Source organism: Toxotes jaculatrix, chromosome 12 (genome assembly GCF_017976425.1).
Source record: "Toxotes jaculatrix isolate fToxJac2 chromosome 12, fToxJac2.pri, whole genome shotgun sequence".
NCBI lineage: Eukaryota > Metazoa > Chordata > Actinopteri > Toxotidae > Toxotes > Toxotes jaculatrix.
Genome location: NC_054405.1, coordinates 17,263,765 through 17,407,943, shown reverse-complemented (window position 1 = coordinate 17,407,943; position 144,179 = coordinate 17,263,765). Strand labels below are relative to the sequence as shown.

The 144,179-nt window shown below is 39.5% G+C and overlaps 2 protein-coding genes across 12 annotated transcripts; both read right to left on the bottom strand.

Moving 5' to 3' along the window:
- Window positions 1-48,216: 48,216 nt before the first annotated feature.
- On the bottom strand, window positions 48,217-91,779 carry gabrg2 (gamma-aminobutyric acid type A receptor subunit gamma2). 10 transcript variants are annotated; one of them, XM_041051222.1, is made up of 10 exons: window positions 91,664-91,779; window positions 82,965-83,104; window positions 78,918-78,985; window positions 75,585-75,805; window positions 73,957-74,039; window positions 71,710-71,847; window positions 55,576-55,728; window positions 53,231-53,436; window positions 51,176-51,199; window positions 48,217-48,498 (listed from the first exon to the last, which is right to left on the bottom strand). In XM_041051222.1, the coding sequence occupies exons 1-10, from the start codon at window positions 91,777-91,779 to the stop codon at window positions 48,217-48,219; spliced, it is 1,431 nt and encodes a 476-aa protein (XP_040907156.1). The 10 variants fall into 10 exon arrangements, with proteins under 10 accessions (XP_040907156.1, XP_040907158.1, XP_040907164.1 ...); XM_041051224.1 differs by having other exon boundaries at window positions 48,217-48,495; XM_041051230.1 differs by lacking the exons at window positions 82,965-83,104; window positions 91,664-91,779 and adding an exon at window positions 62,256-62,282 and having other exon boundaries at window positions 48,217-48,495; window positions 55,576-55,740; window positions 78,918-78,974.
- A 29,778-nt stretch (window positions 91,780-121,557) lies between these two features.
- gabra1 (gamma-aminobutyric acid type A receptor subunit alpha1) lies at window positions 121,558-143,955 on the bottom strand. 2 transcript variants are annotated; one of them, XM_041051403.1, is made up of 9 exons: window positions 143,876-143,955; window positions 139,749-139,858; window positions 138,704-138,771; window positions 136,961-137,181; window positions 135,276-135,358; window positions 133,916-134,059; window positions 132,860-133,012; window positions 122,644-122,846; window positions 121,558-121,878 (listed from the first exon to the last, which is right to left on the bottom strand). In XM_041051403.1, exons 1-9 carry the CDS (start codon window positions 143,953-143,955, stop codon window positions 121,558-121,560), a joined length of 1,383 nt encoding a protein of 460 aa, XP_040907337.1. The 2 variants fall into 2 exon arrangements, with proteins under 2 accessions (XP_040907337.1, XP_040907338.1); XM_041051404.1 differs by lacking the exon at window positions 143,876-143,955 and adding an exon at window positions 141,483-141,497 and having other exon boundaries at window positions 139,749-139,827.
- Window positions 143,956-144,179: the final 224 nt, after the last annotated feature.

Sequence of the window (144,179 nt, the reverse complement as noted above, 5' to 3'; positions counted from 1 at the left end):
ACATCTTGCAGGGCAAGCTAAGAGTGATTTTTTTTTTTTTAAGTTCTTATATATTTTTGCTTCCCTCATGGTGCACATTTTGAAACAGTTGGTTATCAGTTTCATGCCTGTCTTTATGCTTTGATATTCTAAAAAATGGATTATGTCTACCAGCACACTGACTTTCTAGCCTTATATCTCTCACTTATTCTCACAGCCTCCGTCATGTTGCTCATATCACGCTTTACTTCCTCCGTGTTGTTTTCCTGCACTGACATCACATTATCATTAGAAGCCAAGTTCATACAAACCCTAAAACACATTTAAATAAGAACTATTCCTAAAGGTACGTCATTTCAGATTTCACTTTAATCACACCCTTACTCATACTCAAACATTATGGGAATTACATATTTGATCTGTAAAGCAGCAATTAAGGATGTATGGTGTAGTTAAATCATTTAATAATTCATATTTCAATATTTCAGTTCGGGATGGTAATTCAAGCATACTGGCTAGTTAATTTTAAACATGCTATGAGTCATTATATCGGCATGGTGGCAAATGGGAGTGGTAGGTGAAATGGAAAGAGTTCATTCAATACAGTGAGAATCACCGACAGGTTTTAATGGTGGAAACTTTTTCTATCACAGTGATTCTTGACCTTTTAAAAGCAGTGACAAACTTGTTCGTGTGGTATGGAAATTCTAAGGTTCACCTGCATATCCAAGGATTGAATTTAAGGATTTAAAACCAGGTCCCCTGGGCGCAGTTGGCTAACATTCAGCTTCCGGCTATTGAGGATGCATTTGTATGACATGAAAGTGCAAGTTATGGTTTAATGAGATAGTGGAACTTCCATTTCTGCAAGCTGCTCGACAAAGCTCAAGTTTGGTCTCATCGACCTGTCCTTAAGCAAGAGAGTGAATTACTACCTGCTAAGTCAATCTGCAGTTTCTCTGAATAAGTGCTTCATGTAAATGCATTAGATATCAACTTGAATTCTGGCCCTTGTAAACCCTTTGCTTTGGCACGCTGAAAACCACTGAACTAATAGAGAAATCAAAATCAAACCATGCCCACATGAACTTATATATGCTGAATTTCCTCACTACCCTCATGTTTTATCTAGCTTTCCCCAAGAAAGTCTTGGCAGATCTTAGCTCATGGTCCTCCATGGTTTGGCTCTGCACCAAACAGCCTGCCTAGCAAAAAAGAGATCAGAACTTTGTGACACCCAGAATCGATTTCTTTTGTGAACAATGTTGTGCTAATGCAGGGGACACTTTGACATTTCAAATAAGAAAGTGTCAGTTTGAAAGTTCTTGGAGAGGCATTTAAAGCGATCAATGTGTTGTGCAGGATATTGCCAATGCTCCGATGAGGAACGGTTTCCGCAGTGATTAGTTTGATGTGCCACTGCCAGACAACAATGCTTGATAGATTGCCAGGTCTGTATCATTACCACCACCGCTTACCTTTAATCTTGATTCATGCTGGTCATATCAAACTTTCAAACATCTCCTCCCACAACCCCTTTGCTCCTCCACGTTAAGAGGCTAGGCACTGCATAAGAAGGACAGCAATCGGTCATTCTGTGGATGTATCGAGTCGACCTGTTATCTTTTCTCCACCTCCCATCCTGATCAAACACAACAGGCACTCCAAAACAAACACCTGTCTATCCTGTGGGACAGTCAGCCTTTCTGGGTCACAGCTCATATGAAAACGACCTTGACACTCACTCAGTCTGCAGAATCAAACGCTCAACATGAATTATACAGGGGCTAAAGAGACCTAATGAAGCCTTCATAGAGTGTTTGAGTAATGTAATGAACCGTGCATGCAGTGAGCAAGTAAGGTATGACTGAATCAATAGTAAATTTTATTGGATGGTGTGACAGTATACTTCCCCATCAACAAGGCTCATTTGGCACATGGCTACAGGATTCCTTTTTTGTCCTGTTTGTTGTTTACCTGTGCTGTGGTTGTGTGTGCTTTCGGGAGTAAAAATCTGTACCCCTCCCTCTTCTGAAAGTGACGGGAGACAGGCACGGTGTCCTCAATCCTGGCCACATAATAGAGAGACAAGGACTTAGCACCCTTGCAATCATCCTTCGCTCCGTGCCAAGTGCAGCAGGGAGCGCATAGACGGTGTGTGTATGTACTGTATGTGGCTGCCTGTCATCATCATATGTCTCGAGGGTGTCTGATAAATCGAACATGCTCGCATGATAAATTGGCAAAGGGAAGCCTCACAAAGCACTTAATAATCACTGCTAATTGCTCCATTCATTATCATCTGATTGGGAAGCCGCATAAGGGTCTTTGCTACATGGGAGCAACAGCAGTCGTGTGTGCTGTCGTATGAGCCAGATCTCTTTCTCTCTACTTCTACAGAAACTTCTTCTACATAACATTATGAAGAAGAAGAGCATAGAGTATAAGGAAGACAAAAAAAGAAAAAAAACAACAACTCAAACTGAAGAGGAATGTCATACTAGGACCATGATTATCATCATGCTGATAATGATGTAATAATTGCAAGGCTGTTTGGATACAGGCAGCCACCAAATAGCATTTTTCATGACTATACCTGGAGATGATAAGCAGGCCACATGAAAAAAAGAATGAAAAGACTACTTTAAAAGACAGATGCCCTGGAAAGATAGAAAGAATTGAATGAATTTTAGATCACTAGTGTCAGCTTGGAGTGGATTCATCAATAGAATAAACCAAATGCATATGCAAGTCCTTGATCTAAAAAATATCTTTCATTTAATATCTGAAATCTAAGCCAGTATTAATCCCTAGTTCTTTTGTCTTTGTTATCTTTTAGTTTATTTCATCTTGGACTGTCAAAGTAAAAAAAGATGTCAGCCACTTTGTGTATGTTTAAAGAATCCTTCAATTAAAATACAATATTAAAGAAGGTTCCAAGGAGGTAAGATGAATTGTCATCTTCATCACTGTCAGCCTTTGGTCTGCTTTCTCACAGGAGTTGTGTGTAGTACAACTGAGGGGTTCCACATAAAGATTTTTTTATCACAGCCGGCAACTTGTGAACCCAGAAAACGAAAGAAAACAAAACAAAAAAAAAAAACAACAAAAAAAGGCTTATGCAAGTTCAAAAAGGGAATTTAGGGTCCCTACTCTCAACTGTAAAATAATGGTAAGTGACAGGATAGGATAGGCAGATATTTTGGCTCTGGGCCTTTTTCAGTCCCAAGCGTCCATCTTAGTGAACTGTGTTTACAAAGCAGTGTTCTTATAAAGATTTTATAGTGTAATATTCTTTCCCTTGTGCATTTGGTACACTGATTTACAAAGTGATTCACAGAACAATTCACAAACAAACAGTGATTGTTTGATGTAGTAATTGTCGGGTGTCTGAGCGAGTGCAGGTGTCAGGGTCAGGGCTGTGACTCCAGTTTATTCCTTATATCTCTGGTGTTTTCCCTTCCTCCTATGGCACCAATTCTCCCATGTCTGTCTGTCTGTCTGTCTGTCTGTCTGTTGTGGGCGTGGCGCTCCTCACTCTCTCTCTCCTGGCTTCTTGATTACAAATCTGCTTCAGCGTCCCTTATCCCCAAGCCTCATCTGCCTGCTTTCCCCTGTTCATCTACCTGCCTGTCGGTCAGTCATCCAGCCCCACTCACCACTCTGCCTTCACCCTCACTAAGTCCTGAGGTTTAGAGAAATATGCACAGGGAAAGTTTGCTGCAGGGTGACACATTTATTTACTGCTGTGTAATGTTAAGGTTAGCCCATGTGTGACCTCAGCATGGAAAAAGGCTGGAGCTATGATGGCAGTTGCCTGTGTGCCGCTGGTTAGATTTGCATATGCATATGCATAAGTTTGACATGAAAACTACAGCAAACAGCATCCGTTGTAAGTCACGTCCGTTAACTTGAGATGTTCATGCTGAGACGTATCCATTTTCTTGCTCATTAAGTGCTTGCATTCTCAGTCTTTTCTCAACTATAAACAAACTCTTCCCCAGAGCGGTTTGTATCACTTCTTCTTCTTCTTTTTTTAGCTGACTCCATTAAACTTTATTTCAGGATTAACTTATGAAACCTACACTGGAATAACAAACATATCCAAATCCATAAGAGGGATTCTTAAGTGTGTATTTCAGGTGACGCACATCATTCTGGAGCTTTGGTCTTTGTTGTGGCCACATTCATTTGTGCTTAATCTTTTGTTTAGTAGACTCATTCCTGCAAGAGACATCTGAGTCTCTTTGATTAGCAGTATATGCAGTGTTAATCACCAGGATCTGAGGACCATAAATGTAGATACAGAATTTCATGGCAATTGATCCAACGGCTGTCAACCTCACAGTGGAACTAAAGAAAAATTCTGGGGATCAGAAAAGTGAGCAGGATTCATTATCTTGGATGATGAATATCATTGGGCATTGCCATTATTAGAGTCTTACCTCGTGCATGGCTTAAAATACCAAGTGTGTATTCTCCCATATTGTCCATACGCATGCTATCAGTACTTTGAGCTGGGTGATGTGATTTAGAAGCTGGAATAGGGCCCTAGATGTCTACAGTAGTCGTTCTTCTGTGAAGAAAACACTCTTACATGTAAATATTTTCTGTGCTGTTCCGCTTAATTTATTCAGTAATGTGCAGAATCATCATCACACGTTTCATCACCGTATTTATTTTGCCTTTACCTGACAACCTGACAGATCATTCAATAGGCTTATAGGGTTCATAATGCATCTAAAAGTTCAGTGCTGGATTATGCAGAGTTGACAGGGAAATTCATGAGAAGATAAGTGTCCTTTGTATCAAACCACTCAGACAAATGATTCTGCTCATCTTAGCCACACAGCTACTCAGGAGGACATGCCACTTTCTGACAAAGGCAGAAAACACTTGGGTGGAAAAGGTACATTTGCCTTCTCTTTTCTTTAACAGCTTTGGTGTTTGGTAAATTATGAAGTTGCATATCTTCACTATCCGCAAAACGCGGAGTAGTTTAATAACTGTTGTAAAATTTATCATCAAACCCATTACCGAAACCATGTATCGTGTACACACTGTGTCGTTTGTTTAATGAGACTCCACACCAAAGGGGTGGTGCTTGTGAAATATGGGGTTACCTATGAGATAATATTGGAAAAGCTCCTTCTTTGCAGTCCCTGTTTTCATAGTCATGTTAAGGCACAAATCCTTTCATAAAGCCTCTAATATCAAACTGATTCATTTTAGAAAAAATGTGAAATACAGGTGTTCCAGTGGAAGCTGTGCAAAAAAAAATCTACACAGCTGGCCGGTCCAAGCACACTGGGGCATTAACAGCAGACTGACTGAAGATTTCTGTAATGTATTTGTCTATAGTACAGCTCCTTGTTAAAGGTTCTCTTAGAGCATATAGTCACTGCAAACATAAGATGACTGTCAGCTGAGTTGCTTAAAGGTACCCTGAGGAGAGACCATTATGAGCTTTATGGAGCAATGTTTTTACAAGTTTGTATCGTGCACACACAGGAAGACGCACATGAGCATGTCTGCAATGCAACACACATTCCCATTGGTGTCATGCTTTTCCAGTGACTGGAGGCAGTAATGCGCAAAAAACCTTAGCAATGTTCTTGCAAAGGCAGTGAAGGAGAAGACTGCAAACTTGCAAACATGAATAATACACAATTTAAAATATTGTAAAAATGGCATATGTGAATGTTTAATGAGTAGCTTAATTCATTCAACACATTTTTAGGCCTCAAGCATAAACATGCCCCTTGTTGGGGGGAAAAGTGAATGTTACCATAGATTTTTATTTGTTTACAAGAAAGGTCCAAACCTAACCAAAGTTGCCTTAGCAAAACTATACTAAATATTATTTAATTTGTGTTCAGAAAAAAAAACAGTAATTATTTCAGAACTCATGTTCATTGTGCGTTTGCATTTTATGTCTGACTGTAACACACATTCCCACTGTCAGTGCCATACTATTCCAGTGACTGGAGGCAGTAATGCAATGTTCCCGGCAGTGAAGGAGAAGACTGCAAACTAGCAAACATGAATAATACACAATTTAAAATACACTTCTGCGTAGGATTGAATCAGAGCCTACGCCATAGCCTGTGTCGCTGTTTATACACTGGTGCGTCCTTGTCGTTCTGCAGTTACACCACCTAAATGCTAGTTAGCAGTGGGCTTAGAGTTTCTTCGTGTACTTCAAACAACGGTGACTAAATTAAACGGATCATGTTGGAGTTGGAGCTAATAAATGTTGATCAACATTTACTTTTACTGAAATTACCGTAACGCAAAAACAAGACAAGATGTCGGAGCAGATAATGTGTACGGCCACTGAAGTGATTGAGGCAGATGGAGGAGGAATTTTTTGCTAGCAAGTGGACCACCAGTCACAGTTGTTGCAGTCAGCAGCATGTGTAGTTAGGCTTTGGCGTAGGGTACATGGCTATGTCTGACCCACACAATCGATCTTACTGAGAAGTATAAACTGGCCTTTGGGCTGTTGACTGTATAGGTCATACAATCATTAGTTCATCAAGTTGTAAAAGTGCTTCCTCTTCCATCCAGGCAAACCTCTCAAATTCAGACCTGCATGAGTCTTTTGAACTTTGAGAACTGCTAACGGTGGAGAACGTAATCCCTTCCATATTTATTGTATAAGTAAACACTAATGGAGATAAGCGCTATAGATCTGAAAAAGAATGATTCCTGACAGGAAATCTATTTTGTCTACACAGCAAGCATGCAGCTTAAGGCTCTATTTCTGAGACAATACACATCTCCTCTCTCTTCAGTGAATCCCCATGTCATCAGAAATCCCTTCCCTTCCTCTTTCATCTTCATCTTTTCAAAACACCCAATTAGCTAAAACTATATTCCCAAAGCTTGTCATTGGTGTAGAAGATATTCTGTAAGACACCTAAAAAATTTTACACACCTGACAGGTTCAGACTGTGGGATGATTAACACACAAACACACACATGTGCGAGCACACGCACACACACAGTCTAATTTCACCTCCTGTGTTTTGATGATCTGCATGAAAATGATTGCCTTGATGAACATGAGTGATTGTAATTATTTTCAAATCAAAAATGTTATAAAATCAGATTATATCTTATGCTCCAGATATGCTTGTTTAAATGGATGTTTTTAAGCAGATTATCATCAGGAATGCTTTGTGTCACATACAGATATCAGAATTATGAGGACGAGTGGGTTTGGAGGGAGAGAAATCCTATGACCTAATAAAAACAGATGCTTTCTGTTAAATTTTGGATCTTTGATGACTCGAGTGCACTTTACTCAGTGATTTGGATTGGTGTGTGTCCTTGCCAGCAATCTTCAATCAATGTTTATTTCAAACACGGGATTTAATCTTCACAATCTGCATACACCATCAAAATTGTTTTGCATGATAACACATAATTGCCCTTGTATGTGTTTGCATCTGCCTACTTTTATCATTTGGCTTGAACTGTGTAATTTGACTTTCCCGCCGGAGTAACCTTGAACAGAACAACCACTAAATCCCTTCTCGCTGGATTCTCTTTTGATAGGTTAGACCTACACAGGGTTTTGTGAGGCTTTATTCGGTTCCCACAGTAGTAGCTTTTTCTCAGTCAGCTGCTACATGGCCTTTCACTTTAAAGTATGTTTCATTGACTTGTTGCATGCATCGTCTTTCAAATTTTCTTCTCCTCTCTCCCCCTCCCCCCACTTTCCCTATATGCAGGTCACCTGATTCTAATGAGGACAGAATCAAAGGTGAGGAGGGATGGACGTCACTCTTCGTCTCCGGATGACAAATGAAGTTGTCACTCTCCTCAAGTGTGACTGTGACTTTCGAGCTGCACGGCATCCATATTTGTTTTGCCACCTGTGTTCCAAGCTGTCTCCGAAGCTCTGAAATGGCTCCCTGAACACCTGGCCAGAACAGTCACCAGCAGGGGGTGGTGTTTATCCTCTCAAAGTCAAAGGAAATGTCCCGGTAAGTCAAGATGGGCTGATGTGGGAAGTGTGGTCTTGATTAATCCTTTCTGTCTGTTTGTCCGTCCGCGATATATTGGCTATCAATCTGTCTGTCCAGTTTCTTTCATCATTCTCGCATCTCTTTATTCTGCTCTTTGGTCTTATCACTTATCAGATTTTATCTGACTTAGTTTAGAATACCTCTCTGTCTAGTGCACTAATTTTCTCATTAACATCAACGTGACAGCTGCTGTTTGTGCATTATATATGTTGGACCTCAAATAAGTCAGGCGGTTTTCAGCAACTGATTCTTCCTTCCCCAGTCAGCACTTCATTATAAACTCTGTCTGGCTTTATGGATTTGCGAGGCCAGTAGGCTTGTTACCCAAAATTGTAACTTGCGGATGATGCGTGGCTGTCCCTCTCCTTTGACAAAAGGCTTATTTTCTCTCTCAGTGATGGTGGGAGGAATCAGATGAGGCTTTGAAGTGGAGAGTGCCACAAACACACAACCAGGCTGTTAATGAACAGCCTCTGTAAGGAACACAATGCTTTTGTTCCGTCGGTTGGTTGTTTGGTTGGGTGGGTGGGTTACTGAAGAGTCTGCAGGGATATGGAAGATGTGAGGGGTTTTGAAGTCGAGTCATTTATTCTTGGCTGTCAGCTTCCTTTGCCTCCTCTTCTGTCGCTATATGTCCCTCCTTTCTTTTCTTTTTGTTTTTCTTCCAGTCCACTTCTGTCTTAGGCGCTGCGCCTGTCTCACTGCTCCCAAGACACTCGGGCAGCAGCATTTATTTAGCTGTTGTTTAGCTGTTTTTGTGTGGCAATCTTCTCTGTCCTGGGAGCTTTTGTGGCGTGTATTGTGTGTTTGAGTGTATGCTATTCCCATATGCCAACACTTTTAAAGGCAGTGTGTGTGTGTTACTCTGCACTTCAACTTCAAAGGAAGGCTTTAAGAAAGCTTCTCTGTGCTGTCTCATGCAACTCTTGCCCCTTTAATGAGGTTTCATCCTTCCCAAGACTTTGTGGATAACAAGACACAGTTTGTGCAGAGAGGAGATATGTATATGCTGTGTTCTTGTTTGTAGTGTTGGTACTACAGATCTTACAATTTCATAGTGAACTACAGAATAAATATCTCAATCACCTCATATATTGTAAACTTTTATGCTGCAATAATTTCAGAAAATTGAGTGCTTCTCAACGTTTATAGGCAATGTAGTCAGCGGAGTATTTCTGAATAAATTTAAAGTGTGACAGTCATGCTTCATTTAGACTTGAATGCTTAAATCAAAAATACCTAGATTAAAAAGTTGTTCATGAGTTTTGAGAGACGCTGTCTCATGTCAACATGCAACTTGCTTCCAACAGATTACTGATTGGTACAAGTTCCACCTGCTTAGTGCGACTGGCTCCGTGGTTGTTTTCCAGACTGAAATCTGACAGCTTATTGCTCACTGAAGCAGCCTTATATTTTCCAAACATAATTATGATTTACTCTACGTTAGGCCTGAGTAAAGCAGAAGCAGTGTGCAGTAATGTGATTTAAACCTTGTTTAGACCTTGAATGTTTGTCTGTAGAAACGTTATCCAATTCACCTGCCCTTTGACCGACTTAAGGAGAGGTCTGTTGAGCTGTGCGGCGGGGGGGGGGGGGTAGAGTAAGTAACATAGTAAGTGCTGTCTACTACTAAAGTGCCGCTTTTACAGGAACAGCATGTAATAGCATGTTTAAGTATAAATTGCTTAAGTGAGCCTCCATTAGATTCTTATCAAGAGCCTATTTCCATTAGTTTATAGGGCGCATTGATCAGATTCTGGCAAGTGTGTCTGATGAGCATTTCCACTGAGTCAGCAAGGAGTGTGTGTGTGTGTTGGGGGGAGGGGGTGTCACGTATGCCTGTGTGTGTGTAGGGCTGTGTGACTTTTGTCCGGTCACTGCAGTTTAGCTAAACACTTTGGGGTAATTGATTGCATTTTATTAATCACATGCTCTTGCGGTTTTGCTACACCTCAAACCAACTGTAACTACCCACCTCAAAAAGCTATGGCTTTTTCAGTTTTCTGGCTTTGTCTTCAATTAGACCTGAAGACCAAGGTAGTTTAATACATATACTGCAGTAATTTACTCAAACTCATCTTGTCTTCTTTATTTCTTAAACCATTTTCAGTCATATTTTGAAACATGTTGCTTGATGTTCAATGTTCAAAGACTAATTCAAACAAACTTATCAAGTCTGGCTTAAAGAATAGGCTCACATGTTTTCAACTGTCTTAAAATAATACTCACTTGCACATAGAAACTTAGAGAGAGTTATTGTTTATGGTACTTGTTATTCTATTCCACAGTGGCTGCAAAGAGATCCCCTTCAATGTAAGTGATGAGGGACAAAATCCACAGTTCCTGTTCTTTGCAAAAATGCATGGTAAAGTTAAGCCAAAGCTAATTTGAGGCTTCAGAGTATGTGTTAGATAAACCGAGTGGGTATCTTTCAAAGTTACAGTCTTTCTAGAACAGAATTCCCTCTTTGTGTCTCTGTGTCTCTGCCACGGCTCAGCAAACAAACACTGTCTGAGGAAGCACAAACAGGGAATTTCACCCTACAAAAAGGACCAGAAGTTTGGAAGGTACCCACTCGAATCATCTAACTGACTGCTCAAGCCTCATAGGAGCTTCAGCTAAACTTTACAGTGTATATTACACAGAAGGAGGGCTGTGAATTTTCTTCCCCATTACTTATGTTGAAACTGTTCTGCAGCCAGTATTGGCAGGAGAAACGATTACAGTGGCTGATAACACTTTCCTTGAGCATATGGAAATGTGAATATTTTATTAAGATTTTTGAAAGAATTTGAAAAACTGTTAACCTGTCCTTTGATGCTTTTCTTCTTCATCATAGTTTTTTTAAACTAGTGACCTATTTTCAATATACATAGTTTTACTCATTCACAAATGAGAGCCTCTCCTTTGACCAGCCACACACATTCACTGAAGCTGTACATAAGTGCTTGCTCAAGGACATCTCAACAGAGGGAGAGGAGAGCATAAAAACAAACAAGAAACTTTGTGTGCCACCAGTTCACTTCTGCAAGCCTGAGGACATCATAGCTCTTACCCTCAGAAATCTGTGTACCTGAAATGAAACACAACATCCTGTATGAAAATGAGCATTTTTTCTTACATGGATTATGTTTTAAAAATAAATAAATACAGGATTTAGTTTGTGTAGTTGTCATGCCTTTAGACTTACCATAGTTCAAAACAACAAAGTCAGATTTGTTGTTCAGCTTGAGGATGAAACATTCTGATGAGATTTAATGTGAGGGGTGCAAGTCTATTGTTTTGAGCTGCCCATTTGCTGCCATGACAGCGAGACACCTGAGGGAAAGTTTGTTCTTCCCAACCACCTCTTGCTCCTCTTCAGCCCTGACTCATTTCAGGTGTGCATGTGTTTGTGCGTGCACATGGGGGGGGCGGGGGGGGAGGTGGGACAGAGAGAGGACAGAGAGAGTGTATGTGCATTCAGACGCAGGAGTGGAGGAGAGTTTGTATGCGCGTTCATGCATGGGTCCTTACTCGGCTGCTTACGTGTCAGCAGACAGACACCCTCTGGCCAGAGCCAAATAAAGTCTCTTCACCTGTTTGTGGCCTTTGAGGAAGACTGTGTGTGTCACCTCCCAGGGGCCAGTGCCATGCTGACTTAGAGCCGCTGGAACAATCAGCAGACTCTACAAGGCCGGGTCAGATAGAATACCCTCAGCCCCTCTGAGTCCAGGATCAGGAGCTGTTTTGTCTCTCTATATATGCTGGATGACTTTAGCCCAAAGTGGATGACTTTAGAGGATAAGTGTAGTGCATGAACTGAAAGAGCTTAGTCCAAGACTGGGACTTTGTGTACGTAAATTGTTTTAAGGGTGTTCAGTGATGGAATTTTGGGATTAGGGGCAATGCCTCAATGAGACTGTTTGACTTGTATTTCCATACTATCTCCACTTGTTTCCACTCAGAGCATCACTGCCCAGAGGTTAGCAGGCTGGCAAAATATCTCGCCTTGGTGATTTCACAGCAGCACATTGGGGGAAGGGGGAGCTTTGGATTCCAGTCCAAATCCCACATTTTTGGATTGCTAGTGAACCAAATAGTGTATACTGCATTCTTCAATATGTAGCATCTCACTGGAGTGACTCCTAAAAATATGGGTCTGGGAGGACTAACCAGATGGTCCGGTTGAAAGCTGCATGGATCTTAAGACTGTTGATTCTCAGTGGGATGGACAGTGTGGGATGCTCATCTCAGCATTAGCAATTCATATTAGTCCTTTAACAGCCACTCCCCTTTTTGGTGTGATTTGCTAGAATTAAAGCAAATTAAGTATTTTTCAGGATTCAGACTTTTATATAGAATTTGGACGAATTCTCTTTAATTTGTTACATCCTTGGACTGTCAGACTGCTTTGAATATTGTCTTTGGGGATCTAGATGTTTCTGAAGCAAAACAATTCTTCTCTTCTTGAAACTGAGCCAAGCTTGTAATCATGACTGCAGGCAGCACTGGTCGTATACTACCTTACCATAAAAGTTCAGCAAATCACAGACAGACCGAGAAGTGTGTGCAAGCTACACCCACCTGCATCTCCCACGTGCACACGAGTATATATGGTAACTCCCACTGGGATCTTGCTGTCCTTATAGCTAGGTTACGGTGAGGTCAGTATCATTTCCATTCAAGCAGGTGGAAATAGGTTTCATAAATATTCGATTATGTTTAGGAAAGCTCAGGCGATAAATATTCCCACAACATTCAGCTCAGAGGGAATGGCTGAAATACGACAGTCTTGTGAAAAGCTTCCCTGACCTTCATAGCAACCTTTCAAAAGCCCAGTTTCCACCATGATGAAATCATGCCCTTTTGAATAAGGGTCAGACTAAACCAGGAGCTATGGCAAAGATAATCAGATGTCACTCTCGGCTTACAGTGCTTTAGTGTCTTTTTTGGCTACACTTATTTGGTGACTGTGTTCACCTCTTCTGATATTAACATCTCAATCATGTCAGAGGTCGAGACAGGTATAATCTGTCCTGTAAACCCTCCCAAAATCCGACTTACTAGCTGTCAATTCACACACTCTAGATTGAAAACAATTTCACACATGGTTTCAGAGGAGATTTCTGGGAAGGAAGCATTTAGATCGGTTTGTTTCTGTGAAAAGAGCAGAGCATGTGGCGATTGGCTCTTGCCACAGAGCTATTTTTTAAAATTAATCAACTCAGGGGATTACACAAGGTAGAATGGATAAAGCAGCAGTGGTGAAATTACTTTGCTGTAACGAGAAAGTCATTTCTTTAACCACCACCATGAATTTAAACAGTTTAACTTAGCTGATTGCAATTCACCTGTGATACAACACAGCCAGCTAAAATTATTTTCATATCATATCACATCAAACATGTCTTGGTGTTACTCTTGAAGATAATGAGCTTAATCAGGAGATTATTTACATTCAGGCTGTAAAAATTAAATATACTAAGTTTCATTTAACATCAAATGGGACCCTTCTTTTATCACCCTTTCACCAGTGATTCCCTGTCCTCACAGCTGACCTGTTAGTGATTTTAAATACTGAACAGAACTCTTTTACAAGACGAAGGAGAATCTAAAAAATTACAATAACATCTTAGTTAAAAATAACTGGAGAGCCAACTTCAATTAGTTATTTAACATTTAGTTAAGAACTGATACGCTGTTACAGCCTCACATACTGTAGAAAGGAGAGGATAATTAGTTCCTTGCAAAGAGTTTTTAAATTTGGAATAAAAAGATCAGTGGTTCTGAGTACTTAGTATCATCTTTATATCCTAAATTTAGATATTGTTATATAATGGTTTATATTAATTTATAATTAGCTTAATCTTTTCTATTATGTGTTGGCTGAAACAAAAGTGTGACCAACAAGGCGTCGTTTCTCTGTGCGTGCCAGTTAACTCTTCCTCATCTGCACTCTTGTCCTTTCTGCTGTGTCAAGACTTTTATTTCTTTTTTAAATGATTGATGCCATGATATTTCCTTCAAGGACAGGCAAATGCCATACCACTTTCATTATGTCTAATTTGCATCTGATCTGACCAAAAGACCAGCTGCAGTAGCAGGAAATCAATGCTGTTTGTACGCCTGATGTACTGTTGCTTTACCGGTGTCAAAACTCCCAGTAGCGCATGTGTGTTTGTGAGTGCATGTGCCTGTATGACCATTATGTTGTAAGCATTAGTTCCTCTCACAACCATCCTGGTCATGCTCTGTCGATGGAATATGTTGCTGTGTTGCAGCATGAGTAAGAGGATCAAGAAGGTACACTGCTGCCCTGGATGTGCGCTGGTGTGTTATCTCATTTTTTTGATCTTTTTGAGAGAGCAAGCTTGCGATCTTTGCCTCTAGGGGCCTTCTCAATATTTCATGGCTGTGCAATGTATCTTTTGACACTGAAATGCTGTGAATTAAACATGACCGACTGCATAATCAAAAGCTTTAAAAGCAAGTAGAAGGGCAGGCCTCTTTGGGTTTGCCTTTTAATTAGAGAATAAATGGCCACAGATTTTGGTGAATTTAACGAGGCATAGATTTGCTTGACATAGTACAGGCACAGTCCGTGCACCTCTTAGAAAGGAGACCTCTTCACTCTCACAACCCTCTTAACATTTATAGCCATTTCAATCACTTGTGGAGCAGGTCCTCTACTTCATAGAGACATAAAGGCGCAATAAAAAAAGTTGTTTGTAGAGTATTAAATGCAGAGGCAGCCTCAAGGCTTTTATTTTCCTAGAGAAGCTCCATCATAGGAGATGGTCATGGTGTTATTCTGCACTTTGGAGCACGGATAGTCGATTAGCTTAATATCAGTTAAGTCTGGCACTTGCGACTTTCTAATTAAATGAACACACTTTGGCTTGTAAACACAGTGGAGGTATTTAAAGATCAGCACACAGTATTGTGCATCAACATTTTAAAATCTCGTGGCTCATTTTACTGTGATGCCCAGCAAGACCAACCATCTGAGTGGGATCTACGCTTATCTTATTCGTTATTCTTATACTATTCCTAGCTGAAAAGATAGACAAATTCTGAAGATACTTAGATACTGATATATAATTACTCTTCTGTTGGCGAAGTGCTTGTGTTCTATGTATCACACTCTTAAATGTACAACATTGCACTAATTAGGGTATGAAGATAGCTTGTGATGCAGCCTTCTTGCTAAAATACGCATTATTTGATTCTAAAATTTTTTGTTAAACTATTCACGTGTCTAGGGTCAAGTGTTGACAGTCCAACTTCATCGTTGACTCAAAACACATCTGTGCTTCCACGTCATGAATAATTGATCATATGCAGAACATCAAGGTGCAAAGGTATAAAGTATAACTCCTGAGTTTGTCGTAGGCATTGTCACAGATGTAATATATATATTATATAATAATGATAATTGATAATAATGATAATTAAACAAATCTTTTTCTTTTGTATTGTAAATTTTGGTTGAGTGAGGTTAACATGACTATAGACCCCTTTTACTTAATGTTTTCAGGAAACACACTTTTGTTCATGTTCATGTTCATGCTACATACATTCCAGTTATAAGCTAGATTTTTAGGAAATTCTCAACTTAACCGTGGCTACTGACAACATTAAAGAGGAGAAGAGAGATTAGATTGTTAGAACTGGACCCGTACCCAGCATTTAAGCCATGATTATTAATGAACTTATCAAAAATAAAGTGCAGCTGCAAAATGTGCTATATTTCAGGAAAAAGTCTGATGGTAGAAGTCATCCACTTCCTTTGTTTTATAAAAGTCATAGTACAGTAGGGACCACTCTATGACCATGCTCAAGGCATAGAGCTGTATCTTTGTACAGCCCACATCCTACAGTACAAGTAGCAGTGGCATGACAAAAACAGCCTGAGGCATCAAAGTTAGAGGTGACAGCAGTTCAACCAGTTTCATGGCCTTGCTTAAGCTAATTATTGTTTTATTCATACAAATTATAATGTAATACGTTATACTCTAAGGCTATTTGTAGCACAATGATGTAGTGAGTGGTGAACAAAGTTTTCGATTTATCATCGTGTTGAAAGGAACAACGAGCTTCTCTCAGATCTATATATTCAGAACATTTGTCATGACGCAAAGGGCTGAAAAGACCAGTTGGTCAGGGTTTTTCACATTTTAATGATCCTCTCTGGGACTTATTCCCCATTCCTCTTTCTCTTTCTCTCTCTTTCCTTCTCTGTCTCCCACTTCCTCTGAGGTGAAATCCCAGAAATATGGGTAAGGATTGCCCCACAGAGAATATATGACCTCATTTCCATGTGTCACAGTGATCTAATAGGCTTGGACATTGCGAGTAAGGATCTGAAGGCTTTAAAAATGTTCTTATTTCACTCCACTGTCTGTTTGGCTATTACAATATAGGTGGGGGTAATGAGGTCCTGGCTGCAGAAGGGGTAGAAGAACTTCAAAGTAAAACCACGTCAATATCTCCTAGTTCTAGAACCCCGAGAGGTCAGATCAAGTCACAGAGTTTAGCCAAGAGACATGAAAAATTAGACATGGCAGATGTGTCTGGTCTTTAGTTATAGGTTACGTGCACATAGGAAAATATTAAGGATCATTTATTTAGTTTACTTAATGCTTTTGGGTTAGAGTACTTTATTCTAAAAGAAAAAAAAACACACTACAATTTAATTATGCTGAAGACCTTAATTAAACAAATTTGACAAAATATGAAAAAAAAAGAAGACTATACCTCAGAGAGCTTTGTGCAGTAACTTAGAGAAAATAAATCCTGACATCGCACTGCTGGGATTTTTTACAGAACCTGCTCTAACAACCACTGACAGCTGAACATTAGCAAAGAACTGTATGTAACCAGCAACCGTCAGCACTATAAACCAATTAGAAGGTGACAGAAACCAAGCAGACGTTAATACAAAGCAACTGAGCAATCTCCTTCACAGCTTTTCTCAAGCCCACAAAGGAAATGTCACTTCTTTTTTGGGTAATTACTAGTCTTTCTATTATCCTTGATGAGGGGAAATTATTTTGTTTAATAAATTACAGTAAATTAAGCCATAAATGTATGCGAGCTTGTATATTTGACACGCCTAATAAGTGGATTTATTTATCCTGCTGTTAATCCAGTTCGGTAAAAATCTGTGTTGTCTTACATTTACCTTTCATACAAGCCATGTTGCACTTACCAGTCATGTATGTATGTATTAGTGAAATGAAACAGCATAACAAAATAATTTCACTATGCTTGGTAATTTAAGTCAATTTGAGCCTGATTTATAGCTTTAGCACTCGCCTTACACAAAACACTGCTTTGACTGATGTTAAAGGAAGCTGAATATGCACTTTAGTTTCTAATATTATTATTATTTTTGTTTCATGTCTGAATAGAAGCTGGCATCCCTCTGCACTTTGTTTTCTTGATGCTGCTCCTGAAATTCCACAGCTGTCTGCCCATCACAGTGCCATCGCCGTTTACGAGTCAACCTACTTTCCTTGAACAAAGCTGACATCTAACAGCAAACCACTTAGACACTTCTCCCACAGCTGTTTATACTCACACAGAGGGGATGTCATCGGTTGAAAATTTTCAGTTAGCACCAGTCCCATGAGATTTTTTTAACTTAACTGACAGTGTAACACATTGCAGTCTTCCTAAACTTTCTGACATCGAGGGCCCACAAATAGATGTGTGCCCTTGTTTTTTAATCACATTTTATGGCATTGACCCCCTTCTGAGGAGCCTTTTCTTGTTAGATGTGATTTAATATAGAATTTCATGTCTGTCTTAGTCCTTAAGAGTAGAGATTACAGTGGGACAGCTGTAATGTTGAATCTGAATAGCACTTGCAATACAGTCTGCCTTTGCACTAGTGAAAGGGACCCACATGAAATTAAACATTGAAAAGACCAAAATTGTAATTTTTGTTGGAAAAGCCTCTGGAACCACATAAGGACCTTCAAGAACCCTGCAAAAAAAGTGGCTCTTTTAGTCACCAGCTTAGCATCTTGTCAGTCCATTCCCTTTAACAGTATGTAAAAAGGATGTACTATAAAGAAAAGAATACCACAAAAGCTGCTATTCAAAGGAGGAGGACCAACATTCAGCAAGACCAGGTGTAATCCCAACAGTTTTTTGCCTACTAGTTTGAGTAAATGTCATTATCACTTCATTTGCATTGAGTCACAGTTCGCGATGAGGATGATTGCCTATACCCAAAGCTGAGAAGGATAAATACTTATTCCACCAGTTTTCATATTAGTTTTCTCAGTGTAAAGTGAATATAGATAGATCATTATACTGTATGTGTTCCAGGGTGAAAATTGAATACCTGCAATACACAATAGCCAGCTGCTTTACATGTAATTGGACTAGTCAGAGAATGAAAAACCAATTTTCAATGTGTATCAGCCAATAAAAGCCCACTGGAAACTGGCAGTTTGTTGTGAAACATGAACCAAATAAAGAGCAACACAATGAAAATGCAGATATGTTAAAACCCCTGAATGTATACTACTTCTTTCTCATGCACATAAGCAATATTCATGTTAAACCAAATATATGTTGCTATTAAATAACAACTGCGAGAGACACACAGTGGCAATGGTGGATGCGGACATCCTGGGCAGATGCTGCATCAATTATGTAGTGCATATTTCAATTGACAAGAGGATGCTGGCTGCAGTATAATTAGTCATTAATGGGTATGTCAAAAGTTCACAGACAAACAACAGTACATCATGGCTTCCTCTGTGTGGACAAAGTCTGTTCCCCAATCAGTTTAATATACTTTGCCCTGAAAATCAAGATCTCAGAGTACAACAGAATAGATTCGAAAAATGAGTATAAATAAAAGATTATCTGGTATGTTGTAAACAAAATGAGACAACCCGCAGTTGAAGACATGCCTACCGTAAGCCAAGGTATCTGTCCACCTACTAGTCTTTAACCCAGCACACTCTGACAGAGATAAACATGTTTTGTTGCAGCAGACAGCACTGCGTGAGGCCTTCATTAGGCCCTGTGTAGCCATGTCCACCGAAGCACTGGGATCTCTCTAAGATTGATTGTGGCAGACCACAGATCAGTTAGGCGACCTCCCCCACTTTCTGCCGCTGGTCCAAACCCAATAGTCCTTGCTAGGGAGGAGCTTAGGGACCCCCACTCTACACAGAGGCAATATCGTCTGATAAATTGCCTTTCCTGGCACGATTATACACCGGGGTGCTCCCCATGGTCTTTGGGAGCAATGTTTTAGAGCTTCAGCATTGGGGGAAGGTAGTAAAAGTGGGGCAATTTGTTATAAGAATGGCCAAGCAATGATAGACTTAAATCATGTACTATACAGGCATTAAATCAAATATGGGCATTAAAGCCAAATACAACACTATCAACATCATGCCTTTATTCATGAGCTGCTGGTTTGTATTTTTATTTATTAACTTTTTATATGGAAACGGCTGAAAACCCAAAAGAATACTCATTACTTTCTCAGACAGACCCAGCAAAAGTGAGCAGGAAGTAAATTCTTAGTGAGTCGAGGTAGGAAATTTTTCTTTTTGTTACCTATGGGCTTTTTTTTTTTTTTTTTTTAAACCACCCTCTTCTGTGGCCTCTGAGATGGTATTGCTTCAAAACACTGGACACCATGTGAAACTATCCATCAGTCTTTCATTGTTTTTCACAGTCACTATTGCACTGTGTCTTTGGCTGGCATACAGTGAAAGACTATACCCAGATTGTTTAATTCTCAGCTTCCTGCTACAATGTTCTTTGCCCTCAGGGCACTTCAGAGGGGGGACATGTTGTGTTTCCAAACCTCAAATAACTCAGAGCCCTGAGTGTCTGAAAGCTAGCTGACATTCAGACCCTGGAGTATCTCGGGTTTTCCAAAGGGTTGGCCTGTACACTGGTTGACTGAAACAATGCAAAGTGATGTGGCTATGAGGGGAATGTCTGCCAAAACTGTTGGGTGCACTTTAATTATGGAGAGGGATTGTGCAACCCGCCTGACTGGCCTGACATTATTCAAAAGTAATTAGTTGCTTGTTATTTTAATTATGGATGAAAGGACACAAGAACAGAATTAACTCTGAAATGGGATTGCTGCATTGCCAGAGAGAGAGAGAAGAGAGAAAGGGAGAGGGATTTTGTACACGCTGTAGTCATATTTTGGTCACAACCTGCATGGAACAAAATTTCTGTGACATTAAAGTCCTCTCCCATGCTGTTTTGTTCAAATCTATTATGGATTGACTCAACTAAGACATTTCTCAATCATGCCAGTCTTTTACATAATACCCAATGTTTGATATGCCAGGGAGCCTGGTAAGCACAGGAAAGCCCGGAAAACAATTTTTGAGGATCAACTGACAGTCAAATAACAACTCTCCCTCCAGTTAATCAAAGTAGTATGGATATGGATACATATGTGTGTGTGTGTGTGTATATATATATATATATATATATATATATATATATATATATATATATATATATATATATATATATATAAGGACCTTCTTACAAACCTAGCACATTTGTTGTCATTTTTGCATCTCTTTGGTACCAAATTCTTATTCTTCTTTACGATCTTGTATTGTACATACATTACAAAATATATATAATGTATTAAATGAAAACTCAAAAAAATGAATGTTAGGGAATTGCATATAATGTAGTATTCTCTCCTGGCAGAACAGTATTTACCCTTAGGGCCTTCAGTGCCATAGGCTACCTACGGTTTCTTCAGCCACTAATCTTTCCAACAGTATCTTGATTCCCCTCTGGAGCACCAGATAGATTGCTTTAATTAATCACCAACATACTCAATGCACATATAACAAGTGCTAAGTACCGGCCAGGTCAACTGTTAAGTGCTCCAGAGGGAAATATCTGGAGAAGTCTTGGAACCACTGAGGTAGGCTTTACACAAGGGAAAGTGAGCAATCACTGATAGCTAATGCGGTAAATAAGCTCCAGTGATGTGTACTGTGCTAACAACAGCACTGCATGTGTGTATACGTGTGTGTGTGTATTTTTATGAACACACAGTGTAGCTGTTTTTGTGCTTCATGAGCAACCCATTAATGATATGTGACATTTCAATAATTCTTGAAGGAGAAATTTTTTTTGTTGTCCTGTGCTCTTGAAGTAAACACTGTGTATTCAGCAACAAAATGGCACTAAAATCTGGGCTTTAGTGTCTTGCTCAAGGACATTGGTTCAAGCTGGGTCAACCTCTCCAGCCAACACAGTAGACCATTTTTATGTAGACTTCTAGATGCTGGCCCCATTTGTTTACTTGTTTAAGCCGCAGACAACAAAGACAAAGAAAGCTCTGAATGACATTTGCAAAAAATAATCACATTACTAACCGATTACTCTGCAGAGGCAATTATTTAGCGTGAGTTTGACAGCTACTTTCCATTTCTCAGTCCAGCTCGATCAAAGGTGCCTTCCAACAACTCCAAAGCAGGATCACCCATTTAACCTGGTGGAAATAAAAGTCAAGACACTGTGGTTTAATGTGAGGCCAAATGCACTGGAGCTGATCACTCACCATTAACAACTCATTTAACTCCAGTGATCACATGCAGTAGCCCAACTCCTGTCCTCAAAGTGAAGCCACCACTGCCACACACCCTCTCAATTCTAAATAAGATACAGGTGGTTTGGGGGTGTGCTGTGGCTAGCCAGCAGGACACATGCAAATAAGACACTTACCAGCATGTAGCTTTTTCTGCAGCCCATCTGACTTTGGCCGCTGTGTCCTCCTCTCCATTGAATGCACAGAGATGGTATTAATGCTGGTCCTCCTATACATTCCTCAGTGAAAGACCACAAACACGCCCACCTCCCAAAATGTGTGAATAACAACATTTCTGGGATTAATAAATATTAGGAGTTGGCGTATTAGTGTTGGTGGTCTGAGCTCTTACTCCTGTTCTAAACCCCAAATTTGTCTCAGTCTGTGAAACTATGAAAGTTGCTTTGGACAAAATCATCTACTGAATGAATGTCATGTAATGCATGTAACTGTAATTTCATTACTGCATTTGAAATTGGTATCGCTCATACTTATGATCACTTGTGAAGAAAGTGCACAGCTTGTAGTGATGACAGAAACACTGTTCTTATGATACTAAACAATAGCTAGTAATCAGCTGCCAGTAATTAGTAGCTTGACAGTGTGGCAAAGGCAGTAGCTTGACATGTTGTTGCTAATGGTATGAATGCAGAGTTACTGTTTGCTCATCTGTGTAGCATTGGATTTGCGTGTGTGTGTGTATGTTGTTCCTTTGAGGCTCATCAAAGGATTGTCGTTTGACCCACTCTCAGTTCTCTGCTACAGAACCAATCATGGAAGTGATTTAGGAAGTCATTTTAAAAGGGTTTGATTATTTACTGTACCTGTTCAAGCATGTCAAACAGAGAGATCAGACACAGACAAACTTGTACACCCAACTCTCTCACTTTCCCCCTATACACACACACACACACACACACACACACACACACACACACACACACACACACACACACACACACACACACACACACACAGAGGTTTAATTCCTCCTCAGCATTAAGCTTTTAGAAGGCAACAGCAGTGGTTAAGGCATGACAGCTCCCTGGGGACCCTCAGTGCAACTCAGCAGAGAGCTCTTTGTGACTACAGATTACCTCCTATTGCATTTCTTTTCTAGTGACAGACGGCCTTTCCTGGCCTTCCTCAAGCCCACACCTTGTCTCATTTCCTTTCCCCCCACCTCCCCACCCGTCCTTTTCATTCTCTCTCCATCTGTCTAGCTGTCCATAACCACCCAATCTTTAGCCACCCTGTGGGAACCTATCAGTCCAACGATTTCTCCTCAAGCTACTGCTGACGTTTGGCATGAAGGCACGGGTAGTCAGTCCCCTCAGAAACCTGTGATGTCAATCCCTGATGCTTTGTCTGAAATAATTAGGACTTCCATTAGCACTGGGGAGCATAGCTCCATTCGTTACCTGCTTAGGCAAGAGTTCCCATAACTGGCGTCTGGAGCTTGAGAGGCTCACCTTCCCCTGACACCAATCTCGCAAAACTAGATGTCTTAGATGCCATGTTTTCCCAAGCCCTATCAAGCTTACACAGGAGAGCTGCTTCCTCTCCTTGTCTCTTTTCTAGCTAGTATTTGAAAGTTTGATACAACTCTCTCTTCTCCCCCCTCCTCTCAGTCTCTTAGTGCCATTTCCAGCAGCCACTCAGAATGAAGGCCTCCTGATCTGTCTTTCAGTATTTCATTCTGTCATTCTCCAGACATCCATGTGAAAAAAGAAGGTACACCAAGTCTCTTTTTGACACGCTGCCAGTGAAGAACTTTTGAAAACTTTGTAGGTGTTGAAAATAGCAGCAGCGCCTTCCCCACACATCCTGTTCCCTGTATATTGTGCAGAGCTCACTCATATTCTAACTCACTTATAGGTATTTATGTGTTGGGTTGTTGATAGAAGAAACTGTTGTCACAAATAGCTTCATCACCTAGCTGAAAATAGAGATGTTTTGGTGTTTTGCACTCATGCGTTGACAATATTCTAAAATGAGAATGATTCATATAAATGTTCACAGTTTCATTGGTTTGGGAAATTTATTTGCTGCATGCAGCCTTAATGTAATTTTGGAATTATCAGCTTAAACAGATAAGGCCTCATTGAAGATACTATTGAACAACAAATGTAATGAGATGAGGTGTTAGAAATTTGATAGCGCTCTCTGTACCATAGAACAAGTTAATTTGTTTGCAATGATTTTGGCTGACCTCTTGTCCTTTAAAGTTTCTTCTCTGCTGGTAAGTGCACTCACACACAGAACAATTGTCAGGTGTTCTTTATCTGTCAGCGGGTTTTCATAAAAGAGGCAACAGAGTGAGGTAATAGCAAAAACATGTTGGTAGCTTCTACTTTGCCACCGTGCCCCTAGCGGTATGTTCTCCTGTATCATTTTATGCTATAAAAAATGGTCCTTATTGGTACCTGAATAGGATGGAGTTGAAAGTACAAATTACAAATGCACATTGCAAAATAACAAGTCATACCATCCTTAAACATTTATAATAGTAACTGTAATTTATAAATAAATGTGTGTTTCTGTTGACTAATGTATATGAAAGACAGGGATTCCACCATAAACTTCAAAATAACTTCAATTCGTTTGTCAGAATCTGATTTTGACTGAGTGGGTTGCTTCTCTCTTCCTTTCCCAACTTGTAAAATTAAAAAAAAAAAATTCTTTTATTACACATTGCTCATCCCTCACCGTAACCAAGTTCAGTTTATCAGATTAAATAAATCGATCAATGTCTCCAGAAATCTCAATCTATCTGTCATCTATAGGTTAATTGAGTTAGTCACAAGAGGTTACTGTTTCCTTATTGGCCATCAATCAGCTTCCCCTGGAAAAAATAATTTCCATGAAACGGAAAAACTGTGGATTCTCTGGCAGTCCACCGGTGCAGTGGCCCACTGGGATTTGTTCAGTCTAACTGTGGCAAAGGGGAAGGGAGAGGGGCAGGAGGGATGAAAGATTGCATTTCTTTTTTTCTTATAATAGGGCTGGACACCCCAACTTTCTGGTAATATGCTGCTCCTATTTGTTTGGAGTAGAATTCGATAATTGGCCAATTCTTACACATTGCCCCTTTAAACTGATGGCAGTTTCCCAGTGGTTTTAAATGCCGATCAGCCCAGACCACTGATCAAAGAGGTATCATTGATTGGAAAGGAAGAAGTGGGTGGTGAAAAAAACAGAGAAAAACAGCAGCCAGTGAAAGTGCAACATTGTGGTGCCTATGAAATAAACATTACATCCTCATAAAATGTTTTACCACATGGGAAATTTGAGATTGGGATGGTTCTGTTTCCACACAGATTAACTGGGTTCCCTGCTTAGCCTCATCAGTTCTCCTTAATCAGCTACTGTCAATGTTATTACAGCTGAGGATCAAACATTAATAGAATCTGACTTTCCAGTTAGTCCCTCTTAAATACCATAATGTGTTTGATGTCAGTTTACATCAACGTATGAACTGATGAGATGTATGACTATAATTTCACATTTAGTCAGATTGAGCATTAAAACATGCAGTGATGTGTTCATTTCCACATTTATCTGTCATGTGACCACATGTTCTACTGTGACTGTCTCTGTGTGTTCATGTGAGTACTGTATTTCTTATTAGCTACTACTTGATACTTACTACTTGATTACACTTGGCGTGTAATGAGCAATTCATTCTCACACTGTCCATGTGACAACACACTTTTTGTCATCTTTCACTGTAAAAAAGCAAATCATTGTTGAAAAGGTCTAAATATAAAAATGCCTTGCGGAATAACACCGTCTTGCACCTCTTCATAACACCTACAGTGTCATATGATAGCTGAAGGAAATGCCGTTATAGTAAATAATTCGTGATCGGTTGTCTGGTGTCATGTTTCCAAAAGCCAGTAGTTTCCATTTCACATTTAATATTTGCAGTATATGGGGCATTTGGTATTTACTTGAAAGACACACACATACTTGCCAGGCCATCAGTGATTCTGTTTTCTAATCATACAGATAAAACTACTACTGCTACTACAAAATTACTTGACATCCTTGTCAAACCACTACTTGTCATGAGAAAATTGACATAGTATGTTCCAAACGTATTATTAACCTGACTGATTTGGACTTTGAATTTCTAAGGATTTCTCTGTTTTATGTTGAATCTCCCATAGAAGTGGGTAGAGGCAGCAGAGGCAAACCTTTACTTTGGCACAGTCGTTTTTGGCTGGCTTGAACTTGCTCAAAAGCTGTCTGATTGCTCTTCTTTGCAGTGACCTGTAAATTCCATTGTAAACTTAATGCTTAGCACACTACTACATACATAGATTTCCTGACTCAGATTTTAGATAAATCAAATTTTCCTGTAACAGGCCACTATGCTGTATTTAGACATCTGTATGTCATTATGAGGTCCTAAGACCTGTCAGATTGCATCATGTAACACTTCTTATTTTAGAGCTGAAAACTTGTTGGCCTCCCTGGCAAACAGCACACTGCCATATGGGCCCAATCCATTTTAGGGCCCTCTCAATTCTCACCTCAAAAACATGTCATCCTCAGGACCCTAAGGCAATGAAGGGCTGAATACTGTGCACTTGCAACAAGAACACCCAATATATCTCAGTGGAATACTAATTGGGAGTCATGTTTTCACATTGTACATGTAACCCACCTCTAGTTCTAACTTCATGAAGTCTATGGGTCTCTAATAACGATGATAGCCACATTTTGGAGTTTAATCTTGGAAATCATGCCTCATACGGTCTCAGGAAGACACAGTAAGTGTCCTTTGTCAGTAAATGTAAAGTGTAAATGTTCTTCAAAAAACTGCACAATCCAGTACTGTACAGCTTCGTAGCCTATTTTTACCCTACATGTAGTCTCATGTGTGCTAGTATGTTCTCTATAAGAAGATTTCTTCCATCTTTGAGATGGGATGAGTCAGGAGGCCAATGCAATTTTCACTTACACATGTCTTTGTTATAACCACATACAGTGCCTGTGGTGCTCCAGTACCAGTTTCCACATGTTTCTTATTAATAATTCAGCATTGAGGTTCAGGTTTTGGGAGAAAGAAAATCAATGAACATTTATGTTACATGAAAGAGCATTCTATTATGTCTGCTTGTTCAGTGACATGGCTTTGGGGAAAAGACTGCACCACCGGAATTTTAACAACTACATGTACATGAAGAAAGACTGTCTCTAGTGTAACTGGAAATGCATTGCAATAAACACTGGTTACCATGGTTTGCTATCGTATTGACCAAAGAGCTGACCAAAGGAGGTCAGGTGAGATCAATAATGTGTGGCTAACCCTCATTGGTTGTCATGATTACGCACAATGAGATTACCATGAGTACATGTCCTGTGAGAGCCATGGTTTCTGTTCCAGTTTACTATCATCCATCCAATGATCACAGAGCTAGGGTTGCTTCTCATAGTTGTTGATTTTCTCTTATAGAGTTGGTTGGTCTTAAAACCTTTGGAAGGTAGTGCAGTCGAGGTGCATGTCCACCATTTGCTGTTAGGTGGAGTTTGGTTTCTTGCTAGCCACTTGATTATTTCCATCACTGAGCAACTGATGGGGTGCCAGGTGTATTGTCTCAATAAGGGGCTCATGAGTCTTTAGTTTACACGAGAGCAAGCAAAGCTGTTTCTCCCTTCTGTGTCTTCACAGTATCCAATTCAGTCCTAGTTTAGAGACAGTAATTTGTGAGGGCTGTTCAGCTGACTCAATAGTCTTTCGGGCAGCTAGAGAATAGAAGTGATCTCTTAAGAGATTTGTGCAAATGTGGGAGAAGTTTGTTGAATATTGTGCAATCCTGGTATGTGATTTCCACTTTATACACTTTGATAGTGTATAAACTGAACATTGTCTGAATTTTTCCAATCTACACACACTGAACTACTTTGAGCTCCGACTTTCTTCAACTTTAGTCTGTTTACATAGCCATAGTACAGTAGCCCCGTGGGACACGCTTATCCATTAGCACAATATTAGCCATTGCCAGCTCCACTGGTCCAGTCCAAATGCTTACTGCTCCAAGCTGGACAACAGCCCTGCTTGTGTGTATGCAGAAGCCCCTCAGTGCCTGTAGCCCCACCCAGGTACAAAATCACCAGCCGCCACTGCGGGTTACCCTCGATGGAAGTGGCAGTCCCTCTGCAAGGCCAGCTGGTATGTTTGTGATATCGACTGCAGCGTATTCTCAGAAATCGAAAGCCTCTGTAAATCCAGACAAGCCCCATTAGGACAGATCAGGCTCCCTGGTAGGCATAGGTCTCTTTGTCATACTCACAAAAGCTTGTCTCACAATAAGAGAGCAGATATCCAGCGGATATCCCACTGCCACAGAAAATACGAAATTGTGCGATACCAAGCACTTCTGTTGTGACCGGGACAGGATAGCTCTCTTTGTTTGTTTGTAAGAACAAAGGAGGGGAGAAAAACTGGTCTTTGAGTGGACTCTGAAAGCAATACTAAGTATAAATAAAAAAGACCCATTTATCTTGCTGGTTGTTGTAGGTGTCACTTTGTGCTTATACAGTGGCTATCTCTGGAAAAAAAACAATGATGCTACTATCAAGAAAGTGTTTTGTATTTGCAAAATGAAGCTGTTACTGGTGCTACCCGGTGCTTAGCTTGATCAAGGATTAAGTGAAATAAACCATACACTAAAATTCCTCAGCACAATCTTAAAAGCCTTTTTACCCCATTATGAATGAATCTTACTGATGATGCCCTCAGAGGAATTGGTTTAATGAAATGTTGGGAAGATCATTCTCCACTGTAAGAAGGCCTAATAAGAAGGAGTCAATTCATGTGCCTCATTGAACAAAATTGGCAAAATAAATGCAATTGTTGTTCTTAATTATGTGCTATTATTTGCCTGTAATAAGAGTTATTAATTTAACATAGTGTTTAAGTTGTCCATGTAACTAGAAAGCTGAAAGTACAGAGTAATTAGGGGGACATGTTTAGGGTGCCTTGATTTTATTTTTGCACGACTGGAAATGGCATTTATTTACCTAGACAAATTTAAATTTTTATATACTGCATAATGTCTGTGATGTCTGTTGTACATTCCTTACACTGACAGGAACTCAGTTCCTTGTGGTACTGAGAGGCCACAGCTTACTGCACTGTTAGCCACTCCATTGATGTCCTGTTTGCTAACATGCCTGCCTCCTAACAGAGAATGGCCAAATAAGGCCATCTATCTCAGTCCAAATGAAAACTTTTAGCCAGGTCAGTGGCAGCAGTGGCAACCAGCCAGCTGCTCACATCAGATCGTTAGCGCCAGGAGCCTGGCTTTGATCTCCGTGAAAGGATTGAACTTACAGCACCCCTGTTCATGCACAGCGGCCCACTGCAGCTCCCTTGCCCAAACACGCACACACACACACACACACACACACTGGCATGCACATGCACACCTTCACATCTGTGGGGCGGAACAAAGCTTCTGACAGCTTCACTGAACAAGCAGCTTCCCTGTGCTAGTTGGCTCTAGCTTTAGGCCAAGACAGGTGGTGTTTGAATGAGTATGTGTGTCTGTATGGTAACAAGGTTCAGGGACTCTCTCTTCTCTGATGCCTCATTTTCCCACTTTCATATCTTTCATACTGTATAACTTTAGGTCTTATGGCATAACACCCAAAGTTATGGTCAAAGTTGAGGTCCCTAAATGAAGTATTTTAGACAACGGAGAAGAAGGAGTAATTTTTGGAATGTGTTGTTTATAACTTATTAAACATTAAGCAAAATTGCTGACATTTTTGAGCTCATCTTTCAGCACATTTGTACTGTTTGTCGACTGTTCTTTTATTGTGCCTGAAGTAAAATAGTTTCCTCTTTCTGAGGAATTTTCACTAGCACATGATTTTTTTCCCTGTGTTTGTGAGAACTATTTAAGTACAGTGTGTGACATTCGGGGTCAGTACTGTGCAGAAGAATTATTTTCAGTGTAACAGCAGATTGTCTTAGTGAAGAGAAAAGAGGCATTAAAGTTCCTTAGATATACTGATTTATAGATATACTGTACATATATTTATCTGTTGGTTCCAGAGCATTTCTGAGGCAGTATCATGCATATATTGAGTACATATTTCCCTATATCTCTCAGCCTGAACAACCCTTGACCTTGTAATGATCCACACATACTGCGGTGAGGTAGGGTTAACAAGGTTTTAAGGCAAATGATTACACTTGATCATGGGACCAGGACGATGTAAGGACAACTTCAAGACAAGTGTTGACTTGGGCTAATTATCATGTCTCCTCCATGCGACTTTGCCTCCAGCAATAACACAGGCAGTGATATGGTTCACTCAGCTACCTACAAGTAACTGCAGCAAAGGTGGCTTAAGAGCCAAGGTAGCAGTGGGGATCTAAGAGGTGTATTGGTATTCAGATATGAGCCATTGCCTGCCTTCTGGATGTGCTGAATGTTGCTCCCAGAGGCGCAGCTGTGAATGCTGGAGGCTAATGCACCTTCACATCTCCAGCCTTAGCTGCTACCAAAGGCATAAAACCATGATAACGTAGGGTTCACGGCTATGTAAGATATATATTGAGGGGGTAGAGCCTACAATATTGGTGTCTGTGATTACTTGCATTTTGTAGAAACCTGCAGAGAGTTGGATGAAATTGAACCCAACTAGAAAAACAGCATGTGACAAGCAAGTAAATGAGGTTTAAGAGGTTAGTAGCCATATAAACAGACTAATGGAGCCACCAGTAATGATTATGTTTTCCAAAGAGAGAACATTTTTAGCAATTTCCTTTCATTACAGTGCTAGTAAATGCATATGTGGATACAGTCTGTAGAGTTACAGAAAAATAAAACCCACAGTGAGGGGTGCTGTGAGGATAAATAGATGCAACATTGTTTAAACACTCACTTGTTTAAAAGCATCAATCACGTGAGAAATCAAAGTCCACCGCCTTCGTCTCTCCACTTTACTTTCCTCCTCCTCAACATCAGAGATGAATCAGGCAAATAGAGAGGTTTAAAGTGGAGCTTGACAGCAATCTGGACAACAAAGAGTAATGCCATACATGCAAGAATGGAAAGGTATTTAAGGTAATTCAATGGCAGATGTTTTTTCTTTTTTCTTCTTTGCGGATAAAAAACATGATGCTGCTCTTGAGCAGCATGTCAGCTGCAGAGTTGCTTCTTCACTGTGGTAGTCACAGCTGTGATTACTTCAATATTCAGTAGGTACTTTGCAGTATTTTCTGGACAGAGGCTATTTTAGTAGGGTCCCAAAGGGTCACTTTTAAAAGGTCATTAGGCTAATTTTAGTGAAACACAAACATAAAGAAAAAAAAATACCTATAAAAATCTATCCATCTCAATAATCTCTAAGAGAGGTTAAGTAGATGTCACAAAAGAAGAATAAAATGCAGGGAAGATTAAAATGTGGTGTCTGTCAGCCTGCACCTGAGGGACCAGAGCCCACCATTACCACTGTCTCATGGGGGAAAAGGAAAAGATGAAGAGATAAAAGGGAGAGTGGTGTAATGTTTCAATGAGTTTTGCATCATTTCCCTTGCTCTGGGGAAGGCAGGAAGCTTACACTAGCTATAATAAAGAGCCAATGCAACACCACAAGTTCTTGAGAAATGCCTAACTTCTGAAATGGTGCTGTTTGACACCAGGTGTCATCTACATGTGGTACAAGGTGACTATAATGTTCACTTGGTGTCTTCAAATTATATCTTTAAAAAGTGGCTATCGCTATTATGCTTTAGGGCTGACGTGGTACTTTCCACGTGTTGTCACCCTTGGATAACTGCTTGTGCTTCTACTTGGCAGCTGCAGAAAATGGATGTGAAGCTACATTGCTGTAAAAAGTCAGTACATGCTCAAAACACAGCAGACCTTCATTCCTTTTTTCCTACATGTAAAATAATAATAATGATAATGATAATAATATGTTTCTTCCTAATAGATGGGAAATTACTTCCTTTGTAACCACTCTTAATTGCAACTGCTAGACATTCCAGAATTTTGTTGTGTAATCAACTAGGAGTGTCCTGCCATGTAGCTGATTACAGGTTAGGTACGAGTTAATCTTTTGCATGGAGTCAGGGAATTGTGAATACTGGATTTGCCAGTGCAAAATTATGGTTTGGCTGTACAAATATAGGTTGTTGAAACAAAGCACTTTCCCCTCCTCTGTTTGTCCTTGAGTCAGGCACTAACGTCCTACCTACTACAGCTGAGGGAGGCATTCACACACATCAACAGTAGAAACCTGTGGCTGTACTGGCAGCTTCCAGGTGTGAATGTGGACTTAGATGAATGTAAACAAAGTTGGCAGAGGAGCAAACTTGCTCAGTCAACTTTCTATGACTTTCAGCATAATTATATTATACTCTCTTATATAATGTGGGCTGTAATATTCATTTCAGTTGTTTTAAGCAATGCAAATATGAGCTGAAGTTTAATGCTTGCTGGTTGTGCATGACAAAACATGCTTTAGCAGCTGGCTCGTTCAATTTTCATCAAACTTTTTTTTGTGTGTACTTGCCTCCTCTTTTACTCTTTAATTTTCATTCTTGCTTCCAGGCTATATTTTGTTATCACTCAGAAAAAAGTTTTGGTATCCTGGTTGATTGCAGGTGGAGAACATGTTTGATTGAGATGTGTTAAATGTTGTTTTTTTTTTCTCTGTAATTGCTTATCTGACCTCATCTACAAAGTTAATGGCAGTCCAGGGTGAGGGGGAACTGCTGTTAGAAAAAGTTGAACGTTCAAAAACCCATACGTACCGTTTCTACTCTACAGACTTACTTCAAAAGGTTCATAAGGTGCAAAGCAGCTTAAGTCTACCTTTATCTGGCATCATAAATTCACAGCTTTTAATCAGTCATCATTTGTGTTCATTCGAGAGAAGGTCATGCTTTTTGTCACTGTGAGTGCCAAGCACATAGTGTAACGAGAGACAGAAAAAAAAATCAAGAAACCAATCAAAGCAAATCTGATTAAACTCACATTAGCATCTAGAGGAATCTCATCAATCAATGCCGCCTTCCTGAGCATACTCCTAAAGGCCATCCAACGCTCAAGGACTCTGTGGATTTATTTTTAGGTTGAGAGTAAATAATTAAATAAAAAGCTCCTTAAACCCCTGACCTTTTGTCAATGCCCATGATTTATCCTCCGACTTGACACAGACAGTCATTTGAATTCAATGACTGTGCTCATCCCAACATCCACTCTGACATTTATATTTATAAATGATTATATCAGACAGCTGACAACATTTTTCACTCATGACTGTGGCAGGGGCTTCAAGATAATGCTCTTTGAATGAGGGGGGAAATCGTGAGTGACTTGTTGACCTTGGTGGTGCTGTTGTTGTCCCGTCATTCAGATTTACTTTTTGCAAAATTTGTTGAAAAAGTTTAGGCGGACACAAAAGTCATGGATGGAATGACACACAAAGAGCTATAAAGACTTGCTCAAATGCACACAAATACACACAGTGTTAGGTCAGTTAAAGGGACATTGCTTTGATTTATATTTATTCCTTATAATCTTAACAATAACTGACACATACCTACAATGTTCATCCATTTATTCATTTTCTAAACTGCTTATTCTGCGCATTGTGGTGAGATTGTTGGAAACTATCAGTATGCATAGGGCAAGAGGCTTGGGACGCACTCATAGTCACACATAGAGTCAGCTTAGAGTTTCCAGTTCACCCAAGCCTCATGTGTATGACTAGGAGAAGAAACTGAAGCACCCAAAGAAAACTGATGCATACACTGGGAGAACATGCAGAGATTTTTGCTGTGAGGTGACAAGGTTAACACTGCGCCACTATTCCACTGCCTACAGAAAACATTTAATCTGTGCTGAATGTAATGACATTAAAACTTGGGGCACACTTAATTCTGTTCCGGGTTTGGAAAGTTGTCCCTAATCATCTGGCTTTAATGTAAAAAAAAAATTGTCCTCACATTTGGCGTAGTTCGGAATCAGACACATGCACATGCAGAGTTATATAAGCGGGCCATGTTCCAGATGCCTCCCCCCTCATCCCTCTTCCAGCCAGGCCATTTTGCAGGACAAGAAATTCTTGGAAGAGGCTCATCTTCATTTAATCATCACATAGATGATATGTATTGGCATGCTTCAGTGCGTTATCTACAGTATGTGTGGATAGAGGTGTTTGTGTACAGTGTGTGTGCATGTTTTATCCATGTTATGTGTGTGCGGGCACGTGTGTTTGATCTATATTATAACTATAAGATCTAAATGTCCCTAATGGAACAGAAACTCTGACAGGATGATGATTCACTATGTGCTGTTCATTAGGAAATCAGTGAACTGTTATATGTTAATGTGTGCATGTTTGTCTAAGCTTATGTACTGTACTGTACTGATTATATATATCCAGACATACATGATTTCCGTAGTCCTCTTCCCTCCAGAAGGGGATAGGAAATGCCATTCATTGTGCCGGTGTGAGATTAGTTACGATCTCCTGGTCAAACACTGTCAGAGTGGAGCTCCAACCGAAGAACGAGAGGGTTGTCTCTTCATGTCTGTGTGCCAGAGAGCAATTTGAAGCATTCTGTCCCTTTAGAGTGTATGGATGAGTTTTCAAAGAGAGTACCCCTGTGCTGGAGGACTGTGACAGGGACAGTGACAGGGGACACCTGGAGGAAATAATTAGGGAGGAAGAACCTGCTTGATTTGAACCCAGGAGGGGTTTCGTTATTAGATTTTTGTGCTAGCATAATGTAGTTTGTAAGTGTACCTGGTAGCAGGTGCCAAAGAATGATAAGAGACTTCTATCATATCATCTGCAATCATATGTTTAGCAGCTGCTTGGAGTTGTGGCCTAAAAGCCATTGCTACCTGTCATGGCGGCAACCCAAGAACATCCCAAGATTTGCTGACAGTGCTACTGGACTGGGAAATTAGGGTGATTTATTTATTTATTGGTTTAAAAAGGGGACTAGGTGGTGTTCCCCCTTTTTGGGATATCACATTGCTCAGTGTCCTTGGGAAAACTAATGCCAGCCTGCCAAAAAGGAGGATCGATCACTTGTCAAACCTTCAAGTCAGGAGGAGCATTGCAAATCCTTCAGTGGACTAGCTCTTTAAGTTTGTAGGAAGATTTGAGTATCCTTGTGTCATGAAAACAATGGTGTCACTGATACCTAGGAATGAAATTAGTTTCTCACAGGGTGAGAAGCTCAGACATTTGGCATGAGCTTAGAAGTACGGCTCTGTTGGACTGAAAGAAGTCGATTCAAGCATCTGATCAAGATGTCTTCTTAAAACCTCCCTATGGAGGTAGTCTGGGAATATCCATCTGGACGAAAACCCCAGGAGCAGACCCACAACATGCTAAAGGGATTTTCTCACCTGGCCTGAATGCTGTGGGAACTTCCAGGAGGCCCTGGGGGAAATGTCTAGGGAGAGTGTTTTGGTTTACCGTGTTTCTGCCGTGACCTGTACCCAGACAAGCAATGGAAAAAGGATAGATGAATGAATGTGAACACACAAATAACATACATTTAAAACACATTTGTGTCCAAATTCTTTTTTATATATTCAAAAGACATTTCTAAATATATCTCAAAATATATAATTCTCTTTTATAGTATGTTTGCTCCTGTGTTTTATCTGTGTTCCCCCTATGGGAGTGACTCAGCTGTGTGCTGGGGTGAGTCACTGGGACCCGGGGGGAGTGGCCAGCCAGTGGAGGAGATATCTAAGGCACGCAACCACTGGCCTTCAGCCCTGTAGGCAGAGAGAGATCCAGTTTTCTCAACCAGACAGGTCTGACGCTGGAGCGACATCGCCTCAAAGGAGCCCAGGCAGGGAGGGTCACATGGAGAAAGCTAGTGTCAAGGGCGGTGTAGTCCATCAGCGATCTAATGCAAGCACTTACATTTAGGAATATAGACATGGATGTGGACACCAATGCCACTCAGGTAGAAATATGCAGATACAACCATACACGCAATTTGTCTCATTGAAAGGGTGATCATGCTTTCATATTTTAGATTTTTAACAACTTGAATTTGTCAGGACCAATCTATAGTAAGCTTTTTTGAAAAACATTAGCATAAATATTCAGTGTATATGTCTATATGATATACAGAAAAAAGCACAACATTTAATTCAACCTCCACGCCACACTGGATGGCAGTCTGTGTAAGCAACAGATTTATCTGTCTCAGCTTCTGCAGCTCTGCATGGACAGAGTTTAGAGGCTATGCCTGGCCAGTGCTCTTTGAAGCTCTGTGAAGTCTAACTGCACTGATTGTCAATTAGTTGAAAGCAAGGCTAGCCTCCAGCTAAGGCAGTGCTCACTGGTTCATATTTAGGAGGTTAAAGAATGTTAACAAGCTAGACCTGACAGATCAACTCATCTACTCAAGTTTCTAAAATAACTTTAGCACCAAAACGTTGTTTTCCCCACCATTTGACAAATGCATGATGATGTGAAACTGTAAACACAACAAAACTTAAAGAGCTGTGGCAGTGCCTTGAAAACATACCTGACAGCCCTTTGTGTGGCCGTCCCCTAAACCAAGCCTAGACCTGCCAGATCAACTCATCTACTAAAGTGATAGATCAGAAAAGGCAGCTGCCGAAGGTACTGTAAGACAAGGAGTAGACAGTTTTTGTGTGTATGTGTGTGTGTGTGTGTGTGTGTGTCTGATGTGTGTGGTGGGTTATAAACCTGTAATGTCCCTCCTGTCAATGCACGTTTCATCCTCACAACATACCAGTGTTTATGTTCAAAGATGTTTATTTTGCAGTTGTGCCTGCATTTTATTTTGTCACTGAATTTGCAGATGTTACATGTGTGTGCAGTATTAATCTGACTCTAAACTGAAAACCATATGTTTGCCAATGGTGCTTAGTAAGGCAACGACTGGAAAAGAAAAAAGAGAACAAAACGTTGTGTCAAGATGGCTGAAAACTCATCTGATGAAATGTGAACCTTTAGGGCTTAGATGGTGTGTCATGTCAATACACGTCTTCACTGCTCTGATAACCCACAGTCTTAAAAAGTCATGGTAATACTGCAGTGTTTGAAAAGACAGATGCACTGTAATACTGTAAGGCAAAGCTTTAATACAACTCCGTGAGAATAGAATATGTGTTACCTTAATCTATTTAAAAGTCCAATTATATTTATCAATAAAGCCAGATGAAACCAATGAGTTAGCTAAACTTCAAGGATGCCTTAATGACGTTAAGACCTGGATGACCTGCAATTTTCTGCTATTAAACTCAAAACTGAAGTTATTGTAATTGGCCCTAAGCACCTCAGAAACACATTCTCTAATGATATAGTTACCCTAGAATGCATTGCCCTGATCTCCAGCACCGCTGTAAGGAATCTCAGAGTTATCTTTGATCCCGATATGTCCTTTAACTCCCACATAAGACAAACTTCAAGGACTGAGCTCCTCTCCCTCTCCGTATGTACACATTCACATTAATGCCTGTTACTCCTTCTTTATTCTCTCGCTTCTTTACTATTATTATTATTATACGTGAAACTTCCTTTGTGCTGTTATCTGTCCTTAACAATATAAATAAAATTGACTTCCACTTCAACCCAATTGGATTACTCGCAGCCAAGCTATCAAAGAATCACATTTTCTATAAACCTTTCTGTAAAGGACTTGTGAATAGGGTCAGTGCATCATATTTTTTTTATTGTATTTGTGAACAACACTTATAACTATCCTGGGTGTGTTTGTGTGTGTGTGTGTGTGTGTTTGTGTGTGTGTGTGTGTGTGTGTGTGTGTGTGTGTAGTAGGATATAAACAGCTCTCAAACGTCTCACTGTCAAAGCACGTTTGACTCTTTCCAACCATTTATATCCTAGTACAAGGTGATGCGGTTGTGTTGGAGGGGAAATGTGTATAACATTGTGTCACTTCTGTCCGCACGCTCCATCAATCCTGTCAAAGCTCATTGCCAGAGCTAATGTTGAAACCAAACTGTGAAACAGGCCTGGTAATGGTATTGGCTTGACTTATCAGGCTTTGATTATGTCTGATAGTCACTCGATGCTGAGTAAACAATGATGTGAGGAGCCTGGCGCTGGCGCTTCCTGTCAATGTGACATGAACAGTAAGCCCATGAAAACATAATGCAGCGGTACAGGAAAACAAAATTTGAGGACACCTGCAAGGCCAGAGAGTATAGATGAAATGAAACACCAGAACAGTTGGCTACCCCAAGGGGAGACTGAAAGCTACTGTGTCTCCTCTACAAGTAAAGTGTAGATAATCCCAAGGAAAATTCTTACATTTTTTATCATAGCTATAAAACACATTTTTTATGTGAACTGCAAAGTAGTTTCTAAATAAGGAATGTCTCTAAAGTTTTCGAGGCTGTTTTAATCAAGATCAGCCAGAATGTACTCTTATCTGCAGAGTAACCCAAAGCAACAGATTGTTCTAATTTCACAAATTTAGTCACAGTGAAGAAGTCATCCAGTGTGAGAGATTAGAGATTTAAACATCTCTACACCTGCAGCTTTCGCTTCCTTCAGGGCCAGCATGCTAATAAGGAACAGAGTAGATGCACAGGGCCCATGAGGTTCTGAGGGGTAGTAGGGAAGTGGGATTATTCACTACAAAAGAAGCAGAATAATTTTTAGTCTCAGAGTACATGGCTACTAATCTTTTGAAAGTGACAGCAGACTAAAGGCATAAATGACTTCTGACAGGAACGTTGTAGGTCATAATGCCACTTCAAAATGTCTTTCATGTCTAATGTCTTTTTTTAATGTCTTTTCAATAAGTAATAATCCTGCCTTCCGCCATTGCAGGCCGTCCGAAAGTTTTGATGTGCCTGTAGCTTGATTTTATTCCTCCGATGAAATACAAGTCAACTTGGTGATTTTTTACGGGTACATTTCATGGTAAACTGTGAATGTTAAATATGGCTGAGAGCTGGTGGGTAGTGAGCAGGGGCCTGGATCTTCCACGGGTCTGAATGTGGATTTGCTTCTGTGAAGCCACTTATCATGTCAGTCTGTTAAGCTAATGGCACTCGTAATATGTACAGAAGCTGTTATCAATGAACTTGACATCATTAGATTTTGAGTAATGTCAGACCTTTAATATAATATAACACTAAATGTGATCTAAATTGGGCATAGCTTTATCAGATTATGTTGCTTGACATAATGCAGGTCTTATCCGACAGACAGTTATCACAATCTGAATTGCAGTTGTCCAGCGTTGTTGACGTGACAGGCAAACGATGTATGCCCTCTGTGTTGTTGTGTTGTTGTTTGAACATGAATAGGCTAAGCCAACCTCCACCTGCCACTGAGCTGCCACTATTGCTGTGATATAAATAAACAGGGATGAATACCGTGAAATCCCATTTGAAGTTGGTCAAAGCCAGCCAACCGTTCATCAATAATATATGTATTATAATCTGAAATAAATTGAGCATGTTTGCCAGCCTCCCACTCCCCATTGTTTTCCTGTGTATAAAACAACACCTGAGGCTTCCTTGACAGAGGAGACCTCGAGTGACCTCATTTTATACTGTATGAGAAGCAGTGAAGACTTCAGCCCAAGTAACAGCTTAACAACTTCACCTCCACCTCATACTTCAGATACAATGAATCTTTAATGATCCCTAAGGGGAAACTAGCTCAACTGCATCAGCCAATAGCAACACGATATGGCAAAGAAAACTAGAATAAAAAATGAAAAAAATAAATATAGAGATGCATACATTCACGCATATGCAAAATTTACATTCGAGAGAACAGCAGTAGAGCTGTGTCTACAAAAATTTAACATACTACTAACTATAGAAAACATATATATTGCAGAGTAGCTTGTATATATTGTAGCTTGCTCAGATTCCAACTTGGATAAGGCTTTTTGGGTCTTATGACTGCTGGCAAAAGTGTAATGCTGCAAGTTACGCCTTGGAGAGATGATAGGAAGAACGATGAAGGTGATAACTTTAGAGGGTGTGGGTGTTGGGTAGATTTCTATTCAGGATGCAGTACAGTCCTTGTTCTCACCTCTGCTGCTGCCTGCAGGGTGCCAAACTCAGCCCAACGGCAGATCCAGAGTTTTCCCGGACTAGCCATTATAGATCGGTTGAAGTCATGGCCTCCTCATGATGGTGGAAGAGAATCTTGGTGAAATTCATTGCAGCCTAATAGAAACACAAATAACCACAGAAAAAAGAGAGAGAAAAAGAAAAAAGAATTCAAATGAAGTATTAATAAAAGCAGCCTGTGGATATGGCTCCCCCTCTAGGCTTGAAAAATGCCACTTATTTTGCCCAATAACTGATGATGCCTGATTGATTGTAGCATCATCACATGCATTTTCCTGATTTGTCTTTATCCTAGCATCTCTCTGTGCTCCTATTTAAGAAGCTTGTTGTAAGCAAGCAGATGTAAATTCTGCTGATCCTGTCAAATTTGCTAAGAGACAAGGTTGCATTTGACATCAGTAAGTACTTTACAGTTTATTGGCCCAGTTTCACCCCCATGGCTTTAGGTGGCCAACTGTACATGACCTTGTTTTTCAGCTGTGGGGTGTTTTTCATCAGCACTTTAACTGTATCTGTTTCAAAATTAGACACTTGCTAATGCCATATCTGTACTGAATTTTTGTGTCCAAATTTACATTTTGTGTTATAAATATAAATATCTGTGAATTTCAATTTAGTAAAATGAAATCACTTGTCATCCATGCCAAAAGAAATGGTATAGGATTACTGTTTAAATCAATGTTAACAAATCAATGTCTCCTAAGCTACAGTACACACATTGACACCTGATATTTTACAGTTTATGTCCAGACTTCACAGTCACGCTGTACACACATTTTTTTGTTTGTTCATTTAGCATTACTTTTTTTTCTCTCATCTAAATTACCATAGATCTGTAAATCAAAACTTAACATTTCCAAGGCTCCAGAAAGGTCAGACTAAAAGCAAGGAGTAGCTTCACTGAAGGACTACGAGAATCCTACAGCGCACAGCGTCAACCATCAAGGGTCATTGAACTTAAGTTGCCCATAAAACCTGTGCTTTATGGAGCTTTCACTTCCTGGTAAATGTACCTTGTCTACAAAAAGACGTTGTGCAAGGTTGTCATACTGTGTTGGATCTTGGATCTCACAGTGAAAAAAAGGAGGATATAAGACTTTTTATGTGGGACAGATCTGTGCTCAGCAAATAGTGAAAAAGAGTGTAGAAGCTATTGTAAAGTATCTATCCATTTGCGATGCACTTTGGACAAAACATCAGCAGCCTCACACATCATATAATTTCAGTGGCATTTTAAAGGCACAAATATGGCTTGTTTTTCTTTACCCTAAGTCACTAGAGGCTCAATTAGCAGCTGAAAATAAAGAGCTTTTCAAACCAGAAAACACAACAGGGATTTTCTTTGAACTTAGAACACCTAGATGGCATTTAAGGATATGTTTTGGGGCGTTATTGCTTGACTGACACCTTTCTCAGCCTATCACAGTCAGCCCTAGCCGAAGCCCCTTGCTTGTCCCTTGCTTTTGCTCCACATAGGCTCCTTCCTCCTCCTATAAATGAAAACAATAACTGCCGCTCTCATTTATGAAGAAGAATATAATAATCCTAGATATCTTTTGGTTCTGTAATCACTGTAGAAAAATCCCAGCTGAATATATGCTATCATGGAGGAGACTGCAGGCAGTTGCAGCTATAAGGAATAAAGCTGAGCGGTAATTTAAAAACTCATGAATGTCAGAGGTCTCTACAGACATTAAAGTCTCTGCTAATTACTGAGGTGAAGAAAATCAAATCTTATCTTATTTATCTTTTACTTACCCTCAATCTCCCAGTTTGTCATCTTTGGCCTTTTGAAGTTTTTGAGATGTTTAAGATCATTATGAGGTGTGGGATTTTACAGTGGGACGGTTTAATTCTGTGCAATAAAACTATTTCACATTAGGAACTTCAGAAGTAGAAAAAAATAAGATCAACATTTTGTTTCTGTCACTAGTGTCAGACATAAAAAACAAAAATGACAAAAATGGATGCCGTTGTGTGTGTGTGAATGTGTGTGTGCACGTGCATACTCAGTAGTAGTCCTAGTGCATTTCGGATCCTATTCGTCATCTGCTTGTGATGATTGTGGATTGGAGTGTCTTGACTGTAAGCCCTGGTAATTAATCCCTGTTTATACAGAGTGTCTTGGCTAAAAGAAGAAGTTATGCAACCATCCCTCTGTTTCCCCGCTCACACTGTTACTGAGCCCAAGCAGATTACATTTGAGCTGTTAATGAGGGGTGCAGGAAACCAGGCAGAAACATGCCCACGTCGTTTAAATACATGTTAAAAACACAGGAGGAAATGTAAAAAAAAAAAAAAATGGTAAAATACCTGGAATCACATGGACAGTCATGGTCACACTCCTCAGTGCTAATGCAGGGGGCCTAGTCTAAATTCATGTGAAAGGTCAAATTATTTTATGGCTGACATTTTCCAATGTGCACCATTGATTGAACAGTTCAAAAATCATTAAATGTCATCTCTAATTAAGCCCCTAGTATATTGATACAACAGGGTGGTATCTTCAGTATCTTGACATATTAAAACATTGCTTTTAAAAGAGGTCACTATCATAGGCACGACAGGAACCAAATTTCTTAGTGGCTACTCTTTGATAAAATTTTCTTGAATGCACAGTTCACTCTAAAGTAAATACTGTATATTTAAGGCCTCCACATTTCTTAAGGCAAGGTCATACAGCTTGACCATTAATTGACATTCTCTCTGCTTTGTCCATTTATTTGAACTCCCTTTTAAAATTTTCCATGACTCTTGAGTCATTGCTCTATTCATCCATTTTTCTGACAAATGACTGAAGTGCTTCTGTGACCTCCTTACAGAGCTTACCCGCTGCAGGTCCGTAACATGTGCTCACACAGTATTTTCCTTACTTAGCTCTGGTATAATCTGTGTGTAAGGCAATGATTCTTTAAATACATGCACTGTCAGAAATGGTAATTAGGTGCAAACAGTAATTAGCAAGATCACAGTGTTGCTGGGTTCAAACTCTGCAAGTTGGAAATTCAAGTTGTGAATACTGTTTGCAAGTTATTCATTTATGTGTCAACTCTAAGGTGGTTACACAGTTATCATCATCTACTTTAGGAGGCTCAAGAGGAATTTAATTGAATTCATATACGTTTGTTGTGCTACTGAGGATTTATGGCAGCAGGATGGTATATATAAACATTCTCATGGTTCAATATTTTTATTTGATTCTTGTAGTTTCGTGTAGTTTGCCGTTTTATAAGTAAAAATTTTGAGTTTACTGATAATTGTCAACAAGCTGTAAAGAAGCATATTCATGTTCTGGATATCTGGGTATCCCATTGCGCACAGTGATGAAAGGATGGGTGGGTGAAGTCCTAAAAAGTGAACCATGTGCAGGTTGCATTATTCATGCAGACTCCTGCACCCCTGGTTCTGCACTCTCTGAAGAGAGCTTGTACCTCAGCTGATGAAAGGGCTAGCTATGACGGCACGGTGCTGTGGTACATTGCAGACGGTTGTGTAATAATCAGAGGGATACACTGGCTGTCCTTTGCAGCTGCCACCCTGCCCAGTGGAGGGAGAGGTGCCAGCGCAGGGGTCCATCAGCCAACTGCTGCTCTGTTTCAAGTGCACTTTCCTGGAAAGAAGAGAATCACTGGATGGGACTAGAACAGGCTGTGCTATTCCTGTATAAAAACTGTCCTATTAAATGAAAATATGCCTCTGCTAGAGTTATGTCATGCCTAAACTAATGTCCTTAGCTGTTTACCCAGAAGCAGGTTAGTACTAAAATGTATCTGTTTATTTGTATATCAGATAATGCAGTGACACATGCAACAAAAGCACATGTGAGTCTAATTATTTCACTGTAGGTGCAACATACTTTTTTCCCCACACCAAATTTCCAACAGAGATAACATCCACCTTCTGCTTCTCCAAAACCTGTGGTGGCTGTAGGGTTGGTGGTTACCTCAGCCTCAGAAAAGGATGCTGTTTCAAACTTGAAAGCTCATCAAGATGACTGACAGGTGTAAATCTGGCCAGCCGAACAGGGCGGGACCGTTAAATGTGTTTTGCTTCTATAAGGGGAAAATGAATGCGATTTCCATCAATCACTGATGCACAATTTGCAGACGTAGCTATTAAAATGTCTTAACATGCCAGTTGTATTTTATAACATGTAATCAAAGTGACCTCATGACAGCTGATCAAATGACAGTAAAATCTGACAAATTTGTCTGTCAGTCTATTTTAATTACAACTCGTAAAACCACTCATTGCCTGAGAATAAGTTAAAATATTTTGAAGTGGCCAGGTGGGTCCACGTGGGTCAGTGTAGACTTTCTATGCCGCCATCTTTCTGAATCTTATCAGGATACTGTAGGATGGCTGTAATGGAGGGTAAAACGAGCTGTCATTTCCATGTGTATATTCTCTGCAGAATTCACTTGCCTGACATGGGTCCATAATTATAATTATTAAGTTAATTAAAAACAGAAGATTCTTTTTTAGTATATCGCCAGCCACTTACTTTTCTGTATGTACCTCATGGTGCTTATGGAATTATTGAAGCTCTAAAATAAGAGCTTCTACACTCTCAGTGTTGTGGATTTCAAATAGAGGCTTAAGCATCAGCAGGCTCTTCCTCACAAACTGTCTTTATGGTGTAATTGTGTAGGACACAGCTGCTTCTAGGCAATTTGAGCTCCCAAGAAGTTGTTGAAAATAGACAGTTTAACTCCATAACGGCACACTTCATAATTCTGTAACAATACAGAATGCCACTGAAATGTTGCTACACAACTACTAATAATACAGCTGTTAATAAATAGCAATAATGAACCTTTACACACTGATAAATGCAACCATTTTATTGTAAAATTCCACAGCTATGTGCAATTCCCTTATGAAAAGGATTTTTTTTCCAGTACATGTAGAGTATATTATGCAGACCCTAACAGAATTGATCAGTGCCCCTTTTATACAATACTCAAATATACATAGATGGCAAACAACTAACATACTGTATGTATGAGAATCATATGAAATTTATTTTGTTCTTGGATACCTTTTACTGAGCTCTGTAATTCCAGTGCGTATTATTTTGTTTTCTGCATTTTGACAAAATACATAACAATAGAAAATATCTACATGTGCTGTTCACGTATATGTCTCATTTGTGGGTCCCAAAAATAAATAAAATCACTTTGTCAAAAATAAGTACAGTGTAATAAAATTCCATGTCAATGCAGGCAAGATGAAATGATGCTTGAGTTAGTCCCATATTCTTCAAAACATCCCTGTTTGACTGAAAACATGTTCAGCATGCACACTACTGAATATAAACACACTCCAGTACCTCCCATACACCTTTATATCTCTGCATTTACAGTAGAGTGCACAAAAAAATGTAAATAGAATAAACAAATAGTAAACAAGCTTTAACCATCACGGGATAAAAAATAAAAATAAAAATCTGATTCCGTGAAGTATGCGCCAATGTTCAAACACAAGACATGCTCCGTTATCAGTATGATGGGTTTGTAAATGAAGTCAGATACAGTCCGAATTGGAAAGTCTTCCTCTTGACCCTGATATACTAATACGTTTTTTTATCAGTCTGGTCTACATTTGAGTAACTGTCCTCATGCTTTTGGTTCTCTAACATATCAAAAAAAAAAAGAAAGAAAGAAAAAAACATGTCCACAGCACGTTCAGATCCATGTTTGAGGGAACATCAATGCGGCAAACGTCCACTGTAGCATTTCCTTCAAGAAAACACCCATTTTTAGAGCAGTAAAAGTGGATTCACAAATGATATTGTAGTTTGATATTCTCTATTGAATGTGTCAGTTTGGCACTTTATAAGATGTAATCACTCTGTTACACTTCTTTAAACTACTGAACACTGATGACAGCCTGTCTACATTGCTATTGACACACTTATGACCCTAAAGATGTGAGAGATAGAGTATGTGCACACTGAAGACAGGTTTAGACTACTAAGTGGCAGCTTTGGAACACAACAGGACCACCATTAAATACAAAAGGGAAGGAACTCCAGGAGATATGAGATAATCTGGTAAGTGCATATGTTAGTATAATCACTGATGCTTTATTAATGATGGCAAATATTAAGACCAATGACAACCCATGTAGTGGTGGAAAAAGTGGAAATAATTAATAGTCACTTAGACAAGCAAATGCTCTTCTTCTGGTGGCTTGGGAACTGTTGTTTTTTGTGTTTTTTTTTCTTTTTCTTCCCTGAAAATATTTAATAATAAGTCTACTACTCAGAAGCTGCACAACAGGTAATGTTGCAACTCACTAATTCAACAGATATAACAGTTTGACAGGCCTTTGTGAGAGTAGTGTACATTGATCACAACATAGAAAACACAAGATAAATAAGCTCAAGCTCCACTGACACATCAAACAAAAATGCATCTTTGATATAAGTGACAGCATTCTGTGTTTCTTTTCAGGGGCTGTATGAACATAAAATACAACTTCTGTCAACAGAATAAATTAATAAATAAATAAATACCATCAATGAATAAATAAATAAATACCCCTTTACCCCCGAGTATTCTACATGGTCAGTCCAGCATAATACAATAAGTCTAATATACTGTATGATGATATACTGTAACAATGCTGAAATTACAAAATATATTCCCTTTTACAAAATTCCAAGGGGCTGACAAGTGTTTTCTTCTGTTTATAATTTATGTACATAAACAATGTGATTTACACCCTTTCCTCGTGAGTTTACAAATCATACTTAAGCACTGTCTCCATTTGTTGCATACTGGTGTCTATCAAAAGTGATCTGTAAGGGGTTGTAATTCATGTGCGTCATATCTTATCGTACACAACATTTACAATTCAGCAATGATTTCGCTGTGTTCTCTGCTCTCCTCACGCAGCATCACGGCATTCAAAAGAAATTTTAAGGGAGAAAGTGAAAGCAAATAAAAAAACAATGGACTTCGGCCCAACCGGAGAATCCAGTTTCCTCACTGTGTGATGATTTACATTCTCAGTGTGTTTCTATTCAAAGAGAGAGGAAGTGAGATGCTTGCTAATATGGCTCACACATCTGTTCTCGACACAATCTGATGCCTTTTTTTCACTTGAATGAAGCTCTCAAGTTTATTATCAATTCGTGTCTTTTCAGTTTTTTTATATGTTTGTTTCTCATCCCAGGAGAATGACACAGAGAATAAAGTCTGTTCTACTGCAGGGACTTCAAAATGCCCTACAGCTGTCTATATGGACATTTGCATTTAAGTAGAGATTGGTTTGAATTTCTCTTATTTGAAGGCAAAATCTCACCCTCTGGTTACGCAGCTGCAGTTAGCGCTCTGCTAATGTAAAGCGCCAAATTGGTACGTTTTTATAAGAAAACTTGTTGCAGTACAGTTTCTCTTGTAAAAGCTTTCATAACAAAAATACAACAGCGGTGTGTCATTATGTAAATGCACGCTTTTAACAGCAAATGGAGGAGAGGATCACAGGTCAGCGTTGTCTATACTGTGAGCTAATGGTTGCAAGGAAAATGATTAAACCAGTTGTCTGGCCTGAAATTCTGGGTTGATCCTCCCACATGTATGCAGAGATGATTCCTCAGCTTTAAAGCATAAACTGGGCACATTTTTATTGTTTAATTTTCCAATTTTTCTAGAAAAAAGTATAATTAAATCCTGAATGATAATCAACAGTGCTCATTGTTTTAGTTTCCATAGCCAACAATAGAAGACCATAAAACATGTTGATTTTTGGCCTGAAAGGCGCATGCAATAAATGTAAACCACTATGTAATAGTAAAATATATACAGTGTCATACTTTGCTGAGCTTTGTCCATAAACGGCATCATTGCTCTCTGACCACACATGAAAAATGCAATTTTTAAATGTGCTAACATGTTAGCTAAATAAATTAGAAATAAATCAGCATTATCTCTATCTCACTGTCTAACATAACTCTATTAAAGTGCTTCAGATTTTGTTTTAGTATGTTAAGTGAAAAAAAAAGTGAAAATGATGAGACATAGATAATGTAATTTAGATTTTTCTGATGGGTGTTTGATGTGGTCTGAATTACTATTTATTTCAATTAACTGTGGAAAGAATATATATATGTGTCTAAAAGTAAATACAATAATAATTACAGTGAAAAGTAAAAAATCCGTTGAGAAGAAATTAACAGGAAATTCCAATTGAAAAGTCCAAAATAAAATAATGAGTACAAAAACAAAACTTAGCTTCTTGTTAATTGCTCACACAATCAATGTTTTCACAACACATCTACAAACCTCTTCATGCCAGTAAAATGTAATGCTACAATGCTGTTAAAGTTATCAGATAAAGTAACTAAAATGTAAAGAGATTAAAATCTGAGAATTAAAGGAAATGCTTTAAATCAAATCAGTGGGTGTTTCAGTGGGTCCCCTCCTTAAAAATGTCCCTTGCTGGCGCAGAGCATATGTAGAATGTAATGAACTGTGTGATAAGGCTGGATATACACCAGGGCCTAGAGATAGAGATAGGAGACCCAGTAGACCAGGTTGAAGAGACCAAATGCAGTGGGGAAGAAGATGCGAGCGTACGAGTCTATCTTGGCAATGCGGATGTGCAACCTGCCGTGCCGCCAGGCTCCGGAGCGGCAGTCTTCGAAACAGCAGAAGAAACTGGTGCAGTCCTTCCCGTCCAGACACTCATAGCCGTACTCCTCGTCTCGCTCCTGCATGTGTGTGGCGTTGTTCATTTGAATGGCAGTGGCTGAGCGTGGACGGATGTCTACCGTGGGTGTCTGCTTTTAACAGGACAAAATGACACAGTTAGCCACCGGAGCCTCAGAGCGCCATAATCAAGACCTCACTGACATAACAGGGGACCTAATTTGAGCTGCCATTTTCTGTCTCCCACTTCGTTTTCTGTCGTTAGTCAGCAAAACGTAATTTGCACCTTCAACTTGCCAATGGGCCATTTTAATGTCAAGAAAATACAAATAGACCCATAACTACCACCTGTGGATGTAATTAGTGAGGCTTATAGTGACAAAGGGTCAGTCCCTGTGGAACCCATGTTGCAAATTATACCTTTGGGCTGGGGTGTAGCTGATGACTGAGGCAATCACAATATTTTTAGGACAGTAGTCCATATTGTTTTATTTAATAGTTATATAAAGCTAGGGCAATTCTCATCTAGTGTTTATTCTGATTGTGCTACTGGTGCTGCACAATGTTTAACATGCTGTGAAAACACTGTAGCAAACAGATGACTGTGCGTCATTTGTTCTAAGGACAATTTTTAAAATGTTCTTGATGTGCAGTGACTCAAAAGAATTATATAATTTGGACCTGTATGGATGTTGTAAGCGATTTTTCTAAAATACATTTATGGGATATGTTGTAACTGGCTTATGATGCATCGTAAAGCTAAGCTTAGGGAGGAGCATGTGTTGGCAGATGTGTAGCACACACAGCTCAGTATTTCTCCAGCCCACTCTTTCTGTCACTAAATGGGTTAAAATAAACCTCCTTTTCAAACTGTGCTCACCACTGGAGGCCACATGCCTTTCATTAGTGAAGAATCCTAAAATAGGACAGTGACATCAATGAGTCTGTGGCCCTGTCATTCTAAAGGGAGACAATTAGTATTCAAATAGAACGTTTTCATCAGCTTTTATCTCAAAATGCCATGCCACCTTTGCACAAATTGGAATTCTGGCTGTTTGGCAGATTAAATGCACCCCCCCCCCCCCCCTCGTGTGGTAGAAATGGAAGTTTCCTTGACCTTGCTGATAAACTGGGGTAGAGAGCTCATCATTTAAAAAAGACACAGCGAGTTGCACAAAGTTCAGCTTCTAAGAATTTCCCACCTCCACTTTCACTGAAGAAAGTGCAAGTAGTTGTCATTAGTTAGTTCTTTATATTTTGGCTTTATAAAATAGGAACAATAATCTATGAATATTTGTATTAGCACTCCAAATATGACTTACAGAATGTGTTTATGCACTGGGTTGAGAGAATATGACATACTTGTTAATATCAATCAGTTATTTTTTTAACTGCAACAAACATCACAGAGCAGTCAATACTTCTTTTTGATTTGCCATGTTTTGCCACATTTGTGTGTATCTATAATAGGCATGCTTGCTGCAAAAAAAAAAATTAGGTCATTGCTGTTTTAGTTTGGACATATCTGCTGTAAGCATGCATCCTCAAACAAGCTTAAAATACTTAAACTTGATTGAACTGTTCATTCCCTACAACTTCTCATCTTGCCAAACACTAGTGCACAAACCTGCTGTCCCTTTGAAAACGATACATAACCAAGAACAAAGCGACATACGGGTTAGTTTCAGCATTTTTGTCCTTATTAACGGACAGTGTGTTGAGTTAATAAGGGGATTAGCAGAACAGGTTATGACTCAGTTCTCAAAGGGGATTGGTTGCACTGGAGGAAGCGCAGTGGAAGCTCAAGCAGAAGGAGCATTAAACAGCATCCTGCCGCATTGGCCTGGTCAAGCGGGGCTGTGCTGAGTCGGTGTTAGCAAAAAAAAGAAAAAAAAAAAAGACACAAAAACAACACAGTGGCACTGGCAACTTTAACTGGCTGAAAGTAGACAACCTCTCAGAGAAGACAAAAGTTGGAAACACTTGGAACCCCTTGGTTATGTGGCTTAAGCCGAATATTTGATGTTAGTGTTTCCATACCACAGGTAGATTTTTTTAAGGAGTACATTTAGACTCATGTCTAGGCCGAAAATCTAACTTATCCAACCTAAAAATATTCCTACTAGTAAAATATTGATGTGGATGTCTATGTGGAAAAGCAGATTATCCTGTCTTTACTCGTATCATGTGTTAAGTTAAATTTAGATCTTTGCCACCCACCCTGGAAGCTTTTTGAGTGTTTAAAGATCAGCATGTGTTAATCTTCTGAATGGACCTCCAACTCTAATTAGACTTAACACGGAGAAGGGGTTGTCTGTTTCAGTCTGTTAAGGCTCTGCTGACTCTGTAGGTAGCGTCAGGTTGAGAAGCCCAACAAACACACAGGTATAGATTTACTGGCAGGAGAAGGGAAAAAAAGAGGAAGCTATTGCAGCGGCTGCTAGTTCACAGTGGTTACAACGACAACAAAGAGTGAAACAGGACAGAGGGAGCCAGAATGAGTCCACACTGAGCCTGGACTATTACATTCCTCTGGACACGGGATGTGTGGGATGCTTATTTGAATTTTAAAAACTGCATAAGTACGTCTGGCTGGCTGCCTCCGCACTGTGCACTGCAGAGCGCCCCTTTTTAATGTTATCTCTGATACCTATTTAGTAACTGAGGAGGAGTACAGTAAGAATGCAGGTAGATAAAGAGGGAATAGAGAGAGGCGTATCTGCTGTAGAACAGACAGAAAAGCAGTGAGGTGCTGGGGGCTCAAAGAGCCAAAATGCAGCAGACACATGCAGTCAGACACAGGCAATATACCTTTGAGGAAAAGAGCCGGAGGAGCTTTTGTCCAGACAGGAAACAAAGAATATGTGGAATTGAAAGAGAGTAACAAAAAAAGAAACAAAGAATACATGTAAACAGAGAAAAAACATCAATAAAAGGAAAAATAAACAGAAACACAACAATAATGTATGAAAATTACAAGTACTGTACTGTTTAACTGAAAATGGAAAGAGAGGAAATATACTGTAGAGAGACAAACATGTTACAAACAAACACAAGGGGGGGAGGGAGATGCATGGTGGGATATATGTATCTCACATGCTTCTTATGCCAGCATCACCTTAGGAAAAATATTACTGCAAAACTGGAAAGATTAACTGTACACGATCCGTACTTCAGAATATAAATACTAACATAATTATGTTTACACATTAGGCGGGAAGTATTTGTCTTACACAGCATTTCTTCAAGCATCTTTGTCAGTTCCAGTATGTGTAATAAATATTGTGGTAATGCATGATACTAAACTGCAGGAAATCTGATCATCACAAATCCCTCTGCATTTTAAGAAGAAGCCTTGCATTGCATCCAACCAAATTAGCTTACAAGTAGTAAAATAAACTTGTGAAGTTTTTATTTATATTTCCTCGATTTCCTATTATTTCCACATTTTTAACAATTCATGAACATCAAAAGAATTTCAGTCAAACACCTTGTTTCTTTGCATACTTCCTTCTTCCCGCATCTTGGCAAGTCAAGCAGAGAACCTAGAAAAGCCCCTCTGAGATGGCAAACTGGCATTACACCTTCCACTTCATTATTCATTCATTCGTCCACGAGACAGTTACACCATGTGCAAAACCTTGGTTTCAAGGGGCTGAAACTAGAGCGCCCCACTTTCCCCCTAAGATTCAGTTCAATAATCCTGTTCACCCAAGCGCAGTATGTGTATAGGTTTAAGATTTAATATCTTTCAAACCTCGTGAATCCAGTCCAAAAACATTCCATGACTTCAAAGATACATTTCAGTTACCTGCAACCCTTTAAAAAAAAGTACCGCAAAGTGGTTAAGCTCTCCAAAAATAAATGCCTAAAAACAAACTTTAAAAAAGCAGACATCAAGTGGAAGATCTGTAAGAATTTTCATACAAAATCTTCATGTCTAGAACCATGAGCCAACTCTAAATAATTAAGGAATGAAAAACGTAATAAAAAGTAAACTTTGGTGAAAATAGAAAGTACTCCCATGCAGGAAATGTGAAATGTATCCTTGTACCCTCTTTCTTGGATTTAAATGTGTGAAAATGGAAGATGGATAAAATTAGACATGTAGAAGAAATTTAATTCAATTGTGTACATTATGAGCATTTATGATAATTAAGAATTGTATGAAGAAATTGTAAGTTTGCCATAAAATCTTTTGTGTACAATTTGCATTTGAGCTTTAATGTCCAGCTACAAGATGACAATTTGGTTTCTCTTCTGTTTGAAGAGAAGGGTCAGTCCTTGTATTAACTGTTAATCCTATGTGATGAGCTGGTTTTGTTTGTTTTGTTTATGTGAGTGTAGTAGAAAGGGATAGAAAGGGAGAAGCGCTAGGCTTGCTGTCGAGGGTAAATGTGCTTGTATATTTCAAGCGGGATGCCATGATCTCTTTGGGGATTTAAGGCTCACATCAGGCCAACTCTCTGGTCATGTGACATGGGTCTAAATTACAACTGTAACAGATGTGTGATGGATTAGGAAAAGGTTTGAGCTGCACGCCTCGCTCATTGAGTAATTTGAGGTGGTGGCCCATGGGAAGATGCTCCCTTAGGGATAATAAGCAGTGTATAGCCATTTTCTGAGGCTTATCCCAGTACTGTAATGCAGTGGGGGAGGGACTGTAAGTGTGTTGAAAAAACTTGACCTTTCACCCACATAAAGGACACTGTGAACACCGTAAATACATCACACACTCTCATATAGTAGATAATTGTTTGTAGCTACATGGTTAAATTAAGCAACCTTTCTTTATCCAAAACTGAGACCTCAAGTAATAATGACAAAAAAAATATTCACTTTATTTAGTTTTAGAAAGACACTCACCGGGTTCTTCTTCTTCTTGTCCTTTTTGGCGCTCGGCTTCCTGTTGCTAACAAAGTAGTGCAGCGTGCCATACTCTATAAGTGCGGCGAAGACGAAGATGAAGCAGACAGACACAAACAGGTCCATGGCGGTCACGTAGGAAACTTTTGGTAGGGACTTCCTGGCAATAGTACTCAGTGTGGTCATGGTTAGCACAGTGGTGATGCCTGGTAAAGAGATCAGAGAAAACAGAGAAAATTAGATCTGTTCAAAATACGGGCCAACCAGAAAATTTCAGTTATATGATATTCTGTCTGTTATCTATTGTTAACAGTAGCTTGGCAAACTACATTATGATATTAAAAAAGAAAACATAAGGACCTCTTAGTAGTTAATGTGTTAAATCTGTCATGAAGTTGAACATGATTCCCTTACAAAACTGTCTCAACAGAACTTTGAGACTGCTAAAGAAAAAAGAAAAGAAAAAAGAAAGCCAATAATTTTAAGCAGCACATAAATTAGCAGCTTTGCGATTAACTATGTAGTGTAGAAATATTAAGTTGTCATGTCATGTCATCTGCCGCTTATCTGGGTCTGGGTCCAGGTCACAGGGGCGACTGCCGCCCAGTCCACAATGCACCGAAGTCCTACAGCACCTCCCACGGGTGATGGGCCCATGGGAGGCGGTGCTGCCCACGAGGCTTTGAGCCCCACTCCGGGCAGCACCTCTTGTGCTCTATATTAAGTTGTGTGACTGACATATATATATATATATATATATATATATAAAAGAGGATTAGTGTTGGCTGTTTAATTGCAAGCGCTTAACAGTTAGGCAGCGGTGAGGGAGGAGTGAGCAGCTGTTTTATTGTCCCCTTGATCCACATACTTTACTGGTTTACGGTTCAGCTGTCATTGACCACCACACTGACATACTACATGTCTATATCCACCATCTGGTAACCCTCTCCCCTGTTACGCGCTCTGTCTGGTTCTAATAATGAAGATGGAGGTGGAGTGATGGCACATGATGAGGAAATGCGTTTATAAGTACACTGATACAACAGATTACCACCAGCAGCCGCACAGCCCCCAACAAGCAACTAACAAAGCCGCCTCCTTCCTTTCAATAGAACATACATGTTAGAAGACTTGCCTTGTATATAGAAGATGATTTATGTCTAAATTTAATGCGGACAGAAAGACATCAGTCTGCGTCAAGATTAACAGTGCAGCATTGTAAGTGAATTGATATATTTCTGGATGGCACTGAAGGATTAAGAATTATGTCATCTGCATTAATCTGCTTCCTAACCACCTGGCTGCCTGTACCTCCCGCATCATCTTTCAAAGAGGAAATTAAGATATTTGAATCCTGGTACAATTTTAGGCGGGAATTAGTAGTGTTATTATTTTGACTACAAATCTGGAGCTGCAGAAGCACAAGAAAACACAACAACATATTTTTAGAGAGATTAATGACTGACGAAGTAGTGGTGATAGTGAGGTAGAATAAGCGAATCTCCCTGCAGGGATTGTTTTACATTCAGTTATGCTCGCTAATGATCACATCACATGGACTTGAGGTCAGGATTTAGAGCCTTAAGGGGCCAAAAGGAAAGCTGACTAAGGAATACATACGTAACGGCATCACAAGTGAACTTCTGAGAATGTCCACTGGACGCCAAGGGCAAGTTCAAAAGCTGACAAATTTCCTTGAAATCCTCACTTTTGCCCTTTATTTTCCTTCCATGTCCCTTTTTTGCATTCAGTTCAGGCCACCTGCATTATTATTGTGCTGAGGCTGCATCTCTGCATCCTCACTGCTGTACTGCATAATTAATGCCTCATTAAGGCATGCATGAAAACATATGTGCCAGGATAGGCTCTTCTAATCAAGATGGACTAGATTCCTAAGCAGCTGCCCTGTCTCGGAGGGGAAAAGAAGGAGGAGAACGGATGGTGAAGGAGAGGACAAAAGGAAAGGAAAGAATATAAGGATAGAGGAAGTTTAAGCAGACTGCTTTACAATAACATGGAGGTGTGTAACCACCACCAGGTTCTTGTTATGTTACACAGCAGGGAGTAATTAAGGCCAGGATGTGTAATGAACCTCACTGGTATAACTACACCAAATGTGTGTTTGGGCTAGTTGGACTTATTATAAAAATGAACTAAGGTAAAGGCTCTGTGAAGGCTTGATGAGCAGTTACATGCTAAATAGACATAGAGCCTAAGAGAAAAAACTATTTAGTAGAAACTTCCACAAAAAATCATATGAAAATATACTTCTCCGTTAAATGACTTTTTACTGACACTGTGTACTATAAAAATCTTATGGATGAAATAACTTAAAGTTTGTTTACCTAATGATGTCCTGGCAGGTACCGCATCCTTGTTGATCCAGAATGAGACCCAGGAGAGGACAACAATTAGAGTGCATGGGATGTAGGTCTGGATGGTGAAGTAGCCCATTCTCCTGCTCAGGTCAAAGAAGACGGTCAGCACCACATAGTCTCCTGGAGAGAGATAAATGAAAGGAAAGACAGACAAAGAGTGAGGGCAGTGTGGATGATGAAACATCAGGGATATAAAGTTTCTGTGAGAGATAAAATGTACTTTAGTACATTAGTGTAAAAACGGTGAAGTGAGTCTTGAGTTTTTGAGTATTCACAGTCTGCACTAGAAAATAAGGACGATATTCTAACATGCGGTGCACTGAGAAAGTTAAAAAAAAAATTACTTATACTACCAGTTTACGAAATCATTTCGCATTATTTAGTATGATCAGAGAAGGTTTCTAACACAGAAACACGAAACAAGCTGTTAAATCACAGATTGGTCAACACATAATATTGTGTAACCAAAAAGGCAACACCAGATCTAAAATGAAACAGAGTGATTCGGAGAGATGGAGCTGGACTTGCTTGGATACGCACACAAACCCCTCGTCTCTGGCCAGTAGTTAGCTGGAACATGAACACCAGCATCCAGCTGATAATGAGCCATTCCTGGGCTGGCTGTCTGACCCCAGCAGATGTTAGGTGTTAAGAGGCTGAGGTTAGCTGAGCCCAGATAGACGTGACCCTGACAGTATAGATGATCTGGCCTGCCTGTTTAAAATGCAAGCTAAGCATGCATGAACACACAAATGCACGAGTGCCTGAACCCCCTTGCACTGCACACATACACACTTGCAAATGTTCCTTCAACACCCTTGTAATGAGGGTGAATTGAGCCAAACCAAACCAAACAGAGAGACAGGCAGTTAAATGAACAATTTCATCACACGCGCACACGCGCACACACACGCACACACACACACACACACACACAGGAAGACATTCCAGTAGCATTCCCGCTAGCCGGACAATGCAGCAAACCTTGCCAGCAGTTACTGTCCTTTTTAGCTGTCTACCTATGTACCTGTCTATCTGCTTCTGTCTGTTTAAATGGCAGTTCACCGATGGCCCCCAGCTCAGTCAGTTGTCTGCTAATTGATTAACATCAGACTGTTAACGGTGTCGGAAACCTCGCCTGGCCTCTCACTATGGCTTGTAACCTACAGGGCAAGGACCTACTTTCTCTCAGCCATCTATCTCCAGTGTATTTGTGTGTGTGAGCGTGTGTGTGTGTTTAAGCGCTCGTGGCACATGGAATAGTCTGTGCAGCTGGGGAATGAACAGCTGGCTAATAATTTTCCTCACGAGAAAGGGCGCACAACACATACTGCGGTTTATTGAAAAACAGCCAACATCTGTGTATTTGTGTGTTAATGAGACACAGAGAGGGAAAGAGATGGGACTGTCAGTGTTTATTATGTCTGTGAGCATGTGCACTTTGCGTGAGTGAGTCCTCATAGTGTCTGGACAGGGACCAAGTCTTTGTGATTTATCCCAGCATCCACCTCTGTTCACCCAGCCATTGATGGCATCATTAAATAAAACAAGTGCAATAACCCCAGCAGCACAACTATAACTGTTCATATCACCATGCGTGTTTTCTGCTGATGCAGGCAGGTGCACTGGATATTACAGTGTGCTGCCTCCGTTTGTAGGAGTGCGGGAGACACATGAAGGCTGATCTCAGGGGTCCCACAGCCCACTATTTTGTTTTTATTAACATTACATTAGCAGGGGCCCAAAACTGAGACCCCTGACAGCTGAGAAACTGCCGGTTAATACACTCATTCCAGCTTTGGTCAGCAGCACAAAGCCTCCTTCACTTTTACTCAGACTCTTAATGATAATGGGCTTTCCACCACAGGGGTGAGGTCAGCTGGTGTAAGACCCTCCTGTCATACGGCTCTCCTCGTCTCTCTGTGCCAGTTTCATTATAGGCCACAGCACTTGCCAGGAAGACACTTTGAGGAGGTGTTATCGACCGATGCCCTCCACTCTAGCAGGCTGATGTATCAGTATCAGACCTCCTGCCATTACTGCTCCGTAGTAATGCATCAGTTTGTTAATGACTTCCTGATTCCACTCAAAACAAAATGGTTTCCAGTTGCCTCTCTGGCTTAAGTGCTTGGCTGGGATTTCACAACATTACCGTATGGGGAGCAAATAGTTTAGTGCTCCAGATAAACAGTCCCAACACAATTAGTGGACTGTGTGAACATTTCACAGTACACAATTTTGTTTTGCATGATGTTTGTTTATTCTTGATTGCTTGCTTAAGTGAATTTTACAGTGTAGAATTCTTGCGTGATTCTGCCATCATTCAGATTACTGTCATGGCACATGTTTTTGTTTGTAAAAAGGTATACATGATCCTGCAGTGTGGAATGGGTGGGGGTTTCGAGGTGTGTGTTCATGTGGATTTCCGCCACTAGGAGTCACCAGTGTCAGATCTTTTTGAATCCTATTCAAAGGGGCTTTAAATTTCAATAAATATTAAAAAGACGTTTAAGAAGCTGTCCCCCTGTGTCACCGCTTTGGACACAAGTCACGTCAACTTTATCCATCATTATGAGCAACACACCATGCTTTGTTCTCATGTGTCACCCCAGCAAGCTTAAAACCTCCAAACACAATCAAATGGATTATGCTCTTGTCTTGTTATTCTTGTTTCTGTAATTCAAATATATATATATGTATGTATGTATGTAAAAAGTGGAACCTGATTCTTATTGCTTCAAATTCAGCTTTAGATTTTCCCCTTGCAATTTTGCCATTTGTACATTTTGTTCAAGTTGGGAGGATATGTTGGGTTTTGGCAGCATTGTTGTAATGTGCTGTACAGAGGCAAGGTAGATGGTTTGCACACATTTTCACACGTCTCCATAGGCATGCCTGTGTGTGTGGGATGAAAGGTCCCTGTTTATTTCTCATAAGACTGCAGCTGCGATATCAAAGCATTCAAGCCTTTCGTGCCTGCATTCCTCCTATTGGGAGCCCTCGGACTAACCTTAGCTAGAACTCCCCATCTGTCAAAGCCAACAGATGCGGGTGTGTTCACAAGACTGTTCACACTCCCATCTTCACAGGGTCTATAGACAGCTCCCTTTTTTTAAGGCTGTTACCACTATGGTCGGCTTTTTTTTCTGTGGATCAACAATGAATATAAAGAAGAAGCTGTCATACGTGATGCTATGATCTCGAATCCTTCCACATGAATCCAACATCTTCTGTGATGCTACAGGCAGCTTTAGTCCTTGATTCTTAATAATCATCAACTCAGTTGTATGTGCTAATTTCTCCAACAAGAACTCAAACACAGTAGAGATTTCTTTTAAAGTTGTTGGTCTTTTCTTTGCTTCTTTGTTATTAAAATTCCCAAAAGTTCATTTTTCAATTTCTTCAATCCTATCTATCTTATTGCAATAATTTCACTGGTATCAATTCGGTCCATTCCTTTCTGTTTATAATTTATGAATGAAAAATGCTGACAACAGCTGTGTCAACTATGCACACAACAGCTCCAAAATATTGTTTGTATTAAGATATGGTTTGAAGTATTTTTATTAGGATCACACATTTCACTGGCAAAAGCGATTTACCAGAGCTGATGTAATCTACGGAAAGCAATAAAAACTTGGCGGGGATGATCATTCATCAGAAAACAGTGTTGTGTTGTTAAAAGCCACAGAGACAACACACTCAACAGAATTAGACACACACAGCAGCAGCAGGAGGAAGAAAGAAAAAACATCATTCTTCCAGTGTGAACCTTCTACCATGGTGGAAATAAAAAGATGGATGTTTTATTATTATTATTAGAATACAGAAATTGTTATAACGTTCTGTATTTGATGAGTGTTGAGCCTATGAGTAGGTTGAGCCCAGTGTGGCTGTACATTACTGCAGAATAGCCACTGGGGAGTTCATAGGAATGAAACATGGTAATTCAGGATTGCTGACCATAAGAAAAAAAAAATGTCACATGAGAATATCATTCTGTTGGCAGCCCGGCTGTAAATTGGTGTGGATATGGATGGGCAGAAGAGACCTGAGGCACATGCTAGCCATCCAACGAAGGCAGACAAGCCAGACACATTGCAGAGCTGCTGACAGGCAGTCTTACTGAGTTCCTCTGCTGTCAAGGGTCATATATATCAGAGGTGACAGCGGATGCTATCGTGCATGTGTGTTTGCGAGAAAGACAGGAGCTTTGCTAATGACCAGGGTTATGCCATGGCTGGTTGCTAGGGTCAACAATACTTACAAACAATGTTAAGTCACCACTTTCTGTGACATGACTAGAGGCTATATGTGAGTGATTAACTAGTTACCATGGCTTTGCATTTTGCCTCCACAGTCTACTGCAGCTATTCCTACCCAACAGTGGGTGGCAAGATGATGTCACGGTGAAGAAAGGCACAGCATTGTCATGGTGTGTAACTGCAGAAACACAGCAGCATGATTAAACACCAGACAGGAGTCTACACAGTTTGATTGCCTTGTTGTTAACATTGTGTTTGCTGTGACAGGGACAGATGATTATCCCTCTCTCAGACATAGTAATAGCTCTCAAATAATTGAGAGCAGGGCTGTTTATAGGATTTATGACAGGTAGTAAGAAGCTGCCAAAACTGGCAGAAGAGTTTAGTAGAATGTGAAGAAAAGTTTGAAAATCTAGTGTATTTGTGGACAAATTTTTTTAAGACGGTGATGTCACATTCTATTATCTGGGCTGGATTAACCTGCTGAGGGGCTGTGGGACAAAGTTAACTACGCCCCCCCACCCACAACCAGTGTTTCTGTGCTAGAACACTACATTGCCCAGGTGTGCTGTGTAAATGTGTGTGATAATTTGATTAAGTGGAAATTGGTACAGGCTGTGCACCAAGGAAGGATGAAGTATTAGAGTTAAACTACATTTTCAGACAACACTTTTTGTGGCATCTTCTTTTCAGGCCACAAACAAAACATCTTGTTTATTTCTAGTCTTTGCCACAGTTGTTTTATTTCTCTACAGAAAAAAATAAGAGTTAAAACTCCATTAGTGTGTTTATTTCCATCATGTCTTATAATTAAAAACAAGACCAACACATTCAGAAGCCACTTCTCTCACGTCTCTCTCAGCCTCTCTCCCATTTTATCTGCCTTCCAGCTTACCTTGTCTAAAAATGGCTTCATTATTTCTCATTCGCACAATGAGGAGAGATGCAATTCACACCCATTACATAAGCTCCAAGTTCTGAAATTCAAGTCTCACCCTCCTTTCTTCACATATTTATTTATCCCTTCTTTTTGTCTCGCCTAATCATTTTGGCCAGGTGACAGGAATTATCCTCACTAAACAGTCACAACTCTAATGGCTAGACTTATTTTTCCACTTGTGCCTCTCTTTTAACAAGACCAGATCAAAACCTAGTATATGGCTGGAGTGCATATGGTCAATGTGTGAAATTGAGGACATAGATAAAAACCGTTAAGAACCTCTGTAAACAACTAATTTCCATGGAAAGTAGCTAAAGCCTGATGGAAAAATCGCTAAATGTCGCAAGACGACCGATGTCGTAACTTCATCACTCAGTCAGTCAGTAAGTGACAGAACTTGTTTTTATATGGCTGGTCCCGCTGTTGTGGTCTAGCCACACAAGGAGAGGAGAAGAGAGAATGTGATGCTGTGGCAGTGACTGAAAATTACAGATAAGCACACAAGACTAAAAGCTTTCCAGAGGCCTCTTGGTAGGGGATCTGTTCAGTGTTGATTGGTTGACGTATACTTGGAAAAAAAATATAATGGAAAACCTAAAAACACAGGTGGATTGACAGGTGACTAGATGTTTTAAGACAAGCTGACAGAAGGAGACAGGTGGACAATACTTGCAGTCGTTCTCAATAATATCTTGCACATACAGTAAATATCTGTTTCAGCGATACAACACACGAGTGATTCGAACATAGCCATTTTACATTCACTATATGTGATTTTATTGTAATCTCCACTTTAATGAACCAGAGAAGTGCTGTCAGAGAAAAACAAAGAAAAAGTCACTACTACAGGATATCTTCAGCATGATTTTTCAGTCACAATGGCACAATGTACTGGTCTTTACAATAGCAATAATGTAATTTAAATCTAAATTGGATAGATAAGCTTAGACAAACACTGTAAGAGCCAAGACAATCAGTGCCCATTTCATTGCCAATGGCTTTGTGCTATTACAGATTAGAGTTTTGGATCCCTGGTTTTAAGCTTTAAAATCTTATTAATCATATTCAACATACTGACTGAATTGCCCAAAACTACAACACGGATTCATGCCTGTGCATAATCAGATTAAGTAGTGTTTTCTTAGAAGTACCTTAAGAATCACAAAGCTTTGCCAAAACAGCACTCCCCGAAAAACACAACACGTACACGAAGAGACATTTTCAATGCAGTGCGCCTCATAAGCAAATGTGCCTCTTGTGCTTGAGTTCATACGTGATCCCAGCATGAATATTAACAATGCATCCCCTCATACAGATTCATGAACAGTTTTATTGAAGGTAACACATTTGCATGAAGGCAGGTTAAACCTCTTAGCAAAGAGAGTCCAAGCTTAGATGACTTGAAATTTAATTTCACCGGTAGCCTATGCTAAACTTTCCTATAATAAGCCTCTCGTGCATTGTAGCATCTGTGACATGCATTAGCATGAAATTCACAGATATACAGTGCTCTTTTCAAGGCTTGGCATGGTAATATCATTAAACCACCTATGGCATATGAATACTGATATTGCAGAGTTCTTATACAACTATCAGAGAAAAAAACATTCATCTGTGTTAATGCTTCCCCTAGGATTTAGGTGATGTGTTGTACAATGTCATTATGATTCATTATTGCAATTCTGAGATTTATCCTCTTATGCCATATATTAACCAACCAGACACATGTTCCACAACTACTCTCTCCTTATTTCTTATGCCTAATTACTTTGAAGCCCTGGGTTGCAGAACATTATGTGAGGCCAATAAGATGAGTAAGAAGAGCATCTACGATCTTGGCACAGAACTTTATAACAATTTATCTGGCAATGAGGGCTTGGCCCAGGAACAATTGCTCCACAGAGTGGCATCAACTTTGAACTGCTTTTTGCCTCTGAACCCGCTCTGTCCAATGCAACAGGGTAGCAACAGGAGACCGTTAAAGTTTAGTGTATGTGTATGTGTATGTGTGAGTGTGTGCATGCAGATCAAAGCATATAAATGTCCAAACTCAGTTTAGGTTATGGTGAGCCCTCTTGTTCCACTTTGCAATAACACAGAAATGCTGTGTACTTTCCAGAACACTTGCTGTTCAGGTACTAGTGTTTTGCAGCTTTCTTAAAGTATGAGTAATTTTACTACGCCTATATCATGTCTTTTTCAGTGGAGGAATGTAACTGAGTACATTAAATCAAATACTGTACTTAAGTTTAATTTTGAGGTACTTGTGGTTTGCTTGAGTATTTCTGTTTTAAGTTACTGTGAAATGAGGTGGAGATGAAGTATAAAGTAACTTTATACTTTTTACTAAGATTCTGATTTTTACTCGTTATAGTTGCAGTTACTTTGCAGAGATTCTACATACAAAATATAACCTTAGTAAATAAAATATTGTGCACTGTTTTCAATTAAACTTCCAACAGAATAACAAGTGGGTCCACCTCAAACCACTGCATAATTTAAATATATGTTTATATGCTAAGGCACTAGTAAAAATCAAATAATAATACGTCATACATGATTATATGACAATAGGAAGGGAACAGTTCTGCATAATGAACATTTTTACTTTGGATACTGTAACTGCAGTCACTATATAATACCGTTGTGCTTATGTAAAATTTTGAATGTAGGACTTGTAATTCAGTATATTTTAGACTGTAGTATTTATACTTGAGCAAAAGCTCTGACTTCTTCCACAGCTGTAACTAACAAATGTTTAGCAAATAATTTATTATCATTTAATTTGTTAAGTAGTAAAAATGGCCACCACAGTCTCCTAGAGCCCAATGTGACAAATTCACATTGCTTGTCTTGTATGACTGGAGAAGAAGAAGAAGAAAAAAAAATAGAACAACCTACTCATAAAATATCACTATTTATTATAGTGGTCTTAAGTAACCTATTCTAACAAAAGTAGGTATATTAGAAGGAAGCAAGGCTGTTGAAGTAATACCAGTACTGCCGCACAGATACAGTAATGTAGTACCAGCAGGAGCAGTAACATTGATCCATGTATCCAATAAAGCATTTCAACATAAATTACAGGGACTGTGTGACTATTTCCCTTCTTATACCTTCAGGCTTACACAGTCGCTCATCTTCTCCTTGTCAAAATCTTAGAATAACCACATCAACTTAAGTCTGACCTTCCTGTGTTACATACCATTAGATTGAGGATGGTGTTTCAGAGTGATGTCTGCACCAGCAGAAGTCAAGAAGGACACAGACCTCCAAAAACAGCATCTCTGACAGCTTTGACCTGTTTTGATATTGGCTGAACATCCTCTTCTTTTTTCTCTCGCTTCCGTTTTTTTTTTTTTTTTTTAATTCTTGCATCTCTCTGCCTCATGACCTCCATCTTTGCCTCTCGGCCTCTCACTCGAAAAACAGGGACTAACAACAACCTCACTTATTTACGTCCACTTGCTTCCCCCCTCTTTCTCTCTCTTGCAAATTAGATGACTTTAATTTTGTAGTCTGTGTATTTCGGTGTCCTAGTTTATTGCTCTGAAACTCAAGTTGCAACTGCAGTTGTGCTGTGTAAAGGTTTGGTGTCACTAAAGGAGATGGAAAATATGCATTATGAGGGCCATTATAGCCACATATTAAGTGAGGAGGAGTAGAGCTGCCTTTTAGCACTGCATATTATTCTATTTCTAGACCTTCACTCACTGATTTCAATCCTTGTTCTTGTGTGCTTCACAGCCTGTGCTCCAAAAAAAGAAAAATCATCTACACAGAATATTGAGAGAACTCACAATCTAACATATCGCAAAGACAAAAAAAAAAAAAAAAAATCTATTTCTCTTATTCTGTGCTCCTTTGCTGTGCACCACAGGCGCTCTTTTATATGCAGGTGGTGGTCGATGGGGAGGAAAACAAGAGCCTTATTTTCCCAAAGCAATCTCTTCTCCTATGGCCTATCCCCATTCCCTGTTTTCAGGTGTTAATTACTGGCTTATTAGACTGTCAATTGAGAAAGGCAGAGAGAGAAAGAGGGAGAGACCAAAGGGGAACGTGGGGGGGTTAGTGTGTGTAAAAAGTAGGACACAGGAATACACTAGGCGCAAAATAAAAATCATCTCTTTCGAGAGTGAGCAGCGAAGAAGGGATGGGGGGGGGGGGGGGGGGGGGGGGTGTATAGAGCAGACACTTGTAAATGTGAATACTGTTAGTGTATAGGGTGGGTTAGGATATGTGTGTGGAGGATGGGAGAGGGGACGGGGAGGAGTGTAAATTGGTATTTAACTTCACAAAAGGAGGATTCTAGCTGAGTCAGAGCATTTTTCCTCCCACTCCTGCCCATCACGACAATCACCCAGAAGCAAGAGGGAGAATGCACAGAGAGGGAAAGAGAGAGAGAGAGAGAGAGAGAGAGAGAAAGCGAGGGGGATGGCGGGAGGGAGAGATTAGGAAGAGCAGCTATTATAGCAACAGAGTCGCACCACAGCTAATGGATTGTTTCAGCGCTTCTTAACCTTTTTCCTTCAACAAGATGGAGTGATCGTAATCTGATAAAAAGCTGCAACGTATTATTACTGTGATTAAATTACTGTTTTCTTATAGAGCATAAAGTCATGGATAACCTCTTGTGCACCTATTGTGTAGAGTTTTAACAAACATACTACGACTGGCCGTTTCACCTCCATGTGGATTTAATGCATACAACAGAGCATCACTGAAATACTTAACATGACAGGGGGCCTGTGATACAACCATAAAGTAGTATTTGAGCACTGTAGCCATCTGCATCAAACTCATTCCCATATTGTGTCTCCATCTTACAGTATTGTGAATTATTCTGAGGATGAAGTGGTGCTCATCAAAGGAATTTATGCACTGGAAAGTGTAATAATTTCACACAACGTGTGAGCTTTCACAGGTGTTTTATTTGATCAGGGATGCAATGTCTCAGTAACAATAAAAAAAACTATTATTGTTTTTTGTCTCCCTCCATCTTTTCTTGATTAAACCAAGCCGCCGGTGACAAGCGCTTCTGCCTCAGTAGCATCATTTTTTTTTCCTGAGGAATTTTACAGCATTTCTCCTTTAATTTGCTCTTAATTTCTACTGCTGAACCCGTATGTGGCATACCTGTTACCACACTATCAATGGGAGATTTCACAGACCCTCTGAAGCCAAGATGCTATTGCTACTTGCCTGTTCTGCCTATTTTTAAGTGGAGTTACTTAAAAGAACAGATTTACTGTTTTGGCTGTGAAAAAAAAACACAAAAACAAACAAAAAAAAAACACACAGCCTTGATAAAACCCAACTAATTATTACTAACTACAATACAAAACAAATGTTATCTAAGGATCCAGTGACAATTTCCCCATTGTGGGACTATTAAAGGTTTATCTTATCTCTTATCTTATCTTATCAATGATTTTCTACTTCACAGACCCCTCAGAAAGGAGGGAGGAGAAAAGGAAAAAGCAGTGGATGACAATGGAATAAAATAATTTAAATTCTAAGGACTCTATCTTCGGACTGAATCTGATTCTTCACCTTCCATTATTTTGTTGCAGCAAAACTGCATCTATTTTAGTTGTGTGTAAGAGTGTGTTTGTGTAGCTAAGGATAAAATGCTGGTCTAGGTCCCCATTCGCAGCACCAAGGGCCTAAAGATAGAAGAGCAATGCACTCTGCCTTGCTATAAGGGGAATCCTTTGGCATGTCAGAGAGTAACTGTGTTTATATACTGTATATACTGTGTGCATGGGTGTTCATGTGTTTATTTCGCTGACTGTTTCCTCTCGCCGGGCTACTTCCTTTCAACCACAATGCCTCCAGATTCGCCCCATCAAAGAATTCATCTGTGAACTGTGGAGTGCCGTAATCGGGAGAGGGCCACTGATGTGTCCCTGGGCTTTCTCCACTCAAACTGAATCACACAGGCGGGCGCACACAGACAACAGGGCTGCACGCCATGGCTTTTGGAAGGTCACTCTAAGAATAGCTTTCAATACATAAAAAAAAGACTCATATCCAGTGGAGAGCACACACTGAAATGTGCATGCAGGCAAATGGACACATAGGAGCATGCATTAATTCATGGACACAGGCGCAGACCAAAGCACTGAATAATGTCAAAGACAGAGATATGTACTGCTGGCCTATGCTCAGCTAAAATGACAGCAAATTAACCAGCTCAAGTCCTGTTTAAACCATCCCACGATTCACTGGCAAAAAAAGTGGGGCTAGTTGCAAAACAAGAAAGAAAGTCCACTCCTCTTCATCCCCTTTTTACTTTATTTTGTTTCTGTCCCTGTCTATGATGTTCTGATCATCTCTAAAGTCCGACGGGGCAGATGGGTGAGAACATAGCTCAGGATTAACCCAGCCACCAAGGTTTCCAATTTAGAAGTTAACTTTACAATAATGTTAGCTCTGCATCTCTTTTAGCTTTGCATCCTTTTAGGCCACTGGTGTGTCCTTTCAGTGGTCCTTGCTTGTCATAAGCAGCAGTTTTTGTTTTTTTGTTTGTTTTTTTTTATTCTAGGCCTGAGAGTGTTTGTGTGCATGCAGATGTGTGTGTGTGTCTGTGTTTTTAAATGCAGGTATAGGCTTCCAGGCAGTACAGGCAGTCCTGATGTGAAGTGACATGTTGAGAGACTAAGCCTTTGGACACTGGTTGAGGGAGGGAATAAAAACCAAACAAAAACAGACATGGCCTTTATAAAAAAGCTACAACAAAACTGCACCAGAGCAGCAGATGGCATGTCACCTCCCAGCCCCCATTCATTACGGTATCGCTCAATCATTCTTTAATCATGCATCACTTTTTATCATCCTTTTTTGTATTTGTATTTGTATACTCACGAGAATACAAGCATGGATACGAGAATGCCGCAGAGTAATGCTGTGACAAGTTGAGCCTGGGTGTGACTGGCTTGTCTGATAGAATGAGAGGGGATCTCTTCCTCTGGCTATTTGCTACAGTCATCATTGTCCGGATCAGGCCAATTTACCTGCCTGCCTGTCTGCTTAGGTTACCATGTTATGTGCCCCTCTGTTGCCTCATCTGAGCCATTTCAACTCAGTTTAACTTATGGTAATTTAGCGTTGTGCTTGTATGGAAATATTGTAAAAAGATTTTAAAGAGTAACTGTAATTAACCATAACCTTCCAGGCAGGACAAAGACACAGAGCCCTCTACCTGGCAGGGTGTCCATGAGTGTCTTGACCATGAACAACACAGTACGGTACACACCAGCAGATGCTGAAATAAAAACATGACCCCAGGGTTGCCTGTTTGGAAGACAGTCTCACTATATCACAACATACAGCTCCCTGCTACCAGAGCTTCGGTCAAGAAAATGCAAAAGTCAACACGGCAATACCAAGCATCACTCTTTGTGCTATTTATACCAAAATAAAATACATTCATAGAAAATGGCACCTTTCATGCAAAAATGCAGCTCTTATTGCATCACATAATAGGACTAATAAGGAAACAAACATCATGGTAGCAGATGTATTTACTAAATTCAATTTTAAAAGCTAATTTAAAAGTACAAGTTTTTTGTACTGAATTTAGTGCAGAAAAGTTATAATAAAATAAATTGTGTCAATTAGCATTTAGTTTGAAAGCATCTTTAGTGAAATTCTGCTGTCAGAGAAGTGGATTTATCACCTCAGTGATCAAAGAAGTAAAGCAGAAACATCTAACGCACTAGCACAACTGTTTATAATTATAATGTTTGGCTACACTTAAAATGCACAAACGCAGCTGCTGATGATGCAGCATATTAAGAAATACTCCAGCACACCTTTCAGGAGCACTACCCACTGCATGGCGAATACTTGAGATGACTGGGTGATTACAAGGCCCTAAGTGGCTGCTTTTTGAGACAGATGTGTTCATGAATCTTGAAACAGGTCAAATACCAAACTGACTGCAAAATTAGACAAGAGGTCTCATAGCCACAGTCAAGGTTCTCTGCTCTGACAAGAGAACAGATGGCTGTTTGTGGAAATAACAAACCAGATCAGAGAGAGAGAGAAAAAGAGTCAGAGGACGCTGCAAATTCTCCACTACAGCTCATCCTCCTACACGTATTGCCTTTTTCATGTTGTCACTTGAAAAATGTTTTGATTAAAAAAGGAAAAAACAAAAAAATTTACAAGCAGTATTTATTTATTTATTTATTTATTTACTTCATCTATCATCTCGCTCCACTTTGGATTAAGCATTTGGTCTTGCAATGTCCATGTAAAGACAAAAGCACTCTCTCTGGGTCTCTGTGTGTGTATGGGTGTGTGTGAGCATTACATTGCAGTGAGACACACTGTTGAACTTTGGCGAATTACAGAACGACTGGGTGAATTCAGTTACTCCCATGGCTACTTTGTGTACAAGTGCGTACAATTGTGTCACTCTCTGTTTCTGATAGAGCTCAGTTTGTTGGCCACCGCTGAAAAGTGAGCATTTTACTCCGATGGAAATCTGATTCTGTGTATCTGACAGGTTTAGTTATATTGAAATATTTAAATGAATTAAAAAATAATAATAAACTACATTTCAATATATCTGATATGTGACTAAATCAGAACTGCACTAAAACATGTTTTCTGTAAAAGCTGATGCTTCATGGTGTTTTGTCACAGTTTTGTTTTTCACCATTTTAGAGCACAGGATTACTGATCAGGGATAACAGCTATCACACCCTCAGGAAACACTCCAAACACAATATTACCTCCAACTTAACTGTTATCATCATAAGAGAGCACTGCTCATTAGTTCCACTGCGACCAAACTGTAGCGCATCCACGTTAAAGAAAGCTTAACACTCATGTACATGAACATACACCACAGAACAGCATTTAAAATGATCACTGTAAACTATATCACCAAAATATATATCATACAAATATCAAAAAACAAACAAAAAAAATGCGCTAAACAGTTTTGAAGTATGCATGTCTCACAAGATAGCCTGGGCTCTTATTGTGAAAGGGAAGCAGCATATCACTGTAAATGACTAGACATACTGATGTGCAAATGATAGCAATAATAATGACCCTTCTGCTGCATGTGTGATGCAATGACTTTACTTTCAGTATAATCTAAACAGACGGAGTACAGACGGAGTACAGCCAAAAACATCCATCTCCCCTCGATCAATACTCATACATAACAGATAATTGATTATCTCATAAAAAGAGAAAGATTGCAACCTTGATGTTGTTAGGGAACCACATGACAACAGGTTATTGTTAATAATGTCCAAAGTTATCACTTTAGACAAATAAAAGCAAAAATGCCTGTATTTCCTTCTGAGCATTTAAACAGCAGGACCTTCCTGTAAATACATAGCAGGCCCTTATTTTAAAATTTCATTCAGTTCCTCTGGATCATGCCGCTGATCTAATGAGAATGAATTCTCCTTTGGCCTTTAGTCTCTGCGGCAGGCTTTCTCTGATTCACACCACAAGCATGAAGAATGCATACATTTCCTTGCAGAACATTACATACATTACTTACTGACAACTCATGAATATAAACGTAAACAAACAAGCATATGCATGCAAACACAGTTCTGGCCCTTCTCTAAAACATCAACACTGTCCAGGGAAAGCAGCTGTTTTTCCTCAAGCAAACATTTATTTTCCTGCATCATTTCTGAATGGAATCCAGCCAGTGTACCATTAAAAATACTATGTGAGTGATGCACATTTTCCTTCTCTGTGTTATTTAATAGGCACCACATTCTTTAAATTCACCCAGCCTCGTTAGAGCGTGCCCTGAAGGACAATTGACTCAGGTATAACAGCTGAATGTAGGTGAGAGTCAAAATTTCAAAATTAAAAAAAAGTTTTATTGTTGAAAAGTATTTCTATTTTTCAAATAAAGGCTTTTTAAGTGTGTTAAATGTAACTAATCCATAGTGTGCATTATTCCTCAACAACATTTTTAGTCATAGGATAGAATAAAATAAAATATGGATGTAGATGGATGGATAATATGATAATCATATTAAATACCACTATAATTGGAAGCCACTTTAAAGTGTTTGCTTTAAACAAGTTAGCCTATAAAACTAAGCCTAAAATTTCACAGTTGTCACACACATTCAACACTGCCTTTTAAGTGATCCATTTGAACCATCAGGCTGAGTCTTGTGAAAAAATCATTTTTGTTTGTTTGTTTGGTCAAAATGTCAAAGATTGAAAAAGTTCAAGTGCATGCACCGAGTGAACAATATTTATAGTTGTTATGGCTGCTGTAAATGTGCCATCTGACTCTGTCAGCAAGACAGTCTTTTGTTGAAAATGGATCTGCACATCCCACAGCGGAAGTGAGATATACTGTAGTTAACCCTTATAGATTTTACTTGAGGCAGTGAGAACTAAGAGTGGATAGAAACATTATGGATCACGTCCCTGTTTCTAGCAAAATTTATGTCGTAACCTCTAGCAACAGATTTGGACCAGATCAACAGCGACTATTTACAGATCAGACTTGGAACAGGCATGCTAACTTTATTTGATAATGTGTTTAAAAGCAATGGCATGCATGGTTAAGCCTGAGAATCATAATAATTATTATAATTATAATACCCCTCATAATTTCATAAATGAAATTTTACTGTTGAGTCCACAAGGATGATGCTGCCTGCATGCTCCTGTCTGCATCAGATTAAAACATGTATTGCCCAACATTAATACTGAGTCATGTAGCCCCAGTGGAATCAAGAAATCACTTCTGTCACACACACTACAATATCACGCACAGGGTTCACTGGCAAAGAACAAGTGTATTTAGTCAAGCTTTACTCAATTTCTTTACTGTTTTTTTTTTTTTTTTTAAGAGGCTTGTTAGAAAAAAAGAATGAATTGCTCTCTTACCTGAGACAGTCCTGACGATCTCAGAGGTGTTCCTCAGGCCCACAAAGGAGAACTGGTAGAGCCTCCAGGAGCGAATGTCCCCAACCTCCACTGAGCTCCTTTTCCACTTGTACACAATCTCCTCCCTGGGGTAGCCATCTGAATAAGAGAGAACAGAGTTAGTATGACATGGAGCTTGGCTGAAATTCAGAGGAGAGAGGCTTGCTGCAAAAAATGACAGTGTTTTTCAAAGACTAATAGTCATCCCTTTTAGGAAATATCCTAATCCTTGACTGCTTAGATATTCTCTCTGCTGTATAAAACAATGTGGTGCAAGACTGTTGAATGTGAAACAAAAACACAGCAGTCTGTTTTATTTTAGAGTAATCCATACACACAAAGTGGGCTAGCTTGCAAATAAACTGTTTCATGGAACCGTTATATAACACTCCTGCACGGCATATTGACAAAACATCCATTCCTAACTGGGGAGAAAAATTATTTTTCAGACAAGCAATAATTACAACATAGATCTATGGCTGGCTAGGAGCTGGATTTCAGTAATTTTATTACTTCAAGAGCAGGCTTTCTGGTTGCGAGAATCACAGTAGTAATCTTACTTATCTGATACTGATTCAGTTAGATGAGCTGAGGCATTATCATAATAAAATCCTATTTGTTGGTATTGAATTTCTGTCTTGTAGCTAAAATTTTGGATAAAAAAGGTAGAGTTGAGCTTATTGTAAACTAATAGTAAGTTGTATTTAGAAATGGACTCCTGATCCTGTGACAGGACCTAAATGAATGTTCGGGTGTTAAAGTCTGATCTTCAGCCAATTCTCTTTAAATTTCAGTCCGGTGTCATCTTCACTCTAGTGGTGAGCTGTGTGCAGCCGACGAGGGAGTGGCTTGAATAATGCACATCAACTTTCCTCAGTGCAAACTTTAAATGGCTTTATGACTTAAGTGCTCTCAGACATCCAATAATGTTGGACCTCATAGGAGCAAGGGAGGGATGGAAGTATTTGCCCATTTGCCACATTACTGCCAGCCAGGCAGGCAATCTGCTCCTTCACTGGCAATGCATCTGGGACAAATTATTGATTCACTGTCTTCTGGGGAGGCTAGAATGATGCTCCTGGAGTTCAGCGTCTTGAATTCACTTTGGAACTACTGTTGTTCTTGTGTACGTTGAAACAATAATTAAGATATGTGATTAAACATGTAATTTTGAGCAAACTGAAATAGAATCCTGTATCTCTATATCTCTAAGTTATTCCCCCAACTGAATGAGGTGTGATCTAGCCACAGTCAAAACCACTGCAAAAGCAGCTGCGCTGGAAAATGTACCATGCTTTGTTGCTTTGTGGCACGTGTTGAGAAAATATGCCGCGTGATAAACTGCTGCACAGTGCCCCGCCTGCTGCTTCTGAAGACTGAGCTCATGTACTGTACATCAAGCGATTTTCAAAGTTCTGAAAACATCCATGGCTTTCATCAAATTTAAATGAATGCCTCTGTTCCATTTTTAGGCCTGCTACCCCCCTGGTTTCTCTTTCTTGTTGCTCTGGAGCTATTTAGGAAGCATTCTCTCTAGAGAATATCCCATGGTGCATCACTCTGTAGATCCATAGCAGCCTCATTAGCATAACTTGCCCCCCAGTCTGCTTCTCACACGGTGGTACTGACTCATTTGGACTCGTGTCACTTTTTGAAATGTCTTTTAGAAGAGTATTGACAAAGTGCAGGAAAATCAATCACCCTTTGCCTTTGGTTGAGTTGGCAGTGAGACATCTATTATTAAATTCCTTTACTGAATGCCAGCACATACTATTAATGAATGAATGGTTTAACAAATGTTTTTCTTCACATCTCTCAGTATAACACAGGAATACATATCATTATAGTTTACTAATGTTTTATGGAGCTCTTTAAAGACTGAGATGGCGTCCCAGCAACCATAGCGTAACGGCATACGTGCTGTCATACGTGTGTCAATCTGTTAAACCTAAATATGCATATGACTCAGCTGACTTTTTCAAGAGAGTGGATTGATGTGAAAGAAATCCTATGTCTACTGGAGCTCGAATTCCCTGCTTTGGCCTGTTGCGTAATTGTTCTCTAATTTATGTCTTTGTTAGGGTCACATAAGAAAGACATGTTTCTTCATAGTGTGTGTGCGTGCGTGTGTGTGTGCATCTTTGAGATGAAACACAGTTAGAAAGGGAGGGGTAAGACAGTAGAGCATCAGCATATGGCCAAACCTACAGCTTGAAAACTCCAGGGGACATGAGTGCTCATCCATTGGGAAGTTGTTCAGTTTAAGCTGGCACTCGGCATCAATGGTCAACCTGCAGAGACACAATATTAGGTTTCACTGACTCAGTTACTATAGTAAACAAAAATAAAATAAATAGTAAAATGTACCTGTGTGAATACATATTTTAGCAGCCTATTACAAAACAATTGTTTACACTAAAGATAGTGTTGGAAAAGTCAGAATTTAACCCCTAACCTTATCGGTATTAACACCAGGCATCATTAATTAAAATTTCACTAAACTAAATTGATGTTTTTCACAGCAACACACCCGTCTCTTCTTTTCACACTTGAGGGAGTTTGAAGGCAAAGTCATTAAACTTCCCCTTAATGAGAGAATGACCTTAAATGACTTTACCCATCCATACACTCGCTATTGTCATGTATCATTGTCCTCCGAATCACAGCGGTCATCCTAATTAACCAGTGGTTAAATTCAGAGTTCCTTAACAAATTAATGAAGTGGAGGGGTAGTGTTCTGCATAGGAGAACATCCATCACGGCTTGATTGAGTCCAGAAGAGTTCACTTTCTCTCTTATTATCACTGATGATATATTGTGGTGTCAGTACAAACGTCCACTGTATTTATGATGGCATGCAAAACATGATAATAAGCACAATTAATATTTCCCTTTAATCTACCTCCCTGTTTTACACACTTCACATATTTCTTGTTAGTTCAATCTGTTTTGCACTGACAGACACTTTGAGGTTAGGTTTCACGCACAGTTATTATTGTGCAACCAGTAATTTTACAAGTAGGGGGCTGAAAAGGCGAACATCATCTTGTACTTCCAGCCATTCAGAGGAGGGACTGTCTGGCTACTATAATTTTGCAGTCTTAAGATCCCCAGGCAAGAATGGGTCATTAGACAATATAGCAGTACTTATGATTAGTATAATATTTATACAATAAAAAAACCATCATTCCAAGCATTTCAGACACTCAATCTGCTGGAAGAATATGGAAGGAAAATTAAAAATAACTTCTCTTAAGCCACATACTCCATGCAAAAGCACCTAAAAACATCAGTTTAGGGCAATGTAGTTACAGTGTTCCCTTGTCACGTAACAACTTCCTGCCTCATTCGGTAAGACAGATTTCCTGCATGCTAATTAATGTCAAGTTTAAAATGCTAAAATTTAAGATTGCCCAGGGCCTGTTCAGGATAATCAGTATCATAAATCTTTGCTGTAGAGAGGCCGTACATGGTTGGGTACGTCACAATGCTGTCTGTAGTACATGCTTTTCTTGTTGCTTGTGGTGGACTCCAAGAAGAGCAAGAAGCACTTTAGTGGCAACAAACTGATAATAATGATGAGTTATTAGTTTGTAGTTCAGCTTTAATGATCAAGCTGTTGAGCCAAGAGTAGTTACCGTGCACAGTATTTTCACTATCTTTTTTTTTATCTGCTTTGTTCAGGTGATAATACGAGAACTATTTATTTAAATAGATTTTGAACTCCATTATCTTAGCTATCACTCCAGAAAAGTTGGAAAACAGCTGAGAAATGAGAAATATCTAAATAAGTTCTATTACTAAACCCTCCTCTCAGGCATCCAAGATGCTCTTACCTGAGGGTGTAGAGAATTCGACCATCATTCCAGATTCGAAGCATGCGATTGGGTGTGGTGATCCAGTGAGCGTCTGCCTTCTTCGAGTTGCGGAAAAAAGTATCAGGGATCCAGATTTTCCCAACCATGTTGCTGTTGAGACGCAGGACTTTCATCGTGCTGTTGAATTTTAACCTCCTATCATACCAGGTCTGGGCGAAAAAGATGTCGATGGTGTATTCCTGACGACAGAAAAAACACAGTTTCACCTGAAATTGTTACGTTTAACTTGAGTTTAAATGCTGAACATGCTTTACGTAACACACTGGATAAAAGTCTCTGTTTGTCAGGAAAACCTTGCAAACAGTGTTGTTTGGAACCAGTACTGTCACCAATCTGTACTTTTAACTGCGAGATGCAGTGAGATCAAATCTCAGAAAAAAACTCCTCTGTTTCTTCTCTGTGAAGGGAACTTTTCTATGCCAGTGGAAACTTAATGCTTGAACACATCTGAGGGTACTTTTTCAGCAGACAAAATGGTGTCTATTCAGGCCAAGAAGTCCTTTTGTCACTACTAAAGTGTTCTGATGAAAAAGACCATCCTGAAGCCCTCAACCTGAAAATTAAATGTTCAACAGGGCAATTAATAATTCCCATTGTTTGGCTCAAGAATTATCTAACCTCATAACCTGCTGTATTGGCAGCTCTTTGTCCTGAGCCTAACAAAACATTCTGTCTCCCATTCAGTCCTGGTGAGAGCTGTGTTAGAACATACACATGAGGAATGAAAACAGGTGACAGAGGCATGAGCAGAGTTGAAGAGCTCGGAGCACAGGTGGGATGTGGTCTAATGTGAGAAGGAAAGGAGAGGCAGTGACTGAGAGGGAGATATGAGATTTTTCTTATTTATTTTGTAACTTGGAATGGTTGAGCCCTGAGGTTCAAAGTGAAGTACAGCAGCAGAGAGAAAAAAAAAATCTGGGGATTTGTGAGCAAGAGGGCATAGAGGCATTAACTTCGTGACAAAGCTTAGCCCAACAATAAAGCCAAAATCCATGCCAAAGAGTCCTAAACGAGATTTGAAAAACAACATTTTCACTAGGCAACGTTCCCATCCTTTCAGCATCATTTTTTCACAAAGGACAAATAGACAGTTCAAATCCAGTGATGAGAGAAAGATTGAATGCCTTAGGACCTTCATCTGGGCCCTGCTGAGTGGAATAAACATCTATTTTTTTCCTTTAACCTATATATACGCTGGGATCTTTCACATAATCGCTTTTCTTTCAATTCAAACAGTGGCACACATCTAAGAACAGCTAAGAACTGCTCATCTCTAGTGGCTACAAAGCGTCAATTTATGATTCATGTGATTCCTCAAACCTTGATCTTTCTCTCTTTTTTCTGTCTCTCTCTGTTAGTCTCTCCCATCCCTGCCCCCCCCTCTCACACTCACATGAGTTGTAACTTTGCCATATTTCAAAGATTCCTAACGCATAATTAAGAATTCAAAATTGTGTTCATGCTTAGATGCACACCCCCGCACCATCGGTCTATTCTCTGCTCTGCAGAAAATCTACCAACCTCACCACATTTGTCATGTCATAGTGTGAACGCACTGGCCCAGCCATACTGATTACATATGAATGCGAAGCAATCAGTCAACCTTTCATGTCAGCAAAATGCCCTCGTCACACACACATACACACACACCCATACGGGCTTGCACGTTCTCTTATGTGAGCACAAACACGCATTTTCTTACTGATCCCATCAGTGCTTCTGTTCCAACTTCACTGTGACTGCAGTTATTGAGAGTGGGTGTTTTAGCTAAGACTAAGTGAAATGGAACGCCACCACCATGTGTAGCGCAGACTGCTCTGCAGAATTACAATAGAAGTGGCTTCTCAGCAGGGACGTGCAACAGAAAACAATGACACATAAAACAATGCTGATGTGAGTTTTGCAAGAGATTCTCAATTTATAATTCTTTCTTATCCTCCTATAAACCTTTTTCCTCACCACTATCAGGTATATCTATCCAGGTCTGCCCTACTTTTCAGCTGAATATTCCATTAAGGCTGGTATTGTGTTATTTGTAACTTTACCAGTGGTAATCAAAAAGCAACATGGAGTAAAGCCTTCCCATCTGAATCTGAAAGCTGAAATTCAGCACTTCCAACACTTGTTATTTTTATTAATAGGAATACGCCAATATGATTGTTGGAAGCAAATAATGTACAAATAACCAGTTCTCCCACTCATTAGCTGTGCAGCTTCGTACCAGTAATACAACATAATGAGTTTTTTCAACATAATGAGCTTCTTACATGTTGAAGTAATAACGTGGTTAAAAAGCACAATTTTATTCAATTTACATTATTGGTTCTTTAACAGTTATATGGAAGAGCATTCACCAGAAAAATCAGATACTGATCAGATACTGATAGAAACTATTACTGAACCAATACTGATATTTCCAACAAGTAATATACTGTGAAGGATGCATGTCTTTGTTAATAACAAAGTTAACCTACAGTATATATCATGTGACTACAAGGTTAGCTCACTGTTATATAAGATTTATGAAAAAAGCTTTCATTTGCACACGCAAACACAAATGTTTGTAGAAAATAAACATTATTGCAGTTGGTGCACAGAAATTGTGTACTGCAACCGGTACACAATTTTAATTTGTCACTCTAACCCTCACAACAGACAGCAAAAATCCTGAAAAAAAAAAAAAATCTAAACTGATTCAAGGATAATCACAAATCTTTTTCAACAAACTGCAAAGAGCTTGAACAGAAGACACCTCAGATTGTAGCTGATGCAAGTCTTGGCAAGTACGAAGTGAGAACATTTTAAGATTTGCCAGCGCACAAAGCCATTTGCAAATATGCTGCTATGAGATCTGGCCCATGTGTTGAGCAACACAACTGGTTAACTGTTTATCAGTAGCCTAATTCAAAATTAGAGGTGTTTAATGCAATCAAATGCATGAAATGGATTAGTACAAAGGCCGGTGCAGTAGTTAAGTAGCTGATTGACACTTGCATTGTGTTGCTACACTACAAGGGCAGCAGGGCAGCATAGTGATTAGGTGGACGAGCCAATCCTTCGTGACAGCAAGCATCTGCCTTGCTGAAGTGTGCTTGGGCAAGACACTGAATCTCAGCCAGCTACAGAAAGGAGAGCTACTCTCTGGATCTTTATACTCTCACCTCCCTGAGAGTGGAGGCAGGCCAAAGACATACTTGGGTAGAAATATCCTCCTTTAGTTATACATACAGTATCAGGCAGATTATTAATAACAACGATGACACATTAACATCAAATTCGAGTATTACTCACCATATTGATGGCATTTACTGGGCCGATGCTGTTGACAAACATGTCTGTGTGAATCACTGTCGGTTTGACTGCAAAGAAGCACAGGAAAATCCAGTTTGGAGATGAGGAGTTATTTGTCATGCACAAGTTTTAGGAAGGTCTTTATCAGTGTTTTCTAAATCATCATCATCATCATCGAAGAATGAGAAGAAAATAACATCCCTGTTTTAAGTGTGAATATGTGAATCGAACGTTGCCATAAAACATCACTACTCAGCTAGTTTAGATAGAATAAGGTATTACAGTAAGTGTTATCTGATGCAAAGCCAGTAGACATGCATGTGTTGAATTCCTCAACACTGTCACCACTGGGTTCACTAAAGAGCTAAGCATTAGACAAAAAATTCTTCAAAGTTCTTCTCAGACCCAAGTCTTCAAAGACATTTACAGCACTATTGCATTAACAGGATTTTACTTGGTATGGGATAGGTGAAATAGTGCTGATGAAATAGAATCCTGGCCCAGACTTTCCTTTGTCTGCAATGAAACTACATCCGACTTCCTCTTCAAACAGGCTTCCTGCCAATGAACCACACAATTTGTCTGTATTTACGGCCAAACTCCTGACCCATTTACTAGAATACCTTTGTGCCCAGTGCAACATCCCATCCATCCCTTTTCCTGTCCTTCCATGCTTGAGGCTTGTGAGCTCCTCTTGATAGCAAATCATTTACTCTCTTTTCTCACAGACCTGCTGGTATTTGCTTTGCGCTCACACAGAGAGGCACTTGTTGGTTAAAACTGCCTCATAAATATTCTGACTTGACAAGCCTTAAGGAAAGATTACAATTTTTAGCCCAAAAGAGATCACCAAATAAATGCACCACACAACACTGGAGCAGCAGCTACAGTGGACACTATTAAATGCCAGGTTTAACTGAGGATCATTTCTTTTAATTGTATATGACTGAATTATCTCTGCTTGCATGTGTACATCTGTCCATTGCCCTCCATTATACCTCATGTCTGCTGCCTATGCCAGTTTAGTGAGATGGACAGCCAGATGTCAAACAAAGTATGGCTTAGGAAACTGGACAGCTTGGTGTCAAATGGACCTCCATGCTCTGTCAGGTCCTCTGAGTCAGCCTGGATCAGCTTCTGCACTTTGCTATCTAATGCGTATGTTTATGGTTGAGTGGACGTTAGGTCTGAGAGGAGAGTCAGGTTAAGGCTCACGTGGCCTCAAGGCTTGGCTTGATGTGAAAGCTATAGTAAGTGTGAGAGATAGACAGAGGGAGTGAGCTTTGCAGGTTTGCATCCATTTTTCATGTCACTCCCAGGTATACATGAATGTAAATGGAATCCCCTTCCTCCACACACACACATGCAGGTCCAAACGCTTACACACACGTAGTCACACACAAGGCTCTTAATTGTCTTAGACTTAATCTCACGTAAATTCTAAATATTTGTCAAGAATTAGATGTTGCTTTTGATCGGATATATCAGTGAGTGGCTATGAATAACAGTGCATATTATCGCAATGGCATCATTAGAACCTCGACTGAAAATGTATATATAACTCTGGACTGGATTATTAGCAAAATCACATTTAAAGTTGTGGGCATGGCATGGATAAAACAAAATTAATTCTCTTATTTTATACAGCCAACTGGAAAGTGTATGTCTTTCATAAATGCACAAACAGGTGCCAAGGAAACATCACTCCAAGATGCCAGTGAACATAAAGTGGCTGTGCTAAAATTTTTAACTTGTGGTCAGAGACAGCATAATACATGCCAATACACCCACCACAGGCATCCTGGTAAAAGACTGATCGAATTAGCTCATAGACTCCAAATGACCAATTGCATTACCAGTCATTTAGATCTGCTCGTTAAATTCATTAAGCTCTCTGTACAATAACTTAATTCCCTTGCTGTTTTTTTTTTCTAGAAGGCAATGACCTTGATCAATGCCATGCATGTATTATGAATTAAGAATGAGGCATTTTCAAATTTCTTCTCTCTCAGTGTCTCGGTCCTATTTGCTTCAGTTTTCATATGTACAGTAGACTGCAGGGGCATTAAAATTAAATGAGCATCACAATGGACTTCAAAGAGAAGCTGTGGCACAATCAGCAATGAATCTAAATCCACAGCATTTCAGTGCTCTGAGGAGTGGAGGAGAAACTTTGCTTTGCCTCAGTTTGGTTGGTCGGTTGATTGGTTGGTGGCTCAGATGACAGTATAGCCAGCTAATTATAATCCCTCTGTAGCTGTGTAACTTGGCAGCAGCTGGAAGACCAATGCTGAGAGCGCAAGATCATAGCGCGTTTGAAGATGACGGTTAAGACGGTGGCAGCCAGCCGCCCGGCTATGCAGCGGCTCTCTGGGTTGAAGCTGCACCTCAAAGTAGATCTGAGCTGCTCTTCAATTTATAGCAAAAGCCCACTTCTAAAGCCTTTAGAATAAAGATGATGCCCTTCATGAAACATGTCACATTATATGTAGCACTGCACATATTGTACAATATATGGAAAAACATGAAAGCAGTTGAGTGTAAGGGATTTACTATATACACCCCTGTTACTCAGCTGCTTTCATCTTGTGCCATCATTTCAGTCAATTCATTGGTCATGCTTTAAAGCTGCATTAGGTCAGAAGGGGTTGGAATCTGGTGGGTACAGTATTAACCTCTCAGTGGCAGATGTGAAGAAGAAGTTGATAAGGCAGTACATACTCTGTCCTTAGGACAGCAGTGGTAATGCACTGTGGTCTTTGAGAAAGACACTAAACAAAATACAACAACAGAAAAAGTAGAAGCTTCAGAGGTGAAGTCTGCACGTTGGTCATCAGAATTTTCTGCTGCTTTTTAGGCTGCAGGTCATACATTTCTCTCTTCCCATGGATATACTTCACTACAAGACACAAAACTTAATTTAGGCAAACAAGACAAATGTAAAGTGTCTCAACCAGAACGCTTTGACAAAGACTGATAAGATTGAGGCATTTTTTTCCAAACTACCGTTGCCGTTTGCAGCTTGAATACAGCACTAGCCTGTGTGTCTCCCCCCAGTTCAGCATAAGCACTACAGTCAATGGAGAGGCAATTCACTGCTAGCATATGGAGTGGAACATATTTATCATTCTAAAGAGTATGTGACAGATTCTGACTATAACCAGTTTTCCCAGGAATACTGACCCATTAATCAAGTATTCAAGGATACTGAACATCTCCCCATTCTGTGGTTGCAGATGGATGTGACAGGTTTTAGGATATATGCGCACTTGTGTAGACAAGGGAGCCCTGCCCAGCTGTCTGTCAAAGTGAGGGGAGTAAGCTACTTGTCTGCTTCTCACATCGAAAAGACAAGGCTCGCAGAACTATGACAGACTGCTACCCCCACCATAACACATGCCTGTACATAAACATAGGTACACATGCTTTATAATAAGCCTGGCTGCCTGTCCACACACACACACACACACACACACAGGTCACACAGCGTTCACCAAATTCAGCGCCATTTTAGAATTTTTAACTGATCAGGTGTGCCTTTATATACCATGTTTCTGAGTAGTGTTGGTGTTTAATAGCATTTTATATTAATCCACAAACAGATTTCATTTTGGTCTTATGATCTGCTACTGGTGATGTGTCATTTAAACTGGAATAAGTAATGGTCAGAGTTAACAGCCAGACTCAACACTTTCTGCATTAAGGAGGCATCGAAGCTTAAAGAGGGGTATATTTTGGGGTTGGTTGGCTTTCACTAACAAGTGTTTCAGGCTTCACACTGTTGCACAAGCACAGATTATCTGTCTTCAACAAGTGAGAAGATGGCAGACGTCAGGCTTCAGACAGTCCCTTCCAGAAATCAGCAGACATCACAGATGCTGCATCCTTATTTTCTCACAGTTAATGGATAAAGTGCCTGTATATAAGCATGTATGTCTGTTAATAAGTGCATTTATGTGTTTTATTGCAAATTTGCCCATAAATGTGGGTCGGCTTTCTTTGTGATTCTGTGACTAAACAGATCATCTGTGAAAAACCAGCACCCACCTCCGATATCAGGTCTGAGTTTGTTGTCATATCCATCTAGTAGGCTGTTTAGGATGTGTGTGACGTCACTCTCGTACACTTTGGGAGTCAGCACCCACGTCTTGTTAGACACCTCATCATCGTCATCAGTCTGGAAGGAGCTGCGGGAGATAGAACAAAAAAATGCATGCAATCAATAATTTCTTTCATAAGGAGAGCAAACAATTTCTTTCCTAGTGTGCTCTGCATTCTTTGTGGAGAAATGTTACAAGATGAGAGACACAGCAAGCGACAAGTCTTTTAAAGATCTCAACCCAAGGTCAGGAGATAAAGTTGTGAACATTTTCAGGGCTTTTCATCACCACATCATTGCTAGACACGCTCAGATTAATCTTCCCTTTCCATTTCGTCTGTGTCATTTCTCACACATTCACTGCAACACAGTGTAATGGAGAACATGCATTTTCTCGATCTTTTTCACACTATAAGGTTGTCATTAATAAAATATTCATATTGTTTTGGTCTTCTGCTCTGCAAATCCATCCATTTGCACTGAGTGAAAATTCTGTTTCTCTCTCCTTTATATACGAGTTTATAATATACAATTTTTTCACTGTAAGGTGTCTAAATTCTTGTGGCGATGCCATCTTGAGAATATATTGTAATTTGCAAATGGAGCAGAGTATCTCTTCAAACATACCTCTTTAGTTTGATACAGATTGATATTCTTATCACATATTTTAAACTTAATCCGAATCTGGGACAATTTAGGGCACAGTGTTTTAGTGAAGAACCCACCAATATTTTGAGATCAGTCCCCATCATGCATTTAGACCACATCAGATAAGACAGAGTACAAAAAAAAGGGTTTGCTATCTGATGTCTGATGAGATGAAAGGGATGAACTTCTTTGCTTTTGATCTTTGCATTCTCTGCATGGAGATGACATCTTGATTTTTATTCAGAATCCCATGGTTGTCGGTTTTGCTGTTGCCATAGAATTCTTACATGATATGTAAAAATTACAAAAGCACAAAGCAATCATAACCTGAAAAATAACACAAGGCTCATATTCATATCCTCATCTAAGAGAATATAACAGACATGCAGGGAGCGATTGGCTGATTAAAATTATGTGCTGTTAGATGATTTAAAGGAGATAATTCAATACTGAAGTTTGACATGTTTCTTTGCTTATTGCATTTGGAAGTTATGTCAGTGCATACAAGTGTGCATCACCAAACCAGTGGCTGAGAAGTGTTTCTAATATATAAGGTAATGAGTTTTGATTGTCAACAACTTTGTTAACATTGGTGATCTAGGCTCACCATAGATTAGACAGCAGACGTTAGCATAAATGTCAAATAAATTCGATGTAACATTAAATTCTCACCTGGACAGATTCATCAAAAAGACTCATGGATTTAAGAAAAAAAGTTCAATAATGGTCACTCTGTCAAAGGGAGATGGGTTTTGCCTGTTATTTGCTTCCATCCATTAAAAGCTGTGTGACAGGGCTTCAAAGAACTAAAATACAGATGGAGGCAATTTAAGGCTATTTTCACTCAACAGAAGTTGCAATTTGACAAAATGGCCAGGCCAGCAAGCTCTTTTTTTAACCTCTCTCTTACGACAGTGTCTTTCATATCGTGAAACTGGACACACCAATGACTGTTTTAATGTAATTTAAATTCCTAATATCATAAAACCTCTTGTAAACCCTCTTGTGACTGTCCAACTTTCTGCTCATGTCATGGCTTTGTCCTAAAACTATAGCCATATACTTTCTTAGTGACTACAGTACAATATATATTGTTTGATCAATGAGACATACTTTTGATGAAGGACAAAATAAATTAAGAAAACAAAAAGACAAAAATACTTGGTTTAATTACTGTGAAACTATAACTAAGATTAAAAACAAAATTGAATTTAAAATTCTTCCCACCCTCGCTCCCGCACCCCCAACCCAACCCAGCCCATGAGATATTTAGGCGAATGTAAGAAATTCATATACTCTTACTGTCAGGCTCTGAGTTTGAATGACAGCCTCCACAATCACTTTCAGTAGCAGCGAAAGCTCTCCTTCAATTTTCAACTCAGTGACTCTATGAAAATAATGAATAAATTCCAAGATGGCAAAGTTTAAGAACTTGATGGCAGAATGTTTTGTTGTATCATAAAAGAGGGTTTTTAAGGCCCGCAGGCTTCTTCGAGAGCTGGCGAAGACAAGCCGATTTTCCTGGGTTTACTTCCTCGTCTCAGACATCTCAAACTAAAAGGATAATGATGTCTCAAGAGCCCCCGACCACAAATGCCACTACAGTGAAGCAGTAAATTTTTTTACCTGCTCTCCCACAGACAAGTATGATCTTGGTAAATTATATGTCTGGAATGAAGATTTAGTCTTTGTTACAATGGATGGACCTGATCTCTTGTGATAATGTAACATGAGCATTTAATATGCTGACTATAACAAGCTGCCTTGGAGTAGAATTATGTCAGGTGACTTAACACTACATAATGTTATCTGCAATAAGAGGGAAGATTTGTGCTGCCGGTGGGCAGAGCTGAGATGTGTATGTACTCTCTATGTGTGACAGAACGAGAAGCATAGACCAAAAAACGTGTATGTGATGAGTGAAAATGCCAGATTTAGGTACATAAAAGCACAGACTGAATTTTTGCCGCATCTCTTCATTCAATTTGTGTTACCACAATCTGTGTGTAATTATTGTGCGATTTACCAAGGCAGCAGTTTATTACGCAATCAGTGTCTGGGGCTGCATTCTAGACGTGTTTTGTGCATGAAAGGAGAGTTGGAAAAAAAATGCTGAAATGTTGAAAAAGTTTGTAAAACTACATGAGTAAAACCATGCAAATGTCTAAGGAATTGAAAAAGTTATGGAATAACCAAAAAATGGCACAAAATAAAGTCTGTCTTGTAAGAAAGGAGCTTTTCTCCAAATCTATCTTGACTAAACCTGAAACAAGAAGAATTGTGCACCATGTATCTCAGATATTTGGAACAAACACCCAGAAAACATGAGGTCTGTTCCAAATCCCAGTTAAATCAAAGCTTGGACTGTTCCTGTTTGCCATAATTTTTGTTTTATTAAATTAAATTTGGCATTAATCATTCCTCTCTTGCACTGCACTAGGATTTTCATTATGCTTTCACCTTATTTTTACCTCCTATTTTCTTGTACTCTTTTTAAATCTTAAATATGTGTCTTTTAATATTGCCTTATTGTTTTATATCTTTGTCTTTATGCTTTAAATCACTTTGAATTGCCTCGTTGTTGTATGGTGCTCTACAAATCAACTTGCCTTGACTTATCATAAGGCAATATCACCGCACTAACTTAGGTCAGTGTGTGTGAAGTTCAGCCTTAAACTACTCGGTTCAGCTTCTGTGTTTAGTGTAAGAAAATGGACAGACATTGTCATTTCATGTTCTCTTGGTTTTTCTAAAAAAGGGTTTTTCTCATTTTTACGCAAATTTTAAAGATTTCTAGAGAGTACGGGATAATTAAATTCTCTTTTTTCTCTAACAACCTTCTCTTAATCCACCAGTGTAGATGTGTATATGGTCTTTGGAGGCAGCTAATTTTCATACCAAATAAATAAATAAATATATAAAGGCTGAAAATTGAAAGAACCTTGGTAATATCCAATGGAATTTGCAATCAACCAAATGTTTCACATCTCCAGTTATTTATGCAGTCGTCCTTATATGCATATGCATAAACAAGAGGCCTACTTTACTAATTGCATGCAAGTTGTGCCAGAAAACTTGCATTTGCCGCTGTTTGATAAATAACACAGATTTGTGTAGGCACAGAATGCATCACGAACACGGCAGAGGCAAAAGAGAAAAGTGATAGAACAGTTGATTGTGTCAAATCCTCCGTCACTGCTCTGGATCACTTAAGCACCTCCAGTAAGATGACCAGCAGCACAAAAGAGCAACCTTGAAACAGTTGTGAGCTTTCAGCAAAGCTTTACAGCAATGGGAGAAAAAGACACTTCTGAATGAAATGATAAAGAATGGCGGAATAAGAAGTGGTGAGAAAAAAAACGCAGTTTCCATGGTAAAGTACAAGGATAGGAGCTCTGATAGCTTTCTCGTGTTCTTAGGCAGGGTGCGAGGAATAATGTTTTGACCAGCACTCTTTCTTAGACTTCATTAAGTGCCATCCATCTCCATCACTAGTGCTTAAAACATTAAATCTTAATTATTTTACTCAGGCGGGCCCTTTTAGATATGCTTTACTGGATGTTAAAAAAATATCCAGGGAATACCTGTCTCTGACACAGAGAGACAGAGAGACAGATAGACAGACAGATAGATAGACAGATAGATAGATAGATAGATAGATAGATAGATGAAAAACAGGGCAGAGGAAGCTGAGAACCAAAAAATCTTTGGCGTTTTTTAGGTTGCTGCAATTTTATCATCTATATTCATCTTGCAGAGTATCTCTGTGTGTATGGAAAAGCTCCAAAGACGAGCAGATCAAAGGAAGAGCCATGTGTTCTCCACTGCAGGCAGATCTGAGGTTTTGCCTGCTAATTCAGTACCTGAAGGTCCACAGAGAGGTCTGCGCCAGTATGTGTGGATGTGCAATGTTGTGCGTTTGTGTTTGTCTTTCATGCATATGTATGTCCATGACTGTGTGTGTAATGATGGAGAGCACTGGAGTAAAGTGCTACCCTCACTGAGTACTATCAGGTAGTTTCATACAGTCAGCCCTTCACATCATCAAGAAACACACCTATCTGTTCCATATGCAGAAGTCAGAACCTGTCCCAACTACAGACCAGGTCTCAAATAAAATCAAGTTTTGTGTAACGCAGCAGAGAACTGCCCTCACCCTCTTAAGTTTTACATATTCATAACAAGGTCTGTGGAGGAAAATGATAGCAATATCAGCAATGGAAACAGCTATGTGCCTACCATTAGCATCCACATCAAGTTCCCTTGAGCTATTATCTTTGCGCGTTTTATATTGTAGCTAAGGAGGGAACCAAATTTAATGAACCCTCATGCTTATTATTACCCAACATGAAACTGTTCCTGCACCTATGGCAACAACACAACAAACCACTATTGCACATGAAGTTATTGCTACAAAGCTCCTTTCATAAGCTCTGCCTTTAATAAAAGAAAATAACACAACACAATGGCCACTTTTTTTTCTGTTTTGGCTAATTAACAAACTGTAATCATTTGAAGTGGATGTAAATTGTTCTCCTGCTTAATGAGTCAGGATCAGAATGAACAGATGCTGTTACGGTGGACACACACAGGACTGTTAGCAACCAAACACCTGGACTTTGTAGGCCTGCTCTACTTATCTGACCTCTGAGAGAACCAGTCTATTTACAGGCTTCATTCTGTCCAGTCTAATCCAGATGACAGATTAGCTAATATCGGCATGCGAGGTTGACTTGTTTCTGTCGCCGGTTAACTACAATAAGACCGATTAGGCCAATTTGTAATGGTGCCAACATCGTTAAAGGTCCAGTCAGTAATTTCTTGGACTATTTACATGTGAGCTTACTGATATATACGGCTTAAATGTTTGTCTAAGAATTGATGTAAACAAACTCTTAAAAGCAGCATAAAATTTTAATAACTTATTAAGATGCTATCTAGCAGTACTTGATGGATTAAAAGGCATGTTTATGAATAAGAGAGTGATAGAAGGGTCAAATCCTGGTTTTAATTCATGTTACAGTGAATTATGATGATTCAACATGTAATGCCACAGTGAATGTGTGTAGTCAGTACTAAATTATCTCATGAATGTGTAAGCAGGCCAAACATATTACCACGGAGGGAAACATAACAGCAGGGCACTAGATTTAAAAGTATCCTCAATTCACCTGCTGTGCATTTGTATCCTTAAAAAATGAAAGTCACAAACGTTTTGGGATTAAGAGTAGCCAAAAAAAGATCTATATTTATCCACAAAATCTCTCAGGACAATGACAGAGATACCAGGGCTGAGACATCAGAGATGGCCACAGTGAAAAGACTTTAGACAGGACACTCTTTATTTTAGCTTGAAAATAACAAGGCATGTTATGTGCCCATAGCCGTGACCCTACCCCAGGTTTATTGTGATACTTACTGTGCAGAGTAAAATGGAATAATCACTGCTGCTGTTAATTCAAAGCCTCCCAGCTCCATCCCAGAAATCTGAAATTGCTCTGACCGTAATACCTCCCCGGTGATGAATATGACAGACTCTAAATTGTAAGCAAGAGGAAGCTATAAGCTTTTACTGTCATCTTTTATTGTCCTGTCAAAACTGTCTTAAATCCACACAGGAAGAAGATTGACATCTGCATGCTATCAACTCCATTTTATGAAATCTTAGACATAAACACATACGATAGTCATTATGGGATAAATGACAGATTGACAGTTTGTCAAAATTATACATCCCAACTCTCTTTAAGTGATGACAACATTCAGATGGTATATAAGGACTTGAGTCCAGTGCATAGTGGGTTTCCCATTTAAAAAGGTGACATTTTATAGTAGCTGCACTTAATCATTTGATGAGAATATATGCAGGTTGAGGATAACTGGAATGAAGTGGTAGGTGGGACTCAGGATTGAATCTACAAAGTTTATGTGTCCTAACTCAGCCACACAGCTCAAAATGAAACTGCATTCTTCTTTTCATTTTTATCAGTCGTGATCAATCTTATGTACCATCTAAGCTTGATGCTTGTTGATCAAATGTGAACTTTTTTTTATGAGATAAATACGTTATAAATGATAGTTAAAATCTATGTTTATGCAGTTAAGGCTAGGAAACAAAAAATGGAAAATAAAACAATAATTTGTAGTGTATTCTGAATTGTGGTTATGTAATGATGTTGCAAAACAACAAACATCACCTGGCAAAAACCTATAAAACCTGTGCCCCACAAGAGCTTCCTCACTCTGACATCACTTCCTACTGTCATGGCTGTACCATGATCTTGACCAAAACATTTACAATAGAATTTCTTTTACTTCTTCTTGGAAGTGTTATTCCAAAAGTGGACACTGTGACATGGTAATTGACTGTGCACTGGGGTTAATGGACGGTGACGCAATCAGGCATCACCACACATAGTAACTGTCAATGAATCACAAAGTAGCATAGATTACTGAAAGCATGCCTGAGGCCTTGAGAGATGTCTTATGTAAGAGGTCTCATACATGAATCACAAATGACTTCCAAAGCAACTTCCCCAGCAAAATCCGCCTTCTAATTACTATAAAACACACAGCACATGCATATAAACTATGTAAAAAGAGGAAATATCTTGCTGACACTGGGGATTAACTAAGTTTTGAGCCATAAATATGACTTGCTTACATCAAGAGCTCACATTTGTCCTTGTCATGATTATTTAAGAAGCACCCAAATGTCACTTGCTTTGATCTATCTCAGCCCATTATGTCTCAGTCACTCATGCAAAACTTACAACATCCATAACCTGCCCATAGATCTCGATTCTGGATGTAATTCAATGGGACAAGGTGTAGTGTTTAGTCAAGCGTATTGTGAACGCTACTTGTGCATACAATTAGAAATGCACAGGCCTGACGATGTGCGCTGGGCAGGGATCCCTGAGGTTGCGATCACCCTGACGGTGATTGAACGTCGGCTGATTTATCTGCCTCCATTTTTCACCCTCCAGCAACACAAGACGAAAGCGATGCGAGGAGCCTAACCATCCGCTTCCTCCTGTCTATTCTTATCCTAGCACACGGACATAATGTCTTGACAGGGACAACCAAACAGCTTCTTTCAACAAGCCCAAATCTGTGCCTTAGTTAAAGCTGGGATAGAAGTCTTTTGTCTCTGTGTGTGCAAGACAAGGATCAGTCCATATGTGTTATCCTTGTCCTTATTGTGCCTTTACACTTGTATTCTCTGTGTGATTGTCTGCCATTTTGAAATGCTTTTTTATTTCAAATACGTGGGATGAAGCGTATCCTCATTCATACTCAAGTTGTGTTTATTAAAAAAAAAAAAAAAGACCATTTGCATATATCTATTCGAGTTCGGCCACATCCCGGTCAATAATGAGGCTTTGGCTCTTAGAATAGACTTTATCCTTGAAGGCAGCTTAGCAGTGACTATGTGTAGCCTTAGCTTCACTCAACTTAGCCTGCCCACTATGCTATTTCTAACACCGGGCAGATTGTGGAAGATATTGGACAAATCGTCTCTTCACAGAAATGTTTATCTGCAAAAATGTATTAAATCATCTGACAGCGACAGACAAATATTTATAGAAGTCTGTAGCTGCTCGTCGCTTTTGTCTTTTGTTTTAAATATATATATTTATATTTATATGTGATGGTACACGAAATATCCCAATAATGCGATGCATGTGTGTGGCCATCTGTGGCCATCTAAAATAATAATAATAATAATAATAATAATAATAATAATACATTTCCACGTCAAACCACAATTATACGTGTGATGCATACACATCATGTCTTGGTTTTCTACTAAAACTAGACCCCCCTCAACCACCTATTCGTTTAGGATCCCTCTAATAACAGGGTTGAGTTGGCATTGAATGGGAGGCACAGCAAAAATAAAAAAGATGTGTTGTTAGAATAAGAAACACGCTACCGAACAGAGCCGGCACAGAACCATGATTTAGAGAGGAAATATTACGCGTTAATATCTTACCTTGTAGGGAGATTAACGACAATAAACACCCAGAGAAACAGCTTCAGGGGGAGGGAAGGCTTCGCCATTGCTGTCGAGCATTTGGAGGCTAAATTGGGTGAAGCCATCATCACCATCTTCGTTTCCTCTTTTTAGCAGATGGACGTGTCCGTCTATTTACTGTGTTTCCTCTCTACGATACATTACGCACGTTAGCAGTAGCGGGTCTGCAACTCTAGACCCGAGGCGGACGTGCGGTGGAGTGAAATCAGCCCAAACAAAATCGATGCGAGTCGAAAGCTTGATTTCGTATCGCTCGTTTTTCTGTGTGTCTGTTGCTGAATCGACAGCCTAGCGGGGCCCTAAAAAACTGCCACAGACGGCGAAGCCCCCCCTCTCGTAATAAGCTACTCCAATATCGAGCAGCTGAGAAAACCAGTGGAGCCTCGGTCTGAATGCAGATTAACACTGGGGTCAGAGAGGAACTGATGCACGTTGCTGCAGCACGGATCAACACATGCGTGGTTTCATCAAGCGGAAGCAGAGCTCCATAGAATAGAGGGGAAAAGCCTTAGCTTGCTGCTACAGGGGGGGAAAAAATGGTGGTTTTTATTTTTCACTGCTAGCATACGACTGGCGTATACCACGTGATGGCTGTTAATACAAAACATTTTTAACATTTTAATAAAATATGATAAAATTATGTTTAAAAATTGTGACAGTACAATTGCGAACTGGTGTGAGTGTAAAACTTGCCGCCTTTGGCAGTTACTACCACGGTTATGTACAGGCGCTCACAAAATCTTATCTGAAGTGACAACCTGGGGTCACTAACAGGCTAAAAAAAACATTTGATCCACTATCAGGGACCGCAATGAGTGTGAAGACTCAAAGTTTAAATCCTGCGTCCTTGGCGCTTTTCCTACCCAAAGAAAGTTTTTCTAAGCAAGTACAAAAATCAGATGGACGTGTGTGTGTGTGTGTGTGTGTGTGTGTGTGTGTGTGTGTGTGTGTGTGTGTAGATATGTGTTTGTGTGTGTGTACCTTGATGTCCTACAGATCTATTTGGAATCCTATAAATGAGCGGCAGCATAAGTCCAGTCAAGTCACGCTTTCAGCACCTTGGACAGCTCTATTAGTTGCATCTGCATTACAAACCACCAATCAGCACCAAGGACAGCTCCTGTCAGTTGGTTGCTGCGTAAATCTGATGAATACTGGCTCTCAAGGCCCAGTCGATTTAACAGTAAATAAATAAATAGACACTGTCATCCCTAAAATTGAGGCCAGAAATCTGATTAGTTTACTTTGCTGTTTACTTGGTACATTAATTGAGTGCTTGATTGAATGAGGTTAAGTAGGAATGCAATCCATGCAAGAGGATATATTTATATTAAGGTAACAGACACTCATTCTTTTATGATATATGTAGTATTCCAAGTCTTCTGGCACATTTTTAAAACCATTCCAAGGAGAGTATCCTGAGGTTTTCATTGTCCTTTGTGGGGTGCTTTATTACCCATTTCAATATCCTTACATAAGTATGCTAATGCTCCTGCTTTAGTGGTTGTAACTTCTTTCCAAGGACTCCTTGAGGGGATGTTTGAGAAAAAATATGTGTTCATAATCTAAAATATAAAATGGCAGCCTGTCCCACACTGTCTTATAAATTGCTTTGATACTGCTGTTACACTTCACAATATTTCTCCCTCTCTCGGTCTGCCTCTCTCTCTATCTGTTTGGACACATGGACACATACATTGCTTGGATGGCAAGTCTCACATCTCTTTAAATGTAATTTAATGAGAGCAAATACATAAATATGAATAAAACACAGAAATGCACACAAAATCTGTTCTTGGGCTGTGTTTGTAACATGGATGACGTCAGCAAAGTAGGTCACGTGTCCTCAGCAGCATTGTTCTGTTTTGACGGACACAAGAACACTTTAACATCTGCCAAGTTTTCCTTTTCTAAGTGTGTATATGCTTAAGATTTCTTTCACCTAAGCTGCATTTCTCTTACAAAATATTATTATTTTCATAGGAAAATGCAAAGACTGGTTGATTTCATGTATATCAACACAGTGGGGTACAATATTGTAGCATTTTTCTTCATCCTAACTTGACTTCTAGTATTTAAAAAAATATTTTTTTTGTCCCTATCCAGAAAGAAAGTGAATTGATCTATTTTAAAATGAAACCCTTCCAGGCTTAAAACTGAGTGAAAGGAAGTACCAATGAGAGTGGCAGGTGCAGTCGAAAAAAGCAGGTGCTTGCAGAGTTGTCGTCTTGTCATGGTGCATTAGCCCAAATTCCCCTCTGAACATTTATTCCACAGGCATACAGGCAAGTGAACACGCTGCACTATCGCTTTTACAGTTCCACAAGGCTTCAGCCATGGTAAACTGTTCATATGTTTGTAGCCTTATAAACTCATTCACTTGGAATGATAACCATCCACTGTCTGGTTCCAGTTTTTAGTTATTGAAATCTGACTGTGGCAATCAAAGCTGATTGCAGCTGGTCTCACCTAAGTGTGACATGCATGGAAGATGAGGTGTGTCTGATTTGAAAACACCATCGTGTGTTTATTTGCGGCAAGTGAAGCTCGGCGTAGGTTAATCATCTTAAGGAAATTGACAGATGCTTCATCAGCTGTGCAGCCCTCCTCAGAGAGTAAACCATCAACCTCTCCTGAATTATTGAGAGGGAGTCTCTTTTAATATTTAAAATCTACTCTTTGCAATGCAATGACATTCTCTGGCCATACTGTACTTCAAGCTTTTCACAAGCCAAATAAGGCACGCATGACAGTAATTTAGGTCACGTTTTGATTCTCTCTTAGGGTTGTAATATAATGTAATAACATGACTATAATGCTTGCAAACAACAAGAATATTTGCTTTGCTGTTTTATGATTTTGGTGCATTTAAAACACTTCTGTTGTGAGCTGAGTTAACAGTGGAGGAGAGTAATCTTCATTGTCCTCACAAGCTGTTTTTCCGTTTTCCGTTACTGTAAAAAATATTCTACCGATCTACAGCTTTGGAAATGGGAATTTAGGCCTTGCTCATCAGATACTGTAAATTATACTGGTCTCAGCACACACACACACACACACACACACAAAGCCATATCATGCAGTCCCCAGGGCCGGATATCTCTCTCTGAACCAGTAGCCGAGTCACCACAACTGTCAGAGAGTCTGGCCAAGCAGGTCATGACCTAAAAGTAAGCAACAGAGATTCTGGTTAGAAGAAGGAGGTATTGATTTAGCTGATGGACAAGGTAATTTAGATAAATGCTAATATACACAATGGCCTCTAAATTGTAACAGTTAATTAACTCAGGTGGATGCAGTTATATAGAGAGAGATATTCACAGTTGCTTGATAATTAGAGACATGAATGAAAAGGGTGTAGGGATAAAAGGGTGGACGGTTATTTTGTTGTTTGCACAACATGGGACAAGATGTTTACTTTTAATCTGTGTGGCTTATATTGAACATTTATTCTGATTATACAAGGCAGCCAGTTAATAGCCCTGGCAGATTTTCCCTCTGTTTCTCTTTTCAGTTCTCTCTTTCAGTCACACAAACACACTCACAAACAGAGAGAGAGCGAGAGAGTGAAAGAGAGAGATGTCAGGTTAGATCCACTTGGTTCAATAGTCACAGCAGAAATTGTAGCCAAATTGGCGCATCCCCATATCATGGGTGCACCTGGGCTCTCATGCACTGACCTAACTCCAGAAACCTATTCAACTGTTTGTTTAGAACATTATGAAAATGCATGCAGGTAGTTACTTTTACTGACGTGAAGCTACAGCTCCTATAAGCCCCCTGGTTTAGACATGAAATGAGTATAATACACATGTATTATACAAGCCTGATCCAAATATTTATAGTTACCAAAACCAAGTGTCTGACTGTAGTGCCACAGCAAAAATATATGAAACGCATAAAGTATTTGACAAAATAGCACAATACAAATATCAGCAGTCTGTTACAAAGCATCCAGGGTTTTCATTTCTGTAATCAAACAGACTGGGAACATTGTGGGCAGTGACAGTACTGGCATGTGAAAGCTTAGTTTAGTGACATGTCTGCATAAAACATTTTAATAATGATTTCATCTTTCACGGCGCCCATTCTCTCTGCAGACAGAGTGACGTGCGTGAGTCTGGCTGTGATGATATGTTGTGTCATCTTTAGATAAGAACTGGGGGAGGTATAGTCTTCTATAATGGCATCATTGAACACACAGATGCCCAATTCCACTATCATTCCAGTTTTACAGCCCACACATATGCTGTCACAGCCCCACTCGGTTAGCATCAAGCTGTGGGAGCAGAATGATCTACTGTAAGCACTATTGGATATGAGAAACAGTCTGGCATTCAGACCAAAGTGATGTAACATCAGAAGCAAAAATCCCAAAACAGCAGAAGACAACAAATTCTGAAACTTCTTTGGAGGAAGATGGAGCTGTGATTTTGCTACAACAATGACAAAAAAGGAAAATTAAAGTGCAATGAAACTTAAAAAGACAGACCCCATATAAAGCCAGGAGGTCTGTTTATTAAACTTAAAAGTAAATGTTTGAAACACATCCCTCCTTAGTTACACATACCTCTTGAGAGCTTTTGGAGGTGAACATGAGAAAGCACTCTCTGTGGTCTGGCATTGTTAAAACTTTTAAACCACATCTGAAATGCCACCAGACTGGATCCCACCTTGTTGAGAGGCAGTTGTCCTGAGTCCAACTGCCTCTCGCTTTTTATTTTCCTTGCCTGTTATATAGCGCAATTTTCGTGAAATTTTCCCGTTATTACACCCCATTTAGAAGTTGTTCCTTTATCTAACATCATGTCATGCTGTGTCATTTGGTGCTCTCTGCTGATTTAATGAGGCCCCCATTAAGAGTAACATCTCTGCGTCTCTTGATTTGCTGCAGTTTGCTTTTACCTTCATGCTGATAATGGTTTCTTTCATACTTTATACATTGTGTTATCTCGAAACACAGTCTGGTAATTAAAGAACAGACTAGTGGACTCTGTCATCTTGGTGTGGCCTTTTAAGATACATCATTTTGTGTCATTATCTACTCAGAAGAGTCTTTCTGCCTTTTGATGTTTACCATCTTAATACAAAAAATTTACTTTAGTCTTGGTTTGCAGGTGAATAACACCATGTTATCACCACAGAGGATAATACCTACCAATAGGCTTTGAACAAGATGCCAACAACTCTCTCACTGTGTGCCGGCAGCTGCAGAGGGTGTGAACTGTTTGAGATTTGTGGGCATTCAGATCTGTCAACCTGAAGGGGGCACAAACCGTCAAATCAATCACCTCTCAGGCATGGTGATACGCCTAACTGGGCTTTTACCCTCACGCTCTTTGCATTTAACCCAGCAAGCTATGTGGACTGTGTTTGGATTGTGGGTGGATCACACTTGAGATACTGGTCTTTAAAGAAAATTACTCTGTGAGTAAGCAGACGTGATGAACGATAGACATTTTAGACCAAGAGTAATGGGCAGTTAGGCAGGATGTATGGGTTAAACTGTTCTACTCACAATATGAACCTGTCTATGTCAGACACTTAAGCAGTAAAATATATGTTGTTCATAGAAATATGCATTTGTTGTTTATAATATTGTTTTTTGTATATGAAATAGAGTTGGCTTTTGATTCAGGAATCTAGCCGTTAAGTTGGCTGATCTATAATTCAAAGGTTTAGAAGCTGCTCTGAGAGGTTACTGAAATAATAAACGTCAAATTATTATAAATAAGTTGAAAGGGTCAGTTGGAGACTGGGTCTAAAACCTTGGCTTTTTAAATTTCATGTACAGTCATTGTTCACGCAATATGGGTATTTTAGTCTCATAATTCTAATTATTTACAACTAAACAATGTGTAGTACAATACCCAAATTATTTTTGCTCCTCTTCCAGTGTAGGCTGCTCCATCTGAATTTGACAAATGGCCTTGAAATCATGTGTGACTCGAAAAATCGCCACCACGGTTCATCAGCCAAGTGAAGAAATATAAATATCACCTTATTACATTTTAATTTTTGAACTTATTTTACTGAGTTGAAAGAAAGTTCAGAGAGGCAGCTTGTCTGGCTCTATCTAAACTGTTCTGATCCAATAAACCATCCTTTGTATGTGAATTGAACAAACCATAAGGATTATTTAGAAATTCAGTTTGCTGTAAGCCTGTAAATGTCAAGCTCAGGCATCTGCTTTCGATGAGCCTTGCATATTCTCCTGAACTGTGGCTTGTGAGGTCTCTGCCAGCATCTAACCTCTCCACTGTGATTAGGGGGAAATTTAGCTGGCTGATTTCATAGCCTCTTTATGTGGTATTTGGTCTGCTTGACGTTAAGCAGGTATAATCTCCATTCCCAAAGGTAGATCACAGGGAGTTTCTGCTTTCAGCTCTGGTATTATTTCTGAGGCTTTTATGTTCTCTTCAGGGTCACGGCTTTATCAAACACAAACCACAACTGAGCCAAAAGTCACTGATGCAGATACTACAGATTACATATGAGGGGAAAAAATGCCAAAAAGGGAAAGTGGTGCAAGTTTCAGGCAGCATGCTGCCAAGGAAGTTAAAACAGAGGGATAGTGAAATATGTGGAGTGTTGAACCCTTAGGAATTTGTCAACTTTTTTCTAAAGCTTCTTTGTGAGGGAGAAAGAATGAAGTGTGAGAAAGCTGCAACACAGAAATGCTTCCACACTAACACATATACACTGGGTTGCAGATGGCAAAATATGTGTCTGCTTTGGGATGTACTCACAGCACGATGCATTTTTTTTTTTTTTTATCAAAAGTAAATCTCCCTGTCATTACACAACAGTTGCCATCAAGATTAGCTGATCCCTGGCCAGAATGCTAATGCCCTTGAAATTCCAGCAGCGCTTTACGAGCTGTAGAGACCAACTTTATTGTGAAAAACAAATGCATTTCCTGCTGTGACCTTCATCACATCCTAATGTTTCCAAAATAAAGTTGCTCTCTGTAACACTCCACAGGCAGTGTTGCTGGTATTTTCACCTTTAAGGTGGCCTCTCTGTTTTCATTTCTTTTTTTTTCTTTTTTTTGTAGTTGAAGATGTGCCAGAGCCCCACTTTCTCATCTAAAGGACACTCATGCTCTGCCATCTTTCATTCATCACAGGTTTAGGTTTTCAAAACAGCTTCAAAACTTAGTCTTAGAATCAGTCCATTTTTTGTTGGAGATAAGTAGCTATAAAGACGCATGTTTACTTTGATCATAGGTGATGGAAGAAGCCTTAATGTAGCCTGATGCATTTGCCAGAAAGAGGACAGACCACTAACACGCATCACTAAATGGACAGACCACAGGGAACACTTCACCATCATGTCCACTATCAGCTGCTCTGGTCTCTGTGTTTTAATAGCCTTCAAAGCACCACACCGAAGCTAGAGCCATTTAATCCATTTACACTGGCAGCACTTCTACTTCTATACATTCAACATCCCTTCATATGCACAGGATGTCACCTAAGTCATTGAGAAAATGGCAGGGGAACTGATACTCCAGGCAAGTTTTTTATGTCTCATTTTGATAAAATTAAAAGAATTTCCTAATGGGGGCCAAAGGCAGAGCACCACTCTATCTTTAGTTATTCTTCAGCAATATGGTGCTATCATGGAATATGCCAGCTGGACTATAACTGTGGGAACAAGGTGTATGAATAATGTGGACAATATGATGACCTACATATCAAAATAAAATTTAAATCACTAATTTAATCTCATAAAAGACTATCTAACATTTACTATGAAATACTGAACCATTTACCCTGGATGGGCCAAGGAAAACATGATTATCACAGGGCAGGACAGTACATCACTTTCATTTTATGATGATATTTGAAAGGACAAGAGAAAAAAAAATCGAAACACAACAGTTTTATTTTTATGAATAGGGGATGTACATCACCTAATCAGTGCAGTACACCTTCACACACCTCTGTGGTTTTTAATGCCTTTGATTTAAATTTTGCTGCGTAGGAGAAGGCTTTATCCAAAGCTCATCACTCTTTTGTGTGTCTCCATCAGGACGTTTACTTAACATCCTGTTCAACCCAAGGCCATAGCACTCTGTCCCATTGTGTATACCAGGCACATTGTTTGCCCACAACAGCAGCTGATAATTTGCTCGGCCTTGTCCTCATGGTGGAGGGAGACTCCCATTTTGTCTCTGACTAAGAGGATACCAACAGCCTGGGATGACTGTAGAGTTCAGGGACATTCACTTTATGGAAACAAATTAAGGGTGACCTTCAGGGCTGGGTCATAATTTGCAGTAATGTGGGTTTCTCTATGGGCAACACCTTTCACATTCCACATAGTCATTGTTGATATAAAAAATACTGATTAGTACAGGAAGTACACAACATACTAGTGCCTCTGTAACCACATGTGTTTGTGTACCTTGACTTGAGATTTGGCTGTAAACCTGGTAAGTACAGGTTGTCTGCCTGTCTCTGTGTCTTTGATCCCTCTCCACTGAGCAGCAGGGAGTCAGTGGAAACTTATCCCTTTCTACTTCTCAGCTCAGCAGTCTTTTAAGGTTCTGGCGGGAGCCCCAGTACCAGCCCAGCTTGCTGTATGAACTCGGACAGCAAATATACAATATAACCTTGAGTTGCATGTCTCCACGAGTTCAAATCCTCTGACTCCTCACATAGAAATATCACCAGTAGAGTCGACAGAGCTAAAGTGCATTGCTGGGGTGATGTTTGGAGACACACCAAGGACAGGACTGTGATTTTTGAGACCTGAATAATAGAAAATCTTCCAGCAGCCACAGTTAGACTTGAAAAAACAGAAACACAGGGAGAGATAATAAAAAAAAGAAAAAGAAAGTTAGAGACAAGCTAGTAGGTACAGTAAGGGGAGGTGAAAATATGTAGGAAGTGCAAATAAACAAGAGCTGTTGTTGATAGATCCCCCTTGATAATAAGAGATCGCATCACAGCTTTCATACTGTGACTACACTGACACATCACAGAATTTACTGAGAGTGCTTTGTTTATAAAGCAGTCAAACGTATTCTGGATCAGTGGGAGTGTCTTCATGTCTGTTGCCTAACCCAGGGCCATTTGCTCTCACCTGGGGAACTGAAACATGCTTTGTGTCTAATTTAGGGAGGAAAATAAAGCGCCCTGGGCCGAAAGCAGGGCGTTTGGTTATGTAGGACTCAGCTTTGGGGGTGAAGTCGAGTTCACTGTTATACCCCTGGTTATGTTTTATTTTTACTGACTTGAGGTGATGAACTGTTGAATTTGTACAGCTTCTGAACTATTACATTAATTTGGCAATATTTCACTCTCCCTCATGGTTCTAAAGTTTGAGACTGTCTTAAAACATTCAAGCAGAACAACTATAGTCCATACCAGCACTACTCTGTGCAGATATACAAGCACTCTAGTACAACAAACTGAAACAGTCTTGTGTAAAATTCTGCTAAAATAGTTCCCTCAATTGATATTTCTTCCTTTTCCTTAATTTATATGTATTTAGCCATCAATATAAGGGATGGAGGATAAAAACATCCAGAAAATTGTATTATATAGAGCTGCAGTTGTGCAGTTGTCCAAGTTCTTACTCTTATGCTATGTTGCTATGCAGTAAATACTGAAAGAAATGTGCAAACCATCGAAACATGTTTTCATATAAATTACACTATTAAGTCATGCAATGTTAATTTCAACTGAGACTCAGGCATAGTATTTAAATGTGAAAGAAAATTCAGCACTCTAATAATCTTGGACAGTTCAATTAACATTAATGAACATGAGCAAAAGAACCCCAAAGCTAAAATTCAGACAACTATGCGATCACTGTCCTATTTCTGCAGCTGGTCTGCTGTCAAAGAATGGGCGACTGACTCTGCAGTCTGACTCTGTAGAATAACTCTTTGGTCCTTTACACAAAATGGGTTTTATTTCATAAAAAGTGCTAAGAGCTCTGAACCAAAGATTGTGCCTATAGCCCCCGAAAATAGCCTCGAGCACTGTCACACTATTCACAAAGGTGGCCCCGTCCATGGCAAATGGAACAGCTCCAGGAGGTGTCACTTGATGTCATCAGAGATTAGTCTTTCCTCTTTTGTGTGTGACTTCCAGAGAGTTTTTCATGTTTGCAGAGGGAGACTGAGTGAGCCAAGGTCATAGAGACATTGTGTATTCAGGAATGTTTTTAAAAGGTGCAAACACCGTCACAGTGTTCTGGGTTAGATTGTAATTGTATTTAAGTAGTTACACCTGACTGTAATGGCTTAGTTTTATAAAATGTGTGCATCTTGTAAACTTCTCCTAAACAGAAACTGTAGAAAGTGCAAGTTGCACTGTGGAAGAGGAGCAAGAGATTCCTTTAAGTTATGTTACAGTAAAACAGTTTCACTCTGGAAAGTCTTACAGGAACATTTCAGCCAAAAATTCTAATCATTATATTATAACAATCTTCTGGCCAAAGAAGGACAGGGTGGGCGAAGTGTGGTAGGGAGAGTAATTGATACTGAAATCATAATTTCTGTGGGATGTGCAAAAACCTTATCAAGCCACTGAACTGGACTGAACTCAAAACACGATACAGGAGTCCACTCCCGTTGATGTTCTACATTGAAAGTTGATGAGATTTAGTGTCCATTTATATTTTAAAGATTTTCAATTATGCAGTGCTCCCCTTTGATAGGCGTCATGTAAAGGTCAATTTGGGCTTCACACGGTGAAGGTTTGAGTAATTCATTTGCTGTGGCACAGTCATTTTTCTTACTTGCAGCAGAACGAATGAGAACTAATGTGGTCTGCCAGCAGTGTGTTGTAAATTCTGATTTGTGAGCTAGTGTGTTATATACTGTATGAGTTTCTAAATGATGCATTAGGCCATACTAACAAACTTTTTATTGAGTTGGAATTATGGTCCACAGAAGATGCACTTTTATGCTAACTCTTGTCATGTGACCAAAGTCCCATACGCAAGTCATGTAGTGTCAACTGCCCTGCTGAGATACAGTTGAAAACTCCAAGAAAGAAAAGTAAGTGGACCTTAAAACAAAAAATAAAACAGCAAAATTACAATATTAAAATGGATATGTGCAACATAGATAACTGATTTATCCTAAGTCACATCTTTTCACTCGATATTCAGTGTTTGTCTTTTCCACATAATATTCACAGAAGCTTCTGCCCATGTATTCAAATGAATGAAATATTTTGCTGATCTTATGAAGGCTAGTGTGTTGTTCTTTTCTGATATCCTATCTGATATCCAAGTCTATGAGAATCCTTGAGTTGCCCGAGTCATCTCTGACTGAAATCAGTGGTTATAGTTATCCAAGAAAGGTTGAATCGAGGGCGACTGGACTCGGATGTAGATTCTTGACATTTTACCTCTCATCCAGTTCTGAAGAACTGACGAGGCCTCTTGGATGAAAGGTGAACCATCAACAACAAGTCCAGTTGCCCTCAATTCAACTCTTCTTGGGTATCTCTGACTGAAGGAGTTTAACTCACTGTATTTTTCTTACTGCCAACACAGAAAGTCCCTGATTTTTTTTTTTTTTTTTTTTTTTTTTTTACAGTTGTTCTGAAAACTTGAAAAGTATTTTCCTGTAAGTTGTTGACATCTTTTGGGCATTTGGGATTTGTAAGCCTGTCTGGTTTCTTTCTCAATCTTCTTCCAAAAACAAATATGCTGACTTTGAGAACAGTACTTATTCTTCACAGTTGCCAGTGGTGTTACTTAGCGGAAGAATGGCATTGTATTGGGGAGCCTCCATGTATAACAGTGTATAACTGAGAAACTGCACTGCTGAAAAACAAGGCACAGTAAAGCCTGCTTTTGTAAAGAGATGGAATCACGTCCTCATCATCACTGCCACCATTGTTGTCATCCTTGTTGTCGTTTGTGCTTCATTATGCTTCATTTCGTCTCATCAACACAGTCTTGGTGACACCCACCTCATAGTGTTTATTGCACCGCTGAGATTATGATGATCATCATCTGATTCATACTTCATCCCAGGCCTTTCACTTTAACTGTCCCCCATCTCATACGGATGGGGCAGGGTGAATGAGCATTCAGGGGAATGGAAGTAGGATGTAGTTTTTCTAATGTGAGAACAATTACCTGGATGCATGATTTGATTTAGAGCACCAAGGCGACTGCATCCCGCAAGGTCTAATGGATTTAGCTAAGTAACTCCTTAATGTCTTTTCTGGAGAGCATTCAAAATCTCTATTGGATTTCCCACTCTCCTTCCTCCTGCTTTTTCATTGTCTCTAACGCTCCCTCCATCATTCCTCACCCTCTGTTTCTTTACCCCTTGTTCCACCCCTGCTTTCCTGGCTGCCCCTGTCTCCGCAGTCTGGTCTCATGGTGCCAGGTTGGTTGAATATGGAACTCGCTTGGACGGCTGCAAGGCAGTGTGGAAGTGTCACTAGAGAGGCAGAGAGAAAAGGGTATATGAGATAACGGCAGTCTCGCTATGCACTGTCAGTGGTATATCTGATGTTCTGTCAATCACATGCTAACCTACTGTGGATCCTTACTTGAGATTCAGTGCATAAAGTATTGTACCTTCAGGACTAGATTTTTTTTTCACTTCGACTTTGTTTCAGTTTGTTTACTTTGTTTGCATTCAATTTGGGTTTTTTCCCCTTTATATATAAGGAAATAATTTTGCTTATGCAATGGCTCAATTTAAAAGGTTGTGGACAGAAATGCGATCCGTCATTCTCGTTCCCAGTAAAGAGATAATGCATCTGTGGTGTTGTTGTTGAGGTTGAAAAAGTTAAACCACATGTGAGTAGAAAACGCAGCTATGTTTTAGCAGTGTGTGAATATTTCACTATAGGTCCCTATAGGACCATGAAATGGTAGGACCATGAAATCCTCCTTTTTTCTTTCAGAATTTAGTTTTTTTAGACACCAGTATGTGATTTTTGTTGATTGTATGAGGAGTTTTGATAACACCTTTTGGATCATTTTTTTGCCAACTGGAACACACTTTTGGTGTTTGTACTCGCTATTCTCAAGACTGTCCTTCTGCTTCTAACCATGCATCAAAACACTGGGAAAAAATAATGGCAGGCAAACCGAGCAAGAGAGGTGTAGAATGTTATGAATTGGATGCTTTCATGACCGTTTAGGGGATAAGGGTAATGTTTAAAGGGGGAATAATTTTGAATAAACAGTAGTGAAATTTGTATGTGCTCCTTGGTAAGAAGATTAAAATGTTTTTTTCTTTCACTCTTTCTGTAAAAGAAAACATTAGCACAATATTAATTTAAGATTAGGCTAGCTTTCTGTTAAATAGTTTTGAGCTGGCATGGATGAGTAAAAGTTTACAGTTTTGGAGAAACATGAAGCAATTCTGCTTCAATTGATCATAAAAGTAATCCCAGCTCTCACACTTTGTCATCACTTTTTTTCTTTTGCATCTTTCATTCTCAGAAAATAAATAGTAAGTTCTTAATTGATTTCCATGATGAAAAAACTCAGACAGTTTGAAAGCAAGAACACTGAAAAGGTTGGGTTCAGTGGCCTTTATACCCCATAAACAGCTGAATCTGTCACCTTCAATGGAAGTAAATTGGCACTTTGAATTAATAAAAATCAGTTTATGTTGACACACACGCATCTGTTTAGACGTTTGGCTGCTCAGCATATTCATGGAACACTGTTTGCTTTGTTTACCTAATTGAATTTCAGGCACAGGGAACATTTCATCTCAGAACAAAATACCAACTTATGAAAAATTCAAATAGAAGAATTTTATGAGTTTGGCTACAAGACATAATTTGGAACAGAAAAGGCAGTTCAGGGCTGGAGGCTTGTGCAGAAATAAGGGCAGGGAGACAGATTTTTCCGTGGTCAGGTTTGGAATGCAACAATGATTTATTTAGTGCTAAAAAATCAAGATCACGCACGTGGCCCATCTCAGAATGAATAATAGCTGGCACCCAAGCACCTCACAGCCTGACTGTGCATGTGTCTGTGCAATGTGTTGATAATGTAGTAAAAAATGAGACTTCACATCACCTCAAAATTTCCACCTGTAACAAATAATCTGCCTCTTGTTCATTGTGATTTTGACTTCATGAAAAAAAAAAATATACAAATGAGATCTGTGATGAAATGCATGTTCCCCGACAAGATGAGTTTTCGTGTGTGTAGTTAAGCCATCAAGCACAAGTAAAGGTTTAACAGAACTGGAGCAACTTATGTCAGTCAGTATCAAATATATAACACATTTTAAAAAATGATGTAGCTCTAGAGAAATTTAAACTCAGTACTTGGACAGAGTGTAGTGTCATAGCTGCAGGTTAACGCCGTCATTCCAGGTAGTGAAGTTTGATATTTACAATTCAAGTAACGATAAGGAAGCTGCTTCCTCTTGATCTACTGTGCCCTATATTGTACCTCATTTGTACGTCACTTTAATGTAAGTACTACACGCTTTACAACAGCATTGCGGGTTTGTCTGAAATAATTAGTCTCTGATGTGGACAGTTGTCCTTATAGTGGAATCACTGCAATAGCTTAATATCCCACAGTACATGAGGAAAAGAAAGGCTGTGTTTGGTTGTTTGCCTTCATTCCATCTGTTGCTTGTTGTTTGAGAATCCTAAACACCCAGATGCAGGTACCTTTTTCCACTAAGTGTGTTCACCTGTGTTTGAATCAAAGTCATTGCATCATACAGTACATCCTGTTCAAAGCTGGATTGCCAACCAAAAAGAAAAAACAAAACAAAACAAAACAAAAAAAACATATAAACCAAAATGGGGACATAGTCCTGCAATAGCATAATCTGGAGGCTTTCTCTCTCTAGAGGGGGTCAGGAATTAAAATTGAGATTTAAGGACTTTATTTTTTCAGTTCATATTATGCTTACACGGTGCATATTCCTAATAAATTTCTGCTTAATTGAGATACAAAATAAAACTTTCTAACTTATTCATGCGCAATACGGAGAGAGTAAGAGAAATGGTAATGTCAATAGGGGCACATAACTTATTTTTTGCCTTGGGCTGACTAGAGAGATAATCCAGCCCTGATCCCATTAGGGTCTTCTTTTTCACAACCTGTCGACATTAACTATCTACATTAAGTCCTATATGCCCAGGCCTGGAGTGATCTCACAGTTCCTGACAAAAATGTCAGGGCCTCATTAGCCGGCCAGGGTTGTTGTATATAAACCAGGACCTCCAGTGTTGTGAAATATTGGATTGCCATATAGAAAGTGAAATTAAAAAAACTAAAACTGGCTCAGAGTTACATGGAACAGTAGACAAGGATGTGGACCTGTAGACCAAAAAAGAAAAACCCCTTCTGGATCCAGCATATAAAAACTCTGTTACAGTTTTTAGACACACAGGAGGCCAATGAAATCAAATGAATAGATTCAGTGTGACAGTGAACAGAATCACAAGCCCTCTATTATTGTTTGTTATGTGATAATGGACAACTACTGAATGCAACACACATTGTGTGTGACAGAGAGATACAACTCTCTCTTTGTGTCTGGGTTCATCCCAATATCCTGCTTTCTCCCTCTCTCCCTTTCTCTCTCTTTCCACTTCTCCCTGTGCCACTCAACCTGCCTTCAAGACAGACAAAATGTCAGAACCTCCCAAGTGAGAGGAGACATTTCATGGTTTTGAACAGCTCTTTCACCGCCCCACTCCACATGTACCTTTCCTCCAGCCAAGTGAATCGGACTTGAGCACCAAAGTAGGGGCAAAAGAGAGAGAGAGAGAAAGAGACATATATACTGTGGGTAGACAAAGAGAGAGAGAGGAAAGACAAAAAGACATACTGTCTAGCCGCTATCAAAGGACCCTGTTAAGAACCTTGTCCAGTTTTGTGTATCTCTGCTTAGTAAATGCTTCTCAGATGTGAAGAAAAAAGTTGCATGTATTTTATATGCAACTTGGAATGTGATTGTGTAGTTGGTAGGGCTGTTGCAACAGACAGACTGAAACCAACCAAATATTGCAACACCTCCCCCTGCTGGATCTACTGCAGTGAGATGAGCAGATGAATAATGGAGGCGCTCTCTATCTCTCCCAATCTCACTCTCTCACTCTCTCAGTCCCTTACTCTCTTACATTCCTAAGCTTTCTCTTTTCTCTTACTTGAATATTTCTTTTTTTTCTCCAAGGCTTTTTCTCTGCATTCTATCTATCTATCTATCCCGCTCCCTCTTGTTTCCATGGTGGGCGGGGTCAAAATGCCAGATGACACAATGTGAAACAATAAGGTGTGGAAGAAGAGGGAAAATACATTGCCTGAGGGTGGAACAAATGTCAACAATAACAAATTACATCAGTATTATTGGTGTGTGTGTGTGTGTGTGTGTGTATTTGTGTGTGTGGGTTACGCACTGTCTGTGTATGAGGTATGTGGGTCCATGTGCAGTATATATGGTGTGCATGCAAAGAGCTCAGTTTGATATGGGTCCTGTTTCTCTTCTTTCCAACACATGACAGAGAAAGAACACAGTAATTTAAAATCACGCAGCTCTTCAGTGTTTGAGAAGAAAGTCTGTAGGATTTTTATGAGAGAGAGAGCCTCAGGCATACCCTCATGTAATATGAAATTGTTGCCCAAAAACAATAGTGCTACATCTGTATTTGATAAAAGGAAGACATGTTCCTCCAGTCTTTTCCTCTATGGCCCACTGTATCTTGAAATCTCTGAATCTCTGAACCACTTCACACCATTTAAATTGCATGCCATTTGAAAATGGTCCTGTCAAAGCCCTGACAATTGTGCTTTCATGCAGTTGTGACCAGTCGTGGCAGCAGACTGTGGGTAGCTAAGGAGGAGCATAATGAAATAAAATACATTTTGCATTCAGTAGCTTTCACTACACAGCAATCACATTCAGAGCAGCGGGGCCATCATTGGACAATGCACACTGGACAGGACACTGAGCCGACACAGAGATATATAATTACAGTTCACATGAATGGTAACATAATTTGACAGTTTGTGTCTGAGTCTTATGTCTTTCTCCCAAACCTAACCATATCTGCTAACAGTTAGCTTGTACACATTATTTATACAATTATCATACATATATATATATAAATTGACCCTTTTAGATTCACTTTTAATACATAAGTTAAAATAAAAAAATAAATATTCAAATATTCAACGAGATTCACGTCAAGTTGAGTCTTTAGGCAGTCAAGTGTCAAGCAAGTCAAATCTTACTGCAGTCGAGGCTGAGCCTCACGTTTATATGGTTTGAAGCACAAGTTTGAAATATACAGGTCTGGTTATATGTTTCATATGTACTTTTGGCATATCCCTTCTAACAAGCTGCAGTTTTTAAGCTGCAGCACAATATCTTTTGACTACATTTTGTTACAACCGCTATTTGGCCTGTTGAGAAGCACCCTGGAAGAGAGCATCATATGTTTTGTTTGGCTTCTAGTCTGATCAGGATCCATTTTCTTTTCCCACCATTTGTGTTTAACCTAGTAACTGTTGATGGATGCTTTAGCGTCTCAGGAATCCCTTGGGAGGTGATGTGAGATATGTGTCGATTCAGTGTACACAGTCTATCAAGACTTGATTTATGGTACAACACACTGTAATATGTGCTGCCTACCATATACAGAACAGCAGATTGAGAGGCCAGCACATACATCTAAAGATAAAAGGCTCTGAACAGGCCCAGGTTTGTGAGGAGGGGTTTTGACATTGTGTGACATTACGTGAAAATATATTGACAGAGGAATGAAAGAGTGGGTGGGGAAAAAAAGCCCTTTTCAAATCTGCCTTTCTTGATATGGTTCTCCTCATAACTGCATCGCGAAAGCATGATGTTGCTTAACTATACATCCAATTAATGTTTCACACTGTGCTTCCTTGGTCACACACCGTGTTATCCTGTAAGTTCTTTATTGATTTATGCTCTTGAAAAGCACTGGCCTTGAGAAGAAATTATATTTTGTACCTGTAAAAGCCAATACTTCTATTAAGGTTACAGCCAGCGCTGTGTCATACTTTTCGGAAGTCAGTTTTGCGGGGTAATCCTCAGTGGGAAACAGGGTAAACCTCCCTCTGAAAGTCCATGGCGAAAATGATCTGGAAAAAGAAAATGTGATAGGGAAAAAAATGTTATGCTCTTGTGACTGAATTCGATACAACTTGTGCCCTTGGAGTGGCTATTTTTCCTCCCAGAATAGATAGTTTCAAAGGGGCATGTCATAGTAACAAGATATGATTGAATGGCAATGTGTGGCTGAGCAGAAGTGAGCTTCATAGCCTTTTGAACTGCAGAGCTTGTTAGAGATATGCATGGTAGCTATTGGTTTTGACAAAGAACATCCGGAAGGCCTTGGTGAGAGGAGGAAAATTGGGAGGAATGGGAACAGAAAGAGAGAGGGGAAAAGATAGAGGGAGGGTGAAAGACTATTACAAGACAAAAATGAACACAAGTGATCCCTTCAAAATCCCTGAAGGGTGAAACAGTGTTCAGGTTGAACAGGGCACAAGACAAAGAAGAACCTTAACCAGGTTATGCTTGTGCTGACCGTGGTAAATGTGAGTTTACACTGCGACTTATAGGAGTGAAAAGGAGAGGAACACAGCTTTAGGTGGGACACACAAAAATGGACGTGAAAAACAAAGCCATATGAGCATAGTACGTATACACCAGCACTCATACACAGTAATCACAGATACAAAATCATAACATAGAATGCCTATCACTGTCACTATATGTTTTTACATGTACTATGAGATGAAAAGCAACTCCTTCTCCAGTGCAAACATATATGTAGAATATATACAACATAGAATGGAATAAGTATAGTGCAAGAGTATATAGAAAATATAAAGATATAAGGGAGGGGTAAGGTGCACAGTTCTGAGGCGCTATGTACACATGCAAGAAGTGGGAAATAGGGTTTAATATACAGTTTGATATGTAGTGTGGGATATTGCACATTATTAAATATTGCACAATATACAGATATTTCACAGTGTTATCAGTAACATTAAATATTAAGTATTGCACAGTAGGTGGATAGAAGGAAGTCTCGGGGGTCAGGGGGTTAGACTGTGGGGTTTAGTGCATAATCATGTGTGAGTTCAGAATGATTATGGCTTTTTGGGAAAAAACTGTTCCATGTAGCTGGCCAAGGTGAAGTTGTAAATCTATTACATCAATCAGCTTTATACCTACCTGTGGGGAAATGTGTGTGCGTCTGGTGCTCAGCAGGCCCTCTAGCAGTGGCAGGTGCAGTACTGTAGCTGCATCGGGTCAATACTATACATGCCTGCTGGAGCTTACATTAATACAAGACAGCTGACAGCACACACATTCTGATAATACCCTGCAAAGAAAGTAATTTCCAAACAAAAAATGGTTCCAAATAGCCCCGCACTGAACCAAGCAAACATATTGTTCACACTGGATCCAAGAGTGTTTATGCTTTGACCTTCAAGAATTAGGCAGTGTTTACTGACTGTGTAGCCAACTAGCTTACTGCAGCAAAACTAAAGCCAGGGCCATTGTTTGGAATAAAAGAATTCAAAACCGCAAACAGGTCGAATTTGTTCCACATAAATCCACTTGTATTACTACAAAGAATGAATTGTATGCTGCAGATATGGTCACTGAATCCACAAGCACCTCCATACAGCTGCACATAAGGAAAAAGTGCACTGCCAATAGAAGTTTTACACATAATTTTAATGATCACAATTCTGCATACTACAGTTATCATATGTAATTATTGAAGTTCTGTTATTTCACAAGCGCTAAACTAATTGTATTTTAGCACTGGTACAAAATAACAAGGGGCTTCATATGCCTCTATATGTCAGTGGCTCTTATTAACTGGTGGGGTTGAAGTGGTTTTTCTGTAAGCAGTCAGAAAACTAGTTAATACCACATGAAAGCCCTCACTTGCAATTTAATGGAACAGGATGCATTTGGTGATGTAAGCCAAATAAATTACCCCTCTGTTGTCTGGTATTAAATATAACCATGGATTGCAACAAGCTTAAGACCTCTCCTGATTCAGGATGCTTGGCTGGCAAGTGGGACGCACACAAATGTAATCCAATGACGGTAAAACAGCAACTTTTAATTATATTACATAACTGCCGTTATATAAGGCAACCCTACAAACAAATTGTGTCCCACGAAATAGGAAAGCAATTTTGTAGATGACAAAGCGGCTTTTGTCTTATTAAAGTCCATCATACATATTAAGAGGTGGAGGAGAAGGATGTAGTTCGTGATTTGGAAGAAGCAGATATGTAATCTGAACATCTGAAAAATGGGAAACAAGAAGGAAGAAGAAAAAGTTGAGGGAAGTCTATGAAGGAAGGTGAGATGAAAGGGAAACAGAACAGTCAACATGGCAAGGCTAATTAGGGACTAGCTCAGAACATGATCAAACATCAAAAATAATTACAAGATATTTTCAAAATAGCTTCTTTGAGTGTTTTATTTTCAGATCCCTTGCAGTTGTATCACACTGCAAGGGATACTACATGTGGCTTTACGCTCTATTACATCCTTGCTCCCTGTTCTCCAACCCCTGACTATTTCTGGGGTTTTCTGTGCTCTTTTCTTGACTTGTTCTCATTGTCATCTTTTTCTCTGTCCTGCATGACTTTTTTTCTCCCCGCTGATTCCTGCCATGTCACTATATTCCCTTGTACAACCCTTCCTCTACTTCTCTTTCCAATGTAATTACCCATGTATTTTCCATTTGCCTCCCATCGTCTTTCTGCTTCCCCTTTTCCTCATTCTTACTTTCTTCTCTGACTTTTTCTGCCTCTGGACCTTCGCTCATCCTTGTTGATCATCTCCTCCTTTCCATCAGTCTGTCATCTGATATGCCCTTGCGTACCCCCTACACACATGCTAGTTTCTTTTCCCTTGGCCCTTAGTTCACCTTTAGTTTCTTGGGTTCTCCATCTGTCGTACCTCTATTCAATCTTGACACTAGTTCACTTCTCCAAGGGAGCAGAGTAACAAAACATCAGTTGCAGTCAAAACTGATGGGATGGTTGAATAGGAGATCAGTGGTCAGGCTGACCCTGGATGTCAGCTTCAAAACAATGTGAAAAACAAGGACAAAACTGTGGCGATACGGCTTAAGAATCGCTCTATAGTCCAAGAAAGTAAATGTAAATGTGAAGCTAGAAAGGGAGAGGACAAAAGAAGTAGTTTGTGTTCTAATGAGAACTGCGGGAGGAAAGACAATACACTGATGATATCATGATGGCCTAGAGAATATGTCCCATTCTTATGCCTACCATCACCCAGTCTTTCCTCTGGACTGACGAGTCTTGCCTTCGGCTGCATCTACCATCATTAGCTGTTGCCCAGTGTTCTGCAGCATTCAACCAAGACTTAACGACTAGCTCATTTAGATAAACCTGTCACTGTGGTGGCTCTGCAAATGTCGTGTTATATGACTAACATTATCCTTATTGCAAAAGAACAGCTTGTGGGCGAATGTCTGCATCCCTCTGTTTTACACGAGCTGGCCTGGCCAAGTTTAGCAAGTCATTTTCTGTGTTCTGTGCAACATTATGGCTGCAAATGGTAACATCCCCCAAGAGGGACTTCTTTTTTGTAGTATTTGCATTGAAGCACATTTGAGGTTGATACTGTCGTTATATGGGGCTGCTTTGTATCTCGGTAATTTGTGGAAATCTCATGCAGTGCGACAGAGCCCCTCAGGGAAACCGGGCAGTCGTCCAATGAGGCTGAAATGAACAAAGCATGGTTCTGGAGTTCAGTTTGGGGTTGAACGTCAAGAACAGAAAGCGCAGAACAGAAAGCGCAGCACAGAAAGTTAAATCAGAAGTGTTTGATGGATGTGATAATTTCACTTCTCACATTGTAGAACTGTTGCCATTCTTTGGTGAAGTAGGTTTTTTTTATAGTAACAACAGTTAGGAATTTGCCATCCTCGTGGAGTAAAGTTAGTGGTGGTAAATTCTCCCTGCAGCAATACAGAAAAGCATTATTTGGGTATCATATGTCCTATTATTTTAAAGAAGAACAAATTACAAAGCCTTAAAAGAAGAGTAATAAGAAGATCATTTGCTTTAATATTCTCTAAACAATATTTTTACTTAAAAAATTGGTCAAGTGGCCATGGGTAATGTGAGGAGTCACTGGTGATAATGAACTCACAGAGAATTATCAACTCTGCTCTGCAGGTCCGCCTCTACAAAGTGTTTTATTGTCTTTCAGCTCATTGTTTTGGTTTTACATCCACTGCTTTTATCAACCCAAACTCAAGCCTCAGGAGGCAGATGTGTTCACTGAAAAGGCTCTGATAAAACCATTGCACCAAAGCTGCCCGTCACCAGACAGTTAACAGACAAAGTTAGCAAGATGCTGGTGGTGGAGCATTTAATAGAGACAGACTTTTACCTCAACGAATGAATGCTAATCTTGTCCTGTGTCTGCTGGATGTGTTTTTATTTACTATATATAAAATACAAATTTTATAATATAAATATTTTTTTTACTTTATAAGGTTATATTATGGGGCCCCCAAAAAAGATGAAGAAATATCAGTTATTATATTATTGTTTTAGGTAAAAGTAGCACTACAAGTGTGAAAAGTGTAAGTAAAAAAATGGGCCTGTATTCAAAAATGAACTCTCCAATGCAGCATAAAATGAAAGGACTCAAATAAAGTACCTCAAAATTCTATTCAAGTACAGTTCTTGAGTTAATGTATTTTGTTATGTTCCATCACTATAAAGTCACAGCACATGGACAGACACACCAAAATACTCCCAAGTGTTCCTCCTTACACCAGCCTGTCTCACTGAGTCACCATAAAAAGGCTGGCCCCTTTTGTCATAATACTACCTTATATTACTGCCTAACAGTTCAGTGTTATGGACCTAGCTTCTATTTAGGAAGAGCTTTTGACAGCAAATGGAATTCACAGTGCTATGGGCTGACTTAAGTCCAACCCAATACTGACTCCTTAAACCCGGTTGAGGGAAATAGGTGACTGATTTGTATTTTTTTTAAATAACCACTCTGTAAAAAACACATTAGGGTGAGGTTTTTTTTTATTGTACATAAAAATTTTGTAGTACATGTACATAAAGAAAATATTGTTAAAAGTAAAAACAATGCTGTCCTTGGGCACAGAACCTTTATTACAGAAGCATTTACTTTCAGTGGGTGCAGAACGTAAAGTAATTATCTTTTGCTCCAATTGTGTTTTCCTTACTTTTTACGTATTCATTTATTCATTTGAACTGAAGGAGAAAAACAAATCACAGATCCTGATACCTGGCCAAGTAATCTGCAGAGTCTTCCAAAGGGTAATTGGGGAAAGAGAGACAGCAGGCAATGGAAGAGAGTGAGACGCTGAAGCAAAAGGGACAGAAAAATGAGCAGGCAGGGAGAGAACTAATAGAAATCTCAGGAGATGCGAGTCCCTGATGTGGCTGGAGCTTGAGAATTTAGAGCCTGGAGAATTGGACGTGGCACAAGGTACCTGGGATGTGTGTGTGAGAAAGACAGAGTGACTCCTCGTTCCCCTTTGGCTGATCTGAAGCCTCCCTCATCTCCATGTGGAGAATGTAAACTTACATGAGAAACAGAAACTTGCATGAGAAATTTCACATTTATGGTTATATCATTTATTATAGGTGCAGTAATGGGCTGAATGCAACCCATATTTCCCTGTCTTAAAAAGATTCAGGGAAGGATGACTATAATATAATTGTTGGCCAACATTCAAAAACTAAACCCCACTAAAAACCTGTCCTTTGAGTATGAAATGCTCACTGCCTGTAGGGTGGCTTTGGAATCATTAGCTTTATTCATCTTTGATTCACAGTACGTTCCAATGGACACTGAGAGTCCAGGCAAAAAAAGAGAGAAAGATAAAAACTGAAGAAATTGATTTTTCACAATGGAGAACTGAGTAATATCTTCCAAAAAACAGTCATTTAGGTAATTGAGCAATAGCTGTCAGCTAGGCAGCCAAACTTTTTTTGCACAAGTCATTCTTCTTGCATTTTGGTATAGCCATTACCCAACATCTTCAGGTCACTTACCACCATCCACTGGACTGGAGTAGAGCCTACTCAGATTGGAAAAGCAAGAGATTAATGCATCACATCTGTGACTAAGCCAGCAGGGATGCGTGTGGCTAAGACTAAACAAAAGTGTATTAAATTGCATCTGCATCCTATCTGGATATGAGAAATGATGAGTTTTAACTGGGCTTAAATTATGAGTGTCTGCATGAGAAACCCACTAGGTCCCTTTTACATTATCAAAATTGGAAGCTGCTTTATTAAAGCTGAAGTTAATTCTTCATTTCCTGAGCATGTAGCAGTATTCTGAGTTGGATTATTTAGAGTTAAGAAGCATGATCACTGGTGAGCATTTTTCTGATTTGCTTTGTTCTTGTGCGGCTTTTGCAGCATTTTGACAGGACTGCATGCTGCTGTGTATGATGTAGGGATTGGTTGAATTTACATTCCTTTTTGCAATAAACACCATTCATGGACATTCATATGCCCCTATGAATGGAGTTTCTAGGAAAACTCAGAGACGAGGAGAAAGACTCTCTTCTTAAAAAGGAAAGGAGCGTTTGTACTTGTGACAATAGTCATCCACACAATGCCGTTTGTTTTGTGTCTAAAAATGCATATCAAGAGAAAAACACAGTATGTGCATTTGAGACAGAAACAATTGGAATGCAATTTGTCCTTTGCCTAAGACTGAGTGGGGGGACATATCCCTATGCCCCCCACCCCCCACCCCCGACCAAATCTGTGCCTAAGAGGGAAAGAGTGACAGACAGAGAGGGAGGAGGAGGAGAAGCAGGCAGAGAGAAAGAGAAAAAGCCTCCTCTCTCCGCTCGTCTGCCAGCGAGAAGCAGCTTTATTACGTAACAGTCTCAGGGCTTGGCAGCTCACATGCTTTTAAGGAAGAAGCGCACGTTCCCCTGCACCTGAAGTCTCATAGCAGGGTGGGAGAAGATGGGGATGAGGTGGAGGCTTGAGAACAGAAGCAGCAAGAGAAGAGGCGTAAGAGTGAGAAGAAAAGGAATGAGGAACAAAATACAGATGTCAGTTGAGAGATGGTTAGACTGCCTTTTCATGCTATGTAGACATCAGCAAATTACTGTAACTGAAATCAACTACTACCACTGTGACTGCCACTAATAATATTAATAATAATAAAGGAGCTTTTATTTGCTCTACCTTTGCCTTTATGCATCCTGTATTGGCTGGAACTTTTTGGTTAGAAATGAGTGGTGCAATAGAAATGAGATGCTATAACAAATGCCAGTAACAGTAGAACAGTAAGAGCAGTGCTTTAAAATAAACCAAAGATTAAAAAAAAGCAACATGCAGATTAATTACTAGAATATCAGAGAACCTGGCTTACAGTTAAAAACAGACAAACAAATAAACAATTAAAAAAACACTGATGTAGCTTGATGCATTAGTATGTGGTTGAAAAACCAACTGCACTGATTTAAAAAAGTTTGGTTCAGGGGTGCGTGGTGTGTCCCAGTAGCCTAACTACAAGGGTCTATCGTATACCACACTGCAGTGTCCACAGTTTGACTCTCTCCATGTCATATCCATCTCTCTTTTGCTTTGCAGTTTCCTCTCTGTATCTTCACTACTGCTGTCAATTGAAGGAAAAAAAGTCTTTAACAGGTTGGATGGGGCAGCAGCTGCTAGGCTTAGGGGTGTGGGGTGAAGGTTAGAGGTCAGGGCAGTTGTCCTGTTCATTCCTAAGTATCAGACACAGGAGCCTTAACGTGCATCATGGGGGGACTGCTTCAGTCTGGACCAAAATAGTGGACTGACCAACTGCCTGACTAACAGACAGACAGACAGCCCATCCCACTGTCTAATCTGGGTCCCAGTGAACATCTTCTTGACTTTAACACACTTTATATGTACTGTGTGCTGTCTTAAAACATGAAAGTGACAAACATTCTAAAACATAACTGAATGCTGTACCTCAAACAGACCTGACAAAGATCTGTCTTTGTCTAGTAATCCATCGCACAAGAACAGAGTTATAGCCACGACTTTCATTTGTTTTCTTTTTATTTAAAGACTAATGCAGAGAATCAGATTCTACAGGGCCATATCATAACCAAAAGAAACAAAAGAAAACATTTACAGAAGGTTCACCATTTCATCTACACCCATCAGAACCCTTTGCCAGTATCACTGAACTACTAACACATTCCTGTGTACAGTATGCAGGTAAATGTATTTGTGTGCAAGTGTATGTATGTTGATGTTGATGTCCATATGTATACAGTCTCACTCGAATTTCTCTTACCGTAATCAACTTTTGTGCTTTAGAAAATTAGTTTGTTTTTTTTACATTTCAGTGAAAATCAGAACATATTTTGCTTGATAAAAATACAAGAAAAAACTCCAGTAGGTATCTAGGAATAACCAAAAACTCAGTATGGAAAAGCTGCTGAGAACTGCAATGGACCTTGCATCAAACATAAAGAAATAAATGACTGATGTGCCTACAAATGTGCTATTTACATGTACGTTCTGCATATGAGTGTGAAGGTAAAAGTTGGAAGCTCATGATTGCACTGTGCCTCATATTTCACATTCCCTCTCTCTGGAGCATTAAGTGTAGCAAAACCAGACCTGGCTCAAAAATATTTGTAAGTGGTCTATTGGAGTACAAGATAGGAGCTTATCACAGGTATTCCCAGCAACAAAAGTGTACAAAACTCACTTTTCTCTTGTCAAAGTAAAAACTCTGGGGCTTCCTATAATATCATTGAGCTTTGGAAAACAAAAGAAACAAAATGATCCATTTAGCAAAATCACATTTCACCTGCCTCCATTTTTGTAATGACAAACAAGCTCAGGGAGTGAACAGAAATATTATTAACAAGGTGATCTTGTTACAGTTTTGCTCCTGTGTTTTTTTCAGTTCAGTCACTTTATTGCATGTCTCCGGAGAAAAAGTGCAATCAACAATGAAAGCCATTTTCACTTCAACCACCGACAAAAATCCAAAGCGCAAACAAAAGAGATAATCCACTGTTTTCTTTGATGTCACCCTGTATAGCCATGGATAGAAAAAAAAAAAACCTAATGGTTTACACAGCTGATATAAAAGCCGAGCTTTTTTCTTTTCTTTTTTTTTAATAGCTTGTGAATCTGAAACACAATGGTCAGGGAGAGAAGGTCAATGATGCGGTTCAAAGCTGTCCTTGCATAGCACAAAGCTGACTACATAAATGTAATGTTATTGTTCTTCTAAATGTGCAAAATGCATAACAATAGGTTGATAATACAAACAATATTCATCATCATCTTAGCTAATATCTTCATTAATAGAATCAAATACTGTATGCATTATGTATTTTACATATGTATAGATAGATTTTTTCTTCATGATAATAAACATACATACAATAGTTTAGAATTCAAATATCTTTATACAACTCTTCACCCTGAACTTTGCAGTTCCTTGACCCTCTGCTTGTAGGTTAAGTGGCTGTGAACAGTAGACCGCTTGCATAAGCTTGCAAAGACGTCTGCCATTAGGGGATAGGCTCGGTATTGAGCTTAATGATAATGCAGATAATAACAATAGCAACAACCACCAATGTCTTTTTTGTTTCCCTCTGGCGATAGCGTGATCTCTTCACCTCAGCGCACAAACACACAGAGAGTTTGTACATGCTGTTTGTCCTGTTCAGCGCCCTGTAAAACGTATTCAAAAAAAAGCACACCCAGAACCTATAATGCAATACAATGCACCCCCACTCTCCAGCAAGAAATGTGGAGACATTGTGAAACAAAGTTAGAGTGGGACCCAGAGGCTTCAGAACCCTGGATGGACACACAATGCAACGTTATCTTTGACCAAATCTAAATAATTCCTAGATTTCTATGTACAGCATACAGATGAAACTACAAGTAGGAGGGGTCAATGTAAAGCTACAATGGATATCACCCCCAGACTGAGTGTCAGGTTCAGGTCCTAAGAAAAGCCCTTGCTAATTAATATTGCTACATTAACATAATTTAAAATGGACTGTTCAGAAACCTTAACGTGCCACATCAGAGAAGAAGCATTTACCTAAAGTGTGTGTCTTTTCTAAGTTAAAAGAAAAAAAGAGCAAGCAATGTTCAAGACCAAAACAAAAGCATTCTTTTCACATTGGCGTTAGTTTCTGTTGGTTTTTCTCGGAAGAGGGATTGACATCATGCTACAAAAATATATTCATCTTCGTCACTATCGTAGAACTACAAGACAAGTCCTCTGTGCGAAACACAGCGCCAGCTAAAGTAAGATTACAGTGCCACTTCAACTCAATGTCTCCTTTCTCTCTTTGTCTCTTTCTGTCTCTGTCCCTGTCTCTCGCTGTTGCTCACCAACAAGCAGCAACAAATGAGTCCAAACGGGCATGTGATACTGAAGGCAGTGTAGCTGGTACTTTCTGAGTGTTATGTCTCAATTTTCAGCTGAATGGAGGTGGAGGACTATGGCAAACAGGGTCAGGGGACACAGTGGGATGGAAAATAAAGATGCGCCATCAATCGACAAAGTAATAGCCATCACAGCTTCAACTCTGAAATTGGAAAAGGCACTTCTCCTCCTTCTCAATGTGCCCCACCCCTCTTTTAAGTGGTGCTAACTGTACTTTGCTAGAAATGGCGTTTTGGCAAAGTGGCCCCATCAGAAAAAAAATCAAAAGCTCCAAAAACAAACAAAATAAGTAAATAATGAGTGTTTTAATTCTAAATGTAAAATGCACTCCAGGATTTGAGATGATTTTTACATTCTTGCTCATAACTAGTCAATCTCAGTATACACCGTTTATGTTGTTGTTGCTGTTGTTGCCGTCAGTGTGTACACAAACACACAGTTGAACAATATTTTACTTCATTGTGAAAGCAGCTTTGAATGGAACGCTAACTTGGTGAGAAACAGTCACTTAAGCGTGAATTAGACCATTATATACTCTTTTTGTAGAAAGTATCATAAACAAAAACAAAAATAAATTAAATAAAAAAAGTTTACTTTTCCATGTATTCAATAAACATACCCTTTAGTTACATTTTGCAAAGCTTAAACATAATATTGACATCTCTAACACTTGATATTATTTACAATGTTGTGAAAGGAAATTAATATTTGCTGAGCACAGAGATGATTGAATTTTTGTATTTTTGTATTTTTTTTATCCCTAAATAAATGGTGTCCACTAAGACATGTTTTATTGCTATTGCAGAAACCCTAACATATTTTGAAGAATGACATAATTAATCTCATAAAACATCTACAGAGAATGGAAGATATTCTGACAGCAATAGCAATAGCATTTTGCTGCTGATATCAAATAAACTAAGCCATCAGTCAATGTTGATCTGTATTTTAAATAAATAAACATAAATAATAAGATGCCTTGCCCATGCATATACACAAGTGGCTTTTTACCGTGTCTGTGATACCATGTTTAAATAAAATAGAAAAAAAAAAACAGAGAAAGAAAAAAGCCCCCTTTAACAAGTTTGGGCTATGTGCAGTTGTAGAATAGCATTCTCTTGGCTATATAATGTATTTATATTAGCATTTTCTTAGTAGCATCATCCCAGACCTGAACAACACCGTTTCAAAAGTCTGTATTGTTATCTCTCTATTTTGTTTTTTTTTTTCAGAATCTTCAAAATTTAGGTAAACATAGAAGCAATGCAACAATTGGGAATTCAAACAGGCATGGACACCATGTTTGTCTGAAAATAAACACTTTTTTTAGGAGGAATAAGAAAGAAAATTAAATAATTACACGTATAATTTAAAAGGAATGAAACATGGATTAGTGTGGATTGACCCCCTGCAGTTTGGGCTTCTTATTCAAGTAGGTTGCCCAGTAGACCAAGTTAAAGGTTCCAAAGAGCAGAGGGAAGGCTATTCTGGCAATCCTGTCTATCTTGCTCACACTGTTAAAGGTTTTCTTGGCCTCTGGAGGCTTGGGCTTTGGCTCCTCCTTGGGCTCAGTTGGGGGCGGTGGTGCGCTTTTGGCAATAGTGGCCAATCCAGGGTCCCTGGCAATATTGGGGGCGAAGGCTGTAGCAGTGGCAGCTGGGTAGGCTGTAGTGTTGTTCTTCTTGAGGAGGGACTCCTTCTTCTTCTTTTGCTGATTTTGTTTGTTGGGAAAAGTGAAAAGGATAGAGAGTTCAGGTTACAGATATAATCAAAGTTTTGACTGGGACATACATTACTGTACACATTGCTTACATTTTTTATCCTTTGCACAATTACTGATGTGAGCGTGTCATTCAGAAGCTCGGTGAACGTTCAGTAAAAATCAGGATATTAAGTTGAGAGATGTGAATTCCTCACATCTACATAATTCCAAATAGAAGTATAGAAATCAGCAATCTGAAAATGAATATTAAGCTTTATTCATTAAAAAAAAAAAAAACAGCTGGAGATTACAGAGTACTGTGCTGCTAACTGCAGCACAGAGACAAGTGGAGCAGAAAGCACAAGATGAACACTAAACTATTAATGTTCATGTCATGTAACTCAAATTGCATTTTCTATGAGATGAGCTGGTGACAACGACTAAATGTTCCCTGCCTGGCCTCGCTTCCTTAGTAGCTAAGTGCTAACTGTCCTGGTGCAAAATGAATAATATTTTGAAACAGAAGTCCATATATGTAATTGTTAAATTTTATTTTCAGTGACGGGTGTCTGGCCTGATAAAGTGCCTTTTCATTTCCTGGAAACATGGATTAGACTCATTCTGAGGGCCTTTGATACAGTCAGGTGCCATATCATCACCTAATAAGCTGTGTTATGTGAAAGTCTCTCAGTTTTTTTCTATTTTTATATTATTGAAAGGACTCCTCAGGAGTAAGTTAGTACGTAAATAATTATAGAAAGTGGCTTCAAATACCTTCTCTGGTACCACACTTTTTCCATCCCAGGCGTAACCCCTCTTGGTGAAGTAGTTGACTGTGGCAAACTCAATGAGGGCCGAGAAGACAAATGCATAGCAGACAGCGATGAACCAATCCATAGCTGTGGCATAGGCCACTTTAGGGAGAGAGTTCCTAGCGCTGATACTGAGTGTGGTCATGGTCAGGACAGTGGTCACTCCTGCAGGGAGATACACAGGAAAGATCAATATGTGATTATGATCAAATGATTAAGTAGTTGCTATCATAACTCAGGAACTATTACATTCTAAATATTGACTAAAATGGTACCGTCATATAGGGACATCATATTATGCATATCAAGTTATTTTTATATTCATAAATCAAATGAGAATGCAGTTCATTCACATTAATCTATGAGGAGCTGATATAGTCTTGTACTTTTTAGACTCCTAAACAGGAATAAAAAGCTTTCTCTATAAATTTGACCTGCAAACCAGTGCCCAAGCATTTACAATCCAATGATTAATGGTAAAACATTATTTGTGTTTTTGTCTCATAAGTGCCTCACATAAGGAGTGTGTGTCAGCCCTGGAAAATCGAAACACTAAACTACAATATTAGCTACTGAAAGTTAAGACTCTGCACAGATAAGGAGAGGAACTGGGTCAGAGCACATCTAACGATGCAGTGCTCATCACAGAACAGGCTACTGCAGATGTTTACACACCAAATAACATCAGCCCAAGGAGCAAACATTCCACCATTTCAGACTGAGCTATCATGAAGGGAGGTGAAGAACAGCTGGCTTGAACAGGAACTATAAAATATGCAGAGAGGACCCTCCCACACACATGCTCTATGTAGAGGCAGATGTCTATGTACAACCACAAATGTACATGATACCCCTCCATACACACTTTCTTGTTTAAATGATCCACAGAAATGTGATCTCATTGACTTCCTAAATCCTTAAATATTTAAATAAATGTTTAAATATTTCTTAAATATTTATTTTAACTTACTTATAGTATGAAAGAAAGTGAAAGTAAATCTTCTTTTGATTAAAATATAAGTAAATGAGACCACCGTATGAATGGTAGACAAAATAACAGGAACCGCACATACAATGGTGAAATACAAATGACCTCTGTGAGGAGTACTGATGGATATTTGCAATGACCGTGTCAAAGAGTTGGTCATTTAACTCACTGGCAGGTTATGGGGTCATAGTTTGTTCTCTTCAGCAGTTACACCGTTAAGTATCTTGACAATACTGGTGAGGATCTGTTTATTACCACTGTTCTTCTTTGCCAAAGTCGTTTTCTTGTGTTCGGTTGATATTTTTATGTTTTAGACTTTAGTCCAGTTCATAGCTCCTCAGTCTAAAAGACCTTCAATAAAGCTGCTAAATACTACTAATTGGTGGTCCTATTAATATGGTTCATTTTTATAGCTGCCTTTGTGATTTACAGACTGCTGTCTCTAAAATTATTTACAAATCTATATCGAAAGGTTTTAAAAGTTAGAACTCTATATTGTATAGGGTTATTGTTATTGTATCCACCACCTCCAAGCTGCAAAGGCAGCTGACACCAAGTTATTACATGTGTCCTAAAATGTTACTGATTCCCTTCAGAATTATTAATTCTTCTTCTTCCTTCTCAGTTCTGATGAAGTGTTAAGTGATGAATCACGGACTCCTCATCCTCCCACTCCCTTTTCACATGATTTTGGCATTGCTGACTCTGGTGCTGTGACATGGAGCATAAAGGATGATTATTATGTTCTCATTAGTCAGAGCCAAATAAAAGATTGGTCATTAGCCACAACCAACCAAGACACCTCTGATAGATTTACTGGATCTGCATAGTAGGTACACAGGGTGCGTGGTCATACATTTCTGATGTTCATTATGGCTCCAAGGGAATAACAAATAAGTAGGTCAAAGTTATTTATTCTGAAATAATTCATTGTTGTGATTTGCTTTGCACGTTCTTCTATCAAATGTCCCAGACAGACAGTTAGTTTAATTAGATTAAAAAGGGCACACAGAAATAATCATGAGTAACGCCTGCCTCATCATCATGTATGGTACGATTGCACTCGGCATATGCAGAACTTGAACAAACGAACAACGAGTGATGGCTTCACATGAAAGTGTCAATATTCAATTCCAGTTTGATGCAGAACTCAGCTGAGCTGCTTGCATAAGGTTAGCCAGAGTTAAATTCAGACACTGAGATGTAAAGCATGAAATCAATTTTTACGCTACAGTAAGTGTATTAACACTGCTATGTGATATCATAAAATCCACACATGACCATGTTCTGCACCTCTGCCACTGCTAAGTAGGTCATTGAATGGTTTGGTGATACATTGTTATGGGAATGCATGGCAGCAGGAGATATGAAAATATTAAGTGATGCTTAGTCATGTGTTCATGCCAGATTTCCTTCCATCTCAACTCAGAGTTATGTTCATATACAGTTAATTTGTATCTTTCAGCTAAATAATGTTTTGAGGAAATGAATGCTGTTTTTTTACGAATACGTTAGCAAAATGTTAATATTATCCTCTTCAGTGACAAGATCTGTCAGTTGTTTTCATTTAAGGAATAAAAAACACACACATCCAAAAAAATAACAAAATAAAAAAATAATCAGATGCTAGACTGAGCAAACATCCAAACAGTGAAGCGTGAAAATGCAGAATATGATTCATATTTTGTTATTGTTCTGATCGCTTGTGTTTCCTACAATATCTATGAACAGTTGACATCGTTTAAAGTTTGAGAACAGTATCCTGAGACATCCAGTGGAGTGAAGTGTTAACATCAAGGTGTTAGTGCTTATGAGCTGGGTACCAGAACATTCTCCACTGGAGAACAGCCAGTGTAAAGTGATTTTGCCAGCAATCATGTGTACTTATGGCCTCAGCAGGTGCTGGAGCACAAAAGAGCAACACCTCACATTCTTTGCTTCTGTGCTGAGAGCTACAGAGGGAAGATGGTGGGGAGGAAGATGAATAAGCATTCAAAGGGACAGCTGTTATGGGGAACAACTAGATAACCTCAATACACATGTGGGGGAAGGGTGATGAAGGCCTATATGCATATTTGGAGATACGTGGGGTGCAGCAGTAGGAAGGGATGAAAGAAGGTAAAGGAATGTGGTTGGAAAGATGGGTGGCTACACAGTGTTGTCAATCTGTCAGGTATTCTGTTTGCCAGTAAATCAGTTAATTTTGTGGGGGAGGATGAAGGCAGCACCACTGGGTATTACACAAGTCCTCACAAAAGCGCCCCAATGCTTGGAATCATATATACTTTACTGTGTTTGACAGGCTCTGTTGTCATGGAAACAAGACTTCCAACTCCTCCAACGTCTTAATACCACAAGAGAAAATGAATAAAAAAAAAAAAGAAAAGAAAAAAAACATTTTCTCTTAAAATTTAAAAAGTGTTGGTTCTTTGTTGTGTGCACACACACTAATGTGCTTGATGTTTTTGTATTGTGCATCTTTGTTTACAGTCATCTGCAGCGGGAGATATGACACACCTTCATGTGTGTAAAGTTGTGTGTTTGCTTGTGCTCACAAGGTGGACACCCAGATATATGTTTCCCATCTTCAGGAAGAATGATTCCCCTTTGTGTCTGTTTAGTGACAAGTCTACTTAGGAATCATTTAGAACTCTAGCGAGTTGATTCATTAGAACATGACTCCAGAGCTGGTTTTAAATGACTCCATTTGACATGTTGTAACTAATAGACTTGAGGCTTTGAAGGCTGTTAATGAACAAAGTCACTGATCTGGAAAGTTCTAACTGGATTAATAGTGGAGTAACTCTATTCTGGAGAGCCCCTTCCACTCAATTTAGCTCAGTGTGCACAAGCACTGACACTTGATTTATATGATACATATCTTCTAACAAGATTTTTGCCTCTGTTTGCAGACTCACTTTCGAGTACACACGTACAGGACAATGGAAAAACAAAGGCAAGATATATATAAAGATGGTGCGAGGAAGCAAATTTGGGGAAACTAAATTATATATTTAAGGTGGTGAACAATAAGGTGAGGCAGACAGTTTCAAGGTGGTAGGGGGATCATTGCTGCCTCAGGCAAGGAAAAGTTTGAAATGACAAACAGCCCCAAATCAGCATTTCTGGAGAATGTGGGACAGAAAATATCCACTTTTGATATAACGTCTGTCAGGGTACTCAGTCTGATAGACTTCTAGTCCTCAACTACCTCTATAATGCAGCATATTAGAAAATAAATTGCTCCAGACATTGCTAAAAATAAATTAACCGGCTCAACTTTGAGCTCAACTTTGTTTGTCCATTAAGGTCAAATAAGGTGCAAAGTCGTTGTTTACTGTTATTAATATTATTGATCTTTCTGATGATAGATTGTTTGCTCTGTTGGTTCCAACTTTAGCACTTGATTGACAACCCTTCAATGACAGGCTTCAGCTGATCTGACCAATCTCAATCCAGTGAGTAAAATGTGCTGCTCAGCCACTGGATCACAGCCAGACCGCAGACAAATCTTTGTGGGGGAGAGTGAGCCCTCGGGAAAATGGCTGTGCTCTCTCTCTCTCTCCCACCCCCTCTACTCTCATGCTCCTTTGTTCAAGACAGAAATTTGCCTCTGACAATGTTTTGACTGAGCAGGCAACCAATCAAACATGACAATCAAAATGTGGGGCGAGGTCAAAAGTACACAGAATGCACAGTCCTTTAAGAGTGATTTAAACTCTGTATCAAGGCTGGGTGCTAAGAAGGCTTTGCAATAAAGCTACTATTTTCACAAACCATTGAGTGGCACATAAGACTACACCTGAACAAGAACAGTACAGACAATACTTGCCACACATTTGTAAAGATGCAAATTCTCAGCTTAAGCTTTCAAGAAAGCTTTTAAGAAAAACACAATATCTTTAGTGAATATATCTCCAAATGTGGACACATTGCTGTAGGGATAGGGTTAGGGAAAGGTATTGATGAGATATTGAAATACTGAATGCCAACATGTTCCATCTTGAGCTTTAAGTCAGCACTGACCCCTTTTCAACATTCAAGCATGACCACCGACTTTTTCTATCTCACACATTAACAATGGACTTTGTTTGTCTAAACATAACCACAAAAACATTAAGCAGTTTTTTTAGTTGCTTGTAATTAATATTGCAATGAAAACATATTAAATACGTTGACACCAACATTGTGCACACTCTTGTGTTTCATCATGTTGAAAACCAAAGTCCATAAAAAAAAAAATTCTGATGCAAATAAATTGTATCTTTAGTATTTGTGCTTTTACATATAGATGAGCTGGGTCTTATCTAATTAATTAGCGAGGGTACCAGTGTTGCATCTTGTGACAACTGTTGATAAATGAGCATGATTGTTGTGTGGGGAGTTGTCAGACAACTTTTGATTTTCCCTCAGCGTTTCCCAGGGGTGAAGCTGTCTTTGCTGGATGTCTATCAACAGCTCCACTGTGCTGTGGTTACTCATTTATTCATGCCTTATCAATACCTGAAGCCGTGGGGAGGGGGGCTGACTCAGAAACACATTACCTTCAGCATCACTACGTCACCTTTGATTTACATAAATGAGGAAATAAATTGACATGTTGATTGGCGGGTGAATTAAATGACTGTGCCAGCATCACAGCTGTGAGATTTGTGCCAAACACAATCACACGCACAAACACACACACACACACACACACACACACACACACACACACACACACACACACACACACACACACACACACACACACACACACACACACACACACGTACAGTACACAGCAGCACTGCCTACAGTAGTTAGCTAGTAATCATGAATTTATGAACACCCACTGACACAACCAGCATGTGGACATATAGCCAACAAATGCAGGCTTTGACTCATACACATTTATGTACATACACAACCAAACTCCAGTACACACACACACACACAGACACACACAAGGTGTTACTCCTTAATGAGCAGATACATTAAAGAGCATCATGGGAGAACCAATAAATACCCAGCCAATCGCTCTTAAAGAGGAGAGAAGGAAGCGAGCTAATCTTCTGAGCACTGCTGTCCCTGACAGCTTAGAGACAGCAAGAGAGAGAGAGTGGGGGAGAGAGTGGGAGGAAGTAAGAGTGCACCATATCAGCACCATCAGTGGCTGTTTCCTTTTGGTTTTCATTTGGACTGCAAATAAATAAATTGCCAACAGTTTTCCACTACACCGAACTAGCTATAAACTAATCAGCCTCTTAATCGGCACAATGATAAATAAGATAACTCTACCCACTGCTGTGTTTTTAAATTGCCTATTCATCTACAGGGCAGGCTTTAGGAAAAAGATTTAGTACAGAGGCTGTGCTTCATAGTCACATAATGTAATTTAGACAGTGTTTTCAATGCTGTATTTGTTCATGTTAATGGGGTTTCGGTGTCAGATTTGGACATCTGTGTTGGAAACATAAACCTGATCATATCTGTAGTAATAAGAGAGCACACACAGTATTACACTGGTTGTTTGCTTTGATGCATTGCGATTCTGTTCTGAAATGAAAACAAGGAGAAATCAAGCTGTGAATAGGTGTCTGCAGGAGGAATGACTAAAGTGCATTTATGCAGTTTCTCCCACAGTAAATATAATATTATAACACCATATTTTCTTCTTCTTTGGTTTTTCTACTGTAGTCCTTTTCACACATAGGTAAAACAGGTAAAATTATTGGCCTCATTGATGTATCTGTTAGAATAATGGCTTTTGCCATTAAAGTTTAGTCATCTTTAACATAAATATTCCTAAAGGCTTCATTTTTGGAGGACATCTATGGAAAGACCAACAAAGCTTGCACATTATTTGGCAACTGGTAGGCAAGGAGGAGTGGTGATACCATTGGAAGACAGCTGAATGGAAAAATAATGATATGAAAGAGGAAGAGTATTTTTACTGCTTCGGCGATGAATTTTAAACCTTATTTTGCCTTTGAAGATAAAATTTATGATCATCGTGGGCATGAGTGATGCTTGTTCCTATTTCTCACAGTGAATGCCCATCATAAAAATTCTCATTAATTTCATCATTTATTAAAGAATTTGACTGCTTTCTTTAGATTGTCCAATAGAACTCAGACACTGAATGGCAAGACTTTAAGTCGGGACTCTTATTTGATTCACATATGGTGTATGTGAAGCGTTTTGCTGAATATTAATTTATTCATCCATGCAGATGATGTTAATAAAAAAAATATGGAGGTGGTTTATTAAATGAATTTCATTTTCTTTGTGCATGGGTAACAGTAATTAAGTGATGCATTTATTACAGTACTTTTAATAAGGTGGAACAATATATGCATTTATATATTATTTATCTCTCAGTGTATTTAATCTTGTTTCATGGTAGCCTTTATGTTAATGTGACTGCATCCAATTTAGACTTGTGCTATGTTTCTAGGTCAGACATTATTCAGACATTCAGACATTATTCAGACATGAGACAGACTGTAAAACTGCAATCACATGTATATGAAGAGGTGCATATCTGAGAGGGACCTAAAACTGCAGCACATCAAGTGTTATTCATGTTCTGAAACTGCTCCTGCCAAGCCATCAGCTGACTGTTTCACAATTCTGACAGCTGTCTGCCTCACATCATAGGCATTGAATGTTCAAGGCACTATTTACAAGTGCAGCTCTCAGAGTAATCAGTAAATATATCAGTATAAGGTTGCAACAACACAAATGGAACCAAAGGTGCGGAGACACGTTTCCCCCTGTACACAGCAAACATTACAAGCACTGATACCATGGTAGACATTAACTTCTATCCAACATGAACATGCAACACATTGTTTGTGTTTACTCAGAATGTTGCCTAGGAGCTTGTTATTTATGTTGCATTTTGCATATGATTCATTAGGATAGACACTGCATAGAAGCTGCATAGAGCTTCTATAACAAGACAGCTCAGTGTACCCTTTCTTCCTAATAGTGCTAGACACATGTACAATGGTTTGATTTACCACATAAAACTTTGACTTAGATGATATCCAAAGGATAAAGATGGCAATGAAATGATCCTGATTGTCTGCTATGTCTTTTTAATGATTCATTTACATTGGTATTGACAGTGTAACCGCTTTGAAGAACAGGCTCATTCATCTGCTGTCTCAGATGATGCATATTAATCACATGAACGACCTACCTAGTACACTGGGAAGTTGCGCCGTTGCTCTGTGTATTCATGAACGCATGTACATGTGTTTATTCAGTTGTGTGTGTGTGTGTGTGTGTGTATATGCGTACGCGTGCGTGTGTGCATGCGCACGCGAATGTAATCTCATGAAGCATAACCAGCGCTGGTAGCATGAGGGACACACACATGCCCTAGATAGTTGTTTGAACCTAATCTAGGCCATCCTCATTTCCCCTGGACACGTGACAAGCACCGCAGGTAGCAAGCTGTGGCACACACACACACACGAAGATACTCACAACTCACACAGACACCAAAACATTGCAGGAGTAGGAAAACCTGCTGAAGACTGCAGAGCTGCAAAATCTGATGCCTGTGTAATGTTTGGGAAAGCTGGGAAAGCTGTTGTAGGCCATTGACATCCATGAGAAAATGAGAAGATAGATAGATAGATAGATAGATAGACAGACAGACAGACAGACAGACAGATAGACAGATAGACAGATGGTCGACAGGAAGATTGGAAAGACAGAGAGAAGAAAGAGTGTAGGGTGAGGTAACTCAAGGACATTCTGCCTGCTGCTGTGCTTTGCTGCTACAGAGCATGCTGCAGACTAGCAAAAGCTTTCCTTTTGGGCGGTATTATGTAAGACCTTAGTGTGACAGACAGACAGAAACACACCAGATACACACACAGACATACACAGACACATACAAACACTCACGTACAAATGCCCAGACACATGCCCACAACACACATAGGCCAATCTGTGCACACACACACAAAGGACACACAGTGGCAAACACATCACACAAACTGGCGGGCACAAACACACACACTTGTAGACACACATTCAGAGCACATAAATCTAAATTCACACTGAGCCTTGTGCTTGAAATTCTACTGCAGCCAGCCACAACTGATTAAAGCTCTTGTTCACCTCATTGGTGCAGAGAGAAGAACAGAGTAGAATGAAAACATTGTACAATAAAATTTGGACAGAATATGCAATTGTTCAATCAGTCTTTTGAACATTTCATATCCTTTAAAGGAGTAGTTTGACATTTTGGTGAATATGCCTATTAGGTTTCTTACTGAGACTTAGATGAGAAGTTTGATACTCCTTTGTCACCACTGCAAGGTTGCTAGGCAACCAGCAGTGACACCACTAAGTCACTGCACTCAGCAAAGTTTGTCAAGAAATATTTCCAGCAATTTGTCCTTCTATCATTTCTCTTTGTGTACAGCTCAAACAAATGACATACGACATGTTCATGAGATAGATTTCGAGGTGTTTTTGAACTGTGGTCAGAGCCAGGCTAGCTGTTTCCCCTTGCTTTTAATCCATAATGCTACGCTACCTTAGTCACCTCCAGCTCTAGCTCTCATCTAACTCTCACCCAAGAAAGCAAATGCAAGTATTTCCTAAAATGTTGAACTATTCCTTTAAATTAAAGTGTTTTGTCTGTTTTGACTGTAAAATCTTTCTCTAGTGATGTCAAGTAAGCCGTCACAGTCTTTGCTTTTCTTTGATTGCTAATCAGAAAAAGTCAAGAAACTCAATCAGCATACTGTAGTATTAAGAGGCAACGGACCAGAGGCTCCTAACCTTTTATTTTCAGAAGTCGTCTCCCTCACACTGAACTATTTTCTTGTATAACAAATTTTAAATGTGTTGTTTACGCTGTAGCAAATGAGAATGTACTATAATTTTAAACCATGCCGTCTTATGATGATAAACAAATATTATATACAACCTCCAAAATTATCATACAGTTGAATCTAAAACAATTTTAATTAAAAAACTGAATATTATAACTTTCATGAATGAACTTTCTCACAACACTGATACAACAATCTTACAGTAGACTGCCCTATGTTTAGCTAGATGTATCTAATTGACTGTATTTTTCCACATTGATTTTCCAAGAACAGATTTGAAACCTTCTGTTGATGGGTTCATTTCTCTACCCATAGATGTTTAGAAGAGAATAGAGCAGACGACTCACCAAAGACAGTCCTGGCAGGGACGGACTCTCTGTTGAGCCAGAAAGACACTTGGGACAGGATGACAGTCATGATGCAGGGCAGATATGTCTGGATCACAAAATAACCTATTTTCCTCTTCAGGTGGAAGTGGGTTGTCATCACAACATACTCTCCTGCAATCAGCAGACAAGTAAAAAAGTCAGAAGGAATGCACAGATTAATGTTATCCCTTTAAAATATACATTTACAACATTTATTGTAACTATCCTCAAACATTACAGTGTGTTTTCTTAATGGTTTGTCTTGTTTTGGCTTTCAGTTCTATTATAGTTGAGATTGATTGGCACAGTTGTGGGTATCATTTGTCAACAAACTCAATACCCAGGCATGATCCATTTCACCAGTCCATTCAGGCCCAGTCGTAGAGAGAATACAACAGTCACAGGAACAGCACTGGGGTTTAATGTGGTTATAACAGTATGTTGAATTTGAGGTTTTCCAGAGACATAAATTACTGGAACTAAAATAGGGTAATGGAGTGATGCATTTATGTCAATATAGCTTATTCAATCAAGCTTGTTGCCAATAAAGCAAAGCACGGACTGGTGGGATAGGGCTGTCGAAAGCCTTACTTTCTGCCTGCATTTGGCGTCACTGCAAACAGGTCACCCATTTTGTGCTGTCACTAATTTTTGCCAGTATCAATGGACCAAAAAGGGGAGGTGGAAAAAAGACGTAATGGCCAGTAGGGAAATTATGAATCTGGGACATAGCCTGTCATTTGTAAAGCAACAAACTGATGCCACTGATGATGCAGATGAACTGATGCAGTTGTCAAAATTAGCAGTCTCAGACCATTAGTTTGTGCAGTGATGAATGATGAATGAGACTGAGGATATTTTAGTAGACATTGAGAAGGACTGTTAGTGTTTATGTACTGTGGTCAGATCACTGCAGTCTGCACATTATAAATGTCAAATAGTTGAATTACAATGCAAAATTTCCCTTCAAAACATTTATTTATTTCACAGTAAACTGTATAATTATGAGAGCATGGTAACCAGACTGAAGCCTACCTGTACTGGACTGCACCACACCAGAATCTACACTCTGCCCCATCAGATCATACTGGTTTAATCTGGACCCATCCTCTGCCACCACCACAGACTGGGCAGCCCCTCTGGTCCACACATAAACCACCTCTGCTCGAGTATAGGCATCTGGCAAGGACAGACAGAATGAAAAGTTATAAATTATTTCACTGCTGGTTGTCTGTCGTCATGTGTTACCTTGCAGGTTATATTTTGGGAGCTGCTAGGAATGCCAGGTGAAAAAAAGACAAATCTGAAATTAGGTCTCCCACTAAACTCCTCTAGGTTTGTCTTACCTCATCTCATTTTGTCTCATCTTGTCTTCTCTCATCTTGTCTACCCTGCTCTCATCCCAGTTCTTCCTGTCTTGTCTCATTTGCTATTTAAGCATATTATCCCTTTCTTTCACCTTGTTAGAGTGTCTGCTAGACTCATCTTTTCTGTTTTATCTAATCTCTTCTATCTTATCTAAACTCATTCTGTCTCATATTTGTCAAACATTTTCTCATTTTATCATGTGATGCAGTGCCATGTCACATCATGTCATTCCTCAGCTTATAAGAAAACAAACAAACAAACAACATCCCAACAGGACAACATGACCTTAAAACAGCCAAGTCAGTCTTTCCTTCCCTCCGGCCACCCAACCTGTCAAAGCTGCGGTGTGGCTCGACCACTGCAGAGGGAAGGATGGCTTGACTGCAGACTGCAGCATAAGGAAGAGAGCTCATCACTGAAATATTTAGAGAGTGAGTTCAATTTAAAGGGGGTTGAAGCTCTGTCCTCTCACTCACACTGTGCAGCTGTCTGAAGAATGGCACAGAGACACTGTGACGTTTAATTCTTTGTTTCCAGTTTGCTGTAGTTTTGCTTTTGCTTTCTCGCCTTCTCACTCCCCCCATTATTTTCTCCCCTGTAGTTTTTCTCTCATTCTGTATTCTTGTCTCCACCCTCCATCATTCTATCTCTTGTTATGACTTCTCAAGGATGATGCAGGGTAGGGGTAGCTGTCAGCGATGAGCAGCTGGTGTGATGCTCTGGAAATATTACAGAGAGTGCTGCCTTGGATAAACACAGGTCTGTGTGCTGCACGCCTGCCAGGGTCTTGCAGGGTCTTGCAGGGCCTGGCAGGGTTGAATGGGGGGACCAAAGGGGCCTTGAAGGACAGTTCCTCTGTGAGAACAGCTGTTACCACACTGTCATCCCTTATCAGGAACTGGTGCTGGGGTCGAGCTTCCACTTGGATGAGGTAGTGACAGCGTGTCAGAAAGGCATGTGTCTGGTGTGTTCATGAGCAGTTACACACTTGTATGTACAGTTGTGTATGAGTACAGGGGCGACTTACAGCTGCCAAACTTCAGTGGACAAGCGTGAGCATCCATAGGGAAGTCTTCCAGGTGCATGGGGCATTCTGCTCTTACTGTAAGCCTAGAGAGAGTCACACAGGCACGGACAGTGGATTAGAAAAAAAAACAGAAGCAATAAAAATGAGGAAAAACAGAGCATGTGGCAAAGCCAGGAGGAAAGAAAGGATGGTGGTTGTGTTGGTAGAGGGGTGAGGGAGAGGACTGGTGGAACTGCGGCACGAGAAAGAGCAGTACAGTGAGGCACCAGGAACATGTGATGTACTATTTTTTACAGTCTCTCAGCACCAAATACAGTCAAACTGCAACTACTTTTCTCCAAACCAATGGAAATGCTCCAGTTCCCTAGAGCTGTGGGTTTCTATTTCCTGACAGCTTGGTGAAAAACAGCATGTCAGGCCACCCGTGACACACTAATCTCCCATCCATCCCTCATCTCGCTCATCTGTGACAGCAATATGGGCTCCGCCGCTACCCCCCTCCCCCTGCTAGTAAACATGCTAAAACAAATGTTTTACGATCCTTGCCGTAGACAACTCACATTGGCATCGCTCTGTGGTGTGCATCAAGGTTCATTCTGTCTTTAAGGGGTTTATTCACCCTCCCTCTGTTTAAGGCTTTCTGCCGTGCTATGTGTGGTTCGAAACTCAGCTCAGCTAGTCATACACCTTATCTTCCTGCTTGCAACCGTCAGGTAGCAACCCCAGTGTGATTAATCCTGACAGGATAAAACTATTTTATTTTTCCTGGTGAACACAACAATGGAAAAAAGACAAATTGTAATGAAAACATACAGTATGTGATATTTATAAATGGCTGATGAATAAGTATAAAAAAATAGAAGAAGAAATTTAGTAGTGTAGTAAATCATCTTTGTAAAAAAAAGAACAATATATGGAACACAAAGTGTAGTGTAGTGTCTGTATACCGACACTACACTACACTACACTAGAAAATACAACATAGATGGATGGTTCTTCATTTAATATTGTACTTTAAAAAATAAAGCTGGTAATTTTCTATTTTAAGCCTATTAATGACACATTCCATTACCAAATAAAACAAGACTAAAATGAAGAATGGTTCCTTCATTACCATGAGCACTGTTATTTATTATCAGTCCCACATACACCATTCTGGTGCTGTAAATACTCAATAGTAAACCAAATGTATATTAATCTGCAGATGAAAACCGTCTCCATCAAATACATTGTTTACTTCAGTTTGAGTAATAATTGCTGAAAAAAAAAAACTATCTGCTTTAGGAAATAACAAAGAAACGATTAGTGACGTGTTTTCAAAGAACAAACATCCTTGGGGCTGATTAAGGGACAGACTGATACATCGCTGGTTTTGGTTGTTTAATGGAACTTGTTGACAATTTGAAAATTATAGAATAAGGCCAGTCTTATCCTTTTAGCTAAAATTGAAAAAACTGAAACCGCTACCAGCCACGTTTACATTTCTTTACAGTTTATTCATGAAATTACATGAATGCCCCTCTTTTCAATTCAGATAATATAGCTCCAATGAACCCTTAGCTCTTCTTCCTCTTCAGCAAATGGTGTGCACTGATTTTAAAATTACACAAGGTCTCTGCTTTTTTAGTCTCTGGCTCATTCAAAAATCCTTCATTGCACTGGTGTAGTAGAACATGACAGCCTACCTCATGGTATACAGCAGCGTGCCTTCCTCGGTAATTCGGAGCAACTTGTTTGGCATGGTCATGTTGTGGGCCACTGACTTCTTGCCATTGTGGAAGAAGGTATCAGGGGTCCAGATCTTGCTGGCCATCAGGTTGTTGAGACGCAGCACAGCCATGGGCCCTTTGAACTTTAATCTTTCATCCTTCCAGCTCTGTCTGAAGAAGACATCAATGGTGTACTCCTACAGGTTGATGGTGAGAAGCAGAGAAAAAGAGAAGTCGATAAAGAAGGAGAAAAAAAGAGAAAGCTAACCCTTACACACCCTGTAGCTGTTATCTACCTTTATCTCCTACCTTGGGAACATGCTGAGTAATCCAACCTTATTTTTTCTTTTCACCCTTTTTGTGTTTTCCCATTTTTTTTCCCTTTCTCCTGCCACTTTGACTTTATTATGGTATTCTTGGCCTAAGTTTGTTGCTGGTAACTGTCCCTTCAGGTAAAGGCTTTGGCAGGGAGCATCTAGTGGATGAATGTGCATGGTTTTTTGGCTGATATGTTTTCTAAAGGAATGGCTTCATTGGTAGAGTACAGTAACTGGTCTCTGTTTTACATAGTCATACAGTATGTGTGGTTGCATTTCCATTTTCTTGCATTTTATTATTTAAATAATTATGGTCCGGTCAATTTAATGCATTATATGCAAATGGGTGATCATTTGGTATTTGGTCATATAGTTTTACATTGTTAGGTAAGTGCCAAAATGGCTATTGTTAACATATATCTTTGGGGAAACTTCTTTGCTCAGTAATCTAAATTATACTGGACACAAAAAGGAAGCACTGGACACAAAATTAGGAGAACATTTCATTTTGAAGGCAGCTTATGACTATAGCTGAGAGCAGATTTTAATGGTTCCACATGACTGCCTGGCAGAATAAAGGGAGCCACTAAAAATTACTGTGCAGCCTGTTTTTTTGTTCTCTTTCCCCCTCTTTCCACTGGAGCCGCGTAAGATAATTAGTTTGAGCTGAAACAGAGCTTCAAGGTAATAGTAGAGGATAGGGAATGGCTGGAGATGGAGAAAATGTTCTTCAGCTCTTCCTTCTGGCCTTAACAGAGCAGCAAAATAGTCCTGGCTTGCATGTCAACCAGTGCAATTAACTGAGATTATGTCAAGTAGAATACACACACTTCACGTGCGTCTTTTATTTTTTCAAATGGTGAAAGAGCGGCAATGAGACATTTGGATGAGTTTAATTGGTTTCCGGTGCATGGGGCAAAGATCAGATGCTCATGTTTTAACAGCCCACAGCTTTTTTTGAGGTAGCATTCTGAAAAAGACTGAAGAAATCATGAAAGTTATGTGATGTACTGAACCTCAATATCCACAATGTCCTCAATTTCTCAGCTCCATATTTTTCAGTAGCGACAGATCAGCATGTGGATAGTTTGGAAAAACTGACACTCCTTCTTGAAGCTAAACAAATAAATATTTGTGTTCCGCAACAAATAAAGAGAATTTGTGGTCACAGCATACACATAAAAGTCACATGCAGTTATATTTACAAGTTGGGGTGGCATCTATGTTGAGTGGGGTTACAAAGCATGCACCAAAAAATACATTTCATACATGTGACAGTTTTATTAACACATCAGGATTTAATGGGATGAATCAAATTAATAAATATTTTACAGCTTTGAGACCTCTATCTTCTAAGTTATGAGGGTGGGAGTGACATTTACAGAAGCAAAAAGAGTCTTACCATGTCATGGTCCGAAACTGGCCCAATACTAGTCACGAAAATGTCAGTCTTGACTTCAGTTACACGCTCTGTTGAAGCAGGAAATTGCCAGAGTGAGTGACTATCAGTGGCATTCATTAGCCCCTAACTACCTGTTAATGCAAGACCACCTGGCTATAGCATCTGAGCCATTCAGCCTATTCAGCATTATTTTGAACACTTTGACACATCCACACACATACACTGAAAAAACAAACAAACAAACAAAAAAAAAAAAACAGCACTATAAAAATGCCCCTTTTGGATGTCGATAACCATTTCTGCTGGTATTGGTTTCACTGTCAGCTCCATTACCCGGACAGTGGTTCAATCTCTTAATAAATTCACGCATTGCTGTATTACTGAAAATATGCCACTCTGGTCCCATAATACTGATAGCCAAAATGGGTCCACTGGGGATTCATTTGGAAGCGGTAGCGGAGGCAGTGTGTATGTGTGTGTGTATGTGTGTGGGTTCATTCCTTGTGATTCTGAAACTGAAATATGACAGCATGATTTATGAATGATACCCATCATAATCCATAATTTCTTCCCCTCGGCTGCTGAACTTCTAGCAGGCCTGGTTTTATTTGCCTGTCTGTTTGATGCCTGCTGCATGTGCGATCCTCAGTGTCCTTCACACACCAATTCTCACATTATCTTTCCCTCTTTTCTCATTCACTCTCTGTTTCTTTCTCTTTATCTCTTTCTCTCATTTTCCATTTCTGGATTTGTCTCTGTTAGTTTCCCAGCCATTTTGTTTCTCTCTCAAACAATGAACAGCTGACAACGGAGAATAGGCGCCCACACAATAAAATTATAGCAAGTGAAGAATGAATTTCCAATTCTTTTTTGTTTTTGTTTTTCATTATCCCACAAACATCTGATTTAGTCATGTGGATAGTGAGGTATTTGTTGAGGATTTTGCATGATAAATACATGTTTTCATATTTGCTGAAAAAAAACTATAACAGTCACACAGTTACCATGAATGAGAAAATACATTCATTGACTTGGGTTTACTGACCTCCTAGTCCTGGCCTGAGGCGATTGTCATAGCCATCCAGAAGGCTGTCTAAGATCTTGGTGAACACCGTGTTATCTTTCTCTTCTTCTGTCATGCCGTTCTGCCCAGAGCTGGCAAAGCAAAGAAGAAGATTTAAAGTCACAGCTAGAGTCCAAAACAACGGTCAAAAGAGGAAGAATGAACTCTGAATAAGAATCATATATCAAAGACAAAAAAAGTAGATTTATACTCTGTAGGTAGCAAGGCATGTCTGATGAAGTGCATGGGCAGCACAGACTGTATCATGAATCACATTGTGAAAAAAATAGACAAGAAAACTCTGTCAAATCCTGTATGACACTGACTCATTTCGCTGTTGCCAATTTACAATTCACAGTGTGTGACCATGAGGTTTTAGATCATATTGATATGAGATGAATAAGCAAGTGATTGTTCAGAGCTGGACTGGAAAGGAAAATATCCAGAGCGTTGTGAAACCAAGTTATCCCCTATTATCCCATTAGAAAGTCTTTATTTCAACAACATGTTTGTAAGTGCTAAAGTTGTTTTCATCACTGGGATGTAAAACTGGGTATGCAGAGAGCATGAGTCTATACACACACCCACACATAGAAAAAATCTCACAGAGAAAGAATAGAGAAATCACAATACATTATTTATACCTTAATATGGTCTTTTAGACCACAAAGGCCTTGCTGAACGTGCTGTTTGAACATCATGAAACAAAATGCTTAGAGCAATGCCGAATTATGAGAGCAGAGTTTGCAGCAACTCCACATATAAATATTTCAGCACATTCATAATCAGGAATACAGCCCCTGATTACATTGTGTATCGTAAGGGCAAGATGTGACAGGAATGTTTAGAGGGTATGTGTGTGCATGTGTGTGTTTGCATACCTGAATCAATGCATGCGTGTACTGTAGGCTCAAGGTCTGTGCACATACGCAAGCCCAGATACATATTCATGCATATGTTTGCATGTGTGATAATGCTGATAATACCCTGATGAAAGTCTTAACAATGTATTGTATGCCGCTAAGCAATCATCCTCTCCCTCTTTTTATATCCAATAGCGTTTGGTTTGATTGCATACTAAATAAACAGTAAGTGTTTGGAAACAAGCTCTGCTCGCTGAATTGCTCCAAGGAGAGGGAGAGGTCATCAAGATTAGTTAGCGGGGACCTGGAACGGGAGAGAAGGAAAAGTAGGAGGGATGGCAGGAGGGAGAGTGAGAAACATACGAGAAAAGCTCTAAAGAAAAGACAAAGAAGAGAAAAAGAGATAGCAGAGATGAAGGAGAAGGAGATAAAGGTGGAAAAGAGAGGCTGGGAAAAGGGGAGGACACTGTTAAGTGAAACTGGGGATTGGCGTTTTACAGAGCTGACATTCAGAACTGTGAGACTGAGGCAGGTCCTAGCTTTGAATGTGAGCTACTAAACATTTTGCTTTCTAGATAATGATGCTCCATCTGCGTCACAAATGGATTTTTATAAAAGGGTTAATGCACATCCCTCTACCTCCAATTTCTCTTAATTCACAAGTCACCCTCTGTCTGAGGGAGGGAAAAAAATCTCTGAAAACCATAGCCAGCAATGAAACTGTAGAAATCGTGATGAGCAATTATATTTTGCGTCAGTCTTGGAGGTAACAGCATTGGAATACTCAAATTCAAAACAACAATTAATCTTTTTTGTTCGGCTCTGGGACGACAATTATGTGTAAAAACGGAGCAGAAATTGCGTCCATGGGACGTCAGCTGAGGCTAAAATAAATCACAATCTCCTTTTTGCTCCTTTCTTAATATCCCTACTTTCAACATTTATTTAGGCATTTCCAATTTTCCAAATCAGAACAAGACAATGAAACAGTTTTTGGTCTGCCCCGTGGGTTACAGTCATCTTATCATTGTCTCCACCAACACAGAAAACAAGCCAAGATGTCCCTTAGCTCTTTTGAGTTCACCAATAATTAAAAGTCATTAATAATTTGTGGAATTAATGGTGAATTAATGGTGAAAATTGCAGGAAAGAATCTATCAGAAGGCACAGTTTTTGTCCTTGCATTTCTTGAGTGATACTTACTTTATTTTACTGTAATTCAAGATACTGACAAGTCAGATTTGTTATTTTTACAGATAGGAGTAATTTGAACAACAGAGCACATATATATGTTTTAAGACAGACATTTTTTTTTACAGTGTATATTGGAATAATAGGTGGTGGTGGGGGGTTAGGGTTGCATGCCACAGAAAAGACAAGAATGGGGAGAGGAAAAAGGTGCTGTAGAAGAATACACATGTTTATCAGCCAGGGGCCACTTCCTCATAAAACATTGTACACCATCCCCATCTACAGGTCATCTGAACAGCAACAGTGCCTTTCACACTCGCTGCCGGTCTCTCCCTCTCTCTCTCTCGTCACTCGAATATCTAATTATAAGGCAATTTCTTTCGTTGGCAACATACTGTAGCAGAGTGCTAGGTCTTCCTGATTACCGTGCCTCGTTGAAATCCCCCAAGGTGTGTATGTGTGTACGCGATTCTGTATTTGACTTCAAAAAGGGAACTGGATTATAGAGTAAATCTTTGGGTGATAATTGCTTTGCAGTTTGCAGTGACAGTTCCTCAGTAAAGTAATCAGTACTTTTACATTTTCTCTGATGTGCTCAACGTGCAGCACATCAAACTCAGTAAATCAGACCCTCTATTTGCCAGCCAGTGCATCTCAAACCTAAGCTACAGCTGTGATTAATCAATTAGATCAAATCAGTGTGCACTAATGACGTAGTGCAGCACATCATATATTTAAAACAGGGCACTTTCTGTCTGTGTTCTGCATGTGCTCAGGGCGCGTAAGCTGAAACATGTACTGTATACAGTATGGATGTGTGTTTTAGTGGTGTAGCTGTTGTCAGAGAGAGAGAAGCAAGCTGGACCATCTCAAGACATCACCACTGAAGTCAACTGCCTGTGACAGTTTTACTGAATTATTCAACCGTGCAGAAAAGCCCGATCCCCTCAGTCTCTCCAGGATTCTCCAGAAGAACTACAATGAGATGAGAGCTCAGATGATCTCATTCAGTTGCAGCAGCTGAGGGATTCGGCTTTTAGAGTTGTCGTTTTATTCGTAATTGTGAATGTTTAACAGGTCTGCAGGTCTTTGTGGCGTTCAGTGTAAAAATGATTGATCCAAGGGGTGCAGTCAGATGATGATCTTTTGAGGTGTGGATCTTATTGCTGTCATTTCTAATCCAATCATTCACCTTCTTCCTCACTCTGTTTGTCTGCTTCTGGTTAGGTGACATCTGACACCTCAGTGTTGACATTGAGAAGTGTGTCTGTACATCGACCCAACCCTCCCCGCAGCTACTGTCAAAAGCATGTGCACAAATCGGTGCCCAGTATCATGGTGCAACACACATCATCTACTGTACGCAGCCCAGGACTGAATACTGAGAACGTAGATGTTGTCCCACAAGGCTAGTGGACCAAAAAAATATGTAGCACCACAATAATGTGGATAGTGGCTATTTTGGCTCCTCATCTCTTCTCTCTGTGTTGCACTTCTTATTACCTCTGTGCAATTATAGTCATGGAGGTGTCCTGTGGGGATGCCCCAGTTACAACTACACTGAATGTGCTCTGTAAGAGTATAACCCAATAAACCAAGCAATAGGCAAGAAGACAGAATTTCATCCCGGCAGTTGTACCACTGGTTGCCTCCTTGGCTAGCTGACTGACTGACTGATATACTGACATATGTTTTATTTAGTTGACCATTTTGCAAGCAGTGAGACCGGCGTTACGAGACAACTGTCCTCTTCAACAAAGTGAATTTAATATTTTGCCCAAAGCAGTGTGGTCTTCACAATTTGTCCTCTAAATGTCACCATGTGTAATTACAGTGTCCCAATAATACCTTGATCATATAGTCAATGCTTATACCTACAATAATGAACATCCTAAGCATTTGTCTCAAACTCAGCGTAAGGCTCCAAACCAAGTTATTTAAACACTGTGCATGATATGTGCAGATTATTGTGGTGTTCATGTATTTAAAATTATCCAATGAGCCAATGTAAAACACAGATACATGTGCATTTATGAATTAAAAGTTTCTTCTTACCTTTTCCCACCTAGTACGCTGTTGGTGACAAGCAAGCAAGCCCACAGACACAGAAAGGCCGTCCTGCTCCGTCCACACATAGTTGCAATATGAGGACCTTTCACTGCTGGAGGTCAGAGAGGGAGAGAGCGAGCATCATTACCAAGTCATATGAGCCAGTGGTCCACCACTAACCCAACATTTCATCACATCAAGTGTGAGTAAACATGTAGATGTGCTAAAACACCAACAGACAACATGGGGGTGTAGGCTCTGAGGGAGACCTTGTTCCTATAGAGATGCTTTATGTGAGGTTTTTGGTCCT

What these genes read in the sequence shown, in the direction of transcription:
- gabra1 (XM_041051403.1), bottom strand. Translation starts at nt 143,955, where the DNA reads ATGTGTGGACGGAGCAGGACGGCCTTTCTGTGTCTGTGGGCTTGCTTG. An exon ending in AGCGTACTAGGTGGGAAAAG is followed by an intron (nt 139,859 to 143,875) that starts GTAAGAAGAAAC and finishes TTGCTTTGCCAG; the next exon opens with CTCTGGGCAGAACGGCATGA. An exon ending in CCTCAGGCCAGGACTAGGAG is followed by an intron (nt 138,772 to 139,748) that starts GTCAGTAAACCC and finishes CTGCTTCAACAG; the next exon opens with AGCGTGTAACTGAAGTCAAG.
- gabrg2 (XM_041051222.1), bottom strand. Translation starts at nt 91,779, where the DNA reads ATGGTGATGATGGCTTCACCCAATTTAGCCTCCAAATGCTCGACAGCA. An exon ending in GATCGTCAGGACTGTCTCAG is followed by an intron (nt 55,729 to 71,709) that starts GTAAGAGAGCAA and finishes ATCTCTCTCCAG; the next exon opens with GAGACTATGTGGTGCTGACC. An exon ending in ACAAGAAGAAGAAGAACCCG is followed by an intron (nt 51,200 to 53,230) that starts GTGAGTGTCTTT and finishes TCTGGACAAAAG; the next exon opens with CTCCTCCGGCTCTTTTCCTC.